This window comes from Rhinoraja longicauda, chromosome 32 (assembly GCF_053455715.1).
Source record: "Rhinoraja longicauda isolate Sanriku21f chromosome 32, sRhiLon1.1, whole genome shotgun sequence".
NCBI lineage: Eukaryota > Metazoa > Chordata > Chondrichthyes > Rajiformes > Arhynchobatidae > Rhinoraja > Rhinoraja longicauda.
In genome coordinates, this window is record NC_135984.1 from 24,248,943 (window position 1) to 24,383,017 (window position 134,075).

At 47.8% G+C, this 134,075-nt stretch overlaps 3 protein-coding genes across 8 annotated transcripts; all 3 read left to right on the forward strand.

Moving 5' to 3' along the window:
• The first annotated feature begins 2,122 nt into the window (after positions 1-2,122).
• Positions 2,123-35,730, forward strand: foxred1 (FAD-dependent oxidoreductase domain containing 1). Of its 3 annotated transcripts, none has more exons than XM_078426568.1 (11): positions 2,123-2,309; positions 9,089-9,309; positions 11,237-11,347; positions 13,409-13,527; positions 16,127-16,221; positions 17,663-17,764; positions 23,145-23,221; positions 24,934-25,094; positions 26,240-26,369; positions 29,524-29,628; positions 31,037-35,730. In XM_078426568.1, the coding sequence occupies exons 1-11, from the start codon at positions 2,171-2,173 to the stop codon at positions 31,289-31,291; spliced, it is 1,515 nt and encodes a 504-aa protein (XP_078282694.1). In that variant the 5' UTR covers positions 2,123-2,170; the 3' UTR covers positions 31,292-35,730. The 3 variants fall into 3 exon arrangements, with proteins under 3 accessions (XP_078282694.1, XP_078282695.1, XP_078282696.1); XM_078426570.1 differs by lacking the exon at positions 2,123-2,309 and adding an exon at positions 7,226-7,406; XM_078426569.1 differs by lacking the exon at positions 23,145-23,221 and having other exon boundaries at positions 17,663-17,760.
• Positions 35,731-44,577: 8,847 nt separating this feature from the next.
• Positions 44,578-64,448, forward strand: tirap (toll-interleukin 1 receptor (TIR) domain containing adaptor protein). Of its 4 annotated transcripts, none has more exons than XM_078426590.1 (4): positions 44,578-44,703; positions 49,542-49,690; positions 59,748-60,338; positions 63,212-64,448. In XM_078426590.1, the coding sequence occupies exons 2-4, from the start codon at positions 49,588-49,590 to the stop codon at positions 63,313-63,315; spliced, it is 798 nt and encodes a 265-aa protein (XP_078282716.1). In that variant the 5' UTR covers positions 44,578-44,703; positions 49,542-49,587; the 3' UTR covers positions 63,316-64,448. The 4 variants fall into 4 exon arrangements, 3 of the variants coding, with proteins under 3 accessions (XP_078282716.1, XP_078282717.1, XP_078282718.1); XM_078426591.1 differs by having other exon boundaries at positions 49,545-49,690; XM_078426592.1 differs by lacking the exon at positions 44,578-44,703 and adding an exon at positions 44,749-44,811 and having other exon boundaries at positions 49,545-49,690.
• A 25,601-nt stretch (positions 64,449-90,049) lies between these two features.
• LOC144608663 (ATP-sensitive inward rectifier potassium channel 1-like) lies at positions 90,050-101,521 on the forward strand. The gene is made up of 2 exons (XM_078426650.1): positions 90,050-90,142; positions 100,343-101,521. The coding sequence occupies exon 2, from the start codon at positions 100,366-100,368 to the stop codon at positions 101,473-101,475; it is 1,110 nt and encodes a 369-aa protein (XP_078282776.1). The 5' UTR covers positions 90,050-90,142; positions 100,343-100,365; the 3' UTR covers positions 101,476-101,521.
• Positions 101,522-134,075: the final 32,554 nt, after the last annotated feature.

Sequence of the window (134,075 nt, forward strand, 5' to 3'; positions counted from 1 at the left end):
AAATGTAAATTGTCCCTAGGATAGTGTTAATGTGTGGGGATCGCTGGTCAGTGGTGGGCTGAAGGGCCTGTTTCCGTGCTGTGTCTAAAACGAAAAAGAAAAAAAAACTCGGAGGAAATGACCATGCAGTCACAGGGAGAACATGCAAACTCCACACAGACATCACCCGAGGTCAGGATTAAACTGGGGTCTCTGGCGCTGTGAGGCAGCGGCACTACCCACTGTGCCACCGTACATATGTTTGGGAGACGGGCTGGATGGATTTGCTGGCTGAGGGGATGTAGGCATCTACTACCATGCGGCCATTTGGTGCATCACCGCCTTTCCGACTTGCCATCGGTTTGGGTTCTGAATGGTTCCTGAGGACGTAGCAGGCCCTAACTCGGGAAGGGGCTGTTCTCTCTGCTGAACCCGTCTAGTGCTGAAAGACCCCACGAGTTGCCCAGCCTCATTTGTTCTGGCCTTTTCTCGCCTCCAGTTTCCACCCAAATCTCTGTCCTTCAGTCTGAAGATGGGTCCCGACCCGAAACGTCACCCATCCTTTTTCTCCAGCGATGTTGCCTGACCCGCTACGTTACTCCAGCACTTTGTGGCTATCTTCAGTATAAACCAGCATCTGCAGTTCCTTCCCACACAGTTGAGATGCCATAGCCTACACTAGGGGGCAGTGTGCTCCATAACTCTACATCTGTAACAAAGTTATTCTGTCTCATGTGGATCACAATATATTCAGATATTAATCCTCTGCTGTGAATAAAATGACTGTATCCACATTATGAACACTCTTTAGATTCAGAATGACAGAATGGGCTGTACAGCTACTGGCTTAAAGTGCCAGAGACCCGGGTTCGATCCTGACCACGGGCGCCGTCTGTACGGAGTTTGTACGTTCTCCCCGTGACCATGTGGGTTTTCTCCGAGATCTTCGGTTTCCTCCCACACTCCAAAGACGTGCAGGTTTGTAGGATAATTGGCTTAGTATAAATATAAGATTGTCCCTAGTGTGTGTTGAATAGTCGACGGGCTTGTTTCCGAGCTGTATCGCTAAGCTAAACTGAAACTAAATTTGGTGCCCTGCTTTGCTTTGAATGGCCTAGAGTTCATCTCCTCTCTCACTTCCATCCAGGGGCACCATCAGCCCTTCCAGGTGAGACCAGGGTTCCCTAAGGGCTACACTATAATAGTACTATAGTAGCAAGATCAGTCTGAAGAAGGGTCTCGACCCGAAACGTTACCCATTCCTTCTCTCCTGAGATGCTGCCTGGCCTGCTGAGGTACTCCAGCATTTTGTGAAATAAATACCTTCGATGCATCTGCAGTTATTTTCTTACACTGTAGTAGCAAGATAACTATATCGTAGTTATAACAGCTATATTGTAGTTATATAGCACTCTTAGTATTGGAAGGAACTGCAGGTGCAGATAGACACAAAAAGCTGGAGTAACTCAGCGGGTCAGGCAGCATCTGTCTGCTATGAACTGTGTCTCGAAATGAATCAGACCGTGATCGAAAATTACAAATCAAACTCAACATTTTCAAAAAATGACCTTAATATATTTAACAGTGCTATCTATATAGGCACAAAAAGCTTGAGTAACTCAGCAGGTCAGACAGCTTCTCTGGAGAAAAGGAATAGGTTGCGTTTCGTGAAGAAGGGCTTTTTGTGCCTATATAGATAGCACTGTTAAATATATTAAGGTCATTTTTTGAAAATGTTGAGTTTGATTTGTAATTTTCGATCACGGTCTGATTCATTTCGAGACACAGTTCTGTCTCATAGCAGACAGATACACGAGACCCTATAGTTACTCCAGCACTTTTATCCATCTTCTGTATGACGTCGTGCGTCTGACCTGATGTTACAGCCCCGCCCCTGGGTGTGCGTCTGACGTCATACCGCCGCTCCGCCCCTGTGTATACACTTGACGTCATCACTCAGCCCCTGGGGAGGTGCGTCTGACGTCATACCGCAGCTCCGCCCCTGTGTATACACTTGATGTCATCACTCAGCCCCTAGGTGTGCGTCTGGCGTCATACCGCAGCTCCGTCCCCAGGGAGCCACGCTACGTCATCACGCAGCGCCGCCCCCGGCTGTGCGTCTGACGTTAGCGGGACGCCCCGCCCCCCCGGGGTTCAGACGCGCTGTGCCGCGGGAGCGCCGCCTGTCGCCATGTTGTCGTGGAGCCGCTGCCGGGTCGCTCTCCCCCGCCGGGGGGCCTGCGCTTTCCCCCGCTCCCTGCCAGCCCGATGCCCTCCCGCCCACATACACGGCAGCGTCCCGGCGCGCAAGCACAACGACTTCTTCCGAGGTGAGGTGAGGGAATGGATGTAGGGATGCGGGTTGGGCAGCGTGTGTGGAAGGGGGGGGGGAGGCAGCGGCACCTGTCAGCTCCCCGGGCTGGCCCGCCGGCCGCGCGGGCTGCCGCTCCTCCCTCGGTCAGGGTTACCGCTGCTTTCATTCATTGACGCAGCTCTATTTAGCCGACTTCAATTTAAACAAGACCTTTAAACTCGCGTTGTTCTCTATTTCACGCTACCCTCAATCTTACCTTATCCTCCGTTTCACTCCCCCTCGATTTCACTTTGTCCCTATATCACTCTCCCTCAATCTCACTTTGTCCTCTATATCACTCTCCCTCAATCTCACTTTGTCCTCTATATCACTCTCCCTCAATCTCACTTTGTCCCTATATCACTCTCCCTCAATCTCACTTTGTCCTCTATATCACTCTCCCTCAATCTCACTTTGTCCCTATATCACTCTCCCTCAATCTCACTTTGTCCTCTATATCACTCTCCCTCAATCTCACTTTGTCCTCTATATCACTCTCCCTCAATCTCACTTTGTCCTCTATATCACTCTCCCTCAATCTCACTTTGTCCTCTATATCACTCTCCCTCAATCTCACTTTGTCCCTATATCACTCTCCCTCAATCTCACTTTGTCCTCCCTAAACTTCTACAGATGCACCATCGAGAGCCTGCTGACAGGCTGCAATATAGTCTGATACGGGAACTGTTCTGCCCACAGCCACAAATCACTACAGAGAGCGGTGAAGACGGCACAGCACATCACTGGCAACTGTCTCCCAGCCATTCAGGACATTTTCTACCGGTGGTGCCTGCGGAAGGCACGCAGCAGCATCATCAAGGACCACAGCCACCCAGCACGCAGGCTGTTCTTGTTACCGTCAGGCAGACGATACAGGAGTATGGCTGCGCGTCCCACCAGACTTAAGAACAGTTTCTACCATCAGGCCTCTGAACCCATAAACACATTTCACATCATATATGTTGATTATTTTAATATTGTCTTTTTACCTTACTAATGTCATTTTAATCTTAGAAACATAGAAAATAGGTGCAGGAGTAGGCCATTCGGCCCTTCGAGCCTGCACCGCCATTCAATATGATCATGGCTGATCATCCAGCTCAGTAACCTAGTACCTGCCTTCTCTCCATACCCCCTGATCCCTTTAGCCACAAGGGCCACATCTAACTCCCTCTTAAATATAGCCAATGAACTGGCCTCAACTACCTTCTGTGGCAGAGAATTCTACAGACTCACCACTCTCTGTGTGAAGAAATGTTTTCTCATCTTGGTCCTAAAAGACTTCCCCCTTATCCTTAAGCTGTGACCCCTGGTTCTGGACTTCCCCAACATCGGGAACAATCTTCCCGCATCTAGCCTCTCCAACCCCTTAAGAATTTTATATGTTTCTATAAGATCCCCCCTCAGTCTTCTAAATTCCAGCGAGTATAAGCCTAGTCTATCCAGTCTTTCTTCATATGAAAGTCCTGCCATCCCAGGAATCAATCTGGTGAACCTTCTCTGTACTCCCTCTAAGGCTAGAATGTCTTTCCTCAGATTAGGAGACCAAAACTGTACACAATACTCCAGGTGCGGTCTCACCAAGGCCCTGTACATCTGCAGCAGAACCTCCCTCCTCCTGTACTCAAATCCTCTAGCTATGAATGCTAACATACCATTCGCTTTCTTCACTGCCTGCTGCACCTGCACGCTTGCTTTCAATGACTAGTGCACCATGACACCCAGGTCAATAGTCAATAGTCGTTTATTTGTTACATACACATAAATGTGTAGTAAAATGAAACATTACCCGCAGTTGAACAATAAGACCAATAAGATTAATCAATAAAAATGCAATAACACATACAATCACAACTAACACCAAACAAAAAGAAACATCCATCACAGTGAGTCTCCTCCAGTCCCTCCTCACTGTGATGGAAGGCCAGAATGTCTTTTTCTCTTCCCTGCCGTCTTGTCCCGCGGTCAGGCTGTTGCATCTCTCTTTTTCCTAATTGGCCACCATTCAGGTAATACTCTGCTTTCCTGTTCTTGCCGCCAAAGTGGATAACCTCACATTTATCCACATTATATTGCATCTGCCATGCATTTGCCCACTCTCCTAATCTATCCAAGTCACTCTGCAGCCTCCTAGCATCCTCCTCGCAGCTAACACTGCCACCCAGCTTCGTGTCATCTGCAAACTTAGAGATATTGCATTCAATTCCCTTGTCCAAATCATTAATATATATTGTAAATAACTGGGGTCCCAGCACTGAGCCTTGCAGTACCCCACTAGTCACTGCCTGCCATTCCGAAAAGGACCCGTTTATTCCTACTCTTTGCTTCCTGTCCGCCAACCAATTCTCTATCCACCTCAACACTGAACCCCCAATACCGTGTGCTTTAAGTTTGTACCCCAATCTCCTATGTGGGACCTTGTCGAAGGCCTTCTGAAAGTCCAGATATAACACATCGACTGGTTCTCCCTTATCCACTCTACTAGTTACATGCTCGAAAAATTCTATAAGATTCGTCAGGCATGATTTGCCTTTCATAAATCCATGCTGACTTTGTCCGATGATTTCACCACTTTCCAAATGTGATGCTATCACATCTTTAATAACTGACTCTAGCATTTTCCCCACTACCGATGTTAGGCTAACTGGTCTATAATTCCCCGTTTTCTCTCTCCCTCCCTTTTTAAAAAGTAGGGTTACATTAGCTACCCTCCAATCCTCAGGAACTACTCCAGAATCTAAAGAGTTTTGAAAAATTATCACTAATGCATCCACTATTTCTGAGGCTACTTCCTTAAGCACTCTGGGATGCAGCCTATCTGGCCCTGGGGATTTATCGGCCTTTAATCCATTTAATTTACCTAACACCACTTCCCGACTAACCTGGATTACCCTCAGTTCCTCCATCTCGTTAGACCCCCGGTCCCCTGCTATTTCCGGCAGATTGTTTATGTCTTCCCTAGTGAAGACAGAACCAAAGTAGTTGTTCAATTGGTCTGCCATCTCCTTGTTCCCTATGATCAATTGACCTGTTTCCGACTGCAAGGGACCTACATTTGTCTTAACTAGTCTTTTTCTCTTCACATATCTATAAAAGCTTTTGCAGTCAGTTTTTATGTTCCCTGCCAGTTTTCTCTCATAATCTATTTTCCCTTTCCTAATTAAGCCCTTTGTCCTCCTCTGCTGGGCTCTGAATTTCTCCCAGTCCTCTGGTATGATACTTTTTCTGGCTAATTTATATGCTTCATCTTTTGTTTTAATACTATCCTTGATTTCCCTTGTTTATCATTGGAATATTACTGCTGAGGTGACCCGTTGTCTTGTCAAATACATTTCATTGTATCGTTGACCCTGTGCCAACCTACATGTGACAAATAAAATTATTATTATTATTATATCCCTCAATGTTCTCTATTTCACTCCCCCATGATCTCACTTTATCCTCTATTTCACTTCCCCTCGATCACACTTTATCCCCTATTTCACTCCCCCTCGATCACACTTTATCCTCTATTTCACGCACTCCTGGAAGGTCCAGTGTGAGTCCTATCACACTGTGATAAGAGGTGCATTGAGTACATAGTTATCTGTGAAGCCTTCTCCAAAGGGTGTATTTGCGGTTTCTCTCATCTGGATTTTCTTGATATGAATGATGATAATGTGTGGGTTGTGTGTTACTGGTTCGCTGAAATTTGATCACTCACTGAAGCAGTTTGTGGTGACGGGGATAGACACAAAAAGCTGGAGTAACTCAACGGTTCAGACAGCATCTCTGGAGAAAATGAATAGGTGATGTTTCGTTTCAAGACCCTTCTTGAAAGGCACAGCATTTCTTTCCACTGCTTTGCGGATGACACACAGCTTTATCTCCCCCTAAAACCCAACAACCGGTCAAATTTAATCAGCCTCATGCGCTGCCTTGAGGACATAAAATGTTGGATGGCACAGAACTTCCTTCAACTAAACGAGAGCAAGTCTGAGGTCATCCTATTCGGCCCCCCCGACTCCATCAAAACGATAACTGGCAGCCTTGGAAGCCTGTCCTCCCTAGTCAAACCGCATGTCAAAAACCTTGCGTGATATTTGACTCTGCATTAAAGTTTGACAAGCAAGTCAATGCTGTGGTAAAAGCCAGCTTCTTCCAGCTTCGTGCCATAGCTAAAATCAAACCATTCCTCCAATCTGACGACATTGAAAAAATCATCCACGCATTCATTTCCTCCCGCCTAGACTACTGCAACTCCCTATACACTGGAATCAGCCAATCATCCCTGTCCCGCCTGCAATTGGTCCAAAACGCCGCAGCGAGACTCCTGACGGGTACCCGTAAAAGGGACCACACCCCGATTCTGGCCTCTCTCTACTGGCTCCCAGTACAGTACAGAATCAACTTCAAGCTCCTCCTATTCACATACAAAGCCCTAAACAGGCTTCCCCCTCCCCCCACATCAAAAATCTTCTAACCCACCACTCTATCTCCAGGTCCCTCAGGTCGGCCGACTTGGGGCTACTGACTATCCCGCGGTCTAGGCTTAAGCTCAGGGGTGACCGCGCTTTTGTGGTTGCAGTTCCTAGACTGTGGAACAGCATCCCTCTCCCCATCAGAACTGCCCCCTCCATCGACTCCTTTAAGTCCAGACTCAAAACCTATTTCTACTCCCTAGCGTTTGAGGCCCTCTGAGGGGGCGCTGTGAACTGTTTATGTATGTGCTGACTTGACTTCTTCAGACTGAAGAATCTGAGTCTGAAGAGAAAGACTCAAGAAGGGTCTCGACCCGAAACGTCACCTATTCCTTTTCTCCAAAGATGCTGTCTGACCCGCTGAGTTACTCCAGGTTTTTATGTCTATCTTCGATTTAAACCAGCATCTGCAGTTCCTTTCTACACACCTGGTGATTGGGGAACAGTGTTCTCCAGTGTCAGGAGCTTGTAGCAGATATCTCCGTAACTTTAAACATGTCTGTTTAATTGTGTTTTCAATTTTCCATTGGTTTTATCATTATCGTGAAAGTATTGGACTCTATAAACAGGGTGAAGATATTCCTTATCCTAATTCGCACCAAAGAATGCAGAAGGTAGGTATGCAAGGCTACAATCAGCTGAACACAGAATCTTCACTACTGCACCTCATCTAGTTTGCACTAGTTTATACAGAAGGCTTGTTTGCATCTTCACCTTGCACATAGCTATGCAGAGAATGGAGGGATATAGATCCTATGTCGGCAGATGAGATTAGTTTATCTTGGCATCATGTTCAGCACAGACATTGAGTGCTGCACTGTTCTATGTTCTAAGTGCTACACATTCCTTTCTCATTGGAAAATGACATTTGGTTTCTGAATTCTCTGCCTCAGAAGGCATTGGAGGCCAATTCTCTGAATGCTTTCAAGTGAGAGCTAGACAGAGCTCTTAATGATAGCGGAGTCAGGGGGTATGAGGAGAAGGCAGGAACGGGGTACTGATTGAGAATGATCAGCCATGATCACATTGAATGGCGGTGCTGGCTCGAAGGGCCGAATGGCCTACTCCTGCACCTATTGTCTATAACAGTGGCTTTGGTGAGAAATGGACAGTACTTGAGGCAAAACAACCATGAACAATATCAGCTAGCATGAACTAGCATCACTAGTGTAGAAGTGGAAATGGTTGAGAGCATCAAGTTCCTTGGTGTGAATATTGTTAACATTTGTTGTAGACCAACTACATTGAAGTAACTGTCAAAAGGGCACACCAATGCCATGTCACCCTGGCATGTCTCCAATAACTTATACAGATGCACTATAGAAACAGACTGTCGGGTTGCATCACAGTTTGGCTTGGGAACAGCTCTACCCAAGACTGCAAGAAATCAGAGTGTGGAGGTAGCCCATCATGTAGACCAGACTCCCCACCGCTGACTCTAACTACAATTCATGCTGCCTTGGGAAAGAAGCTATGTAATCAAAGACTTTTCCCTCTCCGGACTTCTCCCCATTCCCATCAGGCAGAAAGTACAGAAGCTGAAAGTGCATACTATTATACTCAAACACCTTCACCTCTGTTGTCAGGCTCCCGAGCAGTCTTTTCATAAGCCAGGGTAATGTCTAACTCTGCTCTACCTCCTTGTGGACATTGGACTTTGTCTCTGGAACTGTTGCACGACAATGCTCAGAACTATGTTTTGCACTCTGTATCTTTCTCTTCATTCTGATTATTGTACTTGAGTTTGTGTTGATAGCATTTGTGTGTGGTATTGCTGATTTGATTAGAGTACATGTAAAACGAAGCTTTTCACTGTTACATTGTCACATTTGGCTTTGTTAAATTGTGTTCTGTGGCAATTGTGGTTCATGCTACAACACCGAACCACATATACCAGAAATGATTCCTGAACATGAACCACAATTGCCAACAGAACACAAGTTAACAAAGCCCAATGTGACAGTGAAAAGCTTTGTTTTACATGTAATCTAATTGAACAGTTTCTAGCCAGGGTAGCAATAGGCAATACTGTTTCCCTGTCACAGTTGCTGCTGCGCCCAGCATGTTCTGTTTTTATTTCAGATTTATAGCTTCTGCAATTTATTTTGTTTTCATTTAGCAACGGGTTCTCTCTATTCTAAGGTTTAGGACCATAAATCTGTTTGGATTTCTGATTGTTTTTGCTGCTGGACTATGCATGTACAGCAAATTTGATTTGAAAGTAACTCACGATGTACCAATATTTGCTCGTTTGTGGCATGTAAAACACCTTTAAAATATCTTGTTTCTTTTCCAGATCTGGAAAATGAATTTGCCAAATTCAAGCAGAAAGCAAAGGAAGCACTCCCTGGCAGCGACTGGAACCCTGTGCATCAGACCTCTGGCCTGCCTCCTGAGTGGGCTGATATTGTCATCATTGGCGGAGGAATAATTGGCTGGTCCACTGCTTACTGGCTGAAGAAAAAAGAGGCAATCCGGGAAGGAGTCCGTGTGGTGGTTGTAGAGAGAGACCCAACTGTGAGTAGACAACCATCAGAGAAACTATTCCTTTCCTGGGACAACCACTTAATTCACACATTGTGATAATGAAACAGACCTTGATGTTAGAGTAAAAATCTTAACATATGTATCGGTTGAGTATCTTTAACATTGCTGGCAACTTAACATCAATCAAAGTCTGATATTGAGTCCATTTGAGAAAGATTAGGATAGACGCAAAATTGTGGAGTAACACAGCAGGTCAGGCAGTATCTCTGCATAAAGTGCATAGATGACGTTTCAGGTCAGGACCCTTCAGATCAGGACCCTTCAGATACCATACCTATCTATTTTTTCCAGATACTGCCTGACCTGCTCAGTTACTCCAGCGTTTTGTGTCTATCTGGTATAAACCAGCATCTTCAGTTCCTTTTTATTATATTGAGAGTAGGATGTGTGACTAATAGAATGACCAAGGAACTGTTTTAAAGTGAGCTCTAGATGATGAGAGTAAAGGAAACTTGTTTTAAGCAGGGCGCCCCAGAGCTCAGGGCCTTGTGTGTCGAAGGTTTGGAATATTTCAATCTGAAGATAATTAAGAGAGCACAATTGCAGGCTGAAGATAGACACAAAAAGCTGGAGTAAGTTAGCGGGACAGGCAGCATCTCTGGAGAGAAGGAATGGATGACGTTTCAGGTCGAGACCCTTCTTCAGATGTCTTGACCCGAAACGGCACCCGTTCCTTCTTTCCAGCGATGCTGCGTGTCCCGCTGAGTTACTCCAGGTTTTTGTGTCTAGCTTCGGTTTAAAACAGCATCTGCAGTTGCTTCCTACACAATTACAGGCTGTCCATATTTTGAGCATTGGAGAAACTGGAGGAAAAATTGAAACACTACTTAACTGGGAGTGACCGTTAGTCACCAAATAAGTGAATGTTATTCATTGTAACTTAGGATGTGGGTATCTGAAGTTTAGATTACTTTAATGGAGGGAGTTCAGCCAAGAATGTGAGTTGGCGAAACCAATAGTAACAAAAACAAGAATGTGGTTTTTAGCAACAGTCAGGAGTGGCAATGCCACTGAGGCATAAATGGGCGAGTTTGGGCAAATATTTGGTTTACAGATAATATATTACAGTTGGCTATGAAACCTGAGATGGTTTGGGGTCTAATTCAATTTCGCACACATCCCAATATCGAGGTCAAATTTGGTGGTCAGGGAACTGAGGTTGGAGTAAGGTGCCAAAGGCAGAAGCCTCTGTCTTCCCAACTGTAGAGAGAATTTCTGCTTTGCCATTGCTGAATACTTGACATACCGTCTGACAATAGGGATATCGGGGTCACGGGGAGGTGCTGATGAAGTAGAATGTGATGCCTTTTATTGGAATGTGTCCCTGAGACTTTGTTAAATAATTGTTTTCTTCCATTTTAACTTTAATTTTGCGCTCTGTCTAATCTGTTGTAACCAGTTTAATGCTTTTGTGACTTTGCTTGGATCATGACTTCTGAAATTCTTTCCTTCATCTCCTTTATCCCATCACATATCTTTGGTCTTTAAAGATGTTCCTTAAAATGTAACTCTTGGATAATGCTTTTTGTCATAATATCTCCTCAACTGTCTGGGGCCCTGATTTGAATTAACAGTAGAAGGGCGAGAGTAATGTGAATTTTTGGTATTGCCGAGCTGTGCAGTGTTAGAGGCTGTTCCGCTAATGTGCTCCTCAAGGGTTTCTCATTTAGTCACCCATACCTGCTTTTTATCCATAGTCTTTCTATTGTTTTCTTTTTAAGTAAATATCCAATTCTTTTTTGTGTAAGTTACTACTGAATCTGCCTCCACTGTCCTTTCCTGTATTTCGGCGCAGGTCGGAGACGGAAGCTAAAATGTGCCATTCTGAATGTCACAGTATTTTATAAAGATTGTGTCTAGTGGTGTTTTATTTAATATCTCTTCTGTCTCCATATAGTATTCCAGAGCCTCCACAGTCTTGTCAGTGGGAGGAATTCGCCACCAGTTCTCTCTGCGAGAAAATATCCACCTATCAATGGAATCTGCTCACTTTCTTCGCAATATCCAGGTACCGGCAGAATGAACACTCCTATCTAGTTAAGTCCTGTACTTTGTGATTTTCTAAAATGGATTTTAGCAGAACCTGTGTAGGATTTTTAATGAAGATTCAAATCTAGCTTCAGCAACCTATTAGTAGTTCATCCAAAACATCATTCTTCATAAGAGCAGAAGCGAGTGTTGGGAAAGCACAGATGGATCTTGTGTGATCCATCCCAGGAACAGGTGTCCTGGTGGGTTTTGGCCTTTCTCCTCCCCTGCATGCATCTCCCCACTTCCGTATCTGGATAGAGGTTGTGTTGTACTGCCATCAGTGAGATCAGATAATTCTGGACAGTTTCAAGAACAAAGACAAAATGTTCCTAATCTAAAATAAGTATAAAATGGTCACCACTAGGGCATTATAGCCAGGTCAGAGTACTTAAATTCATCACTATTGCAATATTGGAAACATAGCAAACAAAATGGTCTGCTAGCTCCCACAAATGTCAGTGAGGTGATGACATTGATGTTGACTGTGGGCTATCTACATCATTATTTACTGTGCAGTGGCCTGGAGTTCCACAAGTGGACATGTGCAAGGATCACCTAAGCACTGCAGCTCAATGATTTGAGGTTGGAGTTGAGGAAATTCTGGAGTGGAGGAGATATAGGTCACATTTGTCCTGTAGATTAATTTCACTACATCAGGAGGCTTGTTGGAGATTAGGTGCAACATTATGATACTAAGGATTGAAATAAGTGTTGTTCAATCATATATTTGAGTATGATCAAACATGGGGTATTCCATAATTTACCCCCACCCACCCCCCTCCCCTCCCTCTGCCAAAAGAATTCTGGAATCTTCGTGAGGTTTGTAAAATCCTTGCACAGTGGTTGATGCTGGTTCCTGCATTTCCCCTGCGGTCATGCCTTGACAGGCATGTTTACCTGAGCTTGTTAACCTGAGCAGCATGTTTACCTTGTTTACCTGAGCACCAGCAACTATTCTCGCACCGACTTGTAATGGAGAGAATGCAATGAAGGTTCTCCTATTAGTTCCAGGGTTAGCAGCTTTATCATGCTAAGAGAAATTAGGCAATTGGGGCTTATACTCAGAACTTAGATCACTCTCTCCAGACAATGATTCTGATGCTTTATTTTATCTGATCTCCTTCAAACTCCCCCTTGCATACAAAGAGAACTTTGGGCTGCCTGAAAACAGCAGATGCATGCCACACCTCTGCATGTGACTCTCAATGGCAGCCATTGCAGGTGTTAAGCAGGCTGTGATATATTATCTGCAGCTATCCACCCCCTCATAGAGCCCACTGCAAGCATGTATGAGCTGTACTATTTCAATTGATCAGTGGAAATGTCAGAATTATTGTGGATTCGTGCAACTTTATCTTCCATTGAAATACATAGAAAAGGAGCAAGCTAAGTGTAGCAAGAGTACAAAGGTGGACATATTGAGACAATTTTCTTGCAAACCACCACTCCACTTTTAATCCTTTTAGTTAGGCCCCCATTCACACGTGTTAGTAGCGTTTAGTCTTGTGAAAGACATGTCTAAGTGCAAATCATGCGTTTTCTTTCTCCTTTTAATGTTGTTGCCGATAGTATCAAAGTCTATACTTTAAAATACTGATTGGCTGGCAAACATTTACCAGAAATTGTACATGTATAGTAACGTATTTATATCACCTTTAAAGTTGCAGTCTCTGAACACTTAATGGGACATTATTATGGGGAAACTATGTGGTAAATGAGTAATATAAGAAAATAACTACAGATGCTGGTACAAATCGAAGGTATTTATTCACAAAATGCTGGAGTAACTCAGCAGGTCAGGCAGCATCTCAGGAGAGAAGGAATGGGTGACGTTTCGGGTCGAGACCCTTCTTCAGACTGAAGAAGTCTGAAGACTGAAGAAGGGTCTCGACCCGAAACGTCACCCATTCCTTTTCTCCTGAGATGCTGCCTGACCTGCTGAGTTACTCCAGCATGTGGTAAATGAGTAATATTCTTGGCAGAGATATCTAAAGCAACAAATTAATTGAGACAAGCTCATTTTATGTCTGCCCAACAGGAACATCTGAATGTGGTGAATGAGGACCCTGTGGATGTTCAATTCAATCCATCGGGATATCTAGTCTTAGCTGGGAAGGAGCAGAGTGATATAATGGTAGAAAACTACCGTGTTCAGAGGTGAGATATTTGAAAGCTACAGTCCCCTCCGTAATGTTTGGGACAAAGGCCAATCATTTATTTATTTGCCTCTGTACTCCACAATTTGAGATTTGTAATAGAAAAAATCACATGTGGTTAAAGTGCACATTGTCAGATTTTAATAAAGGTCATTTTTATACAATTTGGTTTCACCATGTAAAAATTACAGCAGTGTTTATACATAGTCCCCCCCCATTTCAGGGCACCATAATGTTTGGGACACAGCAATGTCATGTAAATGAAAGTGGTCATGTTTAGTATTTTGTTGCATATCCTTTGCAAGCAATGACTGCTTGAAGTCTGCGATTCATGGACATCACCAGTTGCTGGGTGTCTTCTCTAGTGATGCTCTGCCAGGCCTGTATTGTAGCCATCTTTTGCTTATGCTTGTTTTGAGGGCTAGTCCCCTTCAGTTTTCTCTTCACCATATAAAAGGCATGCTTAATTGGGTTCAGATTAGGTGATTGACTTGGCCACTCAAGAATTGACCATTTTTTAGCTTTGAAAAACTCCTTTGTTGCTTTAGCAGTATGTTTGGGATCATTGTCTTGCTGTAGAATGAACTGCCGGCCAATGAGTTTTGAGACATTTGTTTGAACTTGAGCAGATACGAAGGGAAGCTAGCCAAGAATATAAAGGAGGATAGTAAAAGCTTCTTTAGGTATGTGAAGAGGAAAAAAATAGTTAAGACAAATGTGGGTCCCTTGAAGACAGAAACAGGTGAATTTATTATGGAGAACAAGGAAATGGCAGACGAGTACTTTGGATCTGTCCTCACTAAGGAAGACACAAACAATCTCCCAGATGTACTAGTGGCCAGAGGACCTAGGGTGACAGAGGAACTGAAGGAAATTCACATCAGGCAGGAAATGGTGTTGGGTAGACTGATTGGAGCTGAGGGCTGATAAATCCCCAGGGCCTGATGGTCTGCATCCCAGGGTACTTAAGGAGGTGGCTCTAGAAATTGTGGACGCACTGGTGATCATTTTCCAATGTTCTATAGATTCAGGATCAGTTCCTGTGGATTGGAGGGTAGCTAATATTATCCCACTTTTTAAGAAAGGAGGGGGAGAGGAAACAGGGAATTATAGACTAGTTAACATTGGTGGTGGGGAAGATGCTGGAGTCAATTATAAAAAGATGAAATAGCAGCACATTTGGAAAGCAGTAAGGAGTCAGCTTGGATTTAAGAAGGGGAAACCATGCTTGACTAATTTTCTGGAATTTTTTGAGGATGTAACTAGGAAAATGGACAAGGAATAGCTAATGGATGTAGTGTACTTGGACTTTCAGAAAGCCTTTGTTAAGGTCCCACATAGAAGATTAATGGGCAAAATTAGAACACATGGTAGGGTACTGACATGGATAGAAAATTGATTGGCAGGCTGGAAACAAAGAGCAGGGCTCTTTCAGAATGGCTTATAAATCAGTCACTGAAAGTAAGTATGCAGGTACAGCAGGCAGCGAAGAAAGCTAATGGCATGTTGGCCTTCATAACAAGAGGAGTTGAGTATAAGAGCAAAGAGGTCCTTCTGCAGTTGCACAGGGCCCTGGTGAGACCACACCTGGAGTATTGTGTGCAGTTTTGGTCTCCAAATTTGAGGAAGGACATTCTTGCTATTAAGGGAGTGCAGCGTAGGTTCATGAGGTTAATTCCCGGGATGGCTGGACTGTCATATGCTGAAAGAATGGAGCGACTGGGCTTGTGCACACTGGAATTTATAAGGATGAGAGGGGATCTTATTGAAACATATAAGATTATTAAGGGATTGGACACGCTAGAGGCAGGAAACATGTTCCCGATGTTGGGGGAGTGCAGAACCAGGGGCCACAGTTTAAGAATAAGTGGTAGGCCATTTAGAACGGAGATGAGGAAAAACTTTTTCAGTCAGAGAGTTGTGAATCTGTGGAATTCTCTGCCTCAGAAGGCAGTGGAGGCCGATTCTCTGGATGCTTTCAAGAGAGAATTAGATAGAGCTCTTAAAGATAGCGGAGTCAAGGGATATGGGGAGAAGGCAGGAACGGGGTACTGATTGTGAATGATCAGCCATGATCACAGTGAACGGCGGGTGCTGGCTCGAAGGACCGAATGGCCTCCTCCTGCACCTATTGTCTATTGACCCTTCCTCAGACTACCACTGTTAATATATTTATATGACCTTATTATGGTGAGCTTAGTTTAGAGATGCAGCATGGTAACATGCCCCTCTGCCTGCCAAATCCACACCTACCATCGATTACCTGTTCACACTAGTTTTGTTGTCCCATTTTCTCATCCACTTCCTACGCACTAGGGGCAATTTACAGAGGCCAATTAACCTATAAACCCGCAAGTCTTTGGGATGTAGGAGGAAATCAGGGCACCTAGAGGAAACCCACATGGTCACAGAAAGAACGTGCAAACTACACAGAAACGATGTCTCTGGTGCTATGAGCCACTGTGTGCCACAGTGCCGCCCAATGTAGATGTCGGCATTACCTTCAAATTTATGGGGGAATCTCCAATTTCAAAGTGAAAATGAATCAGCTGATAAGGTAAATATGAAGATAGGGCTGATGTAACGCTTACTGCTTTCAGGGATGAGGGAGCAGCAGTCACCCTCCTTACACCACAGCAGTTACAGAGGAAGTTCCCGTGGATCAACACAGAAGGCGTTGCTTTAGCTTCGTACGGTGAGTCCACCATGGAGAGTAACCAGCTGCATGAAAATTATATTTAATTCCAAGAAATTTCTTTTCACAATGGCGCAGCAGTAGAGTTGCTTCCTTGAGCTCCAGAGACCAGGGTTCAATCCTGACTATGGGTGCTGTCTGTACAGAGTCTGCATGTTCTCCCTATGACCGTGTGGTCTTCTCCAGGTGCTCTGGTTTCCTTTCACACTCCAAAGACGTATAGATTTGTAGGTTAATTGGCTTTGGTGATTTTTTTAAAATTGTCCCTAGTGTGTAGGATAATGCTAGCGTGATCGCTAGTCGGCACGGACTCAGTGGGCCAAAGGGCCTGTTTCCGCACTGAATCTCTAAAGCCTAAAGACTGTTTATAACTTTGTAAAACATCATTGTATTTTAGTAAGCATTTGTTAAAATAACCGAACCGTAGTCAAGTGCCAGAATAACTACGTGCAACATATAACACCGACCATTCTACCCCCCAAGATTAAAGCAAGGTATAGTTAGAAAGCTATAGTTTTTCCATTCAGTTCAGTAGCCAACCAATTGAATTTCTGGAATGATGTTAGTGTTGAGTCGGGGAAATTTTTACCTAGTGGCCTTAGAACCAAGAATGAGGATGGGTCTACTGAAAAACAAAACCTGTGTCTGGCAGAGAGGAGTGGGGGAATCAATGTCGAACAGCAACAGAGGGGGTCTGGGTTAAACGCCAAAGATGTCACAATAAATAGTTTATTTTAATGGTTTAATGTTGGCAAACAGCCTGAGGATCTTCACAGGGGTATTAACAAATGTGACACAAAAGCCATTAAACGTACATTATGAGACATGGTCAAAGCCTTACCAACTATTTGGCTGTAAGACATGCCTAAAAAAAGAGGAAGATAAGTAAATGACAGAAATGTCAGAGGCGAAGGCAAGACTCCCAATACCAAGGTGATTTCGGTTTGGGAATGATGAGGAGATAGATAGCTCAGAATTGTAGAAAATGAAAATGGAGAAAAATGGAGTAAGACTGGAAAATTTTTAAATAAGGTTGAATTTCAAGGCATTATACAATTTGCAGTCACGAATGTCATCAACCTTGGATAAATCTTAAATCCATTACGACCAGTTTGTTATATTAGTAAACTATTGGGAATGTGGATTTTAAGGTTGGAAATGATCCCAGAAGCAGCGGGGAGGTTCTTCATGTTCCTCACCAGTGATAGAACAAAAAAATAATGCATACTTGCTTCCCAATTCCCAGTATGTGCAGGGAAAAAAATGCAGATGCTGGTTTATATCGAAGGTAGACACAAAATGCTGGAGTAACTCAGCGGCTCAGGCAGCATCTCGGGAGAGAAGGAATGGGTGATGTTTCGGGTCGCTGCAGTGAATTGAATGTGCAAACTTATCGGAGCTTGACTGCACGTTGTTGATCTTCTTGTGATCTGTGGTGTAGGTTTGGAGAACGAAGGCTGGTTCGATCCGTGGCTCCTTCTGAATGCATTTCGTAGGAAGGCCATCTCAATGGGCGTGTATCCGTGCCATGGAGAGGTGGTGGGTAAGAACATTTAACTAACAGCATAAGTAACGGCAGGAATCACCCATTTGGCCTTTAAACCTGCTTTGTCATTCTTCATGCCTGAATTTCTACTTCAGTGCCACTTTCCAGCACTCTCCACTCCAGGAGCCCCCACAGCTTCCTGGAGTGGAGAATTCCAAGGGTTCATCACCTTCTGCATGAAGACATTTCATCTAGTGGTCCTAAATAGAACAGGGAAAAGTACAGCCCAGGAACAGGCCCTTTGTCCCGCAATGTCTATGCCTAACATGATGCAAGGATCAACTAATCACTGTCTGCTCGTGATCCATATCACTCCATTCCCTGCATATCCATGTGCCTATCTAAAAGCCTCTTCAACACCAATATCGTATCTGTCCTCATCACCACCCCTGGCAGCCACCACCTTCTGTGTTTTTATAAAAACACATCCTGCCATCTCCATTAAACTCCTTAAATAGCCTTCTCCTTATCCTGAAAATTGTCCCTTGGTTGCTCAGTCAGGGGAAGTATCCTTCTTCCATCCAGCCTGTTAAGCCTATATGCAGCAGATATCTAACCAGTTTGAATTTGCAGCTCCTTACAGAATTTATGTGGTGTCTTCCTCAGCACCCAACTGTTGTGAAGTACAGCCACGGAAATACTACTAACATCTGAGACACAAATATCATGCATCCATACGAGGTGTGGTCATCTTACCATCTCCTTACCACAAATAGTAAACCCAGGAACACTTTGGTCCCACCTTTTTTTACTGCTTACATCATGCTGCATAAATAGCATTTGGCACTGGGCGATGTATTGTCAACAAAGTACTTGAGGGATGGCTGCTTTTCACTTGAAACAAGTGAGCAATCCCTGACTGCTTTCAGCCTTTCCATTTGATGATGCCACTAGAGTTTTGGCAAAGTACTGGAAGCTCAGCCTGGGATGAGAAATACATCTAATGCTCCTTCCCCCTTGCTCATGCAGATCACTTATTTAAAGTTTGTTTGATCATATTTGGTCAGCTCTCACTCTTGCTGTCCATTCACAAGCATGCTAGCAGTTAGTTAAAGCTAGTTAGTTAAGTCTGAAGTTAATAGACTTAAAGCAGTTGTTTAAAGCCTGTTGAAGTCAGCAGACTTTGGGGCAGTACAGTGACGCAGCGGAAGACTTGCTGTCTTACGGCGCCAGACACCCGGGTTCAATCCTGACCACAGATGCTGTCTGTACGGACTTCTCCCTATGACCGCATGAGCTTTCTCCAGGTGCTCTGGCTACCTCCAACACTCCAAAGATGTACAGGTTTGTAGGTTAATTGGCTTCGGTAAAATTGTAAATTGTCCCTAGCGTGTAGGATAGTGGTAGTGTACGGGGTGATCGCTGGTTGGTGCAGACTCAGTGGGCCGAAGGGCCTGTTTCCGTGCTGTATCTCTAAAGTTCTAAGTCTGAAGAAAGAGCAGACTGGTTTTCTATTCATTTTGTTTTTTTAATTATTAACTCTTGTTGGGATAAGGTTTCAATACACCTTAGCTATTCAAATGTGAAAAGTTAACCTTGAGTAATATTTGTTCTTGGGGATGTTTGATCTAAATATTTATTTTCGTTGGACATTGATGCACATTTACTTTTAGTGTTTAGAGCCACAATATTAATTCCTCTCCCCCGCTCCTGGACATTGATGTTGATTGTAGCACCTCAGCTGCTACCCCGCCTGTTGGGCTGTCAGCATCTTCTTCATCTTCTTAAGCCCTTGGCTCCTCTAGGGAGCATAGGCCATTGACAAATGTCCTCCACCTCACTCGTTGTTGGGGCTGTTAGCATATCATTGTTCAAAAATCTTGTGATCATATTAAATTGCTTGTTACTGTAACTCGGTTAATCCAGGATGTGCTATTATCTCTTTGGTTCTGTCTCAAAAACAAACTAGCTACAAAGGTCAGGAAAGTTGGGTAAACTATCAATGTTTTGTTTAATACCTCATTGGTAACTGCAAACTATTGGAGTGATTTTTGTCGGCGAAGGTCAGTCGGAGAATTTAATATAGGTGGCAACATTACACAATCAATGCAGAAAATAGCAAATTTAGAAATGGGGCACACAGAGTTAGCAACAAAGCCTCTGCGTAGGAAAAGGAAAGTTACGCAGAATCCATGAACATGGAGCAAACAAAAGGAAAAGTAAAATTTCAGTCCATGATACATTTTGAAGTAAAATTGCCAAGATTTTCCTTGGACAATTTCACCAACTGAATGTGTACTGCCCCCACATTGGCATTTTCATTTGGTACCTAAAGCACTTTGGATTTTGTATCGCTACTCCATCTCTCCTCTATAAAAGTGAATGCACTTGATTGATGATAAACAAATAACTTTCCCAGCAAACTCAATATAGTACAGATGAGCTGGTCGTTAAATACAGTGTCCTATCATGCTCTGGCTGATATATAGAGTATTCTTAACCCTTTTCTAGCCCTAAACATCCCATAATGTTCTTTCCCTTTACTAATCTCCTAAATGATTGTATTATGCACAATCCTACAGTCTCTAAGCAGTTATGGGCAATCCCCCCGTGGTGCTGACATGGTGTTGAGGTGGAAGATCAGACGTGATCTTGATTAATGCTGGAATAGGCCTCGTTGAATGGTCCACTCCATCTCCTATTCCCTGTGGAAATTTGCCATCTATTCATTTTTTTCTTTTTGCCGCCTATTCTTTTTTTTTTTGCAAATGAAAATGACCATAAAAGCTGTCAATAACACCTAGTTGCTTCACAATTGTCCTACTATATCTAATGTAGGATACATGCAACGCAAGACCATGTAATAAACTTTAAATAACCTCATACCAGTATACAATTACCGATTCCTCAGTTACTTCTATCTCCCAGTTATAAGGTGCAAGGCAAATTGTAGATATTTTTCTCTGAGATACAAATTGCCTTTGCAGATCATTGTCTAACAACATTTAACTATTAACAAAATACGTGCGGCAGAGATATTATATAACCACACATTGCATTACTTTGTTAAAGCAAGTGAATAGGACCATCAAAGGCATTCAACCAAAATTTAAGACTTATAAGGAAATAGTAACCTCTATTTTATAGAAGACACTTGGGGACACTTGATCATGTGCACCTGTAAGAGTGTGTAAGTTAAGTACAATTTGGAGGCAGTTGGGGAAAGCTGGGGACAAAGCTAGTTTTGAACAAAAGTGCTAATCCTCAGCAATTCACAGAAAAAGTCATGTTTTTGTGGGAGGTGTCTGAAGGAAGCATCTATCTTTACAATTTTGTGGAGAGGTCAGGAGCTATGCAGTCGACTTTGGAGTGTATGTGCAGAGATCCTCAAAGCTAAAATGACATTGGAAATGCTTTCCTTTGTTAGCCGAGGCATAGAATAGGATTTATGCTAGAACTCTGTACAAGTTTGATCACTGCTTGAATAATTCATTGAAAATGAAACACATGAATTGACAAGATTATAATCAGGACTGAAAAAATGTAGTTAAGTGGAAAGATTAGGTATGCTAGGTGTACCTTTTACAGTAGATTAAAGAGGCCAAGGGGAGACTAAAACTGAGCTTAATAAAATCGAGGGGCCTAGCTAGATGCAGTAACCAGGAATAAGCTATTACCCTTGAGGGAATGAACCCTTTCCTGTTTCCTCCATTGCTCAAAGACCAGGGGCTCAGATTTAAAGGAATTGAGAAAAAAAATTTGGAGGCAAAATAGTTTCCTTGAGGGAGTGACGGAGGTTTGGTACACACTGTAGACAGAGGTAGAGACAGAAGATCTCTTCAACTTTACACAATACTTCGATGTGTATGTGAAGAACCCTGGCCCTTACATCCACAAACCTGATGCTGGAGATGGAATGAGCTGGGGGGATAATTTGGGCTGACATGGGCAAGAAGGCTGAATGGCCACTATGTTGTAAATTCTCGGTGATTACATTGGTTATAATACAATTGTTCTCAATGTGGCCATTGATAATCTATGGTTCTGAGGGGGAAAAGCATTTTTTTCACGTTCTCTTGCTATTTTGTTTTGTAATTTGTAATACATATTTACAGTCAAATCAAATCTGCCTACTAGTTGAAATTTATTTTTAACTTTAAAGTCTAGTTTAGAGATACAGCATGGAAATAAGCCCTTAGGCCCATCAAGTCCACGCTGACCATCGATCATCTGTTCTCATTAGTTATATGTTATCTGACTTTCCCATTCACTCCCAGTACACAATAGACAATAGGTGCAGGAGGAGGCCATTCGGCCCTTCGAGCCAGCACCGCCATTCAATGTGATCATGGCTGATCATTCTCAATCAGTACCCCGTTCCTGCCTTCTTCCCATACCCCCTGACTCCGCTATCCTTAAGAGCTCTATCCAGCTCTCTCTTGAATGCATTCAGAGAATTGGCCTCCACTGCCTTCTGAGGCAGAGAATTCCACAGATTCACAACTCTCTGACTGAAAACGTTTTTCCTCATCTCAGTTCTAAATGGCCTACCCCTTATTCTTAAACTGTGGCCCCTGGTTCTGGACTCCCCCAACATTGGGAACATGTTTCCTGCCTCTAACGTGTCCAACCCCTTAATAATCTTATACTTTTCGATAAGATCTCCTCTCATCCTTCTAAATTCCAGTGCAGACAAGCCTAGTCGCTCCAGTCTTTCAACATATGATAGTCCCGCCATTCCGGGAATTAACCTAGTAAACCTACGCAGCACGCCCTCAATAACAAGAATATCCTTCCTCAAATTTGGAGACCAAAACTGCTTACAGTACTCCAGGTGCAGTCTCACTAGGGCCCTGTACAACTGCAGAAGGACCTCTTTGCTCCTATACTCAACTCCTCTTGTTATGAAGGCCAACATTCCATTGGCTTTCGTCACTGCCTGCTGTACCTGCATGCTTCCTTTCAGTGACTGATGCACTAGGACACCCAGATCTCGTTGTACGTCTCCTGTTCCTAACTTGACACCATTCAGATAATACTCTGCCTTCCTATTCTTACCACCAAAGTGGATAACCTCACACTTATCCACATTAAACTGCATCTGCCATGCATCCGCCCACCCACACAACCTGTCCAAGTCACCCTGCAACCTCATAGCATCTTCCCCATAGTTCACACTACCACCCACACTACCACACTACCACCCACAGAATAGCAAATTGCTGACAAATGTCTGTATTTTTACCAGTTTGCTTTAAGCATGACTGATTGAACGGACCAGTGGGAACCATTTTTGTGTTTAGGAAACTGCCCTTAAAATAGTGGCTTGTTTTTCTTTCCCGTTGTTGTGGGAAGACTGTAGAGTCTTTTGTTTTGGTGAGGTGCTGCTACATAAGTTGACAAATGAATTTTTAAAAAATTTTCCACATGCTGCTAGGTTTTCAACATTCCACCAGAGAGATGGAGACGGATGAAGGCACTACAGTTTCGCTGAAAAGAATTCACCACGCCATTGTACGAGAAGTATTTTTATACTTTCTCACTGTTTCCACCTGGTTCCTTCTATCATAAAGCACTTTTTATAGAAACTAAAGTAACTCGTTTAGTCCTTTGAAGCAGTCCTTTTAACCTTTCTGTTAGATCGTCACTGTTCTGTGTTTTAACACCACTTTACCTCCAAAAAACATTTCAGTAATAAATACATCAATATTTGAAACATTCAGCAGGTCATGGAGCGTCTTTGGAAAGAGAAACAAAAGTGATGTGTTGGGTCAATAGCCATTCATTGATGCCAGTTTGAAGTTTTCAGTTGACGTGATATTGACTCTGTTCAAAGGAAGCATCTACCTGTTTTTTACTTTCCTGACTATCTTATTTTACCCCCTTCCCACCAAAGGGAATAATGTTCTCTGCCTACCTCATCTAACACCATAGTTAGTTAACTAGTTAGTTAATTAGTTGAGAGTGAGGCCCAACGCAAATTGGAGGAACAGCATCTCATATTTCGTTTGGGCAGCTTACACCCCAGCGGTATGAACACCATTACTGATTTCATCACTTCTGGCTGTCTGCTTTCCACAGCCTCCAACCTTATCGTTTCCCAGCCCCGCACAGCCCGTTTTTACCTTCACCCCAAAATCCATAATCCTTGCTCCCCCTCCCCCTAGTCACAACAGAGACAGAGTGCCCCTAGTCCTTACCTTCCACCCCATCAGCCGTCGCATACAACACATATTCCTCTGAAATTTCGGCCATCTCCAACGAGATCCTACCACTATGCACATTTTCCCATCTCCACCCCTTTCCGCCATCCACAGACCGTTCCCTCCGCAAGTCCCTGCAAGCATTTATTACCCAACCCTAATTGTTCTTGAGAAGATAATGGTGAGCTACCTTCTTTCAGCCTAGATGGAGTAAATGAGAAGGAGCCATCTCAGAGGTCATAATGCAGGAGTTTGAGGGCAGATGAGGGTAGCTTTTGTCACCCTGAGCAACTGGGGTATAAAACCTACTGCCCGAGAGGGTGGTGGCAGTGGAAACATTCATATTTAAGATGTACTTGAACATCAGTGACCTGCTGGGCCATTAGCCTGATGCTGGGGCAATAGGCTAGATGGACCTGGACACAATGGACCAACTTGCCTCGTCCTGTGTAGTACATTTTCCTCGATCTTAAGCAGAGCAGGGTGAACTGACCCACTCTTCCTCATCTCTCATTCTTGTCATAAATGCTGATTCAGCAACCATTCATGGAGGTGGGCATTTCCTTTCTTTACATTGAATTTGCCCTAAACCATTCCCGGAAAGGAGAACGAATTCTCCTTTCTGCTGAGAGGGGAACACCGGTAACTGAGAAACAAGATCTGCAGATGCTGGAATTCGCTGAGAAGAGATTCTGATCTCTGGACCTGTCTGTGTGGAGTTTGCACGTTCTCCCTGTTTCCTCCAGATGCTCCGGTTTCCTCACACGTTCCATGTTTATGCGGGTTATGCGGATTAATTGGCTTCTGTAAATCGTCCCGAGCATGTAGGGAGCGGTGGTTAACATAGAACTAGTCTGATCAATGGTCAGTGTGGGCCGAATGGCCTGGTTCCATGCTGTTTCGATCAATGCTCTGTCAATGAAAATGGTGAAGGTTTCCGGTTGAAGGCCTTCCATCGGGCTTGACAGTTTAAGTGATGATTTGCATCAATTGTTGACCTTTGCCTTACTTTCTGGTTGACAGGTACAGATGCCAAACAGCGCCGAGTACCAGCCAGTGAAATGTGCATTGCTGGTTAATGCAGCTGGAGCATGGTCAAGCAAAGTAGCAGAGATGATCGGGATTGGTGATGGACCTGAAGGCACTTTGGAGGGTACAAAACTCCCTGTCGAACCCAGAAAAAGGTGAGCAATGGTGGCAGCTACGTGACAAAGTAGAGAGCTGAATCATAAGGCACCTAGAGTCTGTAGGGAAGCAAACAATAGGTCATTTTCCTTGACAAAATGAAATTGCAACATTGGTTATAACTGAAGTTCATTTGGTGTAGAAACAAGGAACTGCAGATGCTGGTTTATACCAAAGATAAGACTCAAAATGCTGGAGTAACTCAGCAGGTCAGCAGCATCTCTGGAGAAAAAGGATGGGTGACATATTGTACCCGTGTCCACAGTGTGGTACATCAGTGCCCGGTCTCCAGTTGCCTGCTCCCTCTTGCCACTGATCAACACCTCTTTCTGTCAAGTCTGAGTTTGAGTCTGAAGAAGGGTCCTGCCCGAAACGTCACCTATCCTTTTTCACCAGAGATGCTGCCTAACCCGCGGAGTTACTCCAGCACTTTGTGTTTATTTGGTGAAACCTGGTGGACTACTCCATTTAAGGTCATGCATGAAGCAAATTGAATACCCCTGTTATAATGGTCTGAGGTTTGCTTCAATGGAACAGACTTGGACAGGGTCTCCCCCTCCCTGAGATTTGTTGATGTAGGCACAGAGAAAAGCTGATTTATGAAGGCGTGAGAAGAAATCCTTGGGAAACCAACAAGCCATCATCAGGCTGCAATTGACATTAGTGCAGTCAATGGATTCCTGTCTGATGAAGGTGTCGTAATGAAGACCAATCCTGTTTTCACCTTAGTGACCAGCAAGAGTTGTTGGTCACAAAATGCGAGAGTAACTCAGCGTGTCAGGTAGCATCTCTGGTGAACATGGATGGCCAGGCTCTCCAGAGATGTTATTCGACTTGCCAAGTTACTCCAGCACTGTGTATTTTTTTTAATAAACCAGCATCTGCAATTCTTTGTGTCTACAAGAGTTGATATTCAACAGCTGACAGCAGGATCTCTGGCATATCTCCCTTTGACAGCTCAATAATGAAAAGTCAATTGCAACAACCATACGGCTGTTGTCGTTGAGATTAGTTCATTTAACTTGGACTCTGCGTGATGCTGTGATCTTCAATAATATGTTGTCATCATTATCGCAGTGATTTATTGTTTATGAGGTTATTAGGCCGATTTCAAAAAATCTTTAATTCCCTCCCCCTTCTGCAGATATGTTTATGTCTTCCACTGTCCAGATGGTCCAGGATTGGATTGTCCAATGTGTATTGACACCACTGGAGCGTACTTCCGTCGAGAAGGCTTGGGTGGAAACTATCTGGGAGGACTGTCGCCGGCTGAGGTAAGCACTGCCTGGTCTTTGAGTTGTGTGTTGAGTCTGTCCCGGAAGCCTGTGAACAATACTTTTTTCTCCATCTTGGGTTTCTTTCTTGGTTCCTCTTACACCCGGCTGCCTCTATGTTTCCATGGTGGTGTACAATCATTCCACTTGATGCAACTCGGCATTTCCTCGCCTACCTCCAAGCCCTCCATTCTGCACAGAAGCAAACCATTGTATCCCAGAGGCCGGTCGATTCCCCTTGAAAGAGCATGTCCCTCACCCCTGGTCCTTATTTAGTTTTAGTTCTTAGTTTTAGAGATACAGCGTGGAAACAGGCGCTTCGGTCCACCGAGACCGCGCCGACCAGCGATCCCAGCACACTAACGCTATCCTACACACCCTAGGGACAAGTTACAATTCTACCAAGCCAATTAAACTACAAACCTGTACGTCTTTGGAGTGTGGGTGGAAACCAGAGATTCCAGAGAATACCCACACAGGTCACGGGAAGAACATACAAACTCCGTACAGACAAGCATCCGTAGTCAGGATCGAACCCGGGTCTCTGGGACCACAAGGCAGCAACTCTACCGTGTCGCCATCGTGTATCCCGTGGGGGATCCCGGCAGGTTTTTCTTATCGAGCATTTTTGAAGTTGCTAAGCACCAGCTGAACAATCAGCAACCTTCACTTAATTATCTGGTACAGCATGCTATTTGGCATACCTCAGCAGCTACCTAGCAGACCAAGAAAGGGGCAACAAAGGGCCATCATTACCTCGCATCACCCTTTCAAGCAATTTATTCATTTGATTTAGTCTTAGAGATACAGCGTGGAAACAGGCCCATCAGCCCACCGAGTCCACGCCGACCAGTGATCCCCACACATTAACACTATCCTACACACACTAGGGACAATTTTTACATTTACCAAGTCAATTAACCTACATACCTGTACGTCTTTGGAGTGTGGGAGAAAACCAAAGATCTTGGAGAAAACCCACGTGGTCACTGGGAGAACGTACAAACTCCGTACAGACAGCGCCCGTAAATGTCTTTAACGTTTAGGAGCTGTGTTTAAATGTGCATGTTGGAAGCTTTGGCATTTCAGTCCCTCGTCTCTCTGACTTTTGCAACAAAATTAAATTTGCCTTTTATTGTCACAAAGTTTACAGGACAAAGCCTGGGGTTGAAATGGAAACTTGAGGAAGGATATTCTTGCTATTGAGGAAGGATATTCTTGCTATTGAGGCCGTGCAGCATAGGTTTACCAGGTTAATTCTCAGAATGGCGGGACTGTCGTATGTTGAAAGACTGGAGCGACTAGGCTTGTATACACTGGAATTTAGAAGGATGAGAGGGGATCTTATTGAAACATATAAGGGATAGACGAAGGGATTAAAAGTACCATTAGCAAATTTGCAGATGATACTAAGTTGGGGGGTAGTGTGAATTGTGAGGAAGATGCAATAAGGCTGCAGGGTGACTTGGACAGGTTGTGTGAGTGGGCGGATACATGGCAGATGCAGTTTAATGTAGATAAGTGTGAGGTTATTCACTTTGGAAGTAAGAATAGAAAGGCAGATTATTATCTGAATGGTGTCAAGTTAGGAGGAGGGGGAGTTCAACGAGATCTGGGTGTCCTAGTGCATCAGTCAATGAAAGGAAGCATGCAGGTTCAGCAGGCAGTGAAGAAAGCCAATGGAATGTTGGCCTTCGTAACAAGAGGAGTTGAGTATAGGAGCAAAGAGGTCCTTCTACAGTTGTACCGGGCCCTGGTGAGACCGCACCTGGAGTACTGTGTGCAGTTTTGGTCTCCAAATATGGAGGGCGTGCAGCGTAGGTTCACTAGATTAATTCCCGGAATGGCGGGACTGTCGTATGTTGAAAGGCTGGAGCGATTGGGCTTGTATACACTGGAATTTAGAAGGATGAGGGGGGATCTTATTGAAACATATAAGATAATTAGGGGATTGGACACATTAGAGGCAGATAACATGTTCCCAATGTTGGGGGAGTCCAGAACAAGGGGCCACAGTTTGAGAATAAGGGGTAGGCCATTTAGAACGGAGATGAGGAAGAACTTTTTCAGTCAGAGGGTGGTGAAGGTGTGGAATTCTCTGCCTCAGAAGGCAGTGGAGGCCAGTTCGTTGGATGCTTTCAAGAGAGAGCTGGATAGAGCTCTTAAGGATAGCGGAGTGAGGGGGTATGGGGAGAAGGCAGGAACGGGGTACTGATTGATAGTGATCAGCCATGATCGCATTGAATGGCGGTGCTGGCTCGAAGGGCTGAATGGCCTACTCCTGCACCTATTGTCTATTGTCTATTGTCTATTAAGGGGTTGGACACGTTAGAGGCAGGAAACATGTTCCCAATATTGGGGGAGTCCAGAACCAGGGGCCACAGTTTTAGAATAAGGGGTAGGCCATTTAGAACGGAGATGAGGAAAAACCTTTTCAGTCAGAGAGTTGTAAATCTGTGGAATTCTCTGCCACAGAAGGCATTGGGGGCCAATTATCATATCATATAATATATATACAGCCGGAAACAGGCCTTTTCGGCCCACCAAGTCCGTGCCGCCCAGCGATCCCCGTACATTAACACTATCCTACACCCACTAGGGACAATTTTTACATTTACCCAGCCAATTAACCTACATACCTGTACGTCTTTGGAGTGTGGGAGGAAACTGAAGATCTCGGAGAAAACCCACGCAGGTCACGGGGAGAACGTACAAACTCCTTACAGTGCAGCACTCGTAGTCAGGATCGAAACTGAGTCTCCGGCGCTGCATTCGCTGTAAAGCAGCAACTCTACCGCTGCGCTACCGTGCCGCCCTGAAAGCTTTCAAGAGAGAGCTAGATAGAGCTCTTAAGGATAGCGGAGTCAGGGGGTATGGGGAGAAGGCAGGAACGGGGTACTGATTGAGAATGATCAGCCATGATCACATTGAATGGTGGTGCCGGCTCGAAGGGCCGAATGGCCTACTCCTGCACCTATTGTCTATTGAAAAACCGATCAGCCATTATCGAATGGCAGAGCAGATTAGATGGACCGAATGGCCAAATTCAGCTCTTATGACATATGGTCTTATCTTATCACTGAATGAAACAGCTTTTGCTGAACACGTATACATCTCTCTTTCTCTCAGTAACTCCAGTTCCTGGCTCTTTTAGGAAGAGGAGCCAGACTCCAGTAATCTGGAAGTGGACTATGAATATTTCCATGAGCAGATGTGGCCCAAACTGGCTCAGAGAGTGCCTGCCTTCGAGTCCCTTAAGGTAAGTTATCTTAATCTATTAAGAATATTGATGCTGCTTCATCCATCTGTCTCCAGAAGCATTCTAGGTTTTCGGATGGGTTCTGAGGCTGTCCTTTGTACGTCACTCCTCTGACTATTTATTACAAGAAGCCCACTGAACCGCTGATGCTCGGCAAATAACTTAGTAGAAGGATTATTGCATGTGAAATCGAGTTTATTGTTATAAGCACAAGTATGGTGAGGTACAGATACAATGAAAATTTTGTTAGCAGCAGCATCACAGATACATAGACTCCGACAACACAAACATAAATCACAGTCATTTGGCAAGGCAGTGAAAGGAGAAAGACTCCAAAATAAAAACAAGACATTGGTGCAAAACAAATTCAGAAAACAAGTGTGAGGTACTGCAAGAAGTGGTCCACAGTGTTTTGTTGTTGAGGTAAGATTAGGATTGTGCAGGTTGGTTCAAGAACTGATAGTTGTGGAAAATAGCTGTTCCTGAACTGATGGTGTGGGACTTCAGGCTCTTGCCCGATAGTAGCAGTGAGAAGAGGGCATGGCCTGGATAGAAGGGATTCTTGGTGATAGATGCTGCCTTTTTGCAGCAGCGCCTCATGTAGTTACTCTCAATGGTAGTGGGGACAGTGCCCATGATGGGCTGGGCTGAGGTCATCGTGTTGCATCCTCACACACCACCTCTGCCTATGTTATGGGGGTCAGGGAGTAGTAATCTGGATCACAACTGGGCATTAAAACCAGTTTCATGGGTTTATAATGAGATGGGTAACATTTTTCATACAGAGGGTAGTGGGCGTATGAAACAAGCAGCCAGATGAGGTAGACACAAAATGCTGGAGTATATCACCAAGGCAGGCAGCATCTGGATAGAAGGAATGTGTAACGTTTCGGTACGAGACCCTTCTTCAGACCTGAAACGTTACTTATTCCATCCAGTCTGAAGAAGGGTCTCGACCCGAAATGTTACCCATTCCTTCTATCCAGAAACGTTGCCTGTCCCACTGAGTTACTCCAGCATTTTGTGTCTATCTTCGGTGTAAACCAGCGTCTGCAGTTCCTTCCTGCACATTTCGTCTGCCAGAGGAGGTAGTTGAGGCAGGTACTCCTACTCTTCCTATAAAAGAATTTACAAGACACTCGGACTGATACATGGATAGTAACGGTTTCACGGGATATGGGACAAATGTAGATAGGGTGCGGAAGTGCTTGTTTGCGTACAGTATGACTGATAACTGCTCGTTTATATTTTCTCCTCTGTCCTCTCCCTAAAGAACCGTAAAATGTTAGCTCTTTGGTTAAACATTTGTTCGCTCCCAACAATTTCTTTGAGGATGTGTATATTTGCAGATGATCCTTGCTCCAGAGATGGTTTTTGTCATTCTACTCTACTGCCTTTCTCTTCTCAGTTGAAAAGTGCCTGGGCGGGATACTATGATTACAACACCTTTGACCAGAACGCGGTCATTGGTATTCACCAACTGGTCACCAACATGTTTTTTGCAACTGGCTTCAGTGGCCACGGCCTGCAGCAGTCGCCGGCTGTGGGTAGAGCTGTGGCTGAGCTCATTCTGGATGGAAGATTCAAAACCCTTGACCTCAGTGCATTTGACTTCATTCGATTCTACAAAGGCACCAAAGTACTGGAAAGAAATATTGTCTGATTTTGTGAAATTCAGTTCTGCTGTGGTGAGACTGCCTGAAAAATGCGCTTTATACGTGATGATCTTGCTGAAAATTCTTCATAAATCGATAAATGTTACCGATAATGTACCTTTGAAATATGGATGGTTGACGCTTTGGAACTGATATTATAATGAATTTCACAAGCTTTATTGTTTTACTAATTGAACACTAGTAGGAAAACATGGGCCATCTCCAGGCTTATTTAATAATTCATGAAATAAATCCATCCCCATATAGGACATGAAGTATGTAGAAACCTAAATGCTTTAAAAGGGGACGACTATAGGACAGAGGAACAGAATTAGGCTATTCGTCCCATCGAGTCTACTCCGTCATTCAGTCATGACTGATCTATTTTCCATCTCAATCCCATTCTCCTGCCTTCCCTCTGGATAGAAGGTAGGGGTGAGGTTTCTGGTCGAGACCCTTCTTCAGCTGAGAGTCGGGAGAGCGAGACACAGAGATAAGGAAGTGCAATATGTGACAACGAGACATCAAAGGGGATGGAGACCAAGGAGGATGTAGAATAGATCATTGTTAGCTAAGAAAGGTCAGTATGGGGATGTGAGTTAAAGTGTTACGGGCAATGATTTAGGGGAGCTATAACAAAGCAAGGAATTCAATGGTCGGAATATAGGTTTAAATTTATTATTGTCATGTGTACCGAGAAAAGCTTTGCTTTGCATGCTATCCAATCAGATCAGATAATATTGTACATGAATACAACCAAGTCAAACTCAAGTAGAAGAGGAAGATGCAAAGTTGCGGCTGATCGTTGGTCAGCACAGACATGGTGGGCCAAAGGGCCTGTTTCCATGCTGTACCTCTACGCGGTGCCACAATGGCACAGCAGAAGAGATTTAGATTTTAGATTTAGAGATACAGCGCATAAACAGGCCCTTCGGCCCACCAGGTCCGCGCCGCCCAGCGATCCCCACACACTAACACTATCCTACACCCACTAGGGACAATTTTTACATTTGCCCAGCCAATTAATGTACAAACCTGTACGTCTTTGGAGTGTGGGAGGAAACCGAAGATCTCAGAGAAAACCCACGCAGGTCACGGGGAGAACGTACAAATTCCGTACAGTACAGCACCCGTAGTCAGGATCGAACCTGAGTCTCTGGCGCTGCATTCGCTGTAAGGCAGCAACTATACCGCTGAGCCACCGTGCCGCTGCCTCACAGCGCTGGAGACCCAGGTTTGATCCTGACCACGGGTGCTGTCTGTACGGAGTTTGTATGTGACCGCGTGGGTTTTTTCTGGGTGCTCCGGTTTCTTCCCACATTCCAAAGACGTGCAGATTTGTAGGTTAATTAGCTTCTGTAAATTGTCCCTAGTGTGTGGGATAAAATATTGTCTGGGTGATTGTTGGTCGGCATGGATACGATGAGCCAAAGGCCCTGTTTTCATGCTGTATCTCTAAAGCTAAAATTAAAAATATATAGTTCTAAGCTTAGATAGACACAAAAAGCTGGAGTAACTCAGCGGGACAGGCAGCATCTCTGGAGAGAAGGAATGGGTGACATTTCAGGTGGAGACCCTTCTTCGTTTCTAAGCATTGTAGTGCACCAATTCCATACACAAAATCAGCAATGAGGTTGAGGTGAATCGATCAAACTGGCTTATGGTAAGACCATTGGAAACTATCTACATCTATAATATTCATAGGAAAATGAATAAATTAGGGTTCGAAATGCCTGGAGCCTCAGGAAACCTTTTTGGAAGTGCAAATAGAAGCTATTGAGTTCAGTACTTTTGCTAACCAATACGAGTGACTACACTAGATGCCACAAGCAAGCAGGACTGGTTTGTTCACAAGTGACATTTTATGTGCATTTGCGATTAGCCTGTTTCAACAATGTAACGCAGGTTCTGGATGTGTAATTTCCCATCTGATTGTAAAAGTGTAACTTCATTGAATCTGCCTTCACTCCTGAGAGTTGAAGCATAACCGTGAAGGTAGACACAAAATGCTGGAGTAACTCAGCGGGTCAGGCAGCATCTCGGGAGAGAAGGAATAGGTGACGTTTCGGGTCGAGACCCTTCTTCAGACTGGTGTCGGGAGGGGGGGCGGGACAAAGAGACAAAGATAGAATGTAGTCGGAGACAGGAAGACTAGTTGGAGAACTGGGGAGGGGATAGAGAGGGGAGGCAGAGATTATCTGAAGTTAGGGAAGTCAATGTTCATACCGCTGGGGTGTAAACTACCCAAGCCAGATATGAGATGCTGTTCCACCAATTTGCGCTGGGCCACACTCTGAGAATGGAGGAGGCCCAGGGTAGAAAGGTCAGATTGGGAATAGGAGAGGGAGTTGAAGTGCTGAGCCATCAGGAGATCAGGTAGGTTAAGATGGACTGAGCGAAACGATCGCCGAGCCTGCGCTTGGTCTCGCCGATGTAGAGACCTTGAAATTGTATTTGACCACTTGCAATGTGAATTGCCCCTAGTGTGTAGAGAGTGGATGCAAAAGTGGGATAACATGGAACTAATATGAATGGGTGATTGATGGACAGTGTGGGCTCAGTGGGCCAAAGGCCCTGTTTCCATGCTGTATCTTTTAAACAATTAATCTTCAATTCAATCAATCAATTCTCATTCCCTTTTAAAAAGATGTGCACACGCACTGTAATCTACTAGGGTATAGATGAGCGCAGCAAAGTGTTCATCTCAATATCTTTTTATTCTCGCTGACACAGATGTGTCAGCCTTCTTGCATTGAAAAGCTCTGTTTCACAAACGACCAGACCTGATGGGGGACAGTGAACCAGGTGACTTTATGTGTCTCGACCCGAAACATCACCTATTCCTTTTCCTCAGAGATGCTGCCTGACATAGAAACATAGAAAGTAGGTGCAGGAGTAGGCTATTCGGCCCTTCGAGCCTGCACCGCCATTCAATATGATCATGGCTGATCATCCAACTCAGTATCCTGTATCTGCCTTCTCTCCATTCCCCCTGATCCCTTTAGCCACAAGGGCCACATCTAACTCCCTCTTAAATATAGCCAATGAACTGGCCTCAACTACCCTCTGTGGCAGAGAATTCCACAGATTCACCACTCTGTGTGAAAAAAAACGTTCTCATCTCGGTCCTAAATGACTTCCCCCTTATCCTTAAACTGTGACCCCTTGTTCTGGACTTCCCCAACATCGGGAACAATCTTCCTGCATCTAGCCTGTCCAACCCCTTAAGAATTTCGTAAGTTTCTGACCCACTGAGTTACTCCAGCCTTTTGTGTGTCTTTAGTTTAAACCGGCATCTACAGTTCCACCCTACACACAAACTTTTATTATACACCAGGTGGTTTATGGTTTCTGTAACTGACACTTAACTTTTTGCGAAAACTTAATGACTGGGAATCGACCCTTGATGAACAGTCCAGCCATCTGTCTGCAAATCTCCATGACTGCCACAGGTTCAACAAGCAGGCTGAGGGCACACTGCTTGGTTATCCCCTCATGGCCAATGTCCTGGGGTTGGGACAGATGTTTATTAATTAGTTTGCTATGTCAAACTTGTTTCAGATTCAAGTTATCCAGTCTTATTTCCACACGCATCAGAGCATTTTACTGGTTGGAGCAGCAATGTTTTCTAATGAAGATAGACTCAAAATGCTGGAGTAACTCAGTGGGACAGGCAACATCTCTGGATGGAAAGAATGGGTGATGTTTCGGGTCGAGACCCTTCTTCCAACTCGTCTTTTCACCCATTCCTTCTATCCACAGATGCTGCATGTCCCGCTGAGTAATTCCAGCATTTTGTGTCTCCGGTCTGCTGTTCCTTCCTACGGTGTTTTCTAGTGATTGGAAAGGCGAGGCAGTGGAGATGCATAGATTATCTGAGAAAAATTCAAACCCCTTGAGGACAAATTTGCCATAAGTTCCCCTTAGGACAAATTCATCACAGTGGGCCTTCCATCACAGTGAGGAGGTGACTGGAGGAGACTCACTGTGATGGATGTTTCTTTTTGTTTGATGGTGTGTGTGTGTTATTGCTTATTTTTATTGCTCTTATTGTTGGACTGTGGGTAATCTTTCATTTCACTGCACATTTATGTGTATGTGACAAATAAACTTGACTTGACTTGAATTTGCGCCTTCCCTGGCAACAAAATCTCACACAAGTAAAGTAGATTGTGAGAAAAATACCCTGGGGAGGGAAAGTGCTGTTCAAGATGCCATCTAGTGGCAGTGGATGATTTGTTGCTTCATCAATTTAATAATTAAAACCCAGGGGGAAAATTTGAGAGAAAATATGATTGTAAAATGCTGCTACATTTTTTAATTGTGACAGTTATTCACAGGGTGACATTGAACACTACTCCTGTATCAATAATGTGAAATTGCCATTTTTATAAATAGTGTTGGAATGTTACATAATCAGGGCACTTTGTATTCACTTGCAATAAAATCATAATGTTGTTTAAAATGTTTGCCTTTGATCCTTTATGTGTGTTGTATGCAAAAGCTCCCCATTCCATTGCCCTAAGCCAAACCATTCTCGGCTGTTTTATCAGTGAGCATGTGTTAGATGAAACTGAAATATTCACTTATAACATCATGTCTGGGTTCAGGCAAAGAAATTGATCATGCCTGTGGCCAGTAACATTGATTGATTGAAAGATACAGCATTTAAAACAGGCTCTTTGGCCCACCGAGTCCACACCAACCATCGATCACCCGTTCTATGATAACACTGGATAACACTAGTTCTGTTATCCCGCTCTTTCATCCACTCCTTGCACACTAGCGGCAATTTTGTAGAGGATAATTAACCTACAAGCCTACACGTCTTTGGGATGTAGTAGGAAGCCAGAGTGAGAACATGCAAACTCCACACGGACAGCACCTGAGATCAAGATAGAACCCAGGTCCTTGGCACTGTGAGGCAGCAGCTCAACCATCTGTGCCATTGTGGTGCCCTGAGGCATAGCCAAAATTAACGTGTGATCTGGATGGCACAATGCCACTCTCTTGGCAGAGTTCTCCGCTGACAATGTTCCAGGAGTATCACTGACCAAAAACTTAAGGAACAGCCGCATAGATTATAGTTGGGAGAGCAGGTCAAAGGATGGATATCCTACTTGATTCCTCAAATGCTTTCTACCATTGATGAGGCATGTCAAGAACGTGGTGGCACTCACGCACTGAGTTCAACTACAGAGAACCATTCAGAGTAAAAATGGCCACTCTCTGATACCCCATCCACTGCCCTTATGGAAAATGCTGTCAGAATAGACTGGGTGAATAACTGCAGAATATGTTCTCGAGGACACACTTGTGAGGGAGGAGGTTGTAGATTCCAATCTCATGCCACCCTCGAGCTGGGCTGGTATTTCAGATGTAGTGTTCAGGGAGCACTGTACTCTGATAGGTTGACATCAAGACAACATTTGGCTAACGGTGGCAGCAAAGAGCCTGTGGAAAATTACAACCAAATGGAACCACCAACTGACAGCTAGTGCAAAAGATGATTATAGTTGTGGGACCACAGAATGATACTGCAGATGTTCCTTTGGGTGGTCTTCAAGTTCCAAACTCCTTTAGCTGTTCTCCCGTAATCCACCTTCCATCATAAACCCAAATATAATGTATGAACAAGGAACTGTTGGTGCTGGTGTAAAAAAAAGACATAAAGTGCTGGAGTAGCTCAGCAGGTCAGGCAGCTTCTCCGGAGAAAATGGATAAGTGATGTTTCGGGCCAGGACCCTTCTTAATGGTTCCTATGATTGATTATTCAGCTCTGTTTGTACTTTATTGTGTGATAAAGCAATCTATTCCCCCATGCAACATCGACATTATCATCCAGGTAACATTTGGGTGGTGCAAGTGTTAGGAACAAGTCCCCACCGTCAGTAACAGAGGTTTCCCTCTGGGATGCCCATGGTTATGTCTTGGGAATATATCACAATTTCTTTATCACTGCAACTCTAACTCACGCAACTCCAGCAGCATTGTGGTGGCACCTTCAGCAGAAGCACTCCGCCGATCTAGGGTGTGCTCACCACCTTCCCAAGGGCTTTTAAGAATGAACAGTGAATGTTGACGTCATAAAATTTGTCGGAGAAAGTTCCTGTGTATTTTAAGCAGTTGTACAGGGCCCTAGTGAGACCGCACCTGGAGTACTGTGTGCAGTTTTGGTCTCCAAATTTGAGGAAGGATATTCTTGCTATTGAGGACGTGCAGCGTAGGTTTACTAGGTTAATTCCCGGAATGGCGGGACTGTCGTATGTTGAAAAACTGGAGCGACTAGGCTTGTATACACTGGAATTTAGAAGGATGAGAGGAGATCTTATCGAAACGTACAAGATTATTAAGGGGTTGGACACGTTAGAGGCAGGAAACATGTTCCCAATGTTGGGAGAGTCCAGAACAAGGGGCCACAGTTTAAGAATAAGGGGTAGGCCATTTAGAACTGAGATGAGGAAAAACTTTTTCAGTCAGAGAGTTGTAAATCTGTGGAATTCTCTGCCTCAGAAGGCAGTGGAGGCCAATTCTTTGAATGCTTTCAAGAGAGAGCTAGATAGAGCTCTTAAGGATAGCGGAGTCAGGAGGTATGGGGAGAAGGCAGAAACGGGGTACTGATTGAGAATGATCAGCCATGATCACATTGAATGGCGGTGCTGGCTCGAAGGGCCGAATGCCCTCCTCCTGCACCTATTGTCTATTGTCTATTAAGAGGAGTGATCAACTTCCTGACTGCTTGTAGCCTTGCTACCATCCACATCTTCAGCAAATGTTCTGGGCCAGCGACACTCCAGCCCCATAACAAACATGACAAAAAGCAGCTTCATTAGTATCCCATCAATTACTTTATCATCGTTGTAGGAAGTATTGGATCAATGGTACTCCCACGTTGAATAGCACATTCCTTTTTTTTCCCCAAAAGGAAAATAGGTTATCGTAGGAAAAAAATCCAGATTGATATTCTGTCTCCTTAAAGTTCCTACTTAGAGAAGGAGGCCATTCAGCTCATCAAGGTCATGCTAGGTCTCAGAACAGCCACCCTATTAGTCGCATTCCCTTTCTTATCTCACCGTATCTTGTTCTTTTTCACATCAAGGGTCAGTTGGCAGTGGCCAATTAACCTACCAAGGGATTTATTCACAAAATGCTGGAGTAACTCAGCAGGTCAGGCAGCATCTCAGGAGAGAAGGGATGGGTGACGTTTCGGGTCGAGACCCTTCTTCAGGCTGATGTCAGGGGGGCGGGACAAAGGAAGGATATAGGTGGAGACAGGAAAATAGAGGGACATCTGGGAAGTGGGAGGGGAAGAGAGGGACAGAGGAACTATCTAAAGTTGGAGATGTCGATGTTCATACCACTGGGCTGCAAGCTGCCCGGGCGAAATATGAGGTGCTGTTCCTCCAATTTCCGGTGGGACTCACTATGGCACTGGAGGAGGCCCATGACAGAAAGGTCAGACTGGGAATGGGAGGGGGAGTTGAAGTGTTCGGCCACCGGGAGATCAGTTTGGCCAACGCGGACCGAGCGCAGGTGTTGAGCGAAGCGATCGCCAAGCCTGAGTTTGGTTTCGCCGATGTAAATAGGTTGACATCTGGAGCAGCGGATGCAATAGATGAGGTTGGAGGAGGTGCAGGTGAACCTCTGTCTCACCTGGAAAGACTGTTTGGGTCCTTGGATGGAGTTGAGGGGGGAGGTAAAGGGACATCTCGTGCGGTTGCATCTCGTGTTGCATCTCGTGCGGTTGCAGGGGAAAGTGCCGGGGATGGGGTGGTTTGGGTAGGAAGGGACGAGTGGGAACCTACCAAGGGAAGTCTGTGGGAAGTGGGATGAAATCCACACAATCACTGTGTACAGAGAGAAGCTGGGGTCAGGATCGAACCCAAATCCACTGAAACTATGGGGCATCAAAATTAATAGCAGCACCGCCATGCTCTGTCGTTGATCCATGGTTAATTTACAGGCCAGATAAGAATCAATGGACAGGATTTTACAGGCAGCACTGCCAACACTCTTAACTTGAGAAATGAACCAAAACTTGTTTCGCATCCAGGCATTCTGCCCGTAGAGATCCCGGGAACCACTGAGGGCACACAGCATGGAAAGGTACAAGCCCCCCGCGGGGGTGATTTAACTAGTCTGCATCGCAGCTGAGAAAGCTGCCAAAGACCATTGCTTCACCACCACTGCAGCTAGAATAAGCAGAGGTAGATTAAATAGACAATAGGTGCAGGAGGAGGCCATTCGGCCCTTCGAGCCAGCACCGCCATTCAATGTGATCATGGCTGATCATTCTCAATCAGTACCCCGTTCCTGCCTTCTCCCCATACCCCCTGACTCCGCTATCCTTAAGAGCTCTATCTAGCTCTCTCTTGAATGCATTCAGAGAATTGGCCTCCACTGACTTCTGAGGCAGAGAATTCCACAGATTCACAACTCTCTGATTGAGAAAGTTTTTCCTCATCTCCGTTCTAAATGGCCTACCCCTTATTCTTAAACTGTGGCCCCTTGTTCTGGACTCCCCCAACATTGGGAACATGTAGGGAGAGGAAGGATGAGGCGCCAGGAAGAGAGGAGAAGGTGAATTTGAATTTTCAATAAAATTTTATTAGCCAAGTATGTATACACCCAAGGAATTTGCCTTGGTGCTTTGCTCGCAAGGATAAAAGCATGACAAACAGTCGACAATTAAAAATAAAATATAATTTAAACATGTGAAATTAAAGAACCAGAGTAAAAAGAGGCTACAGACTTTTGGCTGTTGAGCTGAGCTACTGCTCGTGGAAAGAGGCTGTTTTTATGTCTCGCTGTGGAGGCTAAGATTTAATAGGAACCTGAGGGCCAACTTTTTTTACACATAGGGTGGTAGGTAGATGGGCCGAGCTGCCAGAGGAGGTAGTTGAGGCAGGTACTATAACAATGTTTAAGAAACAATTATTCAGGTACGTGGATAGGATAGGTTTAGAGGGATAAATGCAAGCAGGTGGGACTAGTGTACATGGGGCATGTTGGTCGGCGGGGATAAGTTGGGCCAGAAGGCCTGTTTCCACAATCTATGACTCTACGAAAAGAAGGAATCAGGGTTGAGAAAGGGAAAGAAACCGAAAGGTGAAGATTTTTTGTTGTCAGTAGTCATATGATCAACAGATCCCCGTATGTTTAAATGCATTTCCATCTAATTTTCCTGATCTCGGCCCTTCAGACAAGACAAATGCCAAATAACCTCAGGGCAGTATTTGTCCCAGAGTCACTCGACAATACCACGACTAGGGCTCGACAAACACTGGCAGGCGATCACAAACCTCAGAAATAAATAAACATGCTTGGAACAATTCCTTCAGCAGCAACCTCTGAAATCTTCCTGTCAACATGAGCCTCACACACCCTGTCCATGAACCATGATTTATTTGCCTGCAGCAATATCACAGGCACATAGACTGACAACGTGCAAAAGTAAATTAAACATAAATTACACTAATTCTACAAGGCAGTGCAAAGAAAGATAAAACAATGCAAATAAAACAGGACATTAATGCATGACACAATTGGAGAACACGTCCATGGTAGTGGTCTGTAGTGTCCCGTTATTGTGGTAGGATTAGGGTTGTGCAGGTCGGGTCAAGAACTAATGGTTGCAGGAAAGTAGCTGTTCCTGAACCATGTCGGGCTTCTGTACCTCCTGCTTGATGGTAGCAGCGAGATGTGGGCACGGATGGTGGGGATCCCCAATGATGGATGCTGCCTTCTTGCGGTGGTACCTCATGTAGATGCTTTAGATGGAGAGGAGGGCTGTGCCCATGATGGCACCACTCTCTGCAGCATCTTCAATATGAATTGCAGACACTGCCAAACCCATGACGTGTAATGCCCTTCGACCCACCAAGTCCATGCCGACCATCGATCACCCTGCGTAAGTTTTTTCTGAGATCTTTGGTTCCCTCCCACACTCCAAAGACATACAGGTTTGCAGGTTAATTGGCTTGCTGTAAATATATAAATGTCCCCAGTGCGTATAGGGTGGTGTTAATGTGCTGGAATCGCTGGTCGGCGCGGACTTGATGGGCCTCAGGATCTATTTCCGCGCTGTATCTCTAACCTAAACTAAACCCATTCATACTAGCTCTCTGTTATCCCACTTTCTCAATCACTTCCTACACGAGGAACAATTTATAGAAGCCAATTAACCTACAAACCCGCACGTCTTTGGGAAACCCATTTGGTCACAGGGATAACGTGCAAACTCCACACAAACAGCACTGAAGGTCAGGATCCAACCCTGGTCTCTGGCGCTGTGAGGCAGCTGCGCCGCTATGCAGTCTACTGCCAAGAGCAAGAGAACATCACCACATGCAGGTACTCTTCCATATCCTACATCACCCATTCTGAAGAAGGATCCCTCCTTAGATACTGCCAGGCCTGCTGAGTTGCCCCAGCACTTTGTGTTTTTTTGCTTAAGATTCCAGGATCTGTAGTTCATTGTGTCTCCTACATCACCCTATTGGAGAAATTCCCCGCTGTTTAGATTCCCCGCTGTTTATTTTGGCTTTTTTATATAGAGGGACCGTGCGGCGCTCCGGTGAGCCCCGGCAGACTGCACCCCTGGAGATAGATGGCTGTTCCTTCACCATCGCTGGGCGTCGGGACGTTTCCCCCTTTCCCCCACCCCTCCTTACACGTAGAGACCATTCGTGTAACTGGATTGAATGAGGCTGTTCTTGTAATCTAACGTTGCAGCTCAGTTAAAACGTAGCAAGAGGACACAAAGAATGCTGGAGCACTTTTTGCCTCCTATACCAAGTCTACTGGAGTAACTCAGCGGGTCTGGCAGCATCTTGAATTCATTTAATTCAAGTGAATGGGGTACCACCAATGGCCAGCAACGCAATAATCTAATAACATTGTTAAAGCAAGACTCAGTTGACTTTTTCCACGCTCCTTCAAATAAATCAGTTTCAGCGCTTTCACTTTCAGCTGGAGTAATTCAGCAGCTCAGACAGCATCTCTAGAGAAAAGGGATAGGAGAAAAAGTTACTCCACAACTCTATGTCTATCTTTGGTATAAACCAGCAATTGCAGTTTCTACATGGATAGGTTCGGATCAGGACCCTTCTTCAAACTGTCCTCCAGACAAGCTGCCTGGCCCACCAAGTTACTCCAGCACTTTGTATATTTTTGTAAACCAACATCTGCAGTTCCTTGTGGCTACATCTTAGCTTTTTCATCGCTGTTACATTTTAAATAAGAATGGTCCCCACCTGAAATTTCACCTATCCGTGTTCTCCAGAGATGCTGCCTGACCTGCTCAGTTGCTCCAGCACTTTGGGTCTTTTTTTGGAAGCCAGCATCTGCAGTTCTTTGTTGCTATATCTTAGCTCTTTCCCCGATGTTGCTACGTTTTAAATATAAAAACATCACCTAACCAAGTACGCAAAGGAGCCATTTTAGTAAGCAAAACCCGCCGCTCGTTATGCCTCTCGCAGGGTAATCAGTGTTTTGGGGGAACAGCATGTGTGATGATACCATTAAAATGCAGAATATATCTCATCTATCAATTCACAGATTTTAGTTATTTTTCTTTTGAAATGTTTCTGCAAGTTTCTGCCTACTAAAATGGCGCCGTGACGTACTACGGTTTTTAGGGTCTATCTTGCTCCTCTAGTATCTTTGGTTTTAACTGAGGTGCGACGTTAGATTACAAGAACAGCCTCGCTCAATGTAGTCAGTGGCTGCTGGGTGTGAGGAGAGCTCAGATGGGTGCAAGGGGGAGCCTGATTTCTCTCACTTCAGGTTAAGGGTTGCCAACTATCTCACTCCCAAATACGGGACAAGGTGACGTCATCACCCTGCGCCCCACGTGACCTCACCCAGCCAGAGGCCACGTGCTCCCGCTCCACCAATGGCGGCCGCCTGATCCGGGTTGCTAAGCAACCTCCATTAGGCAGCACCTTGGCCTCTGGGCCTACAGCGGCCCCCGGGGCCACAGTGTCTGGACCACCAGCTTCTCGTTTTCATCCTACAAACAGCTAACAACGTTTCCTTTATCATCGTTACCTTTTTGCATAACTTTCATTCACTGTTCTTTATCTCTCCACATCACCGTCTATATCTCTCGTTCCCCTTATCCCTAACCGGTCTCGACCCGAAACGTCACCCATTCCTTCTCTCCAGAGATGCTGCCTGTCCCGCTGAGTTTCTCCAGCATTTTGTGTCTATCTTTGGATAGAGTGGATGTGGAGAGGATGTTTCCCCTAGTGGGAGAGTCTAGAACCATAGCCTCAGAATAAAGGCTCATCCTTCCTTTAGGGAGGAGAAGAGTAGGAATTTCTTTAGATAGACACAGAAAGCTGGGGTAGACACAATATGCTGGAGTAACTCAGCGGGTCAGGCAACATCTTTGGAGCGAAGGAATGGGTGACATTTCGGGTCGAGACCCTTCCACAGACTGATGGCAGGAGGAATCACAGAGGGGGAACAGTGAGAGAGCATGTTGCTAAACTCTCGTCGAAGTGAGGAGGAGAACCTCTTCAAAGTACCTTGAGGAGAAGTTGCAGTGGAGCGGCAAGAAGTGTAGGAAAAAAAACTGCAGATGCTGGTTTAAATCGAAGGTGGACACAAAATGCTGGAGCAACTCAGCGGGTCAGGCAGCATCTCTGGAGAGAAGGAATGGGTGACGTTTCAGGTCGAGACCCATCTTTAGTCAGAGGGTGGTGAAGCTGTGGAATTCTTTGCCACAGAAGGCTGCGGTGGCCTTCAATGGATATTTTTGAAGGCGGAGATAGATTGGTGGTTTGTGACAGGATTCTTGATTAGTACGGGGTGTCAGGGGGTAATGGGGAGGAGGCAGGCAGGAGGATGGAGTCAGCCATGATTGAATGGCGGTGGAGACCCGATGGGCCGAGCGGTCTAATTCTGTTCCCGTCACATGTGACTTAATGTGGAATGCATTTCCGTCGTTTTCAGCCGCAAGGGCGTTTGCAAACCGGCTGGAGGGTAAAGCCGCTGCATGTAGGGTGCGACAGGGCCAGCCGCCAGCACGGGGAGGGGGTAGGGTGTGTGTAGGGTGTGTGTAGGGTGTGTGTAGGGTGTGTGTAGGGTGTGTGTAGGGTGCAGCAGGGCCAGCCGCCAGCAGGGGGAGGGGGTAGGGGAGGGGGTAGGGTGCGTGTAGGGTGTGTGTAGGGTGCAGCAGGGCCAGCCGCCAGCAGGGGGAGGGTGTAGGGGAGGGGGTAGGGGGCGTGTAGGGTGCAGCAGGGCCAGCCGCCAGCACGGGGAGGGTGTAGGGGAGGGGGTAGGGTGGGCTGCACGGAGACGGAGACGGAGACGGGCCCGGACCCGCAGCTCCACTCACTCACCACCCCGGGCCGGGCCGGGCCGGGCCATGGCGGGCATGGCGAGCACGTTGGCACGTTGCACCAACCAGCAGGTATCTGTCGCCACTTCCTGATAGTAATTGTTGTGTTTGCCGAGACTGCCGCCCGTGTGTCGGGCTGTGGGAGAGAACAACGCAGATAGATGCCCGGGCAAATGGAAGGTATTGATTCACACGGCGCTGGGGTAACTCAGCGGGACGGGCAACATCTCAGCGGAGACGGGGGAATGGGGGACGCTTCTTCAGACCCGAAACGTCACCTATTCCCGCTCCCCACAGATGCAGCCTGACCCGCTGAGTTACTCCAGCACTCTGTGTGTGGGGTGTGGGTGTGTGTGGTGTGGGTGGGTGTGTGGGTGGTGGTGTGTGTGTGTGTGGTGTGTGTGTCAGTGTGTGGTGTGTGTGGGTGGTGTGTGTGTGTGTGTGAGTGTGGTGTGTGTGTCAGTGGTGTGTGTGTGTCAGTGGTGTGTGTGTGTGTGTGTGGTGTGTGTGGGTGGTGTGTGTGTCAGTGTGTGGTGTGTGTCAGTGTGGTGTGTGTGTGTGTGTGTGTGTGTGTGTGTGGTGTGTGTGTGTGTGTGTGGTGTGTGTGTCAGTGTGGTGTGTGTGTGTGGGTGGTGTGTGTGTGTGTGTGAGTGTGGTGTGTGTGTCAGTGGTGTGTGTGTGTCAGTGTGGTGTGTGTGTGTGAGTGTGGTGTGTCGGGCTGGGCTGTGATCACCGCGCTGTGCGGGGAGAGAGACTTGTTTTTCTGGTTCATTATGTTGTTTTACAGAGTGGCCGCTATCTTCACACACTGTGTCACGCTGCTGCAAGCAAGAGAGTTTCTGCTCGCTCTGGGACTTATTAAAACAACCTTTGACTTGATCCCTTTCCCCCTCCTCGGCGCCCACTGTCTGAAACCAAACAACAGGCCCTTCGGCCCACCGACTCTGCAGTGCCCATTTACAGCAATTCATTCCAGATTCTCATCAACTCTTCCCTCCTCCTCAAACTACCACCTGTCTACATTAGGGGCAATTTTCAGAGGCCAGTGTAACCTCTCGACACCATCCCATCCCATCCCATCCCCCCATCCCCATCCCTCCACCCCCACCCCCCCATCCCTTCCATCCCATCCCATCCTTGGGACGTGGGTGGAAACCCGAGCAAACTCCACACAGTTGCAAACTCCACACAGACAGTACCCGAGGTCAGGATCGAACCCGGGCCTCTGGCACTGTGAGGCAGGGGCTCCACCAGCTGCCCCCCCCCCCCATTGCGATGTTCTAGAATAAGCCTGGGGAACCTTTCCCCTGTCTGAACACTGGAAATGATCCCCAAGTAACATGGACAATATGTGAGAGGCAGCTTTGCCATTCATTCTGTCTTGATGTTTGTAAACTAATTACTCCAAAGCTTTTATTTGTACAAGTGTTGTGTTGCTTCCTTTGCCGAGTACTTGCATCAGAACAGACCGTAGTGTAATCATCAGCAAACATCCTCACTTCAGACGTTGATGATGGAAGGGAAGTGATTGGTGAGGCAGCAGGAGATGGCAGGGTGGAGGACTTGGACTGAGGACTTACCACTGTGGTGTTCAGAGGCTGAACTGATTGGAACTATGATGGAGACAAGAGGGTGATGACAGCAAGATTTAACTGAGAAGGAATTTGTTTAGTCAGAGGGTGGTGAATCTGTGGAATTCATTGCCACAGACGGCTGTGAAGGCTGTCAATGGGTATTTTTAAGGTGGAGATTGATAGATTCTTGATTAGTACGGGTGCCAGGGGTTATGAGGAAATATCAGGAGAACAGGGTTGAGAGGGTAAGATAGATCAGCCATGATTGAATGGCGGAGTAGACTTGATGGGCCGGATGGCCTCAGTCTGCTCCTCGACCTAATGAACATGAGATGTGGTGGGTGCCTGGAACACGCTGCCAGGGTTGGCGATGGAGGCAGATACAATAGGAACATTTGAGGCTATTAGATAGGCACGTGGATACGCAGGGAGTGGAGGGGTCTGGATTATGTTCAGGCAGAGATTAGTTTAATCTGGTATCATGTCTGGCATGGACAGTGTCGGCACACGTTTCAAGTCGGGCTCCTTCTGTCTGAAGAAAGGTCTCGACCCGAAACGTCACCCATTCCTTCTCTCCAGAATGCTGCCTGTCCCGCTCAGTTACTCCAGCATTTTGTGTCTGTCTTTAGTGTAAACCAGCATATGCAGTTCCTTCCTACACATCCCATGTGTGACAGTTGGATGTTGTCCTGCCCAGTAGCTGTGCTGAATCCATTGCTCTCCGTCATTACTGAGACTGTATGGTGTGGATCATATGCGCTGGAGACTGGGCTACTGGGACAACACTGATGTGCCATCTCAGGCTGCCATTGCCCCCCCCCCCCCCATGTAAAAGGTATTTCACTGTGCAGTTGCACATGTGACAAATAAAGCACTATTGCCTGCACGGAGTTTGTACATTCTCGATGTGACAATGTAAGTTTCCTCCGGGTGCTCCGGTTTCCTCCCACATTCCAAAGATGTGCAGATTTGTAGATTTATTTGCCATCTGTAAGATTGTCTCTGGTGTGTAGGCTAAAACTAGTGCAAGGGCGATCGTCGGTCAGCGCGGACTCAGGAGGCCGAAGGGCTTGTTTCCGCACTCTATCTCTCAACTAAACTAAGAACATAGAATAATACAGTACAAGAGCATGCCCACATTGTCTGTGCTGAACTAAATCTTATCTGCCTTTAGAAGGTGTTATACGAGAATTTTGCCCAAACAGTCTGTGGGCCATAGGGCTATGTTTGAAGCCCATAACACTGTGGGCATGGCGTTATGTTTGACGCCCATGGTGCTGTGGCCGGTAGCTCTACATTTAGAACCCACGGTGCTGCAGCCGTCGGCTCTTTGTTTAAATTCCCACTCACTAAACCGACTGCGCTCTGCTTAAGCCTTTGTGTGCCAAGTCTGTAGCTCTGTGTGTATTGCTTTACACACCAAGTCTGTAGCTCTGTGTGTATTGCTTTACACACCAAGTCAATAGCGCTGTGTGTATTGCTTTACACACCAAGTCAATAGCGCTGTGTATTACTTTACGTGCCAGTCTGCGGCTGAAGGTGCTTTGTTCCCAAAGGGGGGGGGGGGGGGGGGGGCTGGGGCTGGGATGCAGTCCCCTGCCATTGGTTATAGTTTGAATTTGGGAGCAGCGCTATTGGTCTGGACTTACCGGCGGTTATTTCAACAGCTGATTTCTTACCCGTGTAAAGGCCGGCACCAGGAAGGCAGAAATGAGTTTATGTATGAGAGGGGTTCACCGACGGGCTGGGTGGCGATCAGTGGCGCGGACGTAGGCAGAGGGGGAGAGAGAGAGAGAGAGAGGTGTGCTGCTGTAAAATGGACCCCATGCATACCGACAAGTATTTTTGTTCGTTCACGGTCATGGTGGTGCAGCGGTAGAGTTGCTGCCTTACAGCGAATGCAGTGCCGGGGACCCAGGTTCGATCCCGACTACGGGTGCTGTCTGTGCGGAGTTTGTACGTTCTCCCCGTGACCCGCGTGGGTTTTCCCCGAGATCTTCGGTTTCCTCCCACACTCCAAAGACGTGTACGTTTGTAGGTTAATTGGCTTGGTAAATGTACAAAAAATTAAAAAAAATTGTTCTCTCTTGGTAATAAAACTGATTTGTGACTGAACAGACGTGAGCCTTTTTCTGTTCTACTTGTCAGATTCTTGAACCTGTTCCCTTGTATCAGAAGGCCTATCCAAAAGTCTTTTAAGTGTCACTATTGTATCAGTATCAACCACCACCCCCAGCAGTGCATTCCAGACATTCACTGTATTTATTTAAAAAAACATGCCCGCACATCGCCCCTCTCACCATATAATACTATGCTCCCTCAATTTGATTTTTCCATCTTGGGGGAAAAAGATTCTGACCGAATATCTTCTCCATGCCTCTGGTAATTGTCTATACTATCAGGTCTCCACGCACCTCTGGCGTTTCAGAGGAAACTATCCAAGTCTGTCCAATCTCTCCCTATAGCTGATATCCCCTAATCCAGGCATCATTCTGGTAAACCTCCTCTGCACCCTTTCCAAAGCTTCACATCCTCCCTGTAATGGGGTGACCAGAACTGCACACAATACTCCAAATACGGCCTAACCAAAGTCTTATAAAGCTTCATCTGACTCTTATGCTCAATGCCCCGACCTGTAAAAGCCAGCATATCATTTGCCTTCTTTACCACTCTATCTACTTGAGTTATCACATTCAGGGCGTTGTGAACTTGATATTAACTGCCTTCGCAAGGTAGCACTTCCTGTAGATCTCTTCATTGGTGGAGAGATCAATGCTATTGATGGACCAGTTTCTGCAGTCTCCTTTGTTCTTGAGCATTCAAATCTCCAAACTGAGCATTTGTTTCTTGTTCACAAAATGCTGGGGTAACTCAGCAGGTCAGGCAGCATCTTGGAGAGAAGGAATGGGTGACGTTTCGGGTCGAGACCCTTCTGAAGAGAAGGGTCACCCATTCCTTCTCTCCAAGATGCTGCCTGACCTGCTGAGTTTCTCCAGCATTTTGTGAATAAATACCTTCGATTTGTACCCGCATCTGCAGTTATTTTCTTACACTATTTGTTTCTTGTTAGTAATTTTAGTGCTTATACTGACCTACCAAGTTGCCAATGTATTGGTTAGATGTGGTGTAACTAAGGATCTCCCTTTTGTGATCAATTGCATCCTCGTGAAGTTGTTCCATCTCCATGCTAGCTCCGTGCTAGCCCTTCAGGGTCCTCTTTGTGATTGAACGCATTTGCAGTGTGGACCTCTCTCTATTGGGAATTAATCTGGTTACAGGAGTGATGACGTAGATTATCAACTGGCAGAATTTGGCTAACTGTTTCTTTCCGCTTAGCAGGTGAAGTCACCATGCAGTTGTGTTTGGAGAGAAGGCTCTTCTGATGGTAACCAGAAAGGAGAGCTGGAGAAGGAATTGGCTCCATTGGCTACTGTCTCGGTCGTGGGTGGTGCATAGGTGCGGCTCCTCATTGCAGCACATGGCTCGTAAGTGAATCTTGTTGGAGTGTGTAGATCCAGTGAAGCCTTATGTGCTCGAGATGGCACTAATGCTGAGATGGTCTCTGTAGCTGAGGTGGCCTCAAGTTGCGCAACGTAGAACTAGTGTGGACCAGATGATCAATGGCGAGCGAGGACTTGGTGAGGCAATAGACAATAGGTGCAGGAGTAGGGCCATTCAGCCCTTCGAGCCAGCACCGCCATTCAATGCGATCATGGCTGATCATTCTCAATCAGTACCCCGTTCCTGCCTTCTCCCCATACCCCCTCACTCCACTATCCTTAAGAGCTCTATCCAGCTCTCTCTTGAAAGCATCCAACGAACTGGCCTCCACTGCCTTCTGAGGCAGAGAATTCCACACCTTCACCACTCTCTGACTGAAAAAGTTCTTCCTCATCTCCGTTCTAAATGGCCTACCCCTTATTCATAAACTGTGGCCCCTTGTTCTGGACTCCCCCAACATTGGGAACATGTTTCCTGCCTCTAATGTGTCCAATCCCCTAATTATCTTATATGTTTCAATAAGATCCCCCCTCATCCTTCTAAATTCCAGTGTATACAAGCCCAATCGCTCCAGCCTTTCAACATACGACAGTCCCGCCATTCCGGGAATCAACCTACTGAACCTACGCTGCACGCCCTCCATAGCAAGAATATCCTTCCTCAAATTTGGAGACCAAAACTGCACACAGTACTCCAGGTGCGATCTCACCAGGGCCCGGTACAACTGTAGAAGGACCTCTTTGCTCCTATACTCAACTCCTCTTGTTACGAAGGCCAACATTCCATTGGCTTTCTTCACTGCCTGCTGTACCTGCATGCTTCCTTTCATTGACTGATGCACTAGGACACCCAGATCTCGTTGAACTCCTCCTCCTCCTAACGTGACACCATTCAGATAATAATCTGCCTTTCTATTCTTACTTCCAAAGTGAATAACCTCACACTTATCTACATTAAACTGCATCTGCCATGTATCCGTCCACTCACACAACCAAGTCACCCTGCAGCCTTATTGCATCTTCCTCACAATTCACACTACCCCCCAGCTTAGTATCATCTGCAAATTTGCTAATGGTACTTTTAATCCCTTCGTCTAAGTCATTAACGTATATCGTAAATAGCTGGGGTCCCAGCACCGAACCTTGCGGTACCCCACTGGTCACTGCCTGCCATTCCGAAAGGGACCCATTTATCCCCACTCTTTGATTTCTGTCTGTCAACCAATTTTCTATCCATGTCAGTACCCTACCCCCAATACCATGTGCCCTAATTTTGCCCACTAATCTCCTATGTGGGACCTTGTCGAGGTACACCACATCCACTGACTCTCCCCTGTCAATTTTCCTAGTTACATCATCAAAAAATTCCAGTAGATTTGTCAAGCATGATTTCCCCTTCGTAAATCCATGCGAAGGGCCTTTTTCCATGCTCCATCTCAAAACTCGAAGAACGATAACTAAGCATGTGGAGCATTAATCTATGTTTCGACCACAATCTATGTGAAACTAAATTAGCTGTAATAATATTGAGGATGAGGTAATGGGGGCGGGTGTCTGGGGGAAAGGGGGGAGGGGAGTCGGGAGTGGGCATAGAGTGGGAGTGGGGGGGAGGGGGGGGTGGGGGGAGGGTAGTGGGGAGGAGTGGGGGGTGGGGGGGACATGGACTTGTGATTTGCTGTTGAAGACCACTGGAGCAAGTATGTCTTCAATTAAATTAGGTATGTGCATTTTTAAATGAAACTTTCTTCATAACTTAGTCATACATTTTGTGAGCAGCAGCAGAAGCAGCAATCAGCAGAAGCAGCAATCAGCAGTAGCAGCAGCAGCAAGCAGCAGTAGCAGCAGCAAGCAGCAGCAAGCAGCACCAAGCTGTGTTGCTTGGGAAGTAGTGTGTGGGGATTGTGTGGGGATAGTAAGGAGTAAGACCTGTGTGATCTCCCGGACAAGTTTCGATCGCCTAGCTTGGGGTCGGAGAGGAATTTCCCGGATTTTTTCCCAAATTGGCCTGGGTTTTTTATCCGGTTTTTCGCCTCTCCCAGGAGATCACTCAGTTCTTTTGGGTGGGCGGTTGGAGCGGTTGGAGTAGCGGCCGGGCGGTAGGTTTAGTAACCGAGCACGGGGCTTTGTTTGGAGAGTATGACTGCCAGGGCAGTTTTTTGTTCTGGGTGTCAGATGTGGGGAATCTGGGAGTCTGATAGTCTTCCAGACATCCACATCTGCGCCAGGTGTGACGAGATGGGGCTCCTAAGGGACCGTATTAGGAACCTGGAGCGGCAGATTGATGACCTCCGTCTGATCAGGGAGAGTGAAGAGGTTATAGATAGGAGTTACAGGGAGGTGGTCACTCCTAGACCACGGGAGGTAGACAAGTGGGTCACTGTTAGGGGGGGCAAGGAACAGAGGCAGGGACTAGGGAGTACCCCGGTGGCTGTACCCCTTGGAAATAAGTACTCCTGTTTAAGTACTGTTGGGGGGGACAGCCTACCTGGGGGCAACGACGGTGCCCGGGCCTCTGGCAAGGAGTCCGGCCCTGTTGCTCAGAAGGGTAGGGAAAGGAAGAGGAGAGCAGAAGTAATAGGGGACTCTATAGTGAGGGGGTCAGATAGGCGTTTCTGTGGACGCAGTCGGGAGACCCGGATGGTGGTTTGCCTCCCTGGTGCCGGTGTCCGGGATGTGTCTGAGTGTGTCCAGGATATCCTGAAAGGGGAGGGAGAGGAGCCAGAGGTCGTGGTACATATAGGTACCAACAATATAGGTAGGATAAGGGAAGAGGTCCTGAAAAGAGAATTCAGGGGGCTAGGAAGAGAGTTTAAAAAAAAGGACTTCCAAAGTAATAATCTCAGGCTTACTGCCTGTGCCACGCGATAGTGAGAATAGGAATGGAGTGAGGTGGAGGATAAATACGTGGCTGAGGAACTGGTGCAGGGAGCAGGGTTTCAAGTTTCTGGATCATTGGGACCTCTTCTGGGGGAAGTATGACCTGTACAAAAAGGACGGGTTGCATCTGAACCCGAGGGGAACCAATATCCTGGCGGGGAGATTTGCTAAAATAACTGCGGAGACTTTAAACTAGTACGGTTGGGGGGAGGGACTCAAACACAGATAGCTAATAGGCAGTGTGTGAGGCAGGAGGCAGAAAAGGGAAACACTCAGACCCAATATGTAGGAGAGAAAGAAGGGAAAAGAAATAAACTGAGAATAAGAAATGATGGGTCCCTTAAATGTGTATATTTTAATGCTAGGAGCATTGTAAGAAAGGTGGATGAGCTTAGAGCCTGGATTGACATCTGGAAGTATGATGTTGTGGCGATCAGTGAAACATGGTTGCAGGAGGGTTGCGATTCGCAATTAAATATTCCAGGATTTCATTGTTTCAGATGTGATAGAATCGGGGGGGCAAGAGGTGGGGGTGTTGCATTGCTTGTCAGGGAGGATATCACAGCAGTGCTTTGGCAGGACAGACTAGAAGGCTCGATTAAGGAGGCTGTTTGGGTGGAACTCAGAAATGAGAAAGGTTTAGCAACACTTATAGGGGTGTATTATAGACCGCCAAATAGGGAACGAGAATTGGAAGAGCAAATATGTAAGGAGATAGCAGATATTAGTAGTAAGCACAGAGTGGTGATTGTGGGTGATTTCAATTTTCCGTATATAGACTGGGAATCACATTCTGTTAAAGGGCTGGATGGTTTGGAGTTTGTAAAATGTGTGCAGGATAGTTTTTTGCAGCAATACGTAGAGGTGCCTACCAGAGAAGGGGCAGTGTTGGACCTCCTGTTAGGAAATGAGATGGGTCAGGTGACGGAGGTATGTGTTGAGGAGCACTTTGGGTCTAGTGATCATAATGCCATTAGTTTCAATATCATTATGGAGAAGGTCAAATCTGGACCAAGGGTTGAGATTTTGGATTGGAGAAAGGCTAATTTTGAGGAGATGAGAAAGGATTTAAAAGGAGTGGAATGGAAATTGTTGTTTTATGAAAAGGATATAATAGAGAAATGGAGGATATTTAAAGGTGAAATTTTGAGAGTACAGAGTCTTTATGTCCCTGTTCGGTGGAAAGGAAAGAATAATAATTTGAAAGAGCCGTGGTTTTCCAGGGAAATTGGACACTTGGTTCGGAAAAAGAGGGAGATATACAATAAATATAAGCGGCAGGGAGTAAATGAGGTTCTTGAGGAATATAAAGAATGTAAAAGGAATCTTAAAAAGGAAATTAGAAAAGCGAAAAAAAGATATGAGGCTGCTTTGACAAGTAATGTAAAAGTAAACCCCAAGGGGTTCTACAGATATGTCAATAGCAAAAGGATAGTGAGGGATAAAATTGGTCCATTAGAGAGTCAGAGTGGACAGCTATGTGCTGAGCCGGAAGAAATGGGGGAGATATTAAACAATTTCTTTTCTTCGGTATTTACCGAGGAGAAGGATATTGAATTATGTGAGGTAAGCGAAACAAGTAGAGTAGTGATGGAAATTAGGAGGATTAAAGAAGAGGAGGTACGGACACTTTTGAAGAATATAAAAGTGGATAAGTCTCCAGGTCCTGATAGGATATTCCCTAGGACATTGAGGGAAGTTAGTGCAGAAATAGCAGGGGCTATGACGGAAATATTTCAAACGTCATTAGAAACAGGGATGGTGCCGGAAGATTGGCGCATTGCGCATGTTGTGCCTTTGTTTAAAAAAGGTTCTAAAAGTAAACCTAGCAATTATAGACCTATTAGTTTGACGTCTGTGGTGGGAAAATTAATGGAAAAGATACTTAGGGACAATATATATAATTATTTGGATAATCAAGGCCTGATTAGAAACAGTCAACATGGATTTGTGCCTGGAAGGTCATGTTTGACTAATCTTCTTGAATTTTTTGAAGAGGTTACCAGGGAAATTGATAAGGGCAAGGCTGTGGATGTTGTCTATATGGACTTCAGTAAGGCATTTGACAAGGTTCCACATGGAAGGTTGATTAAGAAGGTTAAATCGTTGGGTATTAATAGTGAGGTTGCAAGATGGATTCAACAATGGCTGAATGGGAGATACCAGAGGGTAACGGTTGACAATTGTATGTCAGGTTGGAGGCCAGTGTCTAGTGGAGTGCCCCAAGGATCTGTGTTGGGTCCACTGTTGTTTGTCATTTACATTAATGATCTGGATGATGGTGTGGCAAATTGGATTAGTAAATATGCAGATGATACTAAGATAGGTGGAGTAGTTGATAGTGAGGTAGATTTTCAAAGTCTACAGAGAGACTTGGGCCTTTTGGAAGGGTGGGCTGAAAGATGGCAGATGGAGTTTAATGCTGATAAGTGTGAGGTGCTGCATTTTGGTAGGACAAATCAAAATAGGACGTACAGGGTAAATGGTAGGGAATTGAGGAATGCAGTGGAACAGAGGGATCTGGGAATAACTGTGCATTGTTCCCTGAAGGTGGAATCTCATGTGGATAGGGTGGTGAAGAAGGCGTTTGGTATGCTTGCCTTTATAAATCAGAGCATCGAGTATAGAAGTTGGGATGTAATGTTGAAATTGTACAGGGCATTGGTGAGGCCGAATCTGGAGTATGGTGTGCAGTTCTGGTCGCCGAATTATAGGAAGGATGTCGACAAAATGGAGAGGGTACAGAGGAGATTTACTAGAATGTTGCCTGGGTTTCAGCACTTAGGCTACAGAGAGAGGTTGAACAGGTTGGGTCTTTATTCTTTGGAGCGTAGAAGGTTGAGGGGGGACTTGATAGAGGTTTTTAAAATTATGAGAGGGACGGACAGAGTTGACGTGGGTAGGCTTTTCCCTTTGAGAGTGGGGAAGATTCCAACAAGGGGACATAGCTTCAGAATTGAGGGACAAAGGTTTAGGGGTAACATGAGGGGGAACTTCTTTACTCAGAGGGTTGTGGCTGTATGGAATGGGCTTCCGGTGGAAGTGGTGGAGGCTGGCTCGATTTTATTATTTAAGAGTAAATTGGATAGGTATATGGATAGGAGGGGATTGGAGGGTTATGGTCTGAGTGCAGGTAGATGAGACTAGGTCAGGGAGAATGGTCGGCGTGGACTGGTAGGGCCGGACAGGCCTGTTTCCATGCTGTAGTTGTTATATGTATACGTTATATGTAAGAAAAAAGCAAAATAGAAAAAACAAAACAAAACAATTTTTTCTTTGTTGTAAAAAGTATCTATGTTCAATAACCTTTCCATAATAGCAGAATATACTCATGATAGGCCTGACATTATACAGGGAGTCCAAGAACTACAGACTGTTGGAAACAATAGTCGTTTTTCACACATGAATGCGTATGCGCATTTGGCGTGCATACTTTTTTTGCTGAAAAGTTGCATTACCTGCCATATTATGAATTTTGATGTAAAATTCTGAAATTTGGACCAAAAAATTCTGAATTTGTAAAATCAAATGTTGGGAGGTCTGAGAATGGGGTTGAGCGGGAGAGATAGATCAGCCATAATTGAATGGCAAAGTAGACTTGATGTGCCGAATGGTCTAATTCTCCTCCTAGTACTTCAGACTGATTGTGGTTTTGAGGGGGGGGGGTGTCTGGAAACAAGAAAAGACCAGGCCAAAACAGGACCCGCAGCAGGTGACCTCAGTCGGGGAGGTTCCCTGATAGGCCAATTGTTAACTAGGGACGGTGTGATTCAAAGAGGAGTACAATAGACAATAGGTGCAGGAGGAGGCCATTCAGCCCTTCGAGCCAGCAACACCATTCAATGTGATCATGGCTGATCATTCTCAATCAGTACCCTGTTCCTGCCTTCTCCCCATACCCCCTGACTCCGCTATCCTTAAGAGCTCTATCTAGCTCTCTCTCGAATGCATTCAGAGAATTGGCCTCCACTGCGTTCTGAGGCAGTGAATTCCACAGATTCACAACTCTCTGACTGAAAAAGTTTTTCCTCATCTCCATTCTAAATGGCCTACCCCTTATTCTTAAACTGTGGCCCCTGGTTCTGGACTCCCCCAACATTGGGAACATGTTTCCTGCCTCTAACGTGTCCAACCCCTTAATAATCTTACACGTTTCGATATATGTTTCGAATACATCATTGTGAACTGTGGAACTGGTTAACTGACTTTTAGTGGAGGAAGGGAGAGAGGGGGTAGGGAGATGTTTGTAGAAGTTCCTTAAAATTAGAGAATTCAATGGTCATACTGTTCACTTACAAGCTACCCATGCGGAATATGAGGTGCTGTTCTTCCAGTTTGCGTGTGGCCTCACTCTGGCCATGGAGGAAGCCCAGTACAGAAAGGTCAAGTGTGGGAATGGGAAGCGGAGTTAAAATGGTGAGCAACCAGGAGATCCAGTAGGCCTTGGCGGACCGAGCGGAAGTGTCAGCGAGTCTACACTGGCCCATAAACTTTACCCAATTCCCCCACGTCGGTCCTTTCCAGCTGCACATTTCAGTTCTCTGATCATGTTGACTCTCTGTAAAATTGCAATTGCTTCAGCCTGTAAATCCAAATGCCATGACCTTACCCGTTTTACGGTTTAATTTCGATACTAGCTACTTACTAAAGCTTCTCCAACTACTGAAACTTACAGATGTGTTTGCAGTGAGGCGCAGTCACCTGAATCACCACCCGTCACCCACCTTTCAGTTGATTGAAAAAGACAGCAGGGAAAACAGGCCCTTCAGCCCACCGAGTCCCTGTCATCCAGCATTCACCCGTTCACACTAGTTCTATGTTGTCCCACTTTTGCATCCACTCCCCACACACTAGGGGCAATCTCCAGAAGAGAGATCGTGTGCGCATCCTTGTATCCCTCTTGTATCACCTCTTTCACCAGCCAACAATGGGCCGTTATGGGCTCCACTCTTCCTGAGGTCAACTATTGTATCACCTCTTTCACCAGCCAACAATGGGCCGTTATGGGCTCCACTCTTCCTGAGGTCAACTATTGCTGGGCCTGATTTGTTCTTGCCTTTTCTCTCTCCGGTTTATTTCCCCCTAACCCCTCTCCCCACCCCCCCCCCCCCCCCCCCAAACCTCTACTTTCTGTCTAAAGAAAGGTTCTGACCCAAAACGTCACGTATTCTTTTTCTCGAGGGATGCTGCCTGACCAACTGAGTTACTCCAGAATTTTGTGTCTGCCTTTGGTATAAACTAGCATCTGCAGTTTCTTCCGATGCAATTCACAGAGGCCAATTAACCCACAAACCCGGGCGTCTTTGGGATATTGGTGAAAACCGGAGCGCCCGGATGCAACCCACACTTTCACAGGGAGAACGTGCAAACTCCAATCAGGCAGCACCAGGTCAGGATTAATCCCAGGTCTTTGGCATAGCGAGGCAGCGGCTCCACTCGTTGTGCCTTTCCATTGTGTTACTTTCCATTTGTTTCTTGTTAGTAATTTTAATAACTTAGTTTAAATGTAGTAATTAGAATTACACGTGCGGCACTGGCTCATAATTTACAGGACCATAGAATAGAATGAAATACATTTAAAATAGAATAGAAATTGCATCCTCAGCGGCCAACAGTTTCCTGCCTTCCCGTATGTCATGATTGATCATTTTCCTGTTCCCCCTGGTTTAGTTGCTGTTACCACAACAGTTACTTCTCGGTAAGTAAATTTTGACCTTAAAATGCAACGGTGAAAGTTCTTTCCCTGCACTCGGCTACCCCCCCCCCCCCAACCTACCCCTCCCCTGCCCCGCTGACTTTGGAAAACACTTTGGACTTTTGGGGACCTCATTGAAACGTACAGAATAGTGAAAGGCTCGGACAGAGTGGATGTGGAGAGAATGTTTCCACCAGTGGGAGAGTCTAGGGCTAGAGGTCGTAGCCTCAGAATTAAAGGACGTTCTTTTAGAAAGGAGATGAGGAGGAAATTTCTTTAGTCAGAGGGTGGTGAATCTGTGTTATTCCTCGCAACAGAAGACTATGGAAGTAAAGTCTATTTAAGGCAGAGATAGATAGATTCTTGATTAGTACGGGTTTCAGGCCTTATGGGGGAAGGCAGGAGAATGGGGCTGGGAGGGAGAGATAGATCAGCCAAGTTGGAAAGTGTGCAGAGAAAATTTGCGAGGATGTTGCCTGGTCTCGATGGTCTGAGCTATAGAGAGAGGTTAAACAGGTTGGGACTATTCCTTGGGGCGAAGAAGGATGAGGGGTAATCTTATACTGTACAAAATCATGAGAGGAATAGATCAGGTAGATGCACAAAGTCTCTTGCCCAGAGTTGGGGAATCAAGAACCAGAAGGCATAGGTTTGAAGTGAAAGGGGAATAATTTAATAGGAATCTGAGGGGGAACTTTTTTTAAGCAAAGGGTGGCGTAAATCTCTTACCTCGACGGAGGTGCGATTTTTCTCCGTATCGTATCTCCGTCCGCACTGCGGCCTAACGTCGTGGAGTTGGCGGCCTTTCCTGGAGACCGACGGGTGCTCCAAGCCGCGGGAGTCTGCGGGACTTTAACATCACGGAGCTTTGCCGGGGATCGAAGGTCCAACCGCGGAGAGAGATTCGGGAGCTCCATGCCGCGGAGAGAGTTTCGACCGCCCCAACGCGGGGGTTACGGTCAACCCGACGGGGGCTTTGATCGTCGGCTGTGGGGGCTTTGATCGCCCCGACTGCGGAAGGTTTGACTGGCCCGACTGCGGGAGATCAAAGAGGAAGAAGTTGCACTTTATTGCCTTCCATCACAGTGAGGAACGTGGAATCCACTGTGGTGGATGTTTATGTTAACGTTTACATGGGTGTGTGTCTCGGTGCTTTTCACTTAGTACGGCTGTATGGTAACTCAAATCCCACTGTACACTGACAATTAACTGGTACATGTGACAATAAACTGACCTTGAAACCTTGATGTATGGAACAAAATACTGGAGGAGGTAGTTGAGGAAGGGACTATTGCAATGTTTAAGAAGCAATTAGACAGGTACATGGATAGGATAGGACAGGTTTAGAGGGACATGGACCAAATACAGGCAAGTGGGACTAGTGTAGATGGGGCATGTTGGTCAGTGTGGGCAAGTTGGTGAAGGGCCTGCTTACACACTGTATCACTCTAAAGTTTGCTCTCTTTGAAGGATTATTCCGGTGGTTTGGAGACTTCAGGAGGAACAGGAACCGGGGCCAAAATGGCAGCTCCAACCCCCAGCCGAGCAGCAGAGTGACAGGTCCCTGTAAGAGCCAGAGTTCCACCAGCCCCACCTCACAGACCACCGTGGCCACCACTGCCTCCTCGTCCCGGAGGTTCGACAGCAAGGCCCGATGGAGCAAGGAGTACGATGTGTGCATTTGCCACGCTGAGGACGACGTGACCTACGTGCAGGACCTGGTGGCTTATCTGGAGCTACGGCCGCACAGTCTCCGCTGCTTCCTGCAGATCCGGGACCTGGTGCCAGGGGGCGCCATCTGCACTGAGCTGTGCCAGGCTGTCCGGCAGAGCCACTGCTGGGTCCTGGTCATCTCGCCAGCCTTCCTTCAGGACCCCTGGTGCGGCTATCAGATGCAGCAGGCCTTGTCCGAATCCCCCAACGCTAACGGGAGGGTCATTCCCGTCCGCATGCGGCTGGAGCGCAAGGACTACCCGCTGGAGCTCCGCTACATGTTCGGAATCGATGTCGGAATGGAAAAGGAGAGTGGCTTCCAGAAGATCAAGCGAACTGTACTGTCCTGTGAGTACCAGGTTTATGGGTGAAGTGGCCTTGGTAAAGGTTGGAAATTGTCCCTGGTGCATGGTATATTGTTAGTGTACAGGGATTGCTGGTCGTCACGGAGTTAGTGGCTATACTGTTCCTTGAGTTCCAAAGCTACACTACTGTGAGCGGGTTGCGCTGTGGTAGAGTTGCTGCCTTACAGCGCCGGAGACCCAGGTTCAATCCTGAGTATGGGTGTTGTCTGTATGGAGTATGTACGTTCTTCCACTGACCGCGTGTGTTTGCCCGGGTGCTCCGGTTTCCTCCCACACCCCAAAGGCCTACAGGTTTGTAGGTTAATTGGCTTCGATAGAGATTGTAAATTTTCCCTGGTGTGTGTGGGGTGGTGTTAATGTGGGGGGATCTTTGGTTGGCACGGACTCGGTGGGCCGAAGGGCCTGTTTCCGCTCTGTATCTCTAAACTTAATTAAACTACCATTGGTATACTGTACTGCACCACTACTATACTGTACCATACGGTGAGTACCAAAGCTTAACTACTGTACCACAGGTGTACTGTACTGTATCACAGGTGTACTGTACTGTACCACAGGTGTACTGTACCACAGGTGTACTGTACTGTATCACGTGTACTGTACCACAGGTGTACTGTACCACAGGCATACTGTACTGTACCACAGGTGTACTGTACTGTACCACAGGTGTACTGTACTGTACCACAGGTATACTGTACTGTACCACAGGTGTACTGTACCACAGGCGTACTGTACCACAGGCGTACTGTACCACAGGTGTACTGTACTGTACTGCAGGTGTACTGTACCACAGGTGTACTGTACCACAGGTGTACTGTATCACAGGTGTACTGTACTGTATCACAGGTGTACTGTACTACAGGTGTACTGAACTGTACCACAGGTGTACTGAACTGTACCACAGGTGTACTGAACTGTACCACAGGTACTGAACTGTACCACAGGTGTACTGTATCACAGGTGGACTGTACTGTACCACAGGTGTACTGAACTGTACCACAGGTGTACTGAACTGTACCACAGGTGTACTGAACTGTATCACAGGTGTACTGTACCACAGGTGTACTGTACTGTACCACAGGTGTTAATACCCAGGGATCCAACTTAGTAAGTGCACTGGTAATTCTAGAGTGGATGTGAGTTAACGTGCCCCACCCAAATTTAAAGATTAGCAAAACACTGATGTAGGAACTCAGTGGGTCTGGAGTATCTGTGGAGGTAATAGATGATATTTTCGATCGGGACCCTTCTTCGAACTAATGGGATAGGAGAGATGATGCTGGAAGAAAGAGGTGGGATGTGACAAAGCCTGGAAAGTGATAGTGAGGGGAGTTGGGGAGGGGGTGATTGGCAAATGGGTGGTGTAAGTGACAGGCGAGAGATGAACAGGAGACAAAATGGAGTTGGATAAGGAGAGGATATAAGTCGGTGCTGACCATCGATCACCCATTCACACAAGTCCTACGTATAAACAAGAAGCTGCAGGTGCTGGTTCACAAACAGTGTTGGAGTAATTCAGCAGGTCAGGCGGTGTCTCTGGGTGGCACGGTGGCGCAGCGGTAGAGTTGCTGCCTTACAGCGAATGCAGCGCCGGAGACTCAGGTTCGATCCTGACTACGGGCGCCATCTGTACGGAGCTTGCACGTTCTCCCCATGACATGCGTGGGTTTTCTCCGAGATCTTCAGTTTCCTCCCACACTCCAAAGATGTACAGGTTTGTAGGTTAATTGGCTTGGCAAATGTAAAAATTGTCCCTAGTGTGTGTAGGATAGTGTTAATGTGTGGGGATCGCTGGGCGGCGCGGACCTGGTGGGCCGAAGGGCCTGTTTCCGCGCCGTATCTCTACATCTAAGAATCTGAAAAAAAACATGGGTGGGTGATGTTTCTGGTCGGGACTCTTCTTCAGACTGATGTGTCTTTTTTCACACTAGTTCTATGTTATCCCACTTTCTCATTCACTCTCTACACACTTGGGCCAATGTACAGATACAATTAACCTACAAACCTTCACGTTTTAGGGATGTGGGAGGAAACCAGAGCAACCGGAGGAAACTCACCCGCTCACAGGAAAGCCATTCAAACTTCACACAGACAGCACCCGAGGTCAGGATCGAACCCGGGTCTCTGGTGCTGTGAGGCAGCGGCTCAACCTGCTACGCCATTGTTAGGAAGGAGAGGGAGGCACATCAACACAGAGCCACATGGCCTGGTCAGCAACACACTGGACCTGCGTGGAACCAGCTGAGTGAGCATGTAGAGGGGAGTAGGCAGCAAGAACACAGGCCCAGCTCCTGCCCCCCCCACACCACACCCTTGACATGTGTTAAATACATTGAATAATGGTGCTCTCAATGCAGTCAAATGTAAATACTCGTCAATACACCCTAGCTCCAGTAGGAGGTGGTAGTGGCAGTATCTGTCCTGCACCTATTTCTCTCACTCTCTACCTCTCTCCCTGCACTATTATTGTTTGTTTATTTGTCTTTTTTAAATTTATATATACACTGAACCTTTTGTTCATTACGGGTTTTACAGAGTACTATGTTTGCATGTCTGTTATCATCTTGCAGCTAAAAATTTAATTGTTCCATTTCGGGACAAATGACACTAAAAATACAAGTTAGTTTGGGTTGACTAGTACGAGTGTCACAGGTTATGGGGAGAGAGCAGGAGAATGTAGTTAGGAGAGATAGATCAGCCATGATTGAATGGCGGAGTAGGCTTGATGGGCCGAATGGGCCTAATTCTGCTCCTATCACTTATGAAGTTGTAAAGCACTGTTGACTCTGGGAGGCTATCTCGCTGTGGAATGCAGTGTGGAGTTTGAGGTGTGTGTGTGTGTGTGTTTGGCTGCAGATCTTGAGGAGATCCGTAGGACGGATGAAGAGCAACAACACACGGAGACTGAGAGCCGGACAACGACTGGCAGCAACACCGCAGACTCGAGTGGGCCTTGCTGAAAACATGGCGGAGAACGCACGCAATGTCATGATCGAGAAGTTGGGAACAGACAGTGGAGGAGTCAGTCCCAACATTTAAACTTCAGAGCTTGTGCGGGTCCATTTCTGTAGTGTTGTATGTAATTTAGTATCTGCCTGAATCCCTGTGCCTGGTGGATACCTCTGTTACTTTATCTGTTTTTTTAAGTGTGTTTGTATGTGTTCCGTATAATTTGTTTGTGTAGCGCAGTGTGTGTGCGTATGTATGTCATAGATTCCTATAGCATGGGAACAGGCCCTTCGGCCCAACATTCCCATGCCGACCAACATCTACGTTACTCCCACCTGCCCGAGTCTGGCCCATATCCCTCTAACCTTTCCTATCCATCTACCTGTCCAAATGTCTATTAAATGTTGTTATAGTACCTGCCACAACTATCTCCTCGGGCAGCTCCTCCCATATACCCACCACCCTCTTGGTGTAAAAGATGCCTCTCAGGTTCCTATTAAATCTTTCCCCTCTCACCTTAAACCTGGTTCTTAGATATAGCGCTTAGAGCTAATGTAATCAAGGGATATGGGGAGAAAGCAGGAAAGGGGGACTGATTCTGGATGATCAGCCATGATCATATTGAATGGCGGTGCTGGCTCAAAGAGCCAAATGGCCTCCTCCTGCAGCTAGTGTCTATGTTTCTTTGTTCCCGGGTGGTGATAGTCTTTTGACCAGCCTATTCCCCTCGTGTGTCAGCCCATCTGCTTCCACAGTGAGCCGGTGTGCGTGTGCACACTTTAGTCTCTCCTGGCGAGGGCTCTGCCTGGCTTACAGATAACCAGTGACCATTAACATGGGACAATCTTTGACCCGAGCCCTGGATTTGTTGCCCGTGTTGAGCTGAGATACAAACACATGGTTGAACCTTTGGAGATACGTTTTTCAATGGCAACTGGACAACTGTGTTGTGTTTGAGCACAGATTTTATTTTTCTACTATGTTCTTGGAGTTGTTGGTGCTACAAAGGAAATGGCTGGCAAATTCCACAGTCAGTCACACCTTGGTAACGGTGAGGATTGATTGTATTGATGATGATTTGTGATACAACCTTCTGTTTATGGAGAAATAATGCTGCTGTCATTCTCTCGAATTTTAGACACAAGTTCTCTTACCAATTAAATGCATTACTATATAAAGCAAAATCGTCAATGACTTTGTGTGATAACTGTACTTTACTAATTGTGATTAGTTAAAATAACTCAAGGATTCACTGCGGTTGAAAAGATTATGCAACCAGAGACTTGTGTGACTAAGGAGTTCCCTTCACGGCCTGTATTTATATATTACCCACTGTGGATGAATTTGATGAGGTTCAGGAAAAGCACCAAATGCTGGAGTAACTCAGCGGGTCAGGCAGCTTCTCTGGAGGACGGGAATAGGTGATGTTTCTGGTCGAGACCCTTCAGCAAATTGATTGCAGGGGTGGGAGGATAGAAAGCCGGAAGAGGGGAGTGGCAGGACAAAGTGTGGGAGGTCACAGGTGAACACAGGTGAGGGGGGGGGGGGCGGAGGGAGGTCATTGATAGGCAGACGTTTGGACAAAGGCCTGAGAAGAACACACACAAAGTGTGAGGCAAAAAGATTCCAGAGTTGCGAATTGTGTAGCCAGAGGATTGAAGAGGTGTGAATTGTTTCAGAATGTAGATGGAGAGGGAAGTTTAGGTGTAAGGTCAGAGACAGCTTGGGGCGGGGGATAGTTTAGTTTATAGACACAGCACGGAAACAGGCTCTTCGGCCCACCGAGTCCGCACCGACTAGTGATCTCCGCGCACTAACATTATCCTACATACACTCGGGACAATTTTACCAAAGCTAATTAACCTACAAACCGGAGGTCCCGAGGAAAACCCACGCGGTCACAGGGAGAACGTACAAATCCGTACAAATCAGCACGGGTGGGGTGGGGGGGGGGGTTGAGTTCTTCCCTAAGTGATGGTCATTGGAGTAACTGCATCATTGGAGTAACTGCATCCACTTATACATTTCCAGACATGTGCCTCTTCTGCAACACCTGTCCCTATACCTCCTCGCTCACCTCCATCCACGGACGCAGCAGTCCTTCCAGGTGAGGCACAGGTTCATGTGTACTAACCTCATGTACTTCATCTGGTGTTCCCGTACTCCTGTACTTCGGTGCGATGTAGTGTAGACTCAGCAACCATTTGGCTGAACACCCATGCACAGTCTGCCAAGGCCTACTAGATCTCCCGGTTGCTGACCATTTCAACTCCACTTCACATTCCTATGCTGACCTTCCTGTCCTGGGCTCCTCCACTGCCAGAGGTCCAGGACATATTCCGCTTGGGCAGCTTACAACCCAACAGTATGAACGTTGAATTCTCCAATTTTAGGGAACAAAGCCTCTCTTTCTGAAGAAGGGTGTTGACCTGAAACATCACACATTGCCTCTCCAGAGATGCTGCCTGCCCCGCTGAGTTACTCCAGCATTTTATGTCCATCTTCGGTTTAAACCAGATTCTGCAGTTCCTTCCTACACCTTCTTTCCCAGTGTGTCTTCATTCTATGGTTCCCCCATGTCTACATCTGTTAGGGCAGAATATCTTCTCAGAGTCTCTCAGGCCACTTGGCATCTCTCAATGCTGCAGTTCCCAAGAACCTGGAGATGCTCTTCACTGCCCTCTGCTGTCTGTAGGTCAGGTTTACAGGCCACTTGTCGGCAGGTCTACAGCTAAAAGCTGCCTCTGTCCAGAGTAGCACATCATATTTCGCCTGGGCAGCTTACAATCCATCGGTATGAATATTGATTTCTCCAACTCCGTCCTTCCCTCCCCCCCCCCCCCCCCCCAGTCATCGTACTAGTTTCACTGTCATCCTGTTGAGTTTCACTGTATAACTCGTTATCACCTACCCACAGCCAACAATGGACCATTGCGGGCTCCACCTTTCCTTGATCATCGTTTCTTTTTGCACATCTTTCATTCATTTGTTCCCTATCTCTCTATCACCATCTATATCTCTCATTTCCCTCTCCCCTGACTCTCACTCTGAACAAGGGTTCCAACCTAAAACGTCACCTATTCCTCCTCTCCAGAGATGCTGCCTGACCCGTTGAGTTAATCCAGCATTTTGTGTCTACATTTGGTGTCGGCAAAATGTCGCAGTGGTAGAGTTGCTGCCTTACAGCGCCATAGACCCGGGTTCGATCCCGACTACGGGTGTTGTCTGTACGGAGTTTGTACGTTCTCCCTGTGACCTCGTGGGTTTTTTCCGAGATCTTCGGTTTCCTCCCACACTCCAAAGGCGTGCAGGTTTGAAGGTTAATTGCGTTGGTATAAATGTAAATTGACCCTAATGAGCGGGGATCGCTGGTCGGTGCGGACTCAGTGGGCTGTTTCCTTGCTGTATCTCTAAACTAAACTAAAACTAGGAAGGTTCTCGACCTGAAACGTCACCCATTCCTTCTCTCCAGAGATGCTGCCTGTCCCACTGAGTTACTCCAGCATTTTGTATCTATCTTCGGTCTAAAACTAAACTAAACCAGCATCTGCAGTTCCTTCCTACACATCCCGCCAGTAGGTGGCAGTAAGGAGCTCCTCTGCACTGCCCTCTCCCTAGATGATGTAATTATCGTCATGGCCTCTAGGACCTCCAAAATGCTGACTGACCCGCTGAGTTATTGCAGCATTTTCATATCATATCATATCATATATCTACAGCCGGAAACAGGCCTTTTCGGCCCTCCAAGTCCGTGCCGCCCAGTGATCCCCGTACATTAACACTATCCTACACCCACTAGGGACAATTTTTACATTTACCCAGCCAATTAACCTACATACCTGTACGTCTTTGGAGTGTGGGAGGAAACCGAAGATCTCGGTGTCTATCGTTGGCATAAACCAGCATCTGGAATTTATTTTTATCACCTGCCAGGCTTCGTCTTGCCCAGTTCCCTTCCAACTTTCTCCCCCCACACCTCACAGTCTGAAGGAGAGTCCTGACCCAAAGCGTCATCTGTCCATGTCCTGCACAGATGCTGCCTGACCCCCTGCCTCACTCCAGCACTGTCTTTTTTTGTAAACCAGCATCTGAAGTTCCTTGTTTCCACTTTAAACATTTCTTAAAAAGTGCTGGAGTATCTCAGCTGGCCAGGCAGGATTTATGGGGAACATGGATAGGCAATTTTTTGAGGTGGAGAGCCTTCTTTAGACTGATTGTTTACTTGCAGCCAATTAGCTAGCTAGAGGTCCAGTCCTTAAATGTAGGTGTTTCTTTAACCCCATCGCATTCCTGCTTCTGTTGTTGCATAATTTCCCCAACCATCTCTCTCTTAACTTTCAGAAAATCGTTTTTTGCCGTGATATTTATCAGACTGTCCTTTTCATGAGCTGCCAGATCCCACAACGTCTTATCTGTTTGATCTCTGGGACAGTGGGATAGTTCACAGGGCATGTAGAAACAGAACTGCAGATGCTGGTTTATAGCAAAGATAGAAATAAAGTGCTGGAGTAACTCAGCAGCTCAGGCAACATCTCCTGAGCACATGGACAGGTGGCGTTTCGTGGTCGGGACCCTTCTTCAGACTGGAAGAACTGAAAGGGCCCCAGCCCGAAACGCCACCTATTCTTTTCATCCAAAGATGCTGCCTAACCCGCTGAGTTACTCCAGCATTTTGTGTCCATCTTTAGTTCACAGGGTAGCTGTGTTCTTGCATTAATAATGACCAGGTTCAGATACTTCTTCTCCCCTGACATCAGTCTGAAGAAGGGTGTTGACCTGAAACATTCTCTCCAGAGATGCTGCCTGCCCCGCTGAGTTACTCCAGCATTTTATGTCCATCTTCGGTTTAAACCAGATTCTGCAGTTCCTTCCTACACCTTCTTTCCCAGTGTGTCTTCATTCTATGGTTCCCCCATGTCTACATCTGTTAGGGCAGAATATCTTCTCAGAGTCTCTCAGGCCACTTGGCATCTCTCAATGCTGCAGTTCCCAAGAACCTGGAGATGCTCTTCACTGCCCTCTGCTGTCTGTAGGTCAGGTTTACAGGCCACTTGTCGGCAGGTCTACAGCTAAAAGCTGCCTCTGTCCAGAGTAGCACATCATATTTCGCCTGGGCAGCTTACAACCCATCGGTATGAATATTGATTTCTCCAACTCCGTCATCGTACTAGTCATCGTACTAGTTTCACTGTCATCCTGTTGAGTTTCACTGTATAACTCGTTATCACCTACCCACAGCCAACAATGGACCATTGCGGGCTCCACCTTTCCTTGATCATCGTTTCTTTTTGCACATCTTTCATTCATTTGTTCCCTATCTCTCTATCACCATCTATATCTCTCGTTTCCCTCTCCCCTGACTCTCACTCTGAACAAGGATTCCAACCTAAAACGTCACCTATTCCTCCTCTCCAGAGATGCTGCCTGACCCGTTGAGTTAATCCAGCATTTTGTGTCTACATTTGGTGTCGGCAAAATGTCGCAGTGGTAGAGTTGCTGCCTTACAGCGCCATAGACCCGGGTTCGATCCCGACTACGGGTGTTGCCTGTACGGAGTTTGTACGTTCTCCCTGTGACCTCGTGGGTTTTTTCCGAGATCTTCGGTTTCCTCCCACACTCCAAAGGCGTGCAGGTTTGAAGGTTAATTGCGTTGGTATAAATGTAAATTGACCCTAATGAGCGGGGATCGCTGGTCGGTGCGGACTCAGTGGGCCGAAGGGCCTGTTTCCTCGCTGTGTCTCTAAACTAAACTAAAACTAGGAAGGTTCTCGACCTGAAACGTCACCCGTTCCTTCTCTCCAGAGATACTGCCAGTCCCACTGAGTTACTCCAGCTTTTTCTGTCTATTTATTATTATTTATTATTATTATTATTTTCAGTCTAAAACTAAACTATACCAGCATCTGCAGTTCCTTCCTACACATCCCGCCTGTAGGTGGCAGTAACGAGCTCCTCTGCACTGCTGTCTCCCCAGATGAAGATGTCATTATCGTCATGACCACCAATGATGGGATTCAAACATTCCAGGGAATTCTACATTTATAAATGAGGAGTAACAAGCTAAAGGTGGTGGAATAGTGCTATTAATAAGGAAGGGGGTCAGTGCTGTGATAAGAAATGGTGTGCAGGAAGGAACTGCTGGTTTAAACTGAAGATGGACACAAAAAGATGGAGTAACTCAGCGGGTCAGACGGCATCTCTGGAGGGAAGGAATGGGTGACGTTTCAGGTCGAGAAGAAGGGTCTCCTATTCCTTTTCTCCTGATAAGAAATGATGTTGGCTTGACAAATCATGACTTGGCATCAAAATCACTACAAGTGGAACTTAGACCCAGCAAAAGGCAGACTACATCAGTAGGAATTATCCATACAGTGAAAAGCTTTTGTCGTCCTTCCGCTGACCATGTCAGTGTCAGTAAGACCAAGGAACTGATTGTGGACTTTGGAAGAGGAAGGACGAGGATCTACAAACCTGTCTTCATTGGCGGGACGATGGTGGAGAGAGTCAAAAGCGTTAGATTCATGGGTGCGTATATCTCTCGAGACCTGTTTTGGACTCAGCACGTTGATGCAATCGTAAAGAAAGCCCATCAACGTCTCTACTTCCTGCGGAGATTCGGTACGTCAATGAATGCTCTTCTACAGGTGTACAGTGGAGAGCACATTGACTGGTTGCATCACGGTCTGGCTAGGTAGCTCAAACATACAGGAACGAAGAAGACTGCAGAAAGTTGTGAACAATGCCCAGTCCAGTTCATCACGGGTACTGACCTCCCCACCATCGAAGGGATTTACAGGAGTCGCTGCCTCAAGAAGGCAGCCAGCATCATCAGAGACCCACACCACCCTGGCCACACACTCGTTTCACCCCTGCCATCGCGAAAGAAGGTACAGGAAAATTGTCCAGGTTCAGGTAAAGCTTCTTCCCTACAGCCATCAGGCTATTAAACACGACAACCTCTAAATAGGCTCTGAACTACATAGACTTGGGGCATTATTTGTGTCTTTGCACTATTATTGTTGATTTATTTGTTTGTTTATACACACACGCGCGCACACACACACACATATAAATATATTGTTTATATATATTCTTTACTAGACCAAGTGGACCTGTTGGGCCCAAACCTCTCCTGCATTGGTGCAGCACCCTCTCCTCCCCCCTCCCCTCCACTCCCCCTCCCCTTTCCCTCCCCCTCCCTCCACTCCCCCTCTCCCTCCACTCCCCCCTCCCTCCATCTCCCTCCCCCCTTCCCCTCCCTCCCACTCCATCCCCCTCAACCCCCCTCCCCTTCCCCACCCTTTCCCCACTCATTCCATCCCCCTCAACCCCCCTTATTCCCCCTCCTCCTCCCTCCCCCTCCCCTCCCAACATCTCCCTCCCCAGGAGATAGATTTAAACTTTAAAATGTGAATAACTTAAAAAATATAACACCGATTTCAATGAAACTTCTTCCATTAGCACCAAAGGGACGACGGTGAGTAAGGTGGGCCTAAAATTGTCGCGCTATCGTGTACCGTTTTGGCTGTAGTTCAGGAACAAACAAACAAACAAACAAGAGTTTTAGTATATAGATATAGATGTGCGTGGTAGGGGACATATAACCATATAACCATATAACAATTACAGCACGGAAACAGGCCCGTTCGGCCCTACCAGTCCACGCCGACCACTTTCTCTGACCTAGTCTCATCTACCTGCTCTCAGACCATAACCCTCCAATCCCCTCCCATCCATATACCTATCCAATTTACTCTTAAATAATAAAATCGAGCCTGCCTCCACCACTTCCACCGGAAGCTCATTCCACACAGCCACCACCCTCTGAGTAAAGAAGTTACCCCTCATGTTACCCCTAAACTTTTCTCCCTTAATTCTGAAGTTATGTCCCCTTGTTGGAATCTTCCCCACTCTCAAAGGGAAAAGCCTACTCACGTCAACTCTGTCCGTCCCTCTTAAAATTTTAAAAACCTCTATCAAGTCCCCCCTCAACCTTCTACGCTCCAAAGAATAAAGACCCAACCTGTTCAACCTCTCTCTGTAGCTTAAGTGCTGAAACCCAGGCAACATTCTAGTAAATCTCCTCTGTACCCTCTCCATTTTGTCGACATCCTTCCTATAATTTGGCGACCAGAACTGCACACCATACTCCAGATTCGGCCTCACCAATGCCCTGTACAATTTCAATATTACATCCCAACTTCTATATTCGATGCTCTGATTTATAAAGGCAAGCATACCAAACGCCTTCTTCACCACCCTATCCACATGAGATTCCACCTTCAGGGAACGATGCACAGTTATTCCCAGATCCCTCTGTTCCACTGCATTCCTCAATTCCCTACCATTTACCCTGTACGTTCTATTTTGATTTGTCCTACCAAAATGCAGCACTTCACACTTATCAGCATTAAACTCCATCTGCCATCTTTCAGCCCACCCTTCCAAAAGGCACAAGTCTCTGTAGACTTTGAAAATCTACTTCATTATTAACTACACCACCTATCTTAGTATCATCTGCATACTTACTAATCCAATTTGCCACACCATCATCCAGATCATTAATGTAAATGACAAACAACAGTGGACCCAACACAGATCCTTGGGGTACTCCACTAGACACTGGCCTCCAACCTGACATACAGTTGTCAACCATTACCCTCTGCTATCTCCCATTCAGCCATTGTTGAATCCATCTTGCAACCTCACTATTAATACCCAACGATTTAACCTTCTTAATCAACCTTCCACGTGGAACCTTGTCAAATGCCTTACTGAAGTCCATATAGACAACATCCACAGCCTTGCCCTTATCAATTTCCCTGGTAACCTCTTCAAAAAATTCAAGAAGATTAGTCAAACATGACCTTCCAGGCACAAATCCATGTTGACTGTTTCTAATCAGGCCTTGTTTATCCATGTGATTATATATATGTTTCAGGTCAGCACCACTACCACACCTGGGGCAGTCAGATCACCTGTCCATATTCCTAACTCCAGCATACACCCCACTCAGGAGGAAAGCTCCAGTCACCATAAAGACTGTTAAGACATGGCCTGAAGGAGCTTCCTCGCAGCTGCAGGATTGCTTCGAAAGGACCAACTGGGATATTTTTGAGGATCAGGACTTGGAGGAGTACACATCAACTGTACTTTGCTACATCCAAAACTGTGTTGACAATGTCACCGTCGACAAACGCATCCGGTTGTATCCCAATCAAAAACCCTGGATGACAAAGGATGTCAGGTCTCTCCTCAAGGACCGTAACACCGCCTTCAGGTCTAGTGATAGAGCTCTATACAGTGCTGCTAGAACCAACCTGAAGAGAGGCATCAAGGATGCCAAAGCGTCCTACAAGAGGAAGATTGAGGACCACTTTTCCAACAATGACCCACGGCGGGTATGGCAAGGCATCCAGCACATCACCAACTACAAGACCAGCAACCGCACGACTGCCGACGGCGACACCTCGCTGGCTGAGGAACTTAACTGTTTCTTTGCTCGTTTCGAGGTGAAAGCTACAGTGGCAGACATAACACCCTCTCCAGCACCTGACAGCAACACCTTCACTGTGCAGGAGTATGATGTTAAGCGCGTGCTCAGAGCAGTGAATCCCAGGAAAGCTGCAGGCCCCGATGGTGTGACGGGCAGAGTGCTGAGGGAATGTGCAGACCAATTATCTGAGGTCTTCACAAAAATCTTCAACCTGTCCCTTTTAAAATCCACCATCCCTCCCTGCCTGAAGTCCGCCATAATCATCCCACTGCCGAAAAAGTCTGTCATCAGCGGTCTTAACGACTACCGTCCGGTAGCACTCACACCGGTCATCACAAAGTGCTTCGAGAGACTGGTCCTGCAGCACATCAAAGCCAGCCTCCCACCCACCTTCGACCCACACCAGTTTGCCTACAGAGCAAATAGGTCTACAGGGGATGCCATCGACACTGCTCTTCACACTGCACTGACCCACCTTGAACACCAGGGGAGCTATGTGAGGATGCTCTTCCTCGACTTCAGCTCTGCCTTTAACACGGTCATCCCGAGCAGACTGGTCACCAAACTCTCCGACCTTGGATTTTCCCAAACCATCTGCCAATGGATCAAGGACTTCCTGACCAACCGCCCCCAGACCGTCAAAATAGGCCCTCACCTCTCCTCCACCATTACACTGAGCACCGGCTCACCACAGGGCTGTGTGTTGAGCCCCATCCTTTACTCCCTCTACACTCACGACTGCGCCCCCACCCATCCCACCAACACCATCATCAAGTTCGCGGATGACACGACTGTGGTTGGACTCATCTCAGAAGGAGATGAGACAGCCTATAGGGATGAAATCCAAAGGCTGGCAGCATGGTGTTCAGTGAACAATCTGGTCCTGAACTCCTCCAAAACAAAGGAACTTATAATTGACTTTAGAAAAACCAGTGGAGATTACGACCCACTCTACATCAATGGGGTCTGTGTGGAAAGGGTACCAGCTTTCAGGTTCCTGGGTACGCACATCGCAGAGGATCTTACCTGGTCTACCAACACCATCACCACAGTAAAGAAGGCACAGCAGAGACTCCACTTCCTGAGGATCCTCAGGAAAACCTACCTGCAGGAGAAGCTCATGTTGTCCTTCTATCGCTGCTCCATCGAGAGTGTGCTGGCATACTGTATAACCACATGGTATGCCAGCTGCTCAGAAAAGGACAGGAAGGCCCTTCAGAGGGTCATCACGACGGCCCAGAAGATCATCGGCTGCTCACTGCCCTCCCTGGAGCACCTGTTCAGCCTACGCTGCCTCAGTAGAGCAGGCAAAATAATAAAAGATCCATCCCACCCCGGCCACCGTCTGTTCATCTGCCCTCTGGTCGACGTTTCAGGTCGATCAAATCCCGAACAAACAGACTTAAGAACAGTTTTTACCCCAGGGCCATACGAGAACTGAACACTACCTTTGCACTAGGCAACACCGTTAAAAAATCTTGTACTTAATTTAATTGTATTTAATTGTATTTATGTATCTATTTGTTTTTGCATTTATTGCATATATGTTTGTACGCACCGTCAGGATTGGCTATTTTTTTAATTTCGTTGTACTCGTTGCAATGACAATAAATGAATATTATTATTATTATTATTATTATTAAGTATCTTTTCCATTAATTTTCCCACCACAGACGTCAAACTAACAGGTCTATAATTGCTAGGTTTACTTTTAGAACCTTTTTTAAACAAAGGCACAACATGCGCAATGCGCCAATCTTCCGACACCATCCCCGTTTCTAATGAGATGGGTGGGGAATGTGGGTAGTGAGAAATGCAGGTGGTGGGTGATGTCGGTGGTGTGGGACGTGGGTGGTGAAGGATTGGTGGTGGGGACGTGGGGGAGTGGGGTAATGGGTGGGTAATGTGGGTGGTATTGGAGTGGAGATGGGGCTTTGGGGGGATCTCATTAGGAATGCAAGATGTAAAGACACTGCCCTGGACTGAGCGATGGGCACCCTTAGCTCAGAGGACAGGCTGTCCGGTTTCTGCCAGCCCCCACCGTCTGTGGGACCACCCCGCTGCTCACTCTGCTGGTGACCACAATAATCTACTGGAGGCATCAGCAAACTCAGTGCCGCGTCCAACCGACCCGATCAGAGCAGCAAAACATCGATGTCTGCAGTGGCTTCAAAGCCCTGCAGATGGCGCACCGTGACAACACCCCTGGGACCTGGCGGCCTTCACGGTACCAGGTTACGAGGGGCAGGACTGGCAGCTCAATGTTCCAGGATGCAGGGGCGAGGGTAAAAGAGGAGGGGGTGTTGTGTTATTTGTTACGGAAGGTGTAGAAACATAGAAAAATAGTAGGAGTAGGAGTAGGCCATTCGGCCCTTCAAACCAGCACCACCATTTAATATGATCATGGCCGATCATCTAAAATCGGTACCCCGTTCCTGCTTTTTCCCCATATCCCTTGATTCACAATCACAATCATACTTTATTAGCCAAGTATGTTTTGCAACATATACGAGGAACTTCATTTGCCGTACAGTCATAACAATAAAAAGCAACAGGACACACAAAATACATTTTAACATGAACATCTACCAAAGTGACTCCTCCACATTCCTCACTGTGATGGAAGGCAAAGAAAGGTTCAATCTCCCCCTTCTTTGTCCGGTCGGGGGCCTCGAGCCTTCCATTGACGGGACGATCTTGACTCCCGTAGCCAGCAGCAGGCCTTCCTCGTCGGGGCGATCGAACTCCTGCAATGGGGGGGGGGGGGGGATTTCAGCCCCACCCCCTGCGCCGGGCGATCTACCCTGGGTCGGAGGTATTTATTCACAAAATGCTGGAGTAACTCAGCAGGTCAGACAGCATCTCAGGAGAGAAGGAATGGGTGACGTTTCGGGTCGAGACCCTTCTTCAGTCTGAATGGTATTTCTTCTCCTGAGATGCTGCCTGACCTGCTGAGTTACTCCAGCATTTTGTGAATAAATACCTTTGATTTGTACCAGCATCTGCAGTTATTTTCTTACACTGCCCCGGGTCGGGGCTTGTCAAACCTCGTGCGGCTTTTGGAGCTCCCGACCGGCCTCAACCCGAGGCTGCGAGCTCCGCGATGTTAAAGTCCACAGGCCGCGGTTGGATCGCCGATCCAGGCAAGGAATCTCACGCTCAGATGGTAAGTCCATGCCCCACGGTGGGGCTCAAAGTCAGTCCCAGGCAAAGCCTCCAGCTCCATGATGTTAGGCCGCAGAGTGACCAGAGATACGATCCGGAAAACAATCGCACCTCCGGCAAGATACGAGATTGAAAAAAGTTTCCCCCGGCCTACCCACCCACATAAAACAAACCAGAGAACATTAACACAGACTTTGAAAACGTACCAAAAGTAACAAATAACGTTTGAAAAGGACTGTAGGCGAGGTAGCCATCGTGCGGCGCCCCCTGGTGTTTAGCCCTAAGAGCTAAATCTAACTCTCTCTTGGAAACATCCAGTGAATTGGCCTCCACTGCCTTCTGTGGCAGAGAATTCTACAGATTCACAACCCTCTGGGTGCAAAAGTTTTTCCTCATCTCGGTCCTAAATGGAGTACCCCTTATTCTTAAACTGTGACCCCTGGTTCTGGACTCCCCCAACATCGGGAACACTTTTCCTGCATCTAGTCTGACCAATTCTTTAAGAATTTTATATGTATCTATAAGATCCCTTCTCATCCTTCTAAATTCCAGTGAATACAAGCCCACTCGACCCATTCTTTCATCATATGTCAGTCTTGCCATCCTTGGAATTAACCTGGTGAATCTATGCTGCACTTCCTCAATAGCAATAATGTCCTTCCTCAAATTAAGAGACCAAAATTGCACACAATACTCCAGGTGTGATCTCACCAGGGCCCTGTACAACTGCAGTAGGACCTCCTAGCTCCTAAACCCACATCCTCTCGCAATAAAGGCCAGCACACCCTTCCCCAGATACGGTGCCCAAAATTGCTCACAATATTCCAAATGCAGCCTGATGTAATATAGAGCCTCAGCATTACATCCCTATTTTTGTATTCTAGCCCTGTTGAAATAAATGCTAGCATTGGGTTTGTCTTCTTTACTGCTGATTCAACTTACAGATTAACTTTTTGGGAATCCTGCACCAGCACTCCCAAGTCCCTTTGCACCTCCAAATTCTGGATTCTCATCTTCCTTAGCAACCTCCCGTGCGGCACCTTATCAAAGGGTTTCTGAAAATCTAGGACAACAACGTCTACTGACTCTCCTTTGTCTGTCCTGCTATTTACTTCTTCAAAGAATTCCAGCAAATTTATCAGGCAAGACCTCCCCTTCACAAAGCCATGCTGACTTCTGCCTATTTTATCATGAGCTTCTCAGTACTCCTTAACCTCATCCTTTATAATAATGGACTCTAACATCTTGCCAACCACTGAAGTCAGACTAACCGGCCTATAGTTCCCACTATTTTGTTTTGCTCCCTTCTTGTACCACGGGGTAATATTGGCAATTTTCTGGAACCGCTCCTGACTAGTGATTCTTGAAATATCACTATTACCTCCACAATCTCTAAAGCCACCTCTTTCAGAACCCTAGGGTGCAGTCCACCTGGTCCAGGTGACTTATCCACCTTCAGCCCTTTCAGCTTCCCAAGCACCTCCTCCCCGGTAATAGCCACTCCACTAACTTCCATCCCCTGACTCTCTTGAATTTCAGGCACGTTGCTGGTGTCTTCCACTGTGAAGACTGATGCAAAAAAGTTATTCAACTCCACCGCCATTTTTTTATTCCCCATTATCACTTCTGCATTATTCTCCAGCGGTCCAACTGCCTCTTTCTTACTCTTTATTTAACTGAAGAAACTCTTGCTAGTATGGCGAGTCCGAAACTTGCTAGTTGTAGACGAAGTTTATTGCAGCCGCAATACACGAATACAGAATCAAAACAACAAGTTACAGGACAACCAATATAAACTTACTGTCTTCCTTGAAGACTTCGCCGAACTGGCTAAATCGGGCGCCAAACGCGCACCTGACATCGCTGGCCAATCAGCGATGTCGCTTGCTGGACCAATCCTCATGGTCGCGTTCCCACGTGACCTCGCTGGCCAATCCGAGGGTTCGACGACCTGGACCATTCTCTATGGTCGCTACATGACCCCCCCCCAGAACCCGAGGTGCGGAACCTAGCAGGGAGCCGGATTTCGCGACCATAACGAGTACGGAGAGGGACAGCCTGAACCACAGGAGCCGGAGGTTCCGGACTTGGTGGAACAGCCGGAACGGGAGGTTCTGGAGGAACTACCGGAACGGGGGGTCCTGGAGGAACTGCCGAAACGGGGGGTCCTAGGGGAACTGCCGAAACTGGAGGTCCCGGAGGAACTGTCGGAATGGGGGTTTGTGGACTGGGCGGAACTAATGGAGGTCGGCCTCTTCTAGGGGTTTGACCGACCAGGACTGGTTGATCTGGGTCCAAATGGGCAGGTTTGAGCCGGGACACCGAGACGAGTTCACTCTTGCCGCCCATGTCTAAGGTGAAAGTAGCCGTTCCCTTACGTAAAACCCGAAACGGCCCTTGATAGACCCTCTGCAACGGGGCGCGATGGGCATCTTTACGCAAAAAAACAAACTCACAGTCCTTCAGGGAAGACGGTTCATGTACCATGGGACACCCATGACGTGAAGTCGGCACTGGAGCCAGGGAGCCCACCCGTTCCCGGAGAGCTGCTAACGCTGATGGGACTGTAGGGAGCAGGGCTGAAGTGTCCGGAAACAGATCTCCAGGTACTCGAAGGGTCGAGCCATATACCAGCTCTGCGGACGACGCACCGAGATCTGGCTTAGGAGCCGTCCGGATGCCCAACAGAACCCAAGGGAGTTGGTCTACCCAGTCTGGGCCTTCAAGCCTTGCACAGAGGGACGCCTTAAGTTGGCGGTGGAACCTTTCTACGAGTCCATTTGCCTGGGGGTGATATGCAGTTGTGGGTTGCAATTTGGACCCGTACAGTTCCGCCAGCGCGGCCCAGAGGGAGGAAGTGAACTGTGGTCCTCTGTCAGTTGTAATAACTGCCGGGACCCCGAAACGAGCTACCCAGTGAAGGGCCAAAGTCCTAGCACAAGACGCTGACGAGATATCAAACAATGGGAAAGCCTCTGGCCACCGGGTGAACCGATCCACCACCGTGAGGAGGTGGGTGTAGCCCCGGGAGGAAGGCAAAGGCCCGACCAAATCCACGTGGATGTGGAAAAAACGAAAAGCCGGGACTTCGAAATCCTGTACGGGGGGCTGGACGTGGCGCTGGACCTTAGCGGTCTGACAGGGCACGCAGGAACGTGCACATCCCGCTACCTGTTTCCGCAGGCCATGCCAGACAAACCTCGCTGCCACCAAGGCAGAGGTGGAGCGGATGGACGGGTGTGCCAGCCCATGAATGGCATCGAAAACCCGGCGCTGAAGGGAGGGCGGTACTACCGGCCTGGGGCGAGGAAGAGAAACATCGCACCAGACTTTCGTGCCCTCCGACCCACAAGCTACCTGGGCCAACTTCAATCCCGAAGTGGTGGACTGGTACGTCGAAACGGTATCCGCCAGGAGCTGTGCCTCCGCAAGCTCCTGGGGATCCACTTCGCAGTCCACCGCCGAAATAGGGGGAAAAGCAGGTCTAGACAGGGCGTCAGCAACGGCATTCAGCTTACCCGCGACATGACGGACATCTGTGGTAAATTCGGAGATAGCAGTCAGGTGCCGCTGCTGGCGGGCCGACCATGGGTCAGACAATTTCAAAAAAGCAAATGTTAATGGCTTGTGGTCCGTAAATGCCACAAATGGGCGGCCCTCGAGGAAATACCTGAAATGACGGACCGCTAAATGGAGAGCTAGAAGCTCTCGGTCAAATGCGCTATATTTCAGCTCGGCCGAATTTAGTTGCCGGCTGAAAAACGCTAAAGGCTGCCAACGGCCACCAACCTGCTGCTCCAGAACCCCGCCCACCGCCACGTCAGAGGCGTCAACCGTCAGGGCCGTGGGGGCGGAGGGGCTCGGATGGACCAGCATGGTGGCGTCTGCCAAGGCTGCCTTAGCTGCCGTAAAAGCCGACTCTGCGGCCGGGGACCACAACAACTCTACCGGATTACCTGCAAGGCATTGGAAAAGTGGGCGCAGGACTCGCGCCGCTGCCGGAACGAATCTATGGTAGAAATTAACCATGCCTACGAACTCCTGCAGCCCTTTTACTGTGGTAGGCCTGGGGAAAGCCCGGATAGCCTCCACCTTCTCTGGCAAAGGGACAGCGCCGGCAGAGGTAATTCTGTGACCTAGAAAATCGAGAGCAGGCAGGCCGAATTGACATTTGGAGGGTTGAATAATGAGCCCGTGGTCTTGGAGCCGCTGGAACACGGTCCGCAAATGGGCCTGGTGTTCTTGCACTGAGGGGCTGGCTACCAGGATGTCGTCTAAATAAATAAACACAAAGGGTAAACCCCTGCCCACGTGGTCCATCAGTCGCTGGAAAGCCTGTGCCGCGTTCTTTAAACCGAAAGGCATACGCAACCATTCAAACAACCCGAACGGAGTAATAGTTGCAGTTTTTTGTATGTCCTCCGGTCGCACTGGAATCTGATGGTATCCTCGCACCAAATCGATTTTGGAAAACACCACCGCTCCTTCCAGTCCAGATGAAAAGTCCTGTAGGTGCGGTATGGGGTAGTGATCAGCCGTGGTGACAGCATTGAGACGCCGATAATCGCCACATGGCCTCCACCCCCCAGATGCCTTGGAGACCATGTGTAACGGCGAGGCCCACGGGCTGTCAGACTGACGAACAATTCCCATTTCCTCCATCTTCCTGAACTCCGCCCGTGCCACCACCAGTTTGTCTGGAGGTAGTCTCCTGGCCCGAGCGAAAACGGGAGGGCCTTCAGTGCGGATGTGATGGACTACACCGTGCTTAGCTGAAGGTGCGTCAAAACGTTGGACGAGCAGCTCTGGGAACTCTGCCAGAATCGCAGCATACGAGTCGGGGGCCGCGACGACGGCCTGGACAGTAGGGCTGGGCGAGGAGGCGATTGCCGGAGCGACGTGCTCGTCTTCAGCAGCGGGTCGGAGGTCGTTACCACGGACATCAGGAACCAGTGAAAAAGCCCAGAGAAAATCTGCGCCCAGGATCGCTTGTTTGACGTCGGCTATGATGAATGGCCATTCGTACGTGCGGAGGCCTAAAGCAAGGGACATCTTCCGTGTGCCGAAAGTGCGAATTGGGCTGCCGTTAACCGCGATGAGGGTGGGACCTGTCTTACCCGATCTGGTTTCGAGGTCGGTCGGCGGCACTATGCTGACGATGGCTCCGGTGTCTACCAAAAATTCTGTGTCCGTGAATCGATCATGGACATAGAGGCGCCGGTTCTGGCCAATCGTAACTGCCCCTATGTACGATCGGCCGAGGCATTTCCCGCGAAGGTACAAGGCTAACGACAGTTGCGGGATTCGTTACCCCATCGTAGGTGATAATAGCACCAGCCGCGCTTGTGCGGATCTTTTTGGCGGGCTTTCGGGGAATTGGCGGGAGACGTGGCGCCATCTTTCCGTCGCTGTGGCGTGGTCACCGATGTCGAGACTTTGTTGATGGAATCACTGGCCTTGTTTTTTCCCGCTATGAGCGCGTCCGCTTTCGCTGCATATGCTTCGGGGTCCTTAAAAGAACAATCCGTAAGCAGCAGTCGGACATCCTCGGGAAGTTTCTCGCGGAATGCCTGTTCAAACATCGGGCAATCCGTATGCTCACCGGCTAGCACCATCATTTCAGCCATGCGGACGGAAGGCAGTTGGTCTCCAAGCTCCGGTAGGTGCAGAAGTTTTGCCGCACCACCATGCTTATTTAACCCGAAGGTTCGCAGTAATGCCTTCTTCATGGTTTCGTATTTGTCTTCCGCAGGTGAAGTTATGATAAACCGCATCATGCGCTTGGTTGTGTCCGGCGATAGGGCGCTGACGAGGTTGAAGTACTTCGTGGAATCGTCCGACACCTTCTTTATGTGGAATTGAGCCTCGGCGTGGATAAACCAAGCTTGCGGTGCGTACGTCCAAAATAACGGAAGATGAACGCCTGCCGCGCCTGACTCCGGTGTGCCCTGCTCGGTCATCGTCAACGAGGCGTCGGGTTCCTGCTCAGTTGGTGATCGTCCAGATCACGTTCGGGGTCACCAATATGGCGAGTCCGAAACTTGCTAGTTGTAGACGAAGTTTATTGCAGCCGCAATACACGAATACAGAGTCAAAACAACAAGTTACAGGACAACCAATATAAACTTACTGTCTTCCTTGAAGACTTCGCCGAACTGGCTAAATCGGGCGCCAAACGCGCACCTGACATCGCTGGCCAATCAGCGATGTCGCTTGCTGGACCAATCCTCATGGTCGCGTTCCCACGTGACCTCGCTGGCCAATCCGAGGGTTCGACGACCTGGACCATTCTCTATGGTCGCTACACTAGCCTCTTTTATATTATTGGCTAGTTTACCTTCGTGTCTCATCTTTTCTCCGCGTATTGTCTTTTTAGTTACCTTCTGTTGTTCTTTAAAAGACTCCCAATCCTCTGGCTTCCCACTAACCTTTGCAATGTTATATGCCTTCTCTTTTAGTTTTATACTGTCCTTAACTTCCCTTGTCACCCACAGTCGTCCCATTCGCCCCCTAGAATCTTTCTTCCTCTTTGGAATGAAACGATCCAGAGGTGACATCACAGACGGTTCATCCAATGAGGCTATGAGGGTTGAGCTGAGGAACAAGAAAGGGATGATCACCATGTTGGGAGCGTACTAAATAGTCGATGGGAATGTTCCTCTCTTCCCCTCCCCCTTCCCAGATCTCCCACTGTCTTCCTGTCAACTCCCCCTCCCACTCCCAGTCTGACCTTACTGTCATGGGCCTCCTCCAGTGCCATAGTGAGACCCACCGGAAATTGGAGGAACAGCACCTCATATTTCGCCTGGGCAGCTTGCAGCCCAGTGGTATGAACATTGACTTTTCCAACTTTAGATAGTTCCTCTGTCCCTCTCTTCCCCTCCCCCTTCCCAGATCTCCCACTGTCTTCCTGTCTCCACCTATATCCTTCCTTTGTCCCGCCCCCCCTGACATCAGTCTGAAGAAGGATCTAGACCCGAAACATCGGCCATTCCTTCTCTCCTGAGATGCTGCCTGACCCGCTGAGTTACTCCAGCATTTTGTGAATAAATACCTTCGATTTGTACCAGTTATTTTCTTGCACTGAGCAAATATGCCAGGAGGTTGCAGACAGCTGCAGTTCAAATAAGGTTGTTGTAGTGGGAATTTTAAATTTCCCTATATTGACTGGGAATATCATAGTGTGACATGTTTAGACGGGGTGGAATTTGTCAAAAGTATTCAGGATAGTTTCCTCCGGCAATATGTAGAGACCCCACACGGGAGAGGGCAACACTTGATCTAGACTTGGGAAATTAGGAGAGGCAAGTGGATGAAGTGTTTGTGGATGAGCCGTTTGGACCCAGCGTCCACTGTTCTATTAGGTTTAACATAGTTAAGGATAGAGACCATGAGTTCAAATTCTAAATTGGGGCAAGGTCAATTTTGAAGGTAGGTCAGGAACTTGCCTGAATTCATTGGAGTAGGTTGTTTTGACGGAAAAGGAACGTCAGGATATGTCTCTAAACCTATCCGATCCATGTACCTGTCTGGGAGGGATTCCAAATAAAACATGCTTTTAGTGTAGGAAGGAACTGCAGATTTATACCAAAGAAAGACACAAAATGGCGGAGTAACTCAGCGGGACAGGCGACATCTCTAGATAGAAGGAATGGGTGACGTTTCGGGTTGAGACCCTTCTTCAAACTGAGATTCAGGGGAGAGGGAGACACAGAGATGAAGAAGGGTAATGTGTGAAACCACAACATCACAAGAGATGAGGTTCAAGGAAAATGTGGAATAGATGGTAGGAGAAGGTGAAATGAATGGTGAATAGATGATGCATCAGCACCGATCCTCACACCTTTCAAGCAATCATTCCAATGGTTAGTCTACTACATTCTAACCAAGGTCCAATTCAGGGGTGGACAGCGGGTATCTACTTCAGATAGTCATTGTACTAGCTTCAAAGTCATCTTGTCGAGTCTCATTGTCTGTAACTCGTTTTCACCTAGCCCACGAAGGTATCACAAAATGCTGGAGTAACTCAGCAGGTCAGGCAGCATCGAGGAGAGAAGGAATGGGTGACGTTTCGGGTAACTCAGTTGCCTGATGACAGCTGGGAAGAAACTGTCCCTGAATCTGGAGGTGAGCGTTTTCACACTTCTGTACCTTTTGCCCGATGGGAGAGGGGAGAAGAGGGAGTGGCCAGGGTGCGACTCATCCTTGGTTATGCTGCTGGCCTTGCCGAGGCAGCGTGAGGTATAAATGGAGTCAATGGAAGGGAGGTTGGTTTGTGTGATGGTCTGGGCTGCGTCTACAATCTGCTGCAATTTCTTGCGGTCTTGGATGGAGCTGTTCCCAAACCAAGCTGTCTCTCGAAGCCTGCATAATCCCGCATGGACTGACAGTTTTCCAGACTCCACCAGACAGGATGCCTGAACGGCTTTTGGAAATAGAACGGCAGCCTACGAAGTGAAGTCGGAATGGCAGGTGGGAGCTGGCATAGCCACCCAGAGCTATGCCAGCTCTGCATTGTCCTTCAGGCAGGCTTCCTGCTGACCCTTGGTCTTCAGGAGCTGATGGAAACACAGAAAGTGCTCAGTGAATTATTTGAGTTGAATGGAGCGTGTTTCAAGATGAGAGAAAGGATTTATAAGTATAAGAAAATAACTGTAGATGCTGGTACAAATCGATTTATTCACAAAATGCTGGAGTAACTCAGCAGGTCAGGCAGCATCTCGGGAGAGAAGGAATGGGTGACGTTTCGGGTCGAGACCCTTCTTCAGACAGGATTTATAAGTGCTTTGGCCCCCAGTCTTAAGATTTTGTGGAAAGCAACATTACTGACTGCAGCAGCTGCTGCCTCACAGCGTGTGAGACCCGTGTTTGATGCTGTCCTCGAGTGCTGTCTGTGCGGAGTTTGCACATCCTCCTTGTGACTACATGGGTTACGTCTGGGTGCTACGCTTTCCTCCCACGCCCCAAAAACGTGCAGTTTGTAGGTGAAGTGGTCACTGTACCAATCTCCCTCGTGTGGATGTGAAAGTGGGATAACATAGCACTAGTGTGAATGGGTGCCTGGTTGCATGCTGTGCCTTTCAATCATCAATATGGCAAGGGAACTGGATGGAGTTTGGAGAGTGCGTGGGCAGGACACTGGGAGTGCTGTGGTACCTGCGGTGGGCTCTGGAGCAGCTGGAAGGACGGCTCAGTGCCACACGGTAGAGTTGCTGCCCCACAGCGCCAGAGTCCCGGGTTCGATCCTGACCACAGGTGTTGTCTGTACGGAGTTTGTAATTTCTCCCTGTGACCACGTGGGTTTTCTCCAGGTGCTCCGGTTTCCACCCACGTCATAACAACATGCAGGTTTGTAGATTAATTGGCTTCGATAAGATTGTAAATTGTCCCCAGTGCGTAGGATACTGTTGATCACTGGTCAGCGCAGACTCGGTGGGCCGAGGGGCCTGTTTACGCACTGTATCTCTGATGTCTGAAGTCTAAAGCTGGGTAGTGTTGCGTTTGTGTGAATGAGACTGGGGTTTGCCGCGAATAATAAATAGGTGAATGAACAGAGCTGGATGGTCTCAGAGTGAGATGGTGAACGCGCGCGCGCGTGTGTGTGTGTGTGTGTGTGTGTGTGTGTGTGTGTGCGTGTGTGTGCGTGTGTGTGTGTGTGTGCGTGTGTGTGTGTGTGTGTGTGTGTGTGTGTGTGAAAGGCCGGGGCTTAGGAGCGGCACACCTCAAGAGTCCAGCTCCACAGTGGAAGGGAGAGAGCTGCACGCCAAGGTCCTGCCTGATCTGGGCTTCCCTTGGTGGGAGACGTATGAGGGTTGCCAACTTCCTCACTCCCAAATAAGGGACAAGGGGTGACGTCAACGCCCCGCGCCCCACGTGACCTCACCCAGCCAGCGGCCACGTGCTCCCGCTCCACCAATGGCGGCCGCGTGGGGCGCGGGGCGGTGACGTCACCCTTTGTCCATTATTTGGGAGTGAGGAAGTTGGCAACCCTACTAATACAGGACAAGGGCGGTCCCGTACGGGACAAACCAATTTAGCCCAAAATACGGGATGTCCTGGCTAATACGGGACAGTTGGCGACCCTACATATGATGCCTGGTTGGTTTTCAGTGACGCCATGGTGAAACATTGCCCTCGCATCCACCCCTCAAGTTCCAGCCACTGTTAAATCTGTGGAATTCTCTGCCACAGAACGCAGTGGAGGCCAATTCACTGGATTTTCAAGAGAGTTAGATTTGGCTCTTTGGGCAAATGGAATGAAGGGATATGGGGAGAAAGCAGGAACGGGGTACTAATTTTGGATGATCAGCCATGATCATATTGAATGGTAGGGCTGGCTCGAAGGGCTGAATGGCCTACTCCTGCAACTATTTTCTATGTTTCTATGTTAACATTCGTCATCACTGTTTGCAAATGGAGGATTGTTAGGAATACAACGTGTTGAAATGCAGAAATTGCCCTGTGGCTGACATAACGTTTCTTTGCAGCTAATCAAACCACTCACTTTAGTTTAGTTTAGTTTAGTTTAGAGATGCAGCGCGGAAACAGGCCCTTTGGCCTACTGAGTCCACGCTGACCATCGATCACCCATTCACACTGGTTCCATGTTATCCAATTTTCTCATCCACTGTCTACACACGAGGGGTAATTTACAGAGGGCCAATTAACCTACAAACTCCCTCACCTTTGGAATGTGGGAGGAAACTGAAGCACCCGGAGGAAACCCACACAGTCACAGGGAGAGCGTGCAAACTCCACACTGACAGCACCCAAAGACGGGATCGAACCGGGGTCTCTGGCACTGTGAGGCAGCAGCTCTACCTGCTGCACCGCCGTGCCGCCCACCTGTGTGTGTGTGGGTGTGTGTACTCCCCCCTCACCTGCTCACACAAACAGCAGCGACCTTAACTGGACCTTTGATGCATCACGTTACCTTTTGGAAGTTGTTTAATGCACTGGAACGTCCTTGGGCCAAGTAAAATGACCGTGTTAACACAAATATATTCACACCCTTCAAAATGCAAATACCTTCATTGTGAGACCGATGTGTGGCTCAGGCTGTTTCAGGCTCTCAGCTCCACACATTCTCATTGCAAATAGGGCAATTGAATTAAATTAAGTCCTGTTATGCTTCACCCCTGGAGGGGGATAACAGCCATTCCTGGCATGAGTCAGGAGCAAATCCTTGGGTAAACCACATTTTATTAACAGGTTCTGGATTAAATGTGCCGCAATGGCTTGATAAGGAGATACTTGCTCGTTAGAAAAGATTAATAAGATGCTAATGTACAAATTCTTGCTTTTCATTTAATGGCATTACCTTCAAGAGTCAAGTTGCATACAAATTTGGAAGCAACCAATTGAGACGAAACCCAGTTATATGGAAGGGGTTGGAGACTTGTGACTAATTCTGGGTGTTTCTAGCAAGCCAGGGCCGAGGTGTTTGTGTGGAGAGTTGGAGCCAAAGGTGTGTGTTCATTCCTGGCACAGGGGCCACATCGCTGCCACTTCCAAGGTAGGACATTTTTGACACAGAGGGTGGTGGGTGTATGGAACAAGCTGCCAGAGGAGGTTGTTGAGGCTGGGACTATCCCATTGTTTAAGAAACAGCTGGACAGGTACATGGATAGGACAGGTTTGGAGGGTTATGGACCAAGCGCAGGCAAGTGGGACTAGGGTAGCTGGGACATTGTTGGCCGGTGTGGGCGAGTTGGGCTGAAGGGCCTGTTTTCACACTGTATCACTGTATGACTCTATGACATTTTTCCCAACTGCAAAGAGTTAAAATAGGTTCAAATGTTTCATTGAATTTTATTTGGGAAGGAATGGATTCAAGCAAATAAAGTGAAAATGGAACATAGACACAAAATGCTGGAGTAACTCAGACAGGCAGCATCAGAAGATCATCAGAAGAAGGGTCTTGATTGGAAACGTCACCCAATCTTTCTCTCCAGAGATGCTGTCTGTCTCGCTGAGTTACTCCAGCATTTTGTGTCTATCTTCGGTTTAAACCAGCAGCTGTAGAAACATAGAAAAATAGGTGCAGGAGAAGGCCATTCGGCCCTTCGGCCCTTCGAGTCAGATGGCTAATCATCTAATATCAGTACCCCGTTCCTGCTTTCTCCCCATATCCCTTGATTCCTTTAGCCCTAACAGCTAAGCCTTACTCTCTCTTGAAAACATCCAGTGAATTGTCTTCCGCGGCCTTCTGTGGCAGAGAATTCCACAGATTCACAACTCTCTAGGTGAAAACGTTTTTCCTCATCTCAGTCCTAAATGGCCTACCCCTTATACTTAAACTGTGACCCCTGGTTCTGGACACCCCCAACATCGGAACATTTTTCCTGCATCTAGCCTGTCCAATTCTTTAAGAATTTTATACGTCTCTATAAGATCCCCTCTCATCCTTCTAAATGACAGTGAATGCAAGCCCAGTCGACCCATTCATATGTCAGTCATCTCAGGAATTAACCTGGTGAACTTACGCTGCACTCCCTCAATAGCAAGAATGTCCTTCCTCAAATTAGGAGACCAAAATTGCACACAATTCTCCAAGTGCGGTCTCATCTGTAGTTCCTTCCTACTCAAAGTGAAGATGGATATGGATATTTGGATGTTGTTTATCACAACAGGTAGAGCTGCCGCCTCACAGTGCCAAAGACCCGGGTTCAATCCTGGTGTCTGTGTGGAGTTTGCACGTTCTAACTGTGAGGGTATGGGTTTCATCCGTGTGCTACTGTTTCCTCCCACATCCCAAAATATGCGCCGGTGTGTAGGTTGATGTTAGTTTGCTTTACTTTAGTGACACAGCACGGCAACTATCCTACACACTGGGGACAATTTACAATCTTGACCGAAGCCAATTAACCCGCGCACCTGTACATCTGCTGTAAGTTGTCTCCAGATGTTACAGTTTTCAGGCTCCTGTACCTTCTACCCGATGGCAGGAATGAGATGAGTGCTTGGTCAGGGTGCTGTGGGTCTCCAATGATGCCGGCTGCCTTTTTGAGTCAGAGACTCCAGAGACTAAATTATAGGAAGGATGTCGACAAAATGGAGAGGGTACAGAGGAGATTTACTAGAATGTTGCCTGGGTTTCAGCACTTAGGCTACAGAGAGAGGTTGAACAGGTTGGGTCTTTATTCTTTGGAGCGTAGAAGGTTGAGGGGGGACTTGATAGAGGTTTTTAAAATTTTGAGAGGGACGGACAGAGTTGACGTGGGTAAGCTTTTCCCTTTGAGAGTGGGGAAGATTCCAACAAGGGGACATAGCTTCAGAATTGAGGGACAAAGGTTTAGGGGTAACATGAGGGGGAACTTCTTTACTCAGAGGGTTGTGGCTGTATGGAATGGGCTTCCGGTGGAAGTGGTGGAGGCTGGCTCGATTTTATTATTTAAGAGTAAATTGGATAGGTATATGGATAGGAGGGGATTGGAGGGTTATGGTCTGAGTGCAGGTAGATGAGACTAGGTCAGGGAGAATGGTCGGCGTGGACTGGTAGGGCCGGACAGGCCTGTTTCCATGCTGTAGTTGTTATATATGTTATATGTTAAATCCCTTCGAAGGCAGGATAAAAACGCGGCATTTGAAGAGACATGTTGATTCTCGAGCAGAATAAAACACCCGGAGATTTAGATCTGAGATATTGCCATCCCACCGTGAAAAGTCCTCTGGAGTTTGAGCAGGACTTGTGGGTGAAATTCATTCGTCTGACGGGAGTTTATTTTAAAGGTCAGCAGGTAAAGTGGACGCAGACCTTGAGTGTGAAGGAGGTGGGTCAGAAGAAGCATGACCAGTGTCCAGGGGAGTGGGGGTAGCACACAGCACGGGGAACAAGGTGGTCTACCTCAGAGCACAAGGGCAGGGTTAGGGGCCATTTCAGGTGGGGTGCTCCCAATGTGTTTATTTTATCTTAATCCGTTTTTAATCGCTTTGTTTAATCCTAACCATGGCAATAAACAACGTGGGTTGTTCAGGAAATCCATGCAATGGGTTGGAGCTGACACATTCTCCTTTCTAACAGGGCTCTCTGTGCTCCGGCCACTTAAACTGTGGCATGTGCCCTGGATTACAACATACGCAGCTGACTAAACCCATAGTTTCCACCCAGCGACGTGCCTTGGACACTGGCATAGCCCCGGGAAAGGCCCAAGCTGTCGGCAGGACCTCCGCAGTAGGTAGGAATGAATCTTCTACCTCTCTGGTGACCCTCGGACGATCCTTGATCTGACTTTGCAGACTTCACCTTGCACTGGACGCTATTCCCTTATCATGTACCTGTTCACTGTGAATGGGTTGCTTGTAATCATGTATTGTCTTTCCGCTGACTGGTTAGCACGCAACAAAAGCTTTTCACTGTACCTCGCTCGGTACACGTAACAATGAACTAAACTGAACTGATCTTCTGCAATGATTCCCGTCCTCCTTGTTCTCTCAGCATTGTTGACTGTTCCTGAATTAGGAATCTCAGGGAGAGGGAGGGGGAGAAGGAGGAGGATAGGGAGAGGGAGAGGGAAGAGGAGAGGGAGAGGGGGAGGGAGGAGGAGAGGGAGAGGGGGAGGGAGAAGGAAAGAGACACACATGCACACACCATCAATTGTTTCTGCAAATTAGAAGGTTGCTGGCTGGGAGGCACTGGGTACCTGCTTGCCTGTTCATAAACAGAACTTAGAACAGTACAACACATGAACAGGCCCTTCGGCCCACGAGGTCTGTGCCGACCATGACTCCTGAACTAATCAATAGACAATAGACAATAGACAATAGGTGCAGGAGGAGGCCATTCGGCCCTTCGAGCCAACACCGCCATTCAATGTGATCATGGCTGATCATTCTCAATCAGTACCCCGTTCCTGCCTTCTCCCCATACCCCCTGACTCCGCCATCCTTAAGAGCTCTATCTAACTCTCTCTTGAATGCATTCAGAGAATTGGCCTCCACTGCCTTCTGAGGCAGAGAATTCCACAGATTCACAACTCTCTGACTTAAAACGTTTTTCCTCATCTCAGTTCTAAATGGCCTACCCCTTATTCTTAAACTGTGGCCCCTTGTTCTGGACTCCCCCAACATTGGGAACATGTTTCCTGCCTCTAACGTGTCCAACCCCTTAATAATCTTATACGTTTCGATAAGATCCCCGCTCATCCCATAACCATAACACCATAACATAACAACACTTTATTGTCACTCGGCACAACACCGAGCGAAATTTCAGCAGTCACACAAAATACAGCAAAAAAGAAAAGAACACAGGACACCCGACCCCAACACAAACATCCATCACAGTGACTCCAAACACCCCCTCACTGTGATGGAGGCAACAAAACTTCCCCTCTCTTCCCCCCGCACCCACGGACAGGCAGCTCGACCCCTACCGAGGCAAACGACACGCACAGCCCCCGCAAGGGGATGGAAGGCCCCGCGGCCGAGCCGCCCCGGGCACCGAAACGTCCCGCGGCCACACCGGGCGATGTTAAGTCCAACGGCCGAGCCGCACCGGGCACTGAAACGTCCCGCGGCCGAACAGCGCTGACGATGTTAAGTCCAGCGGCCAAGCCGCACCGGGCACTGAAACGTCCCGCGGCCACACCGGGCGATGTTAAGTCCAGCGGCCAAGCCGCACCGGGCATTGAAACGTCCCGCGGCCGAGCCGCACCGGGCACTGAAACGTCCCGCGGCCACACCGGGCGATGTTAAGTCCAGCGGCCGAGCCGCACCGGGCACTGAAACGTCCCGCGGCCGAGCTGCGCCGGCAATGTTAAGGCCCGCAGCCGAGCCGCACCGGGCACTGAAACGTCCCGCAGCCGAGCTGCGCCGGCAATGTTAAGGCCCGCAGCCGAGCCGCACCGGGCACTGAAACGTCCCGCAGCCGAGCTGCGCCGGCAATGTTAAGGCCCGCAGCCGAGCCGCGCCCCGGGGAAGAGACCTAATAAAATAAAGGTTTCCCCCCGCCCCACCCCACCCCACACCCCCACCACACACCCCCACCACACATACACAGCCAAAAACAGAAACAAAAACCATCCCAACACCGACACAAACAAAAAAAAAAGAAAAAAAGACAACAGACTGCCAGAGAGCCGCAGCCGTTAGGCGCAGCCAACTCCTCCTTCTAAATTCCAGTGTAAACAAGCCTAGTCGCTCCAGTCTTTCAACATATGACAGTCCCGCCATTCCGGGAATTAATCTAGTAAACCTACGCTGCACGCCCTCACTAGTAAACCTACGCTGCACACCCAGGCAGCTAAGAGTAAGCAAGCCTGGATGATGGGAGAAATTGAGTCTGTGGTCAGGAAAACGAAGGAGGCATGGGACAGGTACAGGCAGCTAGGATCAGCCGGGAACGGAGGAACATACTTAAGAAGAAAATCAGGAAGGCAAAAATAGAGCAGGAGATATTATTAAGGGAAATGGCAGATTATATTAAGGGAAATCCAAAGAGATTTTACAAGTACATTGAGGGAAAGAGGGTGACTAGAGAGAGAATAGGAGCCCTCAGAAATTGAAGTGGCCATCTCTGTGAAGAGCCACAGGAGATGGGCAATGACCTCAATGAATATTTCTCTGCTGTTTTTACCGTAGGGAAGGACACAAAGACAGGGGAACTTGGGATAGTTAATGGAAGTGGTCACGCTTACAGTCAACAAGGTGCTGAACGTTGTATGGTGTATGAAAGTAGACAAATCTCCAGAGCCTGATCAAATATATCTAAGGACACTGTGGGAAGCTGGTGCCCTGGCTGAGAAATATGAATCATCATTAGACACTGGGGAACATTTAAAGTGGATGGCAAGGCTCAGGGGAGTGCTGTAGGGCAGAGGGATCTAGTGGGGCAGGTGCCCAGTTCCTTGAAAATGGCATCACAGGTAGATAAGGTGGGTCAAGAAGGCTTTTGTTACACTTCATCAGTCAGGGTATTGAGTGTGGAAGCTGGGATGCTATGTTATGGTTGTACACGACGCTGGTAAGGACACATTTGGAGTATTGCGTTCACCCTGCAGTAGGAAAGAGTGCAGAGAACATTCACGAGGATGTTGCCAGGACTTGAGCTGTAGCGAGAGGTTGAGCAGATTAGGACTTTATTCCTTTAGGGCAGGAGGATGAGGGGTGATCTTATAGCGGTGTATAGGATCACGAGGGGAATAGAGAGGGGAGTGGCACCATTGCTGTTTTCACTCTCTCGTCATCTGCAAACTTACTAATCTGTCTTGTACATTCTCATCCAAAGCATTGCTATGGATGACAGTGGGAGGCATTGCAGGTAGTGAAGAGGGTTGCTAGAAATTGCAGCAGAATCTTGGGAAGGGGGTGGGGGGGGGGGCTGAAAGATGGTTAATGGAGTTTAATACAGATAAGTGCAAGGTGTTGCATTTTGGTAAGTCTATGCAGGTCAGGACCTACACAGAATGGCAGAGCTCTGGGGAATGTGAGAGCAGAGGGATCTCGGAGTGCGGGAACATAGTTCCTCTGTGTCAGGTTAGGTAATGGGGAAGTGCAGCGAGATCTGGGTGTCCTTATACACCAGTCACTGAAAGTTGGCGTGCAGGTACAGCAGGCAGTGAAGAAAGCTAATGGCATGTTGGCCTTCATAACGAGAGGACTTCAGTATAGGAGTAAAGAGATCCTTCTGCAGTTGTATAGGGCCCTGGTAAGACCACATCTGGAGTATTGTGTACAGTTTTGGTCTCCTAATTTGAGGAAGGACATCCTTGTAATTGAGGCAGTGCAGCGTAGGTTCACGAGATTGATCCCTGGGATGGCGGGACTGTCATATGAGGAAAGATTGAAAAGACGGCATGTATTCACTGGAGTTTAAAAGGATGAGAGGGGATCTTATAGAAACACATAAAATTATAAAAGGACTGGACAAGCTAGATGCAAGAAAAATGTTCCCAATGTTGGGGGAGTCCAGAACCAGGGGCCACAGTATTAGACTAAAGGGGAGGCCATTTAAAACTGAGGTGAGAAGGAACTTTTTCACCCAGAGAGTTGTGAATTTGTAAAATTCTCTGCCACAGAGGGCAGTGGAGGCCAAATCACTGGATGGATTTAAGAGAGAGTTGGATAGAGCTCTTGGGGCTAGTGGAATCAAGGGATATGGGGAGAAGGCAGGCTCTGGTTACTGATAGTGGATGATCAGCCATGATCACAATGAATGTTGGTGCTGGCTCGAAGGGTCGAATGGCCTCCTCCTGCACCTATTTTCTATGTTTCTATGTTTCTATGAAAGTGCCATCACCGGTGGATTGGTTGGTCAAGATGGCTTGTGGCACATTGGCCTTCATTAATCAGAGTATTGAACATAGTAGCTGTGAGGGAAAAAAATCTGCAGATGCCGGTTTAAATCGAAGGTAGACACAAAATGCTGGAGTAACTCAGCGGGTCAGGCAGCATCTCTGGAGAGAAGGAATGGGTGAGGTTTCGGGTCGAGACCCTTCTTCAGACTGATGTCGGGGGAGGGGATGGGACAAAGATAGGATGTAGTGGGAGACAGGAAGACTAGTGGGAGAACTGGGAAGGGGGAGGGGATAGAGTGGGGAAGCATGGACTACCTGAAGTGGGAGAAGTCAACGTTCGAACCGCTGGGGAGTAAACTGCCCCAGCGAAATTTGAGGGGTTGTTCCTCCAATTTGCGCTGGGCCTCACTCTGACAGTGGAGGGGGCCCAGGACAGAAAGGTCAGATTGGGAATGGGAGGGGGAGTTGAAGTGCTGAGCCACCGGGAGATCAGGTTGGTTGAGACGGACTGAGTGGAGGTGTATCAGGTTAGTTGAGACGGACTGAGTGGAGGTGTACCAGGTTGGTTGAGACGGTAATGTTACAGTTGCACAAGACATTGGCGAGGCCACATTTGGGGTATTGTGTTCATTTGTGGTCACCATGTTATAGGGAAGACGTTGCTAAGCTGGAGAGGGTGCAGAGAAGGCTTACGAGGATGTTGCCAGAATTTGAGGGCCTGAGCCAAAGGGAGAGGTTGAGCAGGCTAGGACTTTATTCCTTGGAGCTCAGGAGGATGAGGGATGATCTTGCAGAGTGCAGGAGATTATGAGAAAAATATGAGATTGGGTAAATGCTTGTTTTACCCAGTGTAGGAGAATCAAGAACCAGAGGACCTTGGTTTAAGATGAGAGGGGAAAGATTCAATAGAAACCTGAGTGACAACTTTTTCACACAGAGGGTGGTGGTTACATAGAACAAGCTGCCAGAGGAGGTGGTGAAGGCAAGAATTTAAAAGACATTTGGGCAGGTACATGGATAGGAAGGGTTTAGAGGGATATGAGCCAAATGCAGGCATCTTGGTCAGCATGGGTAAGTTGGGTTGAAGAGATTGTTCGACTCTGTATGACTCCAAGACTCCTGCGAAGCCATTTCTCCTCATCTCCGCCGACCCCTTATTTAGTGATGATGCCCTTTGGCTCCAGACCCCTCAAATGGAGAAAAAACCCTCCCCACCTTCAACCGGTTGAACAATGTCAGAATTATGCAAGTTTTGGTGTGACCTCCGCTCATCCTTCCAACCTCTGGTGACTGCTGGAGAAGTCCGCTCATCGCGGGAGCATCTGGTCAATCTTTGCCACACCCCCGTGATGCATGTACATCCTGTCTTTGGGAAAGATCACTTCAGTTTAGTTTTGTTTACTGTCACGTGTAAACCTATTGTTGCGTGCTACCCAGTCAGCGGAAAGACAATACAAGGTTACAATTGTGCCATTCACGGTGTGTGTGTGCACGTGTGTGTGTGTGTGAGTGCTTGTGTGAGTACTTGTGTGTGTGTATGCATGTATGTGCACGTGTGCGTGTGTGTGTGAGTAGTTGTGTGTGTGTGTGCATGTATGTGCACGTGTGCATGTGAGTGCTTGTGTGAATACTTGTGTGTGTGTGTGTGTGTGATTGTTTGAATGCATGCGAGTGTGAGTGCATGCGTGTGTGTTTGCATGTGTAAGTGTATGTGTGCATGAATACCAGGGCCGTGTGCGTGTGTGTGTGTGTGCCATTATAAATACTGTGTGTGTGTGTGTGTGTGTGTGTGTGTGTGTGTGTGTGTGCGCGTGCGCGTGCGCGTGCGTGCGCGCGCCATTATAAATACCTGGACCATTTGTGTGTGTGTATGAATGCGTGTGTTTGTTTGTGTGTGTGTACGAGTGGGTTTGTGTGTTTGTTTGCGTGTGCCATTATAAATGCACTCGGGCTGTGTGTGTATATGCCATTATATATGTTTCTGCAATTAGTTTACGCACTCATCTCATGAATATGTCGGGGAGGGGGGGGTGAGATTTTGCTTTGGCCGAAGCTTGCTGCCTGCCTGTCCCAGGGTGGAGGCTGGTTGCTCCAGTGTGGCCTGGTTCAGTGTCCTATGTCCTGTGTCAGACCCACTCCACAACAGCCCAACCAAGCACTGCACGGGTGGCTGCTCTCGCACGACGGCTTCGACAGCCGGTCAACCCCAGCCTCCACCTCCTGTCACTGTGATGGTGAGCACCACTGAATCATCTGGGACAAGCAGTCGTCGGTAAGGCTCGTGGCCACAGGAAACAAAAGTACTCATAAAAACAAGAAAACTATTCTTCTTTTTCTTTATGATTTTAAAGCCTTAGAGCACAATCGCGCACTAAATGTCAACTAAAATGTTAACCTAAATGAGTAAAGCTAACAGATAAGGATGCCTTTCCCCTGAGAGCAGACGTCCCCGTTCACTTGGCAGGGTGCCGTGAATGGAAAGGTCTCTCCCGCCTCACACTGGAAGCAGATTCCCCAGCTCGGGAGGAGGGAAGGCCTCACATGTCCTACATGTCCCTGTTGGCATCTATGAAGAGTCAAGATTTATTACAAATAAAAGTTGACTTTTATTCAAAATAACACCATCGGCCTCAGAGAGGAACGGATTTCTCAAGCTGCATTCACAGAGATGGGGAAGGTTTGGAGGATCGAAGGTTGAAAGATTGAAAGGTTTCTTCAGTCTGAATAAGGGTCCCGACCCGATGCGTTACCTGTCCGTGTTCTCCAGGGATGCTGCCTGACCTGCTGAGGTGCTCCAGTGTTTTGTGTCTTTCTAAGGTTTAGAGGCATATGGGCCAAACACGGGCAGGTGGGACTAGCATAGATGGGGCATCTTGGGTGGCGTGGGTAAGATGGGCCGAACAGCTTGTTTCTGTCCTCTATGACTATGATTCCATGGCTCTATGAGATTCATCTCAGAGCTCTGGAAATAAAACCACATGTAAATAAGCGATCAATTGGCGTAATTCTCCTTTGCAATGTTACTCACTTAGTTCAGTTTAATTTGGAGATACAGTGCCCTTCACCCTTTGGCCCATTCTTTGCTTTGCTGTTTTATGGTGGATATGAGGTCTTATACAGAATATCCCCAAAGCCTAAGTCCTCTACCTACATGTCCATGTGACCCAACATTGGAGCCTGCATGTTCTCACTCTACCAGCTGAGCCACAGTGACGCCTCTAAACTGTAATTACAGTTACTACAATGAATTATACACCACACAAGAGTGGAGGCAAAATACACCCAACCTTCGCCTCTGTGCGGCCACAATGTTGTGTGAAATCAAGAGCATTGAATGGGTTGTAGACGCAAGGAACAGCAGATGTTGGAATCATGAGTAAGACACAGAGCGAGAACAACTCAATGTGTCAAGCAACATCGCTGGAGGACATGGGTAGTTTGGTTTAGTTGTTTAGAGATGCAACATGGAAACAGGCCCTTCATCCCACTGAGTGTAGCTGGGATATGTTGGCCAGTGTGGTCGAACGCGGGCAGGTGGGACTAGTTGGGCCAAAGGGCCTCTCCACGCTGTATTTCTCTATGACTCTACCCGTTCATCCTAGTTCTATGTTATCCCACATTCTCACTCACGTTGAATTGGGAGCCGTCTTCTGACGGGTGAATTATGCCTTGAATAGTACTATGGGGTCCCTTATGCCCGTTTAAATAGATAGCCAGGGTCCCAAATGATAACCCAAATAATGGCAGCAGAATAAAAGCATACTAGATTAGAGGAAGTACAAACTCAGGATCTCGAACGAGAGGAGAAAGTGTCAAGAAGCATCTGAATCCCACATAATATAATTATATTTAATTTTGCAATATTCCAGAGGGGGATTTAGTTCAGGTACGATGAGTAATTAATGAGAACAGCACACAATAGAAAGCTGGTGTACTTCATAGGCCAACGGTACCAGTCACCCCGACCCAGTTTCAACCCTAAAACCCCGAGTCATTGTTTACAACTCAAACAGTCAGCAAGTGCCAGCTGTCTGTGGGTCTCATATCAACACCATCCTAAGCTCACTCCTCAGACAGAAGAGGAATTTTTATCCTACTTCTGCAGCCAAGAACCTTACAACATCTGGGAAAGGTCTTACACTCTCTGCTGTTTCCACCAGTGCCTCAACAGACACGAAACACACTTCCCATCTTAATTCTTGATAAAACCATGAGCTAATCTGATTTGCAGATGACACTAAAGTGGGTTGTTTCCTAGACAGCGAAGATAAGTTATCAAAAATTACAGCAAGATCTTGATCAGCTGGGCAAGTGGGCTGAAGAATGACCAATGGAGTTTAATACAGATAAGTGCGAAGTGTTGTACTTTGGGAAGTCTAAGCGGGGGCAGGAACTCCACAGTGGATAGTAGGGTCCTGGGGAATGCAGCAGAGCAGAGGGATCTAGGAGTGCAAATTCCTCTTCTTTGGGAGAATTTACGACCATACTAGCTCATTATTATATGCAAGACCTTAGTTTAGTTTAGTTTAGAAACAGGCCCTTCGGCCCACCGAGTGTGCATCGACCAGCGATCCCCGCACACAAGCACAATCCTACACACTAGGGACAATTTTACATTTATAGCAAACCAATTAATCTACAAACCTGTATGTCTTTGGAGTGTGGGAGGAAACCGAAGATCATGGGGAGAACGTACAAACTCCATACAGATAAGCAGCCGCAGTCAGGATTGAACACAGGTCTCTGGCGCTGCAAGTGCTGTAAGGCAGTGACACTACCGCTGCACCACCGTGCCGCCAATCTTTCTTCTCCCTTTTGCAAGCTGAATGAGGGACTAGAGATCAAGAGAACGCAGATACTGGAATCTCGAGCAAAAAGGAAACTGCTGGAGGAAGTTAGCATTCAGGCAGCATCTGGGTAGGAAATGGACAGACAAAGTTTTGGGTTGGGACCCTTCCTTGGACTGATGGAGAAATAGGGAGACCGCTGGTCGAAGAGGTGAGGGGAAGAGGCAGGGCAAGGTCTGGCAAGTGACTGGTGGAAGCAGGTGAGGAGGGGTTGATGGGCAGATGAGTCCGGTGGGGGGGGAGGGAAAGTGAAGAGAGCGACCAAGGCTGAAGCCACATGGGTGCAAATGGTGGAACCTGATAAGAAAGAAGGTGGGGAGTAGAATCTGGAAAAGGAGGGAGGGAGGGATGGTAGTAGACCCAGGGTGGGGAGGGGTGGTAGTAGACCCAGGGTGGGGAGGGGTGGTAGTAGACCCAGGGTGGGGAGGGATGGTAGTAGACCCAGGGTGGGGAGGGGTGGGAGAAGAACGGATGGAGGAGATGGAAGAGAGGCAAGGAACGATGATAGAGCAGAGGCGCAGAGGGAAGAGGAAAGAAAGGTGAAAGAAGGCAGGGGGCAACTGTGTAGATGAGAAGGGTAGTGGGGGAATGACCTGAAATGTGTACACACTGGGGTGAGGGTGGGGGCGGCCAACATAGAGGGGCATTCAGGGGTCTTACTTGAAACTGGAGAATACAATGTTCATACCAAGCGGAATATGAGGTGATGTTCTTCCAATTTGCGTGCGGCCTCCCTCTGGCAGTGGAGGAGGCCCGCGAAAGACCAGTATGGAAATGGAAAGGCGAGTTAAAATGGTTAGCAACTGGGAGATCCATCCGGCCCTGGTGGACTGTAGGCAAGGCAAGGGTTCGGGGAAGTATGCTCGGTCTCACAGATGTAGAGGAGGTGCGATCGCAAGCTTGGAACTTGGCGGCCTAGTTCCTTCCCTGGAAGTGTAACCTTCACACCTTCAAGCTTGAAGGAGGAACGATGTCCTGAGGGGACTTTCCCTTCTAATCTTCCTCATTTGTCAGCTTGATGTTAACTTCTGGTTGACCATTAACTGGCATTTGGTCTTATTTGTCCCAATATGTAACCAGTTATTGTTTGAAGCATTTACGGGCACTTTCAGCGGGCCATTTTTCTCGAAGTCAAGCGTTTAATAATAATACTGGCGCGGGTTGTAATTTCAGGAGACGTGATAAAATCGAGTTTCGGCCCCAGTTTAGCAGCCGCAATGTGTTTGGAGTGTACTCTGAGATCACTGGGGCGTGAATAATGGGTTTAACACGTTTGTTGGCATTGTCTTCACAGATTAACAGGTATCTCCCCACGTGATGTTCAAGTACCTCCGCGGGAGATTCACCAGAAACCGGTCGGGGTGCGATCGCCACAGGGCACGCCTGGTCTCCAAGGATGGGAGATGCAACATCGAGTTTGGAAATGTTCGGGAGCATTCAAACGTTAGCTTCCTTACGGATATTTGGACAACGGTCCTTGATCTCAAGTGGAGGTACCAGATGGCCATCTTCATCACGGCATTTCTGGGAAGTTGGTTCCTCTTTGGTTTGCTGTGGTACGCCGTGGCTTACGTGCACAGGGACCTGCCTGAATTCTCCCCTTCTCACAGCCACATCCCTTGTGTGCAGAATATCATTGGGTTGACTAGCGCCTTCCTCTTCTCACTTGAGACCCAGGTGACGATCGGGTACGGCTATAGATGCGTGACGGAGCAGTGCGGCGAGGCCATCTTCCTGCTGGTGGCCCAGTCCATCCTGGGCGTCATCGTCAACTCCTTCATGTGCGGAGCTATTCTGGCCAAGATCTCCCAGCCCAAGAAACGGGCCAAGACCATCACCTTCAGCAAGAGCGCCGTGATCAGCAAACGTGGTGGCAAGCTCTGCCTGCTGATCCGAGTGGCCAACCTCAGGAAGAGCCTGCTCATCGGCAGCCACATCTACGGCAAGCTGCTGAAAACCACGGTGACGCTAGAGGGCGAGACCATCATCATGGACCAGGTCAACATCGACTTTGTGGTCGACGCTGGGAACGAGAACCTGTTCTTCATCTCCCCGCTAACCATCTACCACATTATTGATAAAACCAGCCCCTTCTACGAGATGTCGGCCGAGAGCATCAAGGAGCAGGATATTGAGCTGGTGGTCTTTCTGGACGGCACCATCGAGGCCACCAGCGCCACGTGCCAGGTCCGCACCTCCTACATCCCGGAGGAGGTGTTCTGGGGCTACCGCTTCGCACCCATTGTCTCCAAATCCAAGGAGGGCAAGTACAGGGTTGATTTCTCCAACTTCGGCAAGACGGTGCAAGTGGACACCCCGCACTGCGCCTACTGCCTCCAGACTGAGAGGGAGATGAAGGGCGACACGCAGAAGGCCTACGACAACCTGACGGTGCAGCTCAATGAAGTCAACGAGACCAAGATGTGAGAGCGCGTTGGAAACTGTGATCAACGTTGCGCTGGTGCCTCTTGCCTCTCCATTGCTTTTACAGGTCAATACCCTCCACGCACAATGAGGTACGCGCCCTCCGCGCCTCACGGGCCAGCCGTGATAACAGGAGGGGGCTGTGGCAGCAAGATGTGGTAGAGTGAGGGGACCCAAGCCCACGTGTCACGGTTGGAAGGGTCTCTTGGGCAGGGTTGCCAACTGTCCCGTATTAGCCGGGACATCCCGTATTTTTGGGGCTCAATCGGTTTGTTCCATGCGGCACAACTGTCTTGCCCTTGTCCAACATTAGTAGGGTTGCCAACTTCCTCCCTCCCAAATAAGGGACGCAGGATGACGTCTCCCGCACCGCGCTCCACGTGACCTCACCCGGCCAGCGGCCACGTGCTCCCACTCCACCAATGGCGGCCGCCATTGGTGGAGCGGGAGCACGCGGCCGCTGGCCGGGTGAGGTCACGTGGGGCGCGGGGCGGGTGACGTCACCTTGTGTCCCTTATTTGTGAGGGAGGAAGTTGGCAACCCTACCCTTGGGCCAGGTGAGGTATGGAGTGGGGGTGTGTGGCCTCTCTCACACCCGGTGTGATAAGGGGAGGGGAGTATCTCAGGTCAGCCGTGATAATAGATGGTCATAGCCATGGAGTCATACAGCATGGAAACAAGCCCTTCAGCCCAACTTGCCCCTACCGACCAACATGTCCCATCTACACTAGTCCCACCTGCTTGCATCTGATCCATAAACCCTCTCACCCTGCCCTATCCATATACCTGTCCAAATCTTTTTTAAACATTGTGATTGTACCTGCCTCAATTACTTCTACCACACACCTACCACCCTTTGTGTAAAAAAAAGTTGCCCTTCAGGTTCCTATTAATTTTTTCCCTTAAGGTTAAGTAGGCTGGGTCTCTATTCCATGGAGCGCAGGAGGATAAGGGGAGATCTTATAGAGGTGTACAAAGTCATGAGAGGAATAGATCGGGTAGATCTAAAGACTATTAAAAGAGTCTTTTACCCAGAGTAGGGGAATCGAGGACCAGAGGACATAGGTTCAAGGTGAAGGGGAAAAGATTTAATCGGAATCCGAGGGGTAACTTTTTCACACAGAGGGTGGTGGGTGTATGGAACAAGCTGCCAGAGGAGGTAGTTGAGGCTGGGACTATCCCATCGTTTAAGAAACTGTTGGGCAGGTACATGGATGGGACAGGTTTGGAAGGTTATGGACCAAGCGCAGGCAAGTGGGACAAGGGTAGCTGGGACATTGTTGGCCGGTGTGGGCGAGATGGACCAACGGGCCTGTTTCCACACTGTATCAATCTATGACTCTATGACTCTTAAGTGTGAAATCCAGAGGTCCAGTCCCAAATGAGGAATGATGCTGGAAGGGTTAGCTGCAGCCACAGAGGGCAGACAGCAGCACTTCATTGCCAAGGGTGAACTCCCACCAATCCTTCTGTCGGCCATGCTACACTGGTGTTTAAGGAAACAGTGTGATCATTCAGTCAACCTCCCCACATCAAGGTCTGGCACCCTGCCCCGCCTGCCTTTGAGCAACGCTGCCTTGGTTGATGGTTGCCCGCGAGTCCCTCATTCTCCGTGCTTCCCACTTGCGGTGACCATCTGCGGACTCGGCCCTGGTGTCCCACTCCAACCCTGTCCCTCCCCTGTACCTCTTTGGGCGGCACGGTGGGGCAGCGGTAGAGTTGCTGCCTTGCAGCACCGGAGACCCAGGTTCGATCCCGGCTACGGGTGCCGTCTGTACGGGGTTTGTACGTTCTCCACGTGACCGCGCGGGTTTTCTCCGAGATCTTCGGTTTCCCCCCACACTCCAAAGACGTACAGGTTTGTAGGTTAATTGGCTTCGGTAAAATTGTAAACTTGTCCCTAGTGTGTGTAGGGGGAGTGTTGATGTGCGGGGATCGCTGGTGGATGTGGAATCGGTGGGCCGAAGGGCCTGTTTCCGTGCTGTGTTGCCCCACATCTTGCTAACCGCCCCGCCAGGGAGCCCCCCCCACCCCTCCTGTACTGGACGAGGTTAGTGTGACTTCCCCAGGTAAGACCTGCTCACAATAAGTGTAGGAAGGAACTGCAGATGCTGGTTTAAATCGAAGAGACACAAAATGTCCAAGCATCTCCAGAGATGCTGCCTGTCCCGCTGAATGACTCCAGCATTTGTGGCCAGCTTACAGTCACATCAAGTCAAGTCAAGTCAAATTAATGGAATTCCAGAATGAAACGACCGATAGATCACAGAGGCTCTTTCAAAACTGCTGTTTTGTCAGGTTAGTGTTGCGATAAAATTAGAGTATTTTTAAAAATCAAATGTTATTTTTAAAAAATCTTCAGAACTTGAATTAAAAATTGAGATAACAGAATATTTTTGAGAATGTAATCTATAATAAATGAAGTTTTAATTCCGATGTTAAAATTCGGGGTCTTTTTTTTAAAGAATGCAATGCCGACGGTCATGAATAGATTCCTGTCATGCTTTTGTCTAAGATTAACGGATTTCTTCAAGGTGGAAGCATGTTTTTCTCATTGCTGTGGGGTCTTAGAACTCTTGCCATCTCAAGTGGACTCACAGCATCGCAGACCCACGTTAGATTCTGACCTCAGGTGCTGTGTGTGTGGAGTTTGCACGTTCTCTGGTTGACCACAATGGTTTCCTCCAGGTGTTCCGTATTCATAGAAACATAGAAACATAGACAATGGGTGCAGGAGGAGGCCATTCGGTCCTTCGAGCCAGCACCGCCATTCAATGTGATCATGGCTGATCGTCCACAATCAGTGCCCCGTGCCTGACTTCTCCCCATACCCCTTGATTCCGCGAGCCCCTAGAGCTCTATCTAACTCTCTCTTAAATCCATCCAGTGATTTGACCTCCACTGCCCTCTGTGGCAGAGAATTCCACAAATTCACAACTTTCTGGGTGAAAAAGTTCCTTCTCACTTCAGTTTTAAATGGCCTCCCCTTTATTCTAAGACTGTGGCCCCTGGTTCTGGACTCCCCCAACATTGGGAATTTTTTTCCTGCATCTAGCTTGTCCAGTCCTTTTATAATTTTATATGTTTCTATAAGATCCCCTCTCATCCTTGTAAACTCCAGTGATTACAAGCCTAGTCTTTTCAATCTTTCCTCATATGACAGTCCAGCCATCCCAGGATTCCTCCCACATCCTAAAGACGTGTGAGTTTAAAGGTTCATTGGTGTCTGCATGAATTGTCGCTAGTATCTAGGGAGTGGATGAGAAATCAGATAACGTACAGTACAACAAGTGTGAATGGGTGATCGATGGTCAGCATGGACTCGATGGGCCGAAGGGTCTGGTCCCATGCTGCATCCCTAAACTAAATGTATCAAGATCACCTTGTGTTGAAAACAAGCTGAGGGGAAACTGATGAAAATGTCTCTCTTCCCACTGAACATAATGGTAACTGTCATCGTAGAAACTAGAATAGGCAGTTTGACTGCTGGGTATAAGAAAATAACTGCAGATTCTATCCTACACACACTAGGGACAACTTACATTCATACCAAGCCAACGAACCTCGGAGTGTGGGAGGAAACCGAACATCTCGGAGTAAAAACCCACCCGGTCACGGGGAAAATGTACAATCTCTTTACAGACCGCACCCCCAGTAGTCGGGATCGAACCCGGGTCTCCAGCACTACGAGCGCTGTAATGCAGCAACTCTACCGCTGTACCACCGTGGTTCATTGTATCTGAAGAAGTCCGACTGCATGGTAGAACCTCATGAGGGGAGATGGGAGAACATCAGCATTGGTGCTCATTGGAAGCATCGTCAATGCATATTTGGTAATGGATTCAGTGCAAGCGGATCTCCTCGCCCCAGTGTAACCCTCCCTCCACGAGGGCAAACGGCATCAGACGCAGCATTTAGAGCTTGCGATCGAGATCTTCTCAGCAGGGTCAGCATGTACTGTACATCCCCAGGGCCAGCACAGTGGAGCAGTGGGTAGAACTGCCGCCCCTCAGCATCGGAGACCGGGGTTCAATCCTGACCTCCGGTGCTATCAGCGTGTCCGCCTTTGCACATTCTCCCTGTGGGACCGTGTGGGTTTTCTCCGGGTGCTCCGGTTTTCCCCCACATCGCAAAGACGTGCGGGTTTGTAGTTTATTTGGCCCTCTGTAAATCGTCCTGAGTGTGCAGGGAGTGGATGAGAAAGTGGGATAACATAGAACTAGTGTGAACGGGTGCTCGATGGTCAGTGTGCACTTGTGGTGGGGAGGGGGGGGGAGGGGTAGCGAAGGGCCTGTTTCTGTACTGTATCTTTTGATCAAACAATTGCCCTTGCAAAGGGGCTGGAGAGCTCCCTTCTTGAACAGTCGTAGTTCTGGTCAGGGCACTCCCATGCTGTGGGAGGAGTGGGGGGGGGGGGGGGGGGGGGGGGGGGGAGGTGGGGGGGGGGGGGGGGGGGAAGGGGATAGAATTTCAGGTTTTAGACCCAGAAATGGGGAATGAGCAGTCAATACATTTCCAAAACCATGTTGTGGTCCAAATCCATAGCTCCCTGAAAGTGGGAACACAATTAGACAGAGTAAGTAAATAAGGCTATGTGGTATGTTTGCTGTTCATCAGTTGGGCCGTTGAATACAAGAGTCAGGAAGTCCTTTGTAGGATGTTGGTTAGGCTGCTTATAGAGTATTGCGTGCTGTTCTGGTCGCCCAATTACAGGAAGGAGGTGGAGGCTTTGGAGAGGGGGGTTACCAGAACGCTACCTGGATTAGAGGGGTTTAGCTACAAGGAGAGGATGGACAATCTTGGATTGTTTTCGCTTGAATGGCAGAGGTTGCCGGGAGACCTGAGAGAAGTTTGTAAAATTATGAGACACACAGTTAGGATAGACAGTCAGTACCTTTACCTCAGGAGGGAAATATTGAAGATAAGGGCAGCACTGTGGCACAGCGGTAGAGCTACTGGCTTACAGCACCAGATACCCGGGTTTGATCCCAACTACGGGTGCTGTCTGCACCGAGTTAGTACGTTCTCCCCATGACCTACGTGGGTTTTCTCCGAGATATTCGGTTTCCTCCCACACTCCAAAAAACGCACAGCTTTGGAGATTAATTGACTTGGTTATAAATGTAAAATTGTCCCTAGTGTGTTTAGGGTAGTGTAAACTAAACTAAACTAAACTAGTTAGAGGGCATAGCTTTAAGGTGGGAGGGGCAACGTTTAGAGGAGATGTGCAGGGAGCCTGGGACATGCTGCCAGGGGGGTGTGGAAGCAGATATGGTAGTAGCATGTGAGACCTTTAGATAGGCACATGCATATGCAGAGAATGGAGAGATATAGATCACGTGCAGGCAGATGAGATGAGTTTAACTTGCATCATGTTTGGCACCGACATTGCTGGCTGCAGGGCCTGCTTCTGTGCTACACTGCTCTATGTTCTATTTCTACACTAGGTGGTGGAGGGATTGGGGGCTGCCGGATGGGGTAACTGCCGTGTATTCTGTAGTTGGTGCACATTGCAGCCTCTGTGTCACTGTTGACGGAATTGGCAAGGATATCACGAATCGGAGAGACACGAAATGCTGGAGTAACGCAGCGGGACAGGCAGCATCTCTGGATAGAAGGAATGGGTGACGTTGCGGATCGAGACCCTTCTTCGGACTGAGAGTCAGGCGAGAGGGAGACACAGAGATAAGGAAGTGTAAGGTGTGAAAACGAGACATCAAAGTGGATGCTGAACCAAGGGAAATGTGGAATAGATCATTGTTAGCTAGGAGAAGGTGACATCAAAGCATTATCGAAGGGACAGTCAGGCTGGTCAGAGAACTAGGAAGGGGGAGGGATGGAGAGAGAGGGAAAACAAAAGTTACTTGAAGTTAGAGATGTCAATGTTCAATCCGCTGGGGTGTAAGCTGCCCAAGTGGTGTATGAGGTGCTGTTCCTTCAAACAGAGAATCGTTACACCACAGGAGACCCTTCAGCCAGTCGGGTAGACCCCAGCTCCAAGTAGAGTGGTCCCATCATCCCAACCCTCACTCCATCACCACAGCCCTGCACGTCATTCCCTCTCACACTGCCTCCCAGTTTGCTTCACAGCTTATGAGTGGACTCTGAGTAAAACAAACCTTCCTTCAGGAGTCTTTGTGTCATAAAGCACTGAAACAGGCCCTCCACCCCAACTCATCCATGCTGACTGATGCCCCATCGAACCTAGTCCCACCTGCCCATGTCTGGCCCATATCACTCTGGACCTGTCCAACCATACTCCCGTCCAAGTAACTTTTAAATGTTGTTATAGTACCTGCCTCTACTACTTCCTCTGTCCGCTTGTTCCATATATCCACCAGCCTCTGAGTGAAAAATTTGCCCGTCATGTTCTTATAAAATCTTGCCCCTCTCAACTTAAAGGGCCGGTTTGCATGCTGTATCTTTCATCAATTAATCAATCGACCAATCGATCAATCAACCGACCAGCCAATCGATCGATCAATCGATCGATCAATCGATCGATCAATCAATCAATCGATCAATCAATCTATCGATCAATCAATCAATCAATCAATCAATCAATCAATCAATCAATCAATCAATCAATCAATCAATCAATCAATCAATCAATCGACCAATCAATCAATCAATCAATCAATCAATCAATCAATCAATCAATCAATCAATCAATCAATCAATCAATCAATCAATCAATCAATCAATCAATCAATCAATCAATCAATCAATCAATCAATCAATCAATCAATCAATCAATCAATCAATCAATCAATCAATCAATCAATCAATCAATCAATCAATCAATCAATCAATCAATCAATCAATCAATCAATCAATCAATCAATCAATCAATCAATCGATCAATCGATCGATCGATCGATCGATCGATCGATCGATCAATAGAGGCTTGTACTGGGGGTTTGGGATTAGAGCGGAATTTTTCATTGGATTTTGCTTTTGGACAAGGGTTGGGACTGGGATTGGGATAGTATTAATATCAGGATCAGTTCTGATATTGGGAAAGCGTTAGGGATTAGGATCGAGGTTGGGAGAGTGAAAACTCGTCATCAGTTCCGATGAGTAAAAGCGAATGTGTGGAGCTGCCCTTCCTGTCCTGTCTGGGGTCGAGGATATTAAAGGCTGGTAAATATCCGAGAGGTGGTTTGAGAACTTCCAATTGACAGGAGATTTTAGAATCATATTTTAACCTGAAGGAGAGGGGTTGTACAGTCATCAGTTGATGCAAACAAAAGGAACTGCAGATGCTCGTTTACAAAGAAAGACATAAGGTTTTGGAGTAACTCAGCGGGTCAGGCAGCATCTCTGGAGAACATGGATAGGAGATCAGTCTGAAGAAGGATCTCAACCCAACACATCACCCGTTCCTTCTATTCAGAGATGCTGCCTGGTCCAGTTACGCCACTATTTTGTGTCTATCTTGGGTGACGTTTTGGGTTGGGGTGCAGATGTACAATGTTATCATGAGGATGTCCAGTGGGTGGTGGTGTTGAGCTTCGTTTAGTCTAGTAGAGATACAGCGCGGAAACAGGTCCTTCGGCCCACCAGCAAACCCCACACATTAACACTACCTGAGACACACACACACCACGCACACACACACACACACACACACACCCCCACACACACACACCCCCACACCCACACACACACACACACACACACACACACACACACACACACACACACACACACACACCCCTACACACACCACACACACACCCACACACACACCCACACATACACCCCCACACACACACCCCCACACACACACCCACACAAACAACCCCCACACACACACCCCTACACACACACCCCTACACACACCCCCCCACACACACACCCCTACACACACACACACCCACACACACACACCCCCACACACACCCCCCCACACACACACATCCCCACACACACACCCCAACACACCCCCCCACACACACCTCCACCACGCACACCCCCACCCCTACACACACACACACACACACCACTACACACAAGCCCCTACACGCACCCCCACACACACACCCACACACACCCCGAGAGGGAGAGGGAGAGGGAGAGGGAGAGGGAGAGGGAGAGGGAGAGGGAGAGGGAGAGGGAGAGGGAGAGGGAGAGGGAGAGGGAGAGGGAGAGGGAGAGGGAGAGGGAGAGGGAGAGGGAGAGGGAGAGGGAGAGGGAGAGGGAGAGGGAGAGGGAGAGGGAGAGGGAGAGGGAGAGGGAGGGAAAATGCTGGAGTAACTCAGCAGGACAGGCAGCATCTCTGGATAGAAGGAATGGCTGACATTTTGTGTCGAGACCCTTCTTCAGTCTGAAGAGATTTGTCATATGTACCGTCAATAACACCCAGTTCCATTCACACAGGGTGCTGGACCCTGCAAAACCACAGTGGAGCTGTTTACTGCAGCTATGCCCAGTGAATGTGGGAGCCCTGGTTAGTGAAACGTAGAGTATGTTCACCTTAGAAAGTGACAGTGCTGTGAATTCACCAGCAAGCCTAATAGACCATTGACCTCTGCTTTAGCCCACAAACTAATTAAACACGATTACCCCACTTATATTAAAACAAGATTCCGCACATTTGGTTACATTAACCCATGCTCTGTTCAATAAGCAGTTATTCTGCAGAGTACCACACACACTTCTGTAGTGGCCCTCACCTTGAATAAACCTGATAAATAAAAGACACAGAATGCTGGAGTAACACAAGGGGCCAGGCAACATCACGTGAGAACGTGGATAGGACGTTTTGGGTTGGGACCCTTCTCTAAACTGGCAATTGTTTGCTTTGCACTGTGGGTATTTCATATCTGGGGCTGTGTTTGTTTATTAAAAGAAAATGCAACGTATAACAGGGACGAGTGTTTGAAGGGAACTCTCTCGTGAGGGAACCGCAGATGCTGGTTTAAATCTGATGAAGAAAAGACACGAAATGCTGGAGTAACTCAGCAGGACAGGCAGCATCTCTGGAGAGAAGGAATGGGTGACGTTTCGGGTCGAGACCCTTCATCAGACTGATGTCAGGGGAGGCTGTGGGTCAAAGATAGGATGTAGTCGGGGACAGAAAGACTAGTGGGAGAACTGGGAAGGGGAGGGGATGGAGAGAGAAAGCAAGGGCTATCTGAAGTTAGAGAAGTCAATGTTCATACCGCTGGGGTGTAAGCTGCACAAGCGAGATATGCTGTTCCTCCAATTTGCACTGGGCCTCAGTCTCGGGTTGCCAACTGTCCCGTATTAGCCGGGACATCCCATATTTTGGCCTAAATTGGTTTGTCCCGTATGGGACCACCCTTGTCCCGTATTAGGCCCCGCAGCCCGCTGTAGGCCCAGACACTGTAGGCCCGGACATTGTAGGCCCAGACACTGTAGGCCCGGGGGCCACTGCAAGCCCGGACAGTGTAGGCTAATGGAGTGTGTTCGGGGAGCAGGGCCGAGTGTGTTCGCCTAACGGAGATTGCGTAGCAACCCGCCTCCCGGCCCGGGCGGCCGCCGTTGGTGGAGCGGGAGCACGTAGCCGCTGGCTGGGTGAGGTCACGAGGAGCGCGGGGCGGTGACATCACCTTGTCCCGTATTTGGGAGTGAGATAGTTTGCACCCCTACCTCACTCTGACAATGGAGGAGGCCCAGGACAGAAAGGTCAGATTGGAAATGGGAGGGGGAGTTGAAGTGCTGAGCCATATGCATATACACACACACACACACACACACACACACACACACACACACACACACACACACACACACACACACACACACACACACACACACACACACACACACACACACCCACACACACACAGACACACACACACGCACACACACACACACACACACACACGTGCACACCTGCATGCACAGAAAAAAACGAACAAACAATAATAGTGCAATAATAACAATAATAGTCTTTGTAGTTCAGAACTTATTTGAGGTTGTGACGTTTGAAAGCCTTATGGCTGTAGGGAAGAAGCTGTTACTGAACCTGGACGTTACAGTTTTCAGGCTCCTGTACCTTCTTCCCGATGGCAGGGGTGAAATGAGTGTGTGGCCAGGGTGGTGTGGGTCTGATGATGCTGGCTGCCTTTTTGGCGCAGTGACTCCTGTAGATCTCTTCGATGGTGGGGAGGTCTGTACCCGTGATGGACTGGGCAGTGTTCACAACTTTCTGCTGTCTTCTTGGGCGTTCAAGCTGCCAAACCAGGCCATCAATATGCTCTCCACTGTACACCTGTAGAAGTTTGTGTGAATCGTCTCTGAAAGCCTCTTTGCTCACAGTTCCTCTCGGCAGCAGTGACCAGCAGAGGGAACCCAGGCACTGTGAGTGGAGACCCCTGGTGTACACTCCCACAAGGATAGGCTAGAGAAGCTGGGCTGGTTTCCCTGGAGCGTAGGAGGCTGAGAGGTCACCTGATAGACGTATATTAGCGGCATGATGGCGCAGCGGTAGAGTTGCTGCCTTACGGAGACAACAACGCCAGTGACCCCTGTTCGATCCCAACCTGTCTGTACAGAGCTTGTACGTTCTCCCCGTGACCTGCGTGGGTTTTCTCCGAGACCTTTGGTTTCCTCCCACACTCCAAAGACGTACAGGTTTGAGGATTAATTGGCTTGGTATAAATGTAAATAGTCCCTAGTGTGTGTGGGATTGTGTAAGTGTGCGGGGATCGCTGGTCGGTGTGGACTCGGTGGGCTGAAGGGCCTGTTTCCGCACTGTATCTCTAAAACTAAAACTAAAACTATAACTAAAGCATAGATGGGGTAGATAGTCAAAATCTTTCACCCATGATGGAGTACCAAACGAGAGAGCATAGGTTTAAGGTGAGGGGAAGGAATTTTAAAGAGGATCAAGGGTGTATATGTTCCATGTTCCAGCTGCCAGCGGAGGTGGTGGAATCTGATTCAGTAACTATGTTTTAAGGGCATTTAAATACACGAGGCACAAATAGATACAGACCTAATGTGGGAAAGTGAATTTAATATAAATAGGCATAAAAGTCAGCATGGATTCGTTGTGCTGAAGGGCCTGCTTTTAGTTTCGTTTTAGCTTAGTTTAGAGATACAGCGCGGAAACAGGCCCTTCGGCCCACTGAGTCCGTGCCGCCCAGCGATCCCCGCACACTAACACTATCCAACACACACCAGGGACATTTTACATTTATCCCAAACCAATTAACCTACAAACCTGTACGTCTTTGGAGTGTGGGAGGAAACCGAAGATCTCGGAGAAAATCCACGCAGGTCAGGGGGAGAACGTACAAACTCCGTACAGACGGCGCCCGTAGCAAGGGTCGAACCCGGGTCTCTGGCGCTGTAAGGCAGCAACTCTACCGCTGCGCCACTGTGCTGTACTACCCTGTGACTCACGCTTTCAGCTACTCTGGGACCATTAATGCCCAGTGTACTGGATCAAGACATTTAGAGTTTAGAGTTGTGAAATATAGCATGGACACTGGTTCTTCAGCCCACCGAGCCCATGCCGACCATTGTTCACCGGTTCACACCAGTTCAATCTTATTACACTTTCCCATCCACTCCCCACACACTAGGGGCAGCTTACAGAAACCAATTAATCTACACACCCGCACGTCTTTGGGATGTAGGGGGGAAACTGGAGCACCCGGAGGGACCCATGCAGTCACAGAGATGAGGGCTAATGACAGCACCCAAGGCCAGGCTGGAACCCAGGTCTCTGGTGCTGTGAAGCAGCAGCTCAACCCGCTGTGCCACTCTGCCGCCCTGTGTCACATTGTAAGCACATGGACGCACATAGATAAAGCACACACACACATGAATGGGGTCCCGAACCAAAACGTCTGTGGTCCACTCCCTCCGCAGATGCTGCCTGACCCGTTGAGTACCTCCAGCACTTTGTTTTTTTACTCAAGACTCCAGCATCTTCAATTTGTTGAGTCTCCACAGATCCTCGTGGTGGTGGCTATCGCTCGAGGTCGAGGATAGTGGTCTACATTCCCTTGTGTTTATGAACTCTCAGGTGGCCTACGAGTCCAATCTTGGCTGTGAAAGTTCTTTGGCATTCAGGGCAATGTTCTTTGGCAATTCCAGATGTCAGATCGGACTTTGGTTGGGTTGTATTATCCACAGATAATGCACACATGTGTATGTAAAAACATATGAGTACAACGTGCACACATGCACAAACACACACTCACACTACACACACACATAAACACACATACACACACATGATAATACACATTCTCACATGCAATAGAACATGTAAACATATACTGACAATATACACATACAACGTATATGCACAATATATACAGATGAAGAATATACATACATTCACTCACACAACACACAGATAGATTTGCAGTAAAAATAAAATTACATACATATGCACAGCATATACACAGATGGAACATCCGCACAGAATATATATACACGGGGCACACACATAGTGTACACACACACGTGCACATGCACACACACACACGCGCACAGTGTACACACACACCAATGTGTTTATACACATATGGAGCACATACAAACAACATACACACATACACGCGCAGAGCGCACACACGCACACACACACACACAGCACACACACACACGCACACACACACACACGCACACACACACACATGTGGTGCACACACACACATATACGTTATGTGTATATACAGAGTAAACATGCATGCACACATACACTTACACATGCAAACACACACACATGCACATATATGCACACACAAGCACTTGCACATACACGCACACACACACATACATACATGCACACACACACACACACATGCACACTCACACACATACAAACACACACACGCACACACACAAACAAACACACACACACACACACACACACACACACACACACACACACACACACACACACACACACACACACACACACACACACACACACACACACACACACACACACACACACACACACACACACACACACACACACACACACACACACACACACACACACACACACACACACACACACACACACACACACACAATATACTTACTGAACACAAAGACCTCCCCCAAACACAGTTTCGGTTCAGACATATGTTTTCTGTGGAAACCCATTCATAAAAATACCAGAGGCATCTGGGGGTTTTGGTCTGAGCTTTTCCCCAAGAGGCCGTTGGCAGGGTTCCCATTAAACACAGGAATGTGCCGACTGCCCTGCGCCTCAGCCTGGTCGCGGGGGAAGGAATTACATTTTCCTCCCAGCTTTGCGGCAACAACTTCCTACCGAGGCCACGATGAGCCCTGCTCACGGTGAGGGGGTTCCAGCCCGTGTTGAAAAGGATCCTTCTCTTTTGATAAACGATATAAATGTGCCCGTGTCATCGAGCGTACTTTGGGCATGTTATTGTCGTCTAGCAGACAGGATATGGAGAGGGTGCAAAGTGTCAGTAATGTCAGGTTTCACTTCCTTCTCTCTAATAAGTTCAGCATGTGCTGGGAGCTGTTGCCAGCATCCAGGGAGTGACCTCTCCATGTGTGTTTAACTCACACAGGGAAGCTGGAACAATGCTGGGCAATATTCCACCACCCTGATCCTTTGGCTCACTCTGCCATAAATATGAAGGAAATTTGTCACGACTTCTGTGGTGCCTGGGGAATAGACTGGATGATTTCATAGTCTGGGTATTAGCTGGGAAAATGCAGAACAGACCTGCAGAGTGGCGGAGGCAGGCGAGTATGTGAGGGTCAGGGGAGGCAGAGGCACAGTTACAACCAGGCCCAGCTGCCCCGCGTCCCACAGCATTCCCCACTGGAAGATGCACAGCCTCGCAGGCTGCTGCTAAACTGTAAGCCAACATGTCAAACTCACACACACTCACACACACACATGCACACACGCACACACGCACACATGCACGCACGCACACACACACACACACACACACACACACACACACACACACACACACACACACACACACACACACACACGCACACGCACACGCGCACACGCACACACACACACACACACACACACACACACACACACACACACACACACACACACACACACACACACACACTCACACACACACACACATACACACACACACTCACACACACTCACACATGCACACACGCACTGACACACTCACACACACACACGCACGCACACACACACACGCACACACACACACACACACACACACACACACACACACACACACACACACACACACACACACACACACACACACACACACACACACACACACACACTCACTCACACACACATGCTGTCTGTGTGGAGTTTGCATAATCTCCCTGTGACCGTGTGGGTTTTCTCCGGGTGCGCCGGTTTCTTCCCACATCCACAAGGCGTGCGGGTTTGTTGGTTAATTGGCGTCTATAAATTGCCCCGAGTGTGTGGGTAGTTAACGAGAAAGTGGGATAACAGAGAGTCAGTGTGAACGGGCCCTCGATGGTCAACATGGAGTAGATGGGCCAAAGGGCCTGATTCCATGCTGAACCTCTACACAAACTCAACTAAACTCAACTAAAGTCAACGCAACTGAACTAAACTCAACCAAAATAAACTAAACTCAATGTTAAACTAAACTAAACTAAACTAAACTAAACTGCACGGTGGCGCAGTGGTAGAGTTGCTGCCTTACAGCGAATGCAGCGCCGGAGACCCGGGTTCAATCCTGACTACGGGCGCCATCTTTACGGAGTTTGTACGTTCTCCCCGTGACCTGCGTGGGTTTTCTCCGAGATCTTCGGTTTCCTCCCACACTCCAACGACGTACAGGTTTGTAGGTTAATTGGCTGGGCAAATGTAAAAATTGTCCCTAGTGTGTGTAGGATAGTGTTAATGTGCGGGGATCGCTGGGCGGCACGGACCCGGTGGGCCGAAGGGCCTGTTTCTGCACTGTATCTCTAAATCTAAATCTAAAAATCTAAACTAAACTAAACTAAACTAAACTAAACTAAACTAAAGTCTGATCAAAGATAGTCCGAGGGTCTATAAGGACGTAGATAGTAGCTCAGCACTGCTCTCTGGTTGTTGTTGGTAGGATGGTTCAATTGCCTGATAACATCTGGGAAGAAACTGCCCCTGAGTCCGGAGGTGTGCGTTTTCACATTCTATACCTTTTGCTCGATGGGAAAGGGGAGAAAGGGGAGTGGCCGTGGTGCGACTCGTCCTTGATTACACCGCTGGCCTTGCCGAGGCAGCGTGAGGTGTAAATGCAGTCAATGGAAGGGAGATAGACACAAAAAGCTGGAGTAACTCAACGGATCAGACAGCAGCTCTGGAGAAAAGGAGCAGGTGACGTTTCGGGTCGAGACGCTTCTTTCGGGTGGTTGGCTGGTCTGTGCGATGGTCTGGGCTGCGTCCACAATTCTCTGGGATTTCTTGCGGTCTTGGATGGAGCTGTTCCCAAACCATGTTGTGATGCATCCCACTTGAATGCTTTCTGGGCCGCATCTGTAGAAGTTGGTGAGGGTTATTCGGGACATGCCAAACTTCCTAAGCCTTCCAAGGAGGTTGAGGCGTTGATGGGCTTTCTTGCCCTTTGGTGCTTTGGTGGCTCTCTCCTGCCCTCCCCGCCCACCCGCCCGGTCACCCTGCTCCTTTCCCCTCCTTCATAAACTCATCTTTTCTGAGTCCCCATTTTCCTTTGATTCCCCCCTTCTTTCCCCTCCTCCCTGCTCACTTCCACCTGCCACCTGCCACCCTCCCTTTGCCTCCTCTTCCCTCATCTAACATCCTTTTGTCTCCCTTTCACCTCCAGCCTTTGCCCGTCCCTCTGCCTGGCAAACCTCTCAGCTGTATCCACCCATCACTCGCCAGTCTTTGTCGCGAAACCACACCTCCTCTCGCCGACCCGCAATGTCGCCTGCCCATTCCCTCCACAGATGCTGCTTGACTGGCTGAGTCCTCCAGCACTTTGTGTTTTGCAAGAAATACTAAGTATTTCAAAGGTGTTTGGGAACTTGAGGCTTGGAATAAAATGTAGAAATAATGAATTCAGACTCATTCTGAATAAAATTATAGAAAAATTATGATGCCCCTAAATAATACTGAAGCTCTAAAGAACCGTCTCGACCCAAAAAGTCACCATTCCTTCTCTCCAGAGATGCTGCCTGACCCGCTGAGCTACTCCAGCTTTTTGTGTCTATCTGAAGTTCTAATTGATCTACAACGTTGGGTCAAGCAGGGGAGGATTCTTCATCTGGCTTTCCATCTTTCTTTGATGGTGTGAAGGCTGGTATACTAAAGCAGTGGATAAGTTGTAGGGAGTTTGGGATGGCCTCTGATGCTCTCTGGAGAAGGTGGGGTGTGTAGGGTGATGTTAATGTGCAGGGCTCACTGGTGGGCACGGACTCGTTGGGCCGAAGGGCCTGTTTCCACTACGACACGGCACGGTGGCAGCAGCGGTAGAGTTGCTGCCTTACAGCACTTGCAGCGCCGGAGTCCTGGGTTCAAACCCAACTATGGGTGCTTGTCTGTACGGACACTGTTGTTGTCAAACATACCAACATACAGTGAAAACTTTTGTTTGTGTGGTATCCAGTCAGATCAGATACTACTAATCAAGAATACAATGAAGCCAAATACAAGCTTAACAGATAGAGTCATACAACACGGAAAAAGGCCCTTCGGCCCAACTTGCCCATCACAATCAAGATGCCCCATCTACACTAGTCCCACCTGCCCGCTTTTGGCCCACATCCTTCTAAACCTTTTCTATCCATGTACCCATCCAAATCTCTTTGAAATGGTATTATAGTACCCGCCTCAAAGCAGAGCAATGAGAAAAATAGTGATAGATTTACAAGTGGAAAAGAGATTTAAAAAAACTAGGGGCTATTGTATCAGATGAATGTAGATAGAGAAACAAGGAACTGAAGATGCTGGGATCTTGGGCAAAACACAAAGTGCTAGTGGAACTAAACAGGTCAGGTAGCATCTGTGGAGGGAATGGACAGGCAATGATTTGGGTCGGGACTCTTCTTCATGCTGATTGTAGTAGCAGGGGTGATAGGTGGATAAGAGGTGATAGGTGGATAGGTGATAGGTGATGGAATTTGCTTGGCAGGTAGACAAAGACTAAAGATAAAAGGGTGGGCAACTGGTGTCAAATAAGGAGTGAGGCGGAGTGCAATGTGAAGCTAGAGGAAAGGATATAGGTTAGGTGGAAGGGGACAGGAGGAAGGGACGGGGCGGGGGGTGGGGGATGGTGGGGGAAATAGGTGTGCACCTGGGGGTGGTGAAGAGAGTTGGATAAAGGGGGGGGAGTTCTATCCTAAAATTGGAGAATTCAATGTAAGCTGCCCAAGAGGAATATGAGGTGTTGTTATAGACAATAGACAATAGGTACAGGAGGAGGCCATTCGGCCCTTCGAGCCAGCACCGCCATTCAATGTGATCATGGCTGATCATTCTCAATCAGCACCCCGTTCCTGCCTTCTCCCCATACCCCTGACTCCGCTATCCTTAAGAGCTCTATCTAGCTCTCTCTTGAATGCATTCAGAGATTGGCCTCCACTGCCTTCTGAGGCAGAGAATTCCACAGATTCACAACTCTCTGACTGAAAAAGTTTTTCCTTACCTCAGTTCTAAATGGCCTACCCCTTATTCTTAAACTGTGGCCCCTTGTTGTGGACTCCCCCAACATTGGGAACATGTTTCCTGCCTCTAAAATGTCCAACCCCTTAATAATCTTATACGTTTCGATAAGATCTCCTCTCATTCCTCCACTTTGCGTGCGGCATCACTATATAGCAATGGAGGAGGCGCAGGACAGAAGGTCAGTGTGGGGATGGCAATGGGAATTAAAATGGTTAGCAACGGGGAGATGTGCTGGGCTTGGCTGACCGAGGGTGTGTCTGATGAACCAGTCGGCAAGTCTCCACTGAGAGTCATACAGCATGGAAACAGAGCCTTCGGCCCAACATGTCCCATCTACACTAGCCCCACCTGCCTGTGATTGGCCCATATCCCTCCAAACCTGTCTTATCCATGTACCTGTCTAAATGTTTCTTAAATGGTGCTATAGACAATAGACAATAGACAATAGACAATAGGTGCAGGAGGAGGCCATTCGGCCCTTCGAGCCAGCACCGCCATTCATGGCTGATCATTCTCAATCAGTACCCCGTTCCTGCCTACTCCCCATACCCCCTGACTCCGCTATCCTTAAGAGCTCTATCTAGCTCCCTCTTGAATGCATTCAGAGAATTGGCCTCCACTGCCTTCTGAGGCAGAGAATTCCACATAGTCCCAGCTTCAACTACAGTACCTCCTCTGGAAGCTCGTTCCTGTTCACCCAACACCCTTTGCGTGAAAAATTTACTCTCAAGTTCTTATTAAGTCTTTCCCCCTTCACAAACCTATGTCCTCTGGTTCTCGATTCCGCTACTCTGGGCAAAACGCTCTGTGTGCCTACCCGATCTATTCCTCTTGTATTTGCCGATGTAAGCCCGACACGAAACGTCACCTATCCATGTCCTCCAAAGATGCTGCCTGACTCACTGAGTGTAGTTTGGTTTAGTTTAGTTTGGTTTAGTGCAGAAACTTGGTCCACTGAATCTACACCCAGCAGCAATCCCTGCACACTTACACTATCCTACACATACTAGGGACGATTTATAATGATACCAAGCCACTTAACCTACAAACCTGTACATCTTTGCAGTGTGGGAGGAAACCGGAGCACCCGGAGAAAACCTACGCGGTCACGGGGAGAACGTGCAAACTCTGTACAGACAGCACCCATAGTCAGGATCGAACCCGGGTCTCTGGCGCTGTGAGGCAGCAACTCTAGTGCTGTGCCTCTCTAGTGCTGTGGCTCTCTAGTGCTGTGCAACTCTAGTGCTGTGGCTCTCTAGTACTGTACCGCTCTAGTACTGTGCAAATCTAGTGCTGTGCAACTCTAATGCTTTGCAACTCTAGTGCTGTGCCACTCTAGTGCTGTGCCACTCTAGTGCTGTGCCACTCTAGTGCTGTGCCACTCTAGTGCTGTGCCACTCTAGTGCTGTGCCACTCTAGTGCTGTGCCACTCTAGTGCTTTGCAACTCTAGTGCTGTGCCACTCTAGTGCGGTGCCTCTCTAGTGCTGTGCCACTCTAGTGCTGTGCCACTCTAGTGCTCTGCCACTCTAGTGCTGTGCCACTCTAGTGCTGTGCCACTCTAGTGCTGTGCCACTCTAGTGCTGTGCCACTCTAGTGCTGTGCCACTCTAGTGCTGTGCCTCTCTAGTCTTGTGCCTCTCTAGTGCTGTGCATCTCTAATGCTGTGCAACTCTAATGCTGTGCCTCTCTAGTGCTGTGCCACTGTAATGCTGTGCCCAGCAGCTTGAGAATGATCGGACTCCCTTTTCTGGGGTGGGCACGCAAGGAGTCGTCTCGCTGCCGTGCCATCTTGTGCCACCATGAACAAGATGGCACGGTGACCAGACAGTGGCAGGGGAGGGGGAGGGGAGGGGCATGAGTGGTCGGGGTGGGCAAGGGGATGCTGCATCCCTCTGGCAAATGCTGCCGTCTAAAGCCGCACCAGCTCCAGGGGGGCAAACGAGGCGTTTCCGAGTTAACTGATGGCAGCGGAGGCCTGCAGTGATCGACGGGGATCCCTGGCCCTGGGGCACTCCGGCAATTTTATGTAAACACTCCCGTGAAACGTGAAGCCCCAATTGTACACTGACGGGGGCAGAGAGCGCGGTTGAAGGAGCAGATCGCAACAGTTAGCAACGCCGACCTCTGCACTGTGCGATGGATGAGGCCCTGGGGCCTCTGTGTAGCGCAGAAGCCCCGCAGTGCTGGGCCAGAGATTTATGCCACAGTAGATGTCTGCTTCAATGCTCATGCTTGTGCTCAGCCCTTTCCTGGGTCTCCCTCGGCCCCAGAGTGCGAGCTTAAGAAAACAAAACTCGCTGGTTGCTGGCGGAAGATTTTGTGCTGTGTTATTGCTACCTTGCCGCGGGAGAGGCTGAGGGAACTGTTTATTGATGGAGGTCAGGGAGATCACAGCCCGGCTGTATTTTTGGAGCTGAACTCACAATCAACTGATTGGTAAAGAGCCACATTGCAGAAACATTCGTTCCACGCCGGCCCAATAAAACATCAGCTGGCGTTTCAGCATTAGGGTTGCCAACTTCCTCACTCAAGAATACGGGACAAGGTGACGTTACCGCCCCGCGCCCCACGTGACCTCACCCAGCCAGCGGCCACGTGCTCCCGCTCCACCAATGGCGGCCGCCCGGGCCGGGAGGCGGGTTGTGTAGGAAAATAAACTGCAGATACTGGTTTAAATCAAAGGTAGACACAAAACGCGGGAGTAACTCAGCGGATCAGGCAGCATCTCCGGAGAGAAGGAATGGGTGACGTTTCGCGTCATCTCCAGAGATGCTGCCTGACCCGCTGAGTTACTCCAGCTTTTTGTGTCTACCCGGGAGGCGGGTTGCTAGGCAACCTCCATTAGGTGGCGCCGGGGCCTCGGGGCCTACACTGTCCACACCGCACCTACACTGTCCGGAAGGTAGGCACAGATTTTAACCGGCATCTGCAGTTTTTTTCCTACTACACTGTCTGGGCCTACAGCGCCCCCCAGGCCCAATACGGGACAAGGGTGGTCCCGTACGGGACAAACCAATTTAGCCCAAAGTACGAGATGTCCCGGCTAATACGGGACAGTTGGCAACCCTATTCAGCATCCGCCATGCAGCATTGGTTTGCCAGCCACTCCTGTTCATCACACACACTGGCCCTCACCTTAACTTACGTTCCTCCAGCCTGATCGGAACAAGAGCTCACAAAAAGCTGAGACCACTAACTTACTCCAGCACTTTGTGTTTTTTTTTGTAAGCCAACATCTGCACTTCCTTGTGGCTACATATTAGCTCTTTCATCGATGTTATGTTTTAAATAAGAATGGCCCCGACCTGAAATGTCATCTATCCATATGCTCCAGAGATAGACTCAAAAAGCTGGAGTAACTCAGCGGGTCAGGCAGCATCTCTGGAGAGAAGGAATGGGTGACGTTTCGGGTCGAGACCCTTCTTCAAACTGAGAGTCGGGCAAATGGAAACGAGATATATAGTCGGTGATATTGAGAGAGATACAGAACAAATGAATGATATGCAAAAACTAACGAAGATCAAGTCTGAAGAAGGGTCTCGATTTAAAACGTCTTCTATTCCTTTTCTCCAGAGATGCTCCCTGACCACACTGAGTTACTCCAGCATTTTGTGTCTATCTTCAGATTAAATCAGCATCTGCAGTTCCTCCCTCCACGTGGGAGCGCTCAGTTAGAGCTGGTCACTTAACCCTTCTCTTCCCACGATTTCTCCGGGAGTTCCAGTTTCCTCCCACAACTCCTTAGGCGTACAGATTTGGAGGTTAATTGGCTTAGGTAAAATTGTAAATTGTCCCTATGTGTGTAGGATAGTGTAAGTGTGCGGGGATCGCTGGTCGGCGCAGACCCAGTTATCCGAAGGCCTATTTCCGCGCTGTATCTCTAAACTAAATTAAACTAAAATCTCAACTCATGGTTCAATGGTTCTTTATTGTCATGTGTACCAAGGTTACAGTGAAACTATTTTTCTACTTAGTCAGGCAGCATCTCTGGAGGAGATGGATAGGAGACATTTTGGGTCGGGACCCTTCTTCAGACTCACAATGTTGCCTATTCACCTTCTCCAGAGATGCTGACTGACCCGCTGAGTTACTCCAGCACTTTGTGTCTTTCTTTGCAAACCAGCATCTGCAGTTCCTTCTGTCTCCTGTAATAAGGGCATTAGATCTGGAATTTTAACAAACAAAGCCAGTCTGGGGAAGATAGACATAAAAAGCTGGAGTAACTCAGCTCGTCAGACAGCATCTCTGGAGAAGAGGAATAGGTGGCGTTTCAGGTTGAGGCCCGTCTTCAGTCTCAGGAAGGGTTGGAGCATTGTTGCAACACATCGCGCTGCTAATGTTGTTCGGGGGAGGAGATCCCTGGTCCTGCCCCAGTTTGGCCTGTGTGTGACTCCAGAACCACAGTGTGGACAGCTCCACAGTCAGGGCAGTGAGGGCAGACAGCCACCACTGACTGCTGTGTCGGCCAGTGCCAGCCCTGGGAGCGGACACAGAAAATAAAATCCATGCCCAATTTCACCAAAACTGAAGCTGGAGAACCATGGCTGCACCTGTGTGAGCCAGGTGTGGGTCACGTGACGCCAGCTGTGGGTCACTGTGGGCCACTGTGGGTCACTATAGGTCACGCCAGCTGTAGGTCATGCCAGCTGTGGGTCATGCCAGCTGTGGGTCACGCCAGTTGTGGATCACGCTAGCTTTGGGTCACGCCAACTGTGGGCCACTGTAGGTCATGCCAGCTGTAGGTCACACGAGTTGTGGATCAGAACCAGCTGTGAATTACACACATCATTGCAAACTGTGCAACTAGTCAGCTGACTTTTAGTGGAGGAAAGGGGAAGGGGAGGGAGAGAGGGGAGGGGGAAAGGAGGGGGAGGGGTGTGTTTGTAGAAGTTACCTGAAATTAGAGGATTCAATATGCATACCCCCCTTACAAGCTGCGTTGTAAGCTTCCCAAGTGAAATATGAGGTGCTGTTCCTCCAGTTTGTGTGTGGTCTTGCTCTGGCAATGGAGGAGGCTCAGGACAGAAAGGTCAGTGTGGGAATGGGAAGGGGAGTTTAAATGGTGAGCAACCGGGAGATCCAGGAGGCCAGGAGGGGGTGGTTTGAGTAGGAAGGGACGAGTGAACCAAAGAGATGCAGAGAGACTGGTCCCTGCGGAAGGCAGGAAGGGTTGGAGGTGGGAATATGTGACTGGTGGTGGGATCACGTTGGAGGTGTTGGAAATGTTGGAGGATGATGTCTGACACAAAATGCTGGAGTAACTCAGTTGGACAGGCAGCATCTTTTGAGAGAAGGAATGGGTGACGTTTCGGGTCGAGACCCTTCTTCAGACTGATGTCAGGGGAGTGGGTGGTACAGAGGTAAAATGTTGTCGGAGACAGTAAGACTGGTCGGAGAACTGGGAAGGGGGAGGGGATGGAGAGAGAGGGAAAGCAAGGACTACTTGAAGTATGGAGGATGATGTGCTGGATGTGGAGGTTGGTGGAGTGAAGGTGAACACCAATCAGTCCTTGCCCCAAGCATAAATTCAGCAAGATTTAGACAAGGAGCGTCTGAGATACTTGGCAAACAAAATAATGGTTCTACACGAAACTATCTCAAGCTACGAGATTATCACTGAAATTATTTCAAACAACAATGGGCAAGATATTACAAGGCATAGTTTGTTCGGACGTAATGCAGAATATTGTGTTATAGCTGCAGAGAAAGTGCAGGTGAAAAAGTGGAACTCACGCAAGGTGGTAGATTGGAGGGTTGGGAATTCATCCCTGTCAGATCCGAGGTCTTTGCAAAAGTCTGATAACAGAATTTCCTTTGGCTTCTGAGCTGCTGTGCAGTGGCCCTGACATCCACCATCACAGTCACCATTTGAGAGACTGGTGATGGTGCACATTAACAACCCCCCAGCCAGCCTTGATCCACTGCACTTTGCTCACCGTTGCAACAGGTCCACAGCCGACCCCATCTCCCTGTCCCCAAACACATCTCTGGTACACCTAGACAACAACTCCAATGCTATGCTCCTATTTATTGACCATAACTCTGCCTTTGAATCCTATCTAAACTCATCTCCAAACTCCTGGAGCTAGGAATCAGCTCTCCCCTCTGCCACTGGATCCTTGACTTTAAGACCCACAGACCTTAATTAGTGAGGGTAGATGACAACACCTCCTCCGCAATAACTCTCAACACCGGGGCCCACAAAGATGCATTCTCAGTCCGCCACCATACTCCCTTTACAACTTTGTAAGTGCCCTTTATGGGCGACTATTTGCATACCTTGGGTATGCAAACAAAGAATCTAAGGGCCTAAACTGTCGGGAACTCAGGACCTGCAGGTATTAATACGGTATTAGGCCTGGGGTGGCACTGTAGGTCCGGACCTGTAGGCCCTGACACTGTAGGCCCCGACGGTGTAGGGCCCGACGCTGTAGGTCCAACTCTCTAGGTTTCTGACATTTTAGCTCCGGACAGTCTAGGTCCTGACTCCTGAGGCCCGGGCACCGCCTAAAGGAGATTGCGTAGCAACCCGCCTCCCAGCCCGGGCCGCCGCCATTAGTGGAGCGGGAGCACGTGGCTGTTCCCTTGGTGATGTCATCCTTTAACCCTTATTTGGGAGTGAGGAAGTTGGCAACCCTACTAATATGGGACAAGGGCGGTCCCGTACGGGCCAAAACAATTTAGCCCAAAATGCAGGATGTCCCGGCTAATACGGGACAGTTGGCGACCCTACCCTACGCACACTGCCCTACACCCAATGGGTAGGTTGATGAGCATTTGTTGGCACCGTGCCTGTACTCGCTGGAAGTTAGAAGAATGAGGAAGGACCTCATTAAAACATCCAGAAAGGTTTGGATAGAGTGGATGTGGAGAGGATGTTTGAATGAATGGTGGAGTAGATTTTAGATTTTTAGATTTAGATTTAGAGATACAGCGCAGAAACAGGCCCTTCGGCCCACCGGGTCCGCGCCGCCCAGCGATCCCCGCACATTAACACTATCCTACACACACTAGGGACAATTTTTTTACATTTGCCCAGCCAATTAACCTACATATCTGTACGTCTTTGGAGTGTGGGAGGAAACCGAAGATCTCGGAGAAAACCCATGCAGGTCACGGGGAGAACGTACAAACTCCGTACAGACGGCGCCCGTAGTCAGGATCGAACCTGAGTCTCCGGCGCTGCATTCGCTGTAAGGCAGCAACTCTACCGCTGCGCCACCGTGGCGCCAAGTAGACTTGATGGGCTGAATGGCCTACTTTACTCTTGTTCCTTATGACCTTATGACTGCCCGTGCTGCATGACTCTACGACCAAGACTGCATGCTGGTCCCACCATCTCGCCAACATCTCTCGGCTCCTGACCGAAAAAACCAAAGCTCCTGGGGCTCCAGTGCCGAGCTCCCTCACCCACCCTCCCCCCCCTCCCACAGGGGTCTTCTTCTCCAGGATGGGACGGACGGATGTGGGAAATCCTCGGGGGCTGGGGGTGGGGTTGGGGGGGTGGGGGGGTTGAGAGTTCATGGGAAAATGGTTTTGAAATGAAGCAGGAGGCGGTGGGCGAGTGGGTGACAGCTCGGGGGAGAATTACTACCCTGGGTGTTATCGCGGGCTGCAGCTGTTTGTGGCTGACTGAGGGCCTTTATCAGGCTTGGCGGAGGAGCTGTGAGCACTGTCTGTGTGGGAGCCATCAGCAGGGGTGGGTTGCAGACGGAGCTTCCGAGGCCCCCTGACCATGAGTGATTTATGCACTGCCGCTGGGCGGACAGCTTTATCGCTGGCAGTTACCCACAAGACCAGACCTGATGAATGTTAAACTGAACAAAACCCGCTGTGGCAGCAAGACGATCAATAAAAAGCAGCTCATTTGCAGTTTTCAACATTCATTGATATGACATTGTCTAAGATCATAAAAGTTCATTAGTGATAGGAGCAGAATTAGGCCATTCGGCCCTTCAAGTCTACTCCTGCCATTCAATCACAGCTGATCTATCTCTCCCTCCTAACCCCGTTCTCCTGCCTCCTCCCCAGAACCCCTGACTCCCATCTGGGAAGGAACAGCAGATGCTAATTTATGCTGAAGATGGACACAGAGCGTGTCTGGAGATAAAGGATGGGTGACATTTCAGGTCGGGACCCTTCTTCAGACTGGTGGCACTTGATACAGTTGGCACTATTTGCCACTCCTCACGGTGTGGGGAGTTTCTTGTTCTCCAAAGTTCCTCCCTCGGACACAGGAAGCCTCTGCTGGGGGCAGTGCCACCATCTTCCTGTCTCCCCTGGTCTTCTCCTTCCACCTCCCCTTGAAGCAGACACTGGCTATTGGCGGCCACTAGAAGCCAGGCTTCTCATCATCACAGTGGCACAGCTGGTAGAGCTGCTGCCTCACAGGGCCGGGTTCGATCCTGACCGCGGGTGCTGTCTGTGTGGAGTTTGCATGCTCTCCCTGTGACCACATGGGTTTCCTCCGGGTGCTCCGGTTTCCTCCCGCACCACGACGACATGCGGGTTTGTAAGTTAACCGCCCTCTGTAAATTGCCCCGAGTGTGCAGGGAGTTGATGAGAAAGTGGGATGACATAGAACTGGTGTGATCGATGGTCGGTATAGACTCGGTGGGCCGAAGGGCCTGCTTCCACACTGTATCTCTAAACTAAGCTTGGAGACCTCTTGACATGCTGCGAATCTACAAACATCTCCAGACTCCCCTGCCACACTGGGTTCCTTCAAACTAGTTTGCTTTAATGTCTGAGAATCTGCTTCCACTACCAAGGATGTTTTCTCACTGTGAGTTTGCACTAAAGCCTTGTTTTGTTTTACACACAGCCTTGCCCTTTCCTTATCTTGGATGATTTATGTGTGATTTATATTTTTATTGATTGTCTGAGTCTATGTACCTGTGATACCTGTGTTACCTGTGATACCTGTGATACCTGTGATACCTGTGATACCTGTGTTACCTGTGTTACCTGTGATACCTGTGGTACCTGTGATACCTGTGATACTGCTGCAAGTGTTACCTGTGTTACCTGTGATACCTGTGTTACCTGTGATACCTGTGATACTGCTGCAGGTGTTACCTGTGTTACCTGTGTAACCTGTGATACCTGTGATACCTGTGATACCTGTGCCTCACCATGCTTGTGCACTACAATTAACACTGACACAAAGTGCTGGAGTATCTCAGCCAATCAACCAGCATCTGCAGTTCCTTGCTTCTACATCTGACGATAAATACTGATTTAGTCTGAAGAAGGGTCTCGACCCGAAACGTCACCCATTCCTTCTCTCCAGAGATGCTGCCTGACCCGCTGAGTTACTCCAGCATTCTGTGTCTGTATTTGGTTTAAACCGGCATCTGCAGTTCCTTCGTACGCGATAAATACCGGTTGACCACTATGACTGACGGAATTTCCGACAATATGTGTGCACTGAATGCCTTGTTGAACAGGTTTGACTGACACACAAGAACATAATTTATACACAAGTTATCCAAGACAGGGAAAGGGAAAAGTCTGTGCAAAAAACCACAACCCACTGGTCATAGAGTCATCATGTCAGACAGCATGGAAACAGGCCCTTTGGTCCAACTTGCCCATTCCAAACAAGATGCCCCATCTATGCTAGTCCCACCTGCCAGCTTTTGGCATTTCCTTCTATACCTTTCCTATCCATGTATCTGTCCAAATGTCTTTTAAATGTTGTAATAGTACCTGCCTTAATTGCCTCCTCTGGCAGCTCATTCCATTTACCCACCACCCTCTGTGTGAAAGATAGACACAAAATGCTGAAATAACTCAGCGGGACAGGCAGCATCTCTGGAGAGAAGGAATGGGTGACGTTTCGGGTCAAGACCCTTCTTCGGACTGAGAATCATGGGAGAGGGAGACAAGATTTGGAAGGGTGAGGGGTAAAAACGAAACATCAAAGGGGATGAGGTTCAAGGAAAATGTAGAATGGATCATTGTTAGCGAGGAGAAGGTGACAACAAAGCATGTCAAGATGAAATATAATCAAGACGACAGTCAGACTGGTCGGAGAACTAGAATGGGGGAGTGACGGAGAGAGAGGGAAAGCAAAGGTTACTTGAAGTTAGAGAAGTCAAAAGTCATACTAACCCATAATGGTGTAGCCCCCATCCTCACCCCCACCCTCACCCCACCTTAACCTATCCTCTTTTTGCACCTCTCTTCCAGCTTTGTCCCCCCTACTACAATCAGTCTGAAGTGTCCCGACCCTAAACATTACCTATCCATGTTCTCCAAAGGTGCTGCCTGACCTTCTGAGTTACTCCAACACTTTGGGTCTTTGTTTCCAAGTAAAATACCACATACAGGCTTTCTAATGGTGGGTACCTATGGGATATCTTGGACATACAATTAAAACTGAACAAGACTGGACAAAATTGACCATCAATCATTCATTTCAATTTAAACTGAGTGAAATTAGCCCACTCATTTTAAAACCAAACTCATCAAGAGACGTTAGTCTTAAGGGCCACATCTTATCTCCAAAATTTCTAAATTCTTCACCCTTGTCAAGAAGTCCCCTGTTTAAAAGCAAACATGCCAACTTCTGCAATTAAACGTCCAGTTGCAGCTCTTTAGTTCAAAATTCCTCCCATAAATGGACATGTATACGAGAAATGTAACAACCCAAAACAACCCCCTCGCGTAATTATGAAACATTATTCCACCTAGTCGGTCAGGAACTCAACATTTTTGCCAGTCCTCTTGCTTGAAGAACATTTTAAGATCATGAACTCCTGAAGCCTTGATACCATTTAAAGCATTTCCAACCAAATTCTGGTCCACTCTTCACAAAGGAGGCATTCGGAGCAAAACACTGTCTCCACAAAGACCAGGTTGCAAAGGGTTAACGATTCCCAGCTGATACGGAAGCCTTTTGAAAGATGGAGTTGAATTAAGGGATGGCCGGCTGATATTCACACCCGGCACTGGGCCTGTACTCGCTGGAGTTTTGGAGGATAAGGGGGACATCATTATCATTGAAACTTACCGAATGGTGAAAGGCTGGATTGAGTGGAAGTGGAGAGGATGTTTCCACTATCAGGAGAGTCTAGGACCAGAGTCCAGAGCCACAGAATAAAATGACAAACCTACAGAAAGGAGATGAGGAGGAATTCCTTTAGTCAGAGGGTGGTGAACCAGTGGAATTCATTGCCACAGACCATTGCTGTGCAGGCCAAGTCATTGCGTATTTTTAAGGAGGAGATCGACAGATTCTTGATTAGTGGGGGTGCCAGAGGTTATGGGGAGAAGCCAGGAGAATGGGGTTAGGAGGGAGAGATAGATCAGCCATGATTGAATGGCGGAGTAGACTTGATGGGCCGAATGGCCTAATTCTGCTCCTAGACCTTATGAACATGCTGTTACTCAATGTCATTCCTTCCACTCTGTTGATTACACTGCACTCAGCGCTGGCTGATGGTTAAACAAACATAATCCGTATAATGTGAGTTGTCTTGCCAGGTTCACATCAGTCTTCCCATCTGGGTCACAAGACTGGATGTGCATCATGTTTGGGCTCTCATTCAGGCTTTTGGCCTACTGTTTAGATTAGTTTAGAGAGACTGCAGGGAAACAGGCCCTTCGGCCCACCGGGTCAATGCCGACCAGCGATCCCCGCACACTAGCACTATCCCACACACACATGGGACAATTTACAATTTTACCAAAGCCAATTAGCCTACAAACCTGTACGTCTTTGGAGTGTAGGTGGAAACCGGAGCACCCGGAGAAAACCCACGCAGGCCACAGGGAGAACGTACAAACTCCGTACTGACAACCCCCCTAGTCAGAATCGATCCGGGGTCTCTGGCGCTGTGAGGCAGCAACTCTACCGCTGCGCCACCATGCCACATGGTCTCTCTCAAACAACAAACATAGAACAGTACAGCACAGGAACAGGCCCTTCGGCCCACAATGTCCACACTGAACACGCTGCCAAGTTACATTGATCCTCTTTGCCTGCATGTGATCCTTATCGAACAAAGTGCTGAAGTAACTCAGCGGGTCAGGCAGCATCTCGGGAGAAAAAGGATGGGTGACATTTTGGGTCGGGACCTTCTTCAGACCCGAAACATCACCTATCCTTTCTCTCCAGAGATTTTGCCTGACCCGCTGAGTTACTTCAGCACTTTGTGTCTATCTTTGGTATCAACTAGCATCTCAATTCCTTTCTACATGTGTGATCCATGTCCCTCCATTCCCTGCATAATCCATGTGCCTACCTAAAAGCCACTTAAATGCCTCTGAACTAAGCACTGGTCTCAATGTCCACAGTTGCTCCCTCAGTCAGGCCTCCCTGATGCTTCTAAACTCATAAAATCATGAGATCATAAGACACAGGAGCAGAATTAGGCCATTCAGCCCATCGAATTTGCTCCACCATTCGATCACTGCCAATCTATTTTTTCCTCTCAACCCTGTTGTCCTGCCTTCTCCCTATAACCTTTGATGGAATGAGATCTTCTGACCTAATTCCACAGATCGAGAGTAGCTGGTATTCCCACTCGCACTACCCCATTCCTGGTCCGGGGGTAGGGCCTGCGCCACAGTTGGAGTGGGGGGCATGTGTGTCCCGGTGATAATGACCCTGTCAGGGAGTGTCCTGTGTGATTGTTCTTAGGGTGCCTCACCCTGGCTGGGCATAGACTGTTCCCCCCCCCCCTCCACCCCCCACCACACCCTCCTCTCCCAACTCACGGTGCCAAGGACACTGGGCTTGGCTACAATCCTTCACCACCCCCATGAAGGACCTTCATCCACAAGGTCCCAGCAAGGACCAGGTTCTCCTGTTCCATCCCTGGACATGGTGGCCAAGGTTGCTTTTCATTGACCTTCTTCTTTGGAATCTGTTGGAGATTAGGCAGGCATGGGCCATGATTTATTGCAGGGAGGCAATATCTTGGCACTTTCTTATAGCTTCGTCTCATCTAGATATCAGAATTAGGGGGTAGGGCATCTGGTGCCTATGTCCTCTAACAGGGCCTGTTCCACCATTTGCCAAGATCATGGCTAACCTTCCACCTTAGTTCAACTTCGGTTCAGTTTAGTTTCCTTTAGTTTATTGTCAGGGAGGAACTGCAGATGCTGGTCTAAACCGAGGATAGATACAAAAATGCTGGAGTAACTCAGCGGTTCAGGCAGCATCTCCGGAGAGAAGGACAGTCTGAAGAAAGGTCTCAACCCGAAACATCACCCATTCCTTCTCTCCAGAGATGATGCCTGTCCCGCTGAGTTACTCCGGCATTTTGTGTCGATCTTTAGTTTGTGGTTGCATATACCGAGATACTGTGGAAAGCATTTATTGCGTGCTCACCAGTCAGCAGAAAGGCAAAACATGATTACAATCGAGCCATTTGAGATAAATAACGTTCTATCGTATTGTATTGTTACGGTGTAGAGATACATGATATGGGAATAACGTTTAGTGCAAGATTTAATCCCTACACAGTCTCTATATCCTGCTATTCCTGCACTCTCCCCTTGAACGCCACATGATTTAGAATTCCATGCATTGCTCAGGTATCTGCTCTTGCTTGTTCGACATTCAATGGTTGCCGATCAGTCCCCTCCCACTACCACTGGCTACGTAAACTGGCCTCTCTCCGTCTCTGCATCTCCTGACGTTTGTCTTGAAGACACAGGAGCACGTGAGCTGTCAGACACCAGTTGATCTCACTCCCCCGTGTTAATGCTGTGCAGCAGTAGAGTTGCTGCCGTACAGTGCGTGCAGCGCCGGAGACCCGGGTTCGATCCCGACTACGGGTGCTGTCTGTGTGGAGTTTGTACGTTCTCCCCGTGACCTGCGTGGGTTTTCTCCGAGATCTCCGGTTTCCTCCCACACTCCAAAGATGTGCAGGTTTGCAGGTTAATTGGCTTGGTATAAGTGTAAATTGTCGCTAGTGTGTGTAGCGTAGTGTTTATGTGCGGGGATCGCTGGGCGGTGCGGACTCGGTGGGCCGAATGGCCTGTTTCCACGTTGTATCTCGAAACTAAACTATGCGAATCTGTTTACAGCTTCTGTGCACGTATCTTTAAAAAAATAAATCCAAATCAGCTTTATTCAAAGTTACAAATAGGTACAATACGGGAACTGTGCAAAAATCTTTCTGACATTCTCGGAGGCTAAACGTACATTCAATTCCTCATTGCATGGTGTTTGCACAATTTTACCCCGCTGCCTTTGACACTCATGTACCCCCTGCGGTGTAAGTCCTTCTCTTGTATGAGGAGTGTCCCCTCCACAGCCGACCCCCCCCCCAATGTTCAGCGTCGGACAGACCCGAGACAGACCCCCTCCCCCACGCACACAGTCTTTTATTTCCTTAACGAGGAGCTTTTATTCAATTAAACACAAATCAAATTGAATTGAATTGAATTGAATGCAGAATAATAACGAAATCAAGACTGCCGTTGGCAGTTTACAAACAACAGTCAAACAGTTTTCAGATTAAAATGTTGTCAACTTTATCGACAATACACTCGACCCCCCCCGTGGTGACCAGCGTTCACGGAAGGCCCCTAAAGTCCCCGTGGACACCGCGTGTTCCCTCTCCAGGGACACATGGCGCAGATGTAGGCGCGGGAGAGGGGTAGGCAGTCGACTCGGGCAGATACTAGATACTAAAGATACTAGAGGAGCAAGATGAACCACTCTTTCAATATCGCCTATACTGAAGTGTAGTACGCAAAGGAGCGTAACGTCCGCCATTTTAGTAAGCAAAGCCCGCCGTTCGCTATGCCTCTCGCAGTGTAATCAGTGTTTTGGGGGAACAATGTGTGTGATGATACCATAAAAATGCAGAATATATCTCATCTATCAACTCACAGATTTTTGTTATTTTTCTTTTAAAATGTTTCTGCAAGTTTCTGCCAACTAAAATGGCGCCGTGACGTACTGCGGTTTTTAGGGTTGAGTGGTTATCTTTGGGCAGGACCCTCGACTGCCCGC

Excerpts from the sequence above, each read along its gene's own strand:
- foxred1 (XM_078426568.1), top strand. The coding sequence starts at position 2,171 with ATGTTGTCGTGGAGCCGCTGCCGGGTCGCTCTCCCCCGCCGGGGGGCC. Across the intron at positions 9,310-11,236 it reads TTGTAGAGAGAGACCCAACT|TATTCCAGAGCCTCCACAGT; the intron begins GTGAGTAGACAA and ends GTCTCCATATAG. Across the intron at positions 29,629-31,036 it reads CTGCCTTCGAGTCCCTTAAG|TTGAAAAGTGCCTGGGCGGG; the intron begins GTAAGTTATCTT and ends TTCTCTTCTCAG.
- tirap (XM_078426590.1), top strand. The coding sequence starts at position 49,588 with ATGGTAACCAGAAAGGAGAGCTGGAGAAGGAATTGGCTCCATTGGCTA. Across the intron at positions 49,691-59,747 it reads CTCATTGCAGCACATGGCTC|GATTATTCCGGTGGTTTGGA; the intron begins GTAAGTGAATCT and ends CTCTCTTTGAAG. Across the intron at positions 60,339-63,211 it reads CAAGCGAACTGTACTGTCCT|ATCTTGAGGAGATCCGTAGG; the intron begins GTGAGTACCAGG and ends GTTTGGCTGCAG.
- LOC144608663 (XM_078426650.1), top strand. The coding sequence starts at position 100,366 with ATGTTCAAGTACCTCCGCGGGAGATTCACCAGAAACCGGTCGGGGTGC.